This window comes from Artemia sp. Qi Xiang Cuo, chromosome 11 (genome assembly GCF_049724085.1).
Source record: "Artemia sp. Qi Xiang Cuo chromosome 11, ASM4972408v1, whole genome shotgun sequence".
In the NCBI taxonomy this organism is placed as follows: domain Eukaryota; kingdom Metazoa; phylum Arthropoda; class Branchiopoda; order Anostraca; family Artemiidae; genus Artemia; species Artemia sp. Qi Xiang Cuo.
In genome coordinates, this window is record NC_142804.1 from 69,949,885 (window position 1) to 70,083,518 (window position 133,634).

The 133,634-nt window shown below is 36.3% G+C and overlaps 1 protein-coding gene across 1 annotated transcript; it reads left to right on the forward strand.

Annotated features, from left to right (window-relative positions):
• The first annotated feature begins 24,878 nt into the window (after positions 1–24,878).
• On the forward strand, positions 24,879–120,986 carry LOC148947293 (von Willebrand factor A domain-containing protein 5A-like). Its single transcript, XM_089096558.1, has 15 exons — positions 24,879–25,101; positions 28,745–28,899; positions 34,076–34,260; positions 53,365–53,464; positions 57,550–57,657; positions 62,699–62,845; positions 66,944–67,076; positions 78,199–78,311; positions 85,138–85,351; positions 87,214–87,293; positions 93,662–93,822; positions 97,440–97,537; positions 106,152–106,326; positions 114,179–114,411; positions 120,061–120,986. The coding sequence occupies exons 1-15, from the start codon at positions 24,888–24,890 to the stop codon at positions 120,249–120,251; spliced, it is 2,307 nt and encodes a 768-aa protein (XP_088952684.1). The 5' UTR covers positions 24,879–24,887; the 3' UTR covers positions 120,252–120,986.
• The last annotated feature ends 12,648 nt before the right edge of the window (positions 120,987–133,634 follow it).

Genomic DNA, 133,634 nt, shown 5'->3' on the forward strand with positions numbered 1-133,634 from the left:
TTAATTAGATGAAAATATGAGCTTTTGAGTCAAGACTAGGTATTTAGCATTCTTCCTTTTGTCTCCTTAGGCCTATGTGAGATGGGTTGAACTAAGACAGGTAGCTGCTATTTTTTTGTCTTAAAGATTTTTGGGAGCTATATAATTCTGGTGTATATTTTGAGTTCATTAGGCCTAATGTTTATAGGCTACACTGTTGTTTTGTTATGCTCTTTCTGAATATAATGACTTTGTAGGCCTACTTGGAATTTTTGCTTTACTGAAAAAACTTTTGAATTTTTTCATTTTTCTAACTTCAAGAAATCAAAAATTAATTAAGATTTTAAGGAATGAATATCAGCATATACATATTAAACTGGCAATGCACATTTTTTTCAGTAAATTCATTTGAATATAAATTTGTTTCTACAAATGGTAGAAAATATTTTATTTCACTTAATAGAATTGCCTCATTTTATCTATACCTAACACATTTTTTTCAGTAAATTCATTTAAGTTTATTTCAGTAAAGCACAAATTATATTCTGGCTTTTAGAAAGCCTTCAATTGCAGCTTGGAGTAAAATTAAGGATTTTAATCCTTGTAATGCTCTGTTATGACTTCTATGGGTTGGTTGCTAGATTTGGGTTGAGGACTCAGCAGCTTCCCAGTTGTACAGGAACTCTTGCTGTAGCCATTCTTTGTCTAGATTTTTTGTAAATGCCCCTGTTGAATCAGCAGCCACTCTATTTTCAGAGAGTAGATTCCACAAGTTTGTTACTTGTTGGCTGAAAAAATTACTTCTTTCTCAGACTAAAGAGCATTGCTTGAAGATCTTTTTGGAATGACCTCTAGTCACAGAACATTCTTGGAGTGGGGGGAGGGGGTGGGTTAAGGAGACAAGGGAGAACATTTTTTAAAATAATTTCTTGGGTCATTATAATGTCACCACATTTCCTCTGGCATGCAAAAGTAGGAAGCTTCAAGTGACATAAATGCTCTTTGTATGGCATTTGTTTTGAGGCTTTTGACCATTTTGGTTGCTCTTTGTTGAACTCTTTCTAGAATTTCTTTGTCTTTCTTGAAATAGGGTGATGCCAGGGGCATTCCAACCTCTAGTTGCAGGCAAAATAGTGCCTTGTAGAGCTTTGTAAACACACTTGAGCATCTGCTAGAGATAGTTCTTTTGATCATTCTGAGAAATTGGATGAAAGACAACAATACAGATTTTACATGGGTGTTGAACTTAAGTTAATAATCAACAATGACTCCAAGATGTCTTTCTTTAGAAGCTGCAAAAAGGGGGTTACCTTGGAGATGGTATTGCTGATGTGAGTTATGATTGCCAAAGTGGATTACATGGCATTTATCAGCATTGAGCAAGAGGAGCCATGTATAAGCCCAAGTCCCAAGAATATTAAGGTCCTTTTGTATAGGTGTAGCAAGGGGGGGCCGCTGACCCCCTCTAGACCGTCAAATTTACATTAGATGTGGCTGAAAAAGCAGATGGTTTGATAAAGTAGTTGATAAAACTCCATCACACTATCAACTGCCCCCCCCTAGACAATATGCTGCCTACAACTATGTCCTTTTGAATAGATTGCTGGTCAGAGGTTATGGCTGCTTTAACAACAAGTTTTCAATCATCAGCATAAACAGTGAGGAGGTTTGAGAGAAAATTGGGTGCATCATTTATATATAAGTTGAAGATGTTTGGCCCAAGAATGGTCCCCTGGGGAATGCTGCTTAAAACAGTATGATCTTCCCCATCATCTTTTTATGATTGGCTGGGAGAGGTAAGAGGTGGGGATGCAGAGTATTTTACTTTCCACTCATCATCTCCACATAGTATTTAGACTACTTGGCTAATATCAAACTGCTTTATGTATAAATGTTCTAAAACTAGCCAACCAGTCAGCTATTGAAACAGTTTAAGTATACACAAAAATATAAAATAGCAAACCAGTTGGCTGCTGAATTCAGTCTACAGGAAAGAAGATTAGTAAACTAGGATTGTCTGCCAACAAGTGCTAACAATTCTTTTTTTAAACAGGGGGGGGGGGGGTAGGGACAAGGTTGTTGACTTGACTTTATTTAAGGAAAAACGGGTAAGAAGAGGGTTAAAGAAATGGGATTTAGAAAAGAGATGGCCAGGATTAAGAAAAAATGTGATTATTTTTAGCCTAGTGCAAATTATAATTGATTTGAATTGCCCATTAATTTAGATTTTTTATTTCCTATCATTTTGCTATGATTGGCCATCTGGGGTTGGAAGTGGGGATGTGGGAAATCTTGCTTTTTGCTCATCATCTCTACATAATATTTGGACTACTTGGCTAATATACAACTGCTTTATGTATAAACGTCCTATTTATAGCCAACCAGTTGGCTATTGAAGAACAGTTTGAGTATACACAAAAATTTAAATGGCAAACCAGTTGGCAACTGAATTGAGTCTATGTATATACAGGAAAGGATAATAGTGAACTAGGATAGTCTCCCAACAAGTGCTAACATTTTATTTAAATGGGGGGAGGGACAATGGTGGTGACTGGACTTTATATAGGGAAAAAGGGTTAAGAGGAGGGGTAGGGAAAAGGGGGTTAGAAAAGCAGTGGTCACGTGTAAGGAAAAATATGGTTATTTAAGCAGAGTGCAAATTATAATTGATTTGAAGAGCCAATTAATTTAGATTTTCTCTTTCCCATCACTTTACTATGATTAAGCAGGGAGGGTCAGGGATATGGAATATCTTGTTTTCTTCTTGTCATCTCCAGATAGTATTTAGACTATTTAGCTAGTATCAAGATGGATATCCACCACAGATCTATATAAAAGAGTATAATGTATGTATAGAGAAAAAGTTGAGCAATTTTTTATTGGGGTTTGACAAGTTAGCAGAATTTAGTTTTGGGAGAGAGCTGTAAAAGGGCATTAGCAAGCTGGGATTGCCTGCCATAAAGAGCAAGTACACTTGCAAATAGTTTTCTTTTAGAAGGAAAGGAGCATCTGGTGGTATCCTCATTGATAAGCCACTTCTTGTACTTGGATCAATAAATTCAGCAAGAATACATCTTCAAATCCATCATTCTGAGATATGCATACTCTAAAAAATTTAACAGGGTAAATAGAATAGAAAAGTATAATGCACTTTTTACTCAAACAAAATAAGAATGAACAATATCTTGAGATTCTTGCAAACAAAGAGCATGTTTGAGAATAATGAGGTAAATATTGTGCTGGTCTTCTTCCATTCAGCAGAAAGAGTATATTTGGGAAAGTTTCTTTCTGTTACATTAGGCTTCAAATTGGCAAGGCTTTTTTCTTCCTATCCAATTTAAAGCTAAGAAAGCCAGGTAATAGTTTTTGTTAGCATAGCAGAAATAGAATTATTGAACAAAACATTGCCAAACACAATATTAGCTAAAAAATCACAGAAATGTAATAATTTGGTGGGACTTCCAAAAACACAAAGAATAAATAGTGAGATAGTCAAACAGTTAGCTAATTCTGCTGTATATGTTATTAGAAACTGTATTGATAGCTAACTATTTGGCTACGTCAGGCAGAAAGGTGAGACCTTAACAGCCAACTAGTTAGCTAATTCCTCAAGTATATTAGAAATTTTTGACGTGTGACTAGTTTGCTATTTAAACTAAAGTTTATATATACATGGGGTATCAATAGCCAACTAGTTATCTAATTTTATAAAGTATAAACAGTTCTCTTACTGGCTGACTTTTTGGCTAACTCAGGCAGAAGTGTATATATAGGTGAGATCTAATGGCCAACTGGTTGTCTAATCTGAACATGTGTATATAGGGGATACTTTAGTAGCAAACTAGTTAGCTGATTCTACTGTGGATTAGAAACTTTATTGATAGCTGACATGGGATATTAATAGCCAACTAGTTAGCTAATTCTATAAAGTATATACATTTCTCTTATTAGCTGACTAGTTGGCTAATTCAGGCTGAAGTGTACATATAGGTGAGGTCTAGTAACTAACTGGTTGGTTAATCTAAACGTTTGTATATAGGCCTAGCTCATTCTTTAATAGCAAACTAGTTAGCTAATTCTACTGTGTATTAGAAATTTTATTATTAGCTGACTAGTTGGCTAATTTAGGCTGAAATTTATGTAGAGATGAGATCTAATAGCCAACTGGTTTGCAAATTTAAAGATTCCTATTTATACACTTTCATCAATTTTAGCCACCTAGTTGACTAAAAAAAATTATATATAAACTATACTATTTTATATTAGCTGTATGGTGGATATCCCCCTAGGAAGTACATATTTTGGGCTATATATTTGGACATAATGGGAGAGGCGGTTGTAAGTAAAGTATAATAGAGATGCAGTCAGCTACAATCATTCAGAATGTTATGAAGTAAGAATTGTTGTTTTTAACCCTTTTCTATCACTAAAAATAAGAGAAAAAGGTATCATCTTTAAGGGTCCATAAAAAGATTAAGTTGAATTTCTGGTCAAAACAATTATCTTGTTTAGAAAAAGCATAAAAAGGCATTGGGTGGTATGTTCACCTAATTTGTAGCTCAGTAATAAAAATGTTGCCATATTTGCCAAGGTAACTCTAATTATAGGACAAGCCTAGCAGTTGCTCTTTGGATTCAGTAGCTTCAATATCACAGGATTTTCAAATAGTGACGAAAGAAGTAGACCAGCCAAATTTTGGATTTGATAGGAGAAAGTCTGCAGATTTAGTCTATTTGAGCCTGCATGGATTCTATGATAAATTTTGGAATGATATTTATTGGAGAAAGAATATGAATTTGTTTTATTGTTTCTTTGATGCACATCTGAGAATCTCCACAGAATGGTCTAAGAATAGGGCTGTAACCATTCACCTTCTTCTTTGATAGTCTGGAGGCAAAGACCATAGCTTCTTTAGAGAGGATTGTGGAACTTTTGTCTTGGGTCCAAGTGAACAACCAGAGGCCAGATTTTCCAGCAGTAAAGACAGAATTACCTTAAATTACCTTAAATCACATGTCCAGCAAGAAAAGGTGGTGTTGAGCCTCCTGTAGAAATCTTGCTGTTGGTGTTTCAAGGTTATGATTTGACATCCCAGTTCAGCCTCCATTTGGCGTTGGCCCAGTCTTGATCAACTCCTTTCTTGAAGGCATCTAGAGTTTTAGATTGGACAGTGGCTTCTGATAGGCTGTTCCAGAGTGGGACAGAATGGACTGAGAAGAACTGTTGGCGCTCTTGCTTGATGAAACAGGGGGCCTGCAGCTTCTTGGTGTGTCCTCTTGTGGTAGTTGAGAAGGACGGGGAAAAGACATGACTTAATAGGTCATTTTCTAGCAACTTACAAGTTGCTATTATGTCTCCTCTTTTCCTATGGTGTACTAAGGTAGTACACCATAGGAAACTAAGGTATGGTGTACTAAGGAGTTTGAGTAAGGTGAGACGTTCCTTGTAAGATTTGTCTTGGATTGCAGATTGCAGAGATAAGCTTAGTTGCTCTTCTTTGGACACTCTCAAGTACTTTCACATTCATCTTATAGTACGGAGAGGCTAAGGTCATGCCAAATTCCAGGTGAGGATGGACCATGGCTTTGTACAGTTTTGTAATCACTCCCAACTTCCTGGTGGTAAATGTTCACTTTATGAGGCCATGGGCTTGGTTTGCTTTTGCAACCTGAGCTCGTGTGTGGCAGGGAAACTTCAGCTCACTGTCAACAATAACCCCCAGGTCCTTCTCCTCACTGACTGCCTCAAGCTGGGTGTCTCCTATGTGATATGCAAGTTTTGGATTATTGCGTCCAAGATGTAGAACTTTACATTTTAAGGCATTGAACTGTAGACACCAATCCAATGACCATCTAGATAGTCTGTCCAGATCTTCTTGCATAGTTGACAGATTTAGGTCGTTCTTGGCCAGTCCTACGAGCTTGCAGTCATCAGCATATAGCATCAAAGGATTCTTCAGGTTTGTTGTACAGTCATTGATGTATATGCTGAATAATGTGGGCCCCAGGATGGTGTCCTGTGGCACTCCGCTTGTGACTGGTAGTGGTTCAGAATAGACAGCATTGCCATTGCAGTTGTACACCAACACCCTCTGAGTTCTGCCAGTTAGGAAGGCTTCTATCCAAGCTACTGTATCTTCATGCACTCCATATGCCTTTAATTTCAAAATTAGTAGTTGGTGTTGAACTTTGTCAAATGCTTTGGCTTGGTTAAGCAAAATGACATCCACCAGCTGACCAGTATCCAGGAGTCTAGTCACAAAATCATATGACTCAATTAGATTAGTATAAATTGAGTGGCCTTTTTAAAAACCATGTTGGCTTTTGCCAAGCAATTGGCTTTTCTTGAGGTGGGAGACCAGTGCATTGTTTATGATGCCCTCAAGTACTTTACATACAACTGATGTGAGACTTTTAATTAAATTTTAATTAAAGATGGATTTAGTGCTACATTCCCACTCTCCAGAAGGAAGCACTAAAAATAAAGAAAACTTCTTTAAAACATGTCATAATACTTACTAATCTCATTCCTTAAGGTGTATTGATAAACCTCTATGTCCTAACTCTTGTTGTGCATTCAGATAAATATTCAGTGGTTTTTGGGGAAGGGGTGAGGTAGAAAATGATATTGAATCCCTCTTATTTGAAGAAATATTATAACCTAGACTTTCATCATTGGTACTGGGAGGGGGCTAATAGTGCCCCTCTTGTTGCAACAGTCTTATTCTATGTAGTATAGAGTATTGAATATACATGTCTACCAGGACACAGAAGGAAAAGGTAAGGCTTTTCCATCATGAGCCTTGAGAGAAAATTTCTTGGGGGAAGGGGTTGAAAAGTCCTATTAGGAGCTTTATTTTCAGTGATTACATTGTAATACCTCTCTATTCTTAATTATATACGATGTTTAAACATAACATGTTTAGACTTATGTAGGCTACAATGTATTTAAGCATCAGAAATCATATTACAGAGGTCATTATGGCATCTGCCAAATAAAAGATCAAAAGTCATGTAGAATTTCAATCCATATGAACAATAATACCTCTCTCTATTCACCCAAAATTCAGTCGTAAAAATACTGTTGAGAACTTTTACAACAAAGCAACTATTAATTAAAGATTTTTATTAAATGTTTCAAATTTTGTCCTAAATAAGAATGACAAGGAAACACAAGGGTCATTGAATTAGACTAACAAAGCTATTGAATGCACTGAAAAACTTAAGCATAAAAAGCAAAATCTGTTTATTTTAAGTTTTATTGCTGTTTTACTTTCAGTTGCAAAAACTTGTTTAGTTTGGTTAATTTATCCTATAGAATTTATTTTTATATTTTATTTCTTTTAGTTCTTTTTTTATGCTTATGGGGGCTGGGGGTTGAGTGATCATAACAGGGTAAGGTAAAGGTAAAAGAAATTAATTTGCTTGTTTGTTTGAAAAAGGAGTTCTGTTCATCCTAAATTTTCTTGATTCTGACTTGCAGTTTGAATCTATGCTATTGAAATTATACTAAAAACAAACAAAATGCCCCTTAAAGGTACTTCAGACAGGAAAACCTTCTGATGTATGCCTATTGAACAACACCTGATACTTTTTGTGTGAGTAGAGTTTGATGACCTTTGAAAATTTTCTTTGCTAAACTGTTGCTTGCTGGTTTGAAATAAGGAGCTCTATCAATTTTAAATTTGCTTAGTTTTGATATTTAATTCAATAAAAAAGAAAATGTTATTTAATCTGACTTAGATAAAAAACATACACCTAAAAGATACTTCAGACAGGAAAACCTTTTTGTGTGTTTTTCTTCTTTTCCAAAATATTCAGCTTCTGCATCATTTCTTCTTTTCTTCATTAAAATTATTTGTCATAATTTCTTTTTGGCTGCTCAATTTTATGTAGGAGGCATTTTTCCAGGGGGGGGGGGGGTAATATACCTAGCACCAGCACAAGTATAATACAGGCAAATGTATAATATAAGCACAAGTAGGGAACAGAAGCACAAGCATAGCAGGATGCTTCTTTTAATCTTTTTTTATCTTTTGAGCAGCCCATATCTCTTTGATGCAACACTAAACATTCATAGGAAGCACCATGACCTGGCTTGTATGTTACTATTATCAGTCTTCATGTAAGAAGGCACTAGGCCTGCTTCTAATTCACTACCACTGACTTCCTGTATCTAAACCAGTCATTAACTACTTAAATACTATTAGTTGAACTGAACTACTTCATAAAGGCATATGTAAGAAGGCACAAGGCTTATTTCTTCTATACCTTGCTACTCACTTCCTATATTCACTATCAACTTGTGTCTATCTTCTTGCACTACCTCTGCTTGTAGGCTGAACCTCATAGGTTGCCTGATAACTCTTCCAATCTCTGCTCTTATTGATTCAGGAAAACCACCATCCATAGTGTTGGGTATGACAGAATAGGTATAACCATGAGATATATTCTGCTCTTATATGTACTTTACTGTACTTACTATATTTAATTGACATACTCTTAGACTATTTTTCTCCTTCAAGGTATCTCATGGAGTACATTTTAATGGATCACAGCTATTCTTATTTTAGATAACTTTTGAAGTTCAGGGATTTTTAGGTCATGTTAGGGAGGATTAGGTATAGTCATAAAATATATTCTTCTTTAAGATGTAATTTAGTGCACTTTTTTTTTACTTATTTCACAAATTTTTAGCTCGTGCTATTATTTTGATACACCTTCTGGGATAAATTTTAGTGAATCAGAGGTATTGTAGACAGTATACAGATTTTGCTGTTTTTAGGAGATTTATATGCTATATTAGAGCGAAATAAGTATACTGATAAGATATTGCTGTTCTTATAGGGAATTACATAAAAAACTGTTTTTTTTTTATAAAAGTAAAAATTGGTGTCTTGGGCAGAGCACAAAAGCTAATAGATATTACAATGAACAGTGAACTATAAGTTAAAAGAAACATATATTACATGTAAAAACATAGGACACCAATAATGAGCTTATAATTAACCAAAAACAAACCTGATAATTAACTCAAAACAAGCAGAAATTACTAGATATATCAACTGTGAAATTGTCCCATTCAGACCTTGAGTTTTGTTTTTGCAGGTTGCAAATAGTTGTGCCAGTTACTCTGTTGTTATTGGATTATTAGATGCTGGTATAGATTGTAAGTTTGTCAATCCACCTTCTGCTACTTCAGCCTGCTTGTACGGATATTGTGTTCATTTATAATGATATTGTATGCTTTTGTTTTGTGTGATAAGCAGTAGAAGTAATAGTAGTATTATGCATATAGTACCTTTTGGTTGGTTCAACATCTCTCTCAGCATGCACTAGAAGTTTCAACTTAATACTCTAAGTTGCTCCTGGGATATAGCTATTATGCCCTTTTAATAACCTGCATTGACAGAGTTGGTTTTGATTTAGTTCAACATCCTCCTCAATAGTCCCTGAGAGGTTTGCCATAATACTTCTAGCTTGAGTAGTACTACTAGTAGTTGTAGAAGTAGTTGCAGTAGTAGTAGTAGTATCAGTTGTAGCAGCATTAGTATGCACATAGTGCTTTTTAGTTAATTTAACATGACCTGAAAGCTTCAACTTAATACCCTTGACAATTTCTGGGATATTGCTGATACACCCTTTTGACAACATGCTTGCACAGAGTGTGTTTTAATTTAGTTGAATATTTCCTGATTTTACATCATCATACCGTTACCCTCAGTAGTAGTAGTAGCGGTATGCTGAGAATGCCTTTTGGTTAGTTCATCATCCTTCTCAACCTGCCCTGAAAGTTTCATCCTAATACTCTAAGCTGTTCCTGAGATATTGCTCATACATCCTTTTGACAACCTGCATGCAAATATTGTGTTTTAATTTTGTTCAATATCTTCTCAACATTCCCTGAAATTTTCCCCTTAATTCCCTTATCTTTGGCAGTAGTAACAGTTGTAATGGCAGTAGTAATAGTGTAGCAGTAGTATTAGTTGTAGTATTAGTATTGGCATGCAAATATTGCCTGTTAGTCAGTTCAACATCACCTACAACAAGCTCTGTAAGTTTTAACTTCTTACCACAGGCTATTCCTAAGATGTTCCTGATACCCCCTTTTGAAAACCTGCACTCACACAGCATGTTTTGATTTACTTCAACTTCCCTCTCAATATTCCCTAAAATTTTCACTTTCATAGCCTTAGCAGTAGTAGTAGTCACAGTAGTAGTAGTAGGAGGAGGATTATTATTAAAAGTAGTAGTAAAGGTAGAAATAGTATTAGCAATAGTAGTAATAGTAGTGGCAGTAGTAGCATGCACATATTGTCTTTTGGTCAGTTGAACATCCTGCTCATCATGTCCTGGAAGTTTCAACTTAATATTCAAAGCTGTTCCTAAGCTATTACTAATACGCCGTTTTGAGAACCTGTATGCACTTAGTTGGTTTTAGTTTAGTTCAACTTCCCCATCAACATTTCTTAAAATTTTCACCTTAATACACTTAGCCTTAGTAGTAGTCGCAACAGAAGTAGTAGTGGTAGTAGTAGCTATGGTGGTCGTATTAGCAGTAGCAGTAGCATGCACATATTGTCTTTTGGTCAATTTATCATCCCTCTCATCATTACCTGAAAGTTTCAAGTCAATACTTTAATTCATTCATGAGACATGCGCTTTTGACAACCAGCATGCACATGCACATTTGGAAGAGGGGCTGGTTGCCCTCCCATCACTTATGAGTCTTAAAAAGGGAACCAGAACTTTCAATTTCCTATGGAACAAGCCCCTTCACAAGTTTTTACAACAGTTACTTCCATATGGAGCACCTTGGTGAAAAAAAAATTAACAATGTATTGTGCCCACTTTGCTCTTTGCTTAGGCAGCGCTATCGCGCTGCCTATGATAGCTTTGTGCATGGGCTAAATACCCCAAATGTAAATTTTCCAGAAGACTGTAAACCAAACATTGATTATTCTTTTTTGGTTTTGAATTCAATATAGATTCACCCTAGAAATTTTCATTCACCAGCGTCAACAGGTTGTAAACATGTACAAGGGCTCACTGAAGTAGGATTTGTCAAACCAAGAATTCAATATGGTTTCTAAACCAATACATTCTATTCAGAAAATAATTGGTTCAAATCTTTTTACCATCAATAGTGACAAGGTAGATGACATTTTTGAATTTCTGCTAATAAAAGTACATCTTTACATCGGATAAGAAAATCTCCAGTGTCGGACATCAGATAAGAAAATCTCTGGTGTCAATATAACCCTCCAGGGCCCAGGAGAAGGCGTTCTAAGTTATGCCCTAAGGGTATGTATGGTTCTTATGAAAGACATGCTTCTATAAACTCCATAGAGGGCTCATTTGATTGGATATTGAAAGTACTAGTTCACTTTTTAAAAGTCAAGAAATTTAAGGGCTACTAGTCCCCCCCCCCATGCCCTTTTTCCCCCAAACCCATCTTATGCAAATTTTGAGATAGCCAGTTTGTATAAAAATTGTTCAAAATTAGATAACAAAAACTCTGGTGCCAACACAACCCCCCAGGGCCCAGGGGGTAGGCGTTGTAAGTGTTGTCCTGGGAGCGTATATGGTTCTTATGGAAGGGATACTTGTATAAGCTTCAGAGAGGACTCATTTGATTCTAAATTGAAAGTTCTAGTTCACTTTTTAAGAGTCAAAAGATATCCTAGGGCAACTAGCCCCATCCCCCCACACACCCTTTTTTCCCCAAGCTTATCCAATAAAATTTTTAAAATAGCCATTTCATTAAAAATAATTCAAAGGTCAGAAAAGAAAAACTACTGTGTTGATGCAACCCCCCATGACCCGGAGGCAGGCGTTGTAAGTAATGCTCTAGGGGGCATATATCGATTTTATGGAAGGGATTCTTGTATAAACTTCGGAGAGAGTTCATTTGATTGGAAATTGAAAGTCCCCATTCACTTTTCAAGAGTCAAAAGACATTGGAGGGCAGCTAGCCCCCCCCTTCCTCCTCCACACCCTAAATACATCAGATAAAAATTCTGAGATATACATTTTGTTAAAAATAGCTCAAAGTTCAGATAACAAAAACTCTGGTGTCAACACAGTCCCCCAGGGCCTGAAGGTAGGCGTTGTAAGTTATGCCCTGGGGGCATATATGGTTCTTATGGAAGGGATGCTTGTATAAACTTCATAGAAGGCTCATTTAATTGGAAATTGAAAGTTGTAATTCACGTTTTAAGAGTAAAAAGTGATCTGAGGGCAGCTAGCCTCCCCATACATTCCATTTATTTTTTTCCCAGATGCCCTTCATGTAGAAGGGGTTGTCATATAAACTTCAAAGGGGGCTCATTTCAAAGGGGACAAAATTTTTAAGTTTGATTTTGATGTAAGGAATTTTAAAACTTGAAACTTTTTGCAATCAAAAACGAACAAAAATCAATTAAAAAAAAAACATTCCGAAAAATAAATTTTTAAAAGAAAAGTAAAGGCCATTTTAAACTTAAGTTCGGAAAATGCAAATACCTGTAAAAATTCAAACTCAAAACGACCAGAAATTACTATTAAAGAATAAATGAAACCCAAAATAAACAGAAATTAAATAAACAATCATAGGAAAAAACCTACAACAAGTAATAATCATAGGTAGCGCAATAGCGCTGCCTAAGTAAAGAACGATGTTGGCACAATGTATTCTTTATTTATTTTTTTTTTCTTTTAGACCAGTTTATTATCAAGTTTTATTTTTCAGGCCAACTTGAGGAGGTATAAAACTAAATTAAACATTACTATTTGTATCCAGACTTTTAAAAGGGCTTGTGCTGTTAAAAATTGTTTAAAAGTTTTTTATGTTTTTACTTTTATAACTTTAATAAATCAAATAATATTAACATTTTGATTACAAAATATCAGTATATGTATATTAAACTGACAATGCACATTCATTTGTATTTTTTTTTCAGTACAGTGCAAATTATGTTCTGGCCTTGGGAAGGCTTAGGGGTTTTGAGCCCAACTCATGTTAATTTCTGCTTGTTTTGAGGTTAACTCGGTTATTTATTGTAATTTCTGTTCGTTTTGGATTTCATTTATTTATCGATGCTGATTTGTGGTAGTTTCACGCTTGGTAGATTATTTGAGTTTATTTTTGCCCATTTTTGGTTTAATGGAGTTCTTTACTTTTCTTTGAAAAACTTATTTTGTGGAAAAGTTTTTTTTAATTAATTTCTGTTCGTTGTATACTGACATAGTCTTTTCAAGGAAAAAAAATAATGCTTTAAATCCTTTCGTTTTTTTAAGACTTTATTGTTTGGCCTGCTATTTGTATGCTGGAGAAAATTTTTCAGCAATTTTAACAACATTCCCCCTTTTAAAAATCTGGACACAAATAGTAGTGTTTAATCTACTTTCATACCTCCTCTTGTTGACCTGAAATGGAAAACTTGATACCATTTGCAAAAAAAAAATCTGTATACTTTCTTTGATAGTTTGGATACACTTACGCTATTTTGATTTGGCTAAATTTTAAGAGCAAAAGTAGCTCCGAAAGTTTGAACATAATACCCTCAGTCGTTCTTGGGATACTGCTGAGATGCCTTATTGGGAATTAACATTAACACAGTGCATTTTGATTTAATCTTAAGACAACATTTAGTTTTTAAACATAATGGGCAAATGGGGGTTGGGGGGGAGGGGGATTAGTTGCCCTCCAATCACTTTTGACTATTAAAAAGGGCATCATCCCTTTCTATTTTTAATCGAATGAGCCCTTTTCGAAGTTCTTACGACAACTCCTTTGATACGAAGTGCATTGGTCAAAAAAAAAAAATAATACATTATACCCACATCGATCTTTACTATCAAATTGTCAAGCCTTCCAATCACTTTAGGCTATTAAAAAGGGCACTAGGCCTTTCGATTTTCAATCGAATGAGCCCTTTCTGAGTTTCTACGACAACGCTTTCTATAAACACCTTATATGCCCCCAGGGTATAAATTAAAACCCTTATCCTAAGGGCTCTGAGGGGGGCTGTCGTCCCCAAAGACCTAATTTCCAGAACCTTCTACTACGTTGAATAAAATGGCTATCTCAAAATTTTGATCGGATGTGTTTGGGGGAATGGTGGGCGTGAGAGGGGGTTAGCTACCCTCCAATCACTTTCGACTATTAAAAAGGGCACTAGCCCTCTCAATTTCCAATTGAATGAGCCCCTTTTGAAGTTTTTACGAGAACACTATCTATAAAAACCTTATATGCCTCCTGGGCATAACTTACAACCTTTGCCCTGGGGTCATGCGGGGTTTGCCATCCTCAAATACATAATTTCCAGAACTATCAACTACGTTGAACAAAATGGCTATCTCTGAACTTTGATTAAATGTGTTTCGGGAAATGGTGGGCATGAGAAGGGGGTTAATTACTCTCCACTCATTTTCGACTATTAAAGAGAGCACTAGACTTTTCAATTTCCAATTAAATGAGCCCTTTTTGAAATTTCTGCTACAACTTTCTATATAAACCTAATATGTCCCCAGGGCATAACTTACAACCCTTGCACTAAGGGCTCTGAGGGGGTTATCATAGGCAGCGCGCTAGTGCTGCCTAAGTAAAGAACGATGTGGCCACAATGTGTTTTTTTTTTTCTTCTTTCTTCGACAGGCACTTCGTATCGAAGGAGTTGTCGTAGAAATTTCGAAAAGGGCTCATTCAATTGGAAATTGGAGGGGCTAGTGCCCTTTTTTATAGTCGAAAGTGATTGGAGGGCAAATAGCCCCCCCCCCTCACTCCCACCATTCGCCCAAACACATCCAATCAAAATTTTGAAATAGCCATTTGGTTCAGCGTAGTTGATTTCCCAATAGAAAATATCTTTTTGAGGAGGACACTCCCCCACAACCCTCGGGGCAAGGCTTTTAAGTTATGCCATGAGGGCATATAAGAACGATGTTGGCACAATGTACCATATATCATTTTTTACTTTAGACCAGGGCACTTTATATGGAAGGAGTCGTTGTAGAGACTTAAAAAGGGACTCATTGGATTGGAAATCGAGAGTTCTCGGGTCCTTTTTAATAGTCGAAATTGATTTGAGGGAAACTAGCCCCCCCCCCCCCACGCCCAACATTGCCCCCAACACATCCAATCAAAATTTTGAGATAGCTATTTTGTTCACCGTAGTTGATTTTCAGATAGAAAATATCTTTTTAAGAAGGACACTCCCCCACAACCCTCGGGACAGGGGTTTTAATTTATGCCCTCGGGGCATATAAGGCTTTTATATGAGGCTTTGTAGTAGAAACTTCAAATCAGGCTCATTCGATTGGAAATTCGAATGGCTAGTACCCTTTTTAGCAGTCAAAAGTGATTGGATGGAAAATAGCCCCCCCCCCACCCCACACAATCCCCAACAAAAAAACAAACAAAAATGTGAGAAAACCATTTTTTTCAGGGGAGTTGATTTACAAATAAAAAAAATGTTTTTTAGGAGGAAACACCCCCACAACCCTCACGGCAAGGGTTTTAAGTTATGACCTGGGGGCATATAAGGTTTTTATATAAGGCGTAGTCATAGAAACTTCAAAAAAGGCTCATTCGATCGGAAATTCAAAGGGCTAGTGTCCTTTTTAATAGTCGAAAGTGATTGGAGGGCAACTAGCCCCCCCCCCTCACGCCCATCATTCCCTCAAATACATCCAATCAAAATTTTGAGATAGCCATTTTGTTCTGCGTAGTTGATTTCCAGATAGAAAATATGTTTTTGAGGAGGACACTCCCCCACTACCCTCAGGGTAAGGGCTTTAAGTTATTCCCTGAGGGCATATAAGAACGATGTTGGCACAATGTACTATTTATTTATTTTAATTTTTTTCCTTTAGAGCTGGGCACTTCATATGGAAGGTGTCGTCGTAGAAACTTCAAAAGGGGCTCATTTGATTGGAAACTGAGAGTTCTAGTGCCCTTTTTAATAGTCGAAAGTGATTGAAGGGTAAATAGCCCCCCTCCCCCCACGCCCATCAAGGGTTTTAAGTTATGCCCTGAGGGCATATAAAGTTTTTATAGAAGGCTTTGTTTTAGAAACTTCAAAACAGGCTCATTCAATTTGAAATTCGAAGGGCTAGTACCCTTTTTAATAGTCGAAAGTGATTGGAGGGCAACTAGCCCCCCCCCCCCTCCACGCCCATCATTCCCCCAAACACATCCAATAAAAATTTTTAAATATGCATTTTGTTCAGCATAGTTGATTTCCAGATAGAAAATATGTTTTTGAGGAGGCCACTACCCCACAACCCTCAGGGCAAGGGTTTTAAGTTATGCCCTGGGGGCATATAAGGTTTTTATAGAAGGCGTTGTCGTAGAAACTTCAAAAAAGGCTCATTCTATTGGAAATTCAAAGGGCTAGGGTCCTTTTTAATATTCGACCGTGATTGGAGGGCAGTAGCCCCCCCCCCCACGCCCATCATTGCCCCCAACACATCCAAGAAAAAATTTGAGATAGCCGTTTTTTTTAGCGGAGTTGATTTACAGATAGAAAATATGCTTTTGAGGAGGAAACTCCCCCACAGTCCTAAGGGCACGAGTTATAAGTTATGCCCTGGGGGCATTTATGGTTTTTAAAGAAGGTGCTGTCGTGGAAACTTCAGCAATGACTCATTCGAGTTGAAATTCAAAGGTCTAGTGCCCATTTTAATAGTCGAAAGTGATTGGTGGGCAACTAGCCCCCCCGTGCCCATCAGTCCCCCCAATACATCCAATACACACTGTGAGATAGCAAGATTGTTCAGCGTAGTTTATTTCCATCTAGAATATATTTTTTTGAGGAGGACACGCCCCCACAACCCTCAGGGCAAGAATTATAAGTTATGCTCTGGGGGCATATAAAGTTTTTATTCAAGTCTTTGTCATAGAAACTTGACAAAGTACTCATTCGATTTAAAATTCAAAGAGCTAGTACCTTTTTTAACAGTCGAAAGTGATTTGAGGGCAGCTAACCCCCCTCTCCCGCCCACCTTTTCCCCAAACAAATTCAATAAAAATTATTAGATAGGCTAGCCATTTTATTCTATGTAGTTAAAAGTTTTGGAAATTAGGTCTTTAAGGATGACAACCCCTCCCCCCACAGCCCTCGGGGCAAGGCCTGTAAGTTATGCCCTGGGGCATATAAAGTTTTTATTGAAAGCGTTGTCGTAGAAACTTCAAAAGGGCTCATTCAATTGGAAATTGAAAGGGTTAGTGCCTTTTTTAATAGTTGAAAGTGATTGGATAGCGACTAACGCCCCTCTCACGCCCACCATTTTCCAAAACACATTCAATCAAAATTTTGAGATATCAATTTTGATCAACGTAGTTGAACGTTCTGGAAATTAAGTCTTTTAAGATGATAACACCCTCAGAGCCCTCAGTGCAAGGGTTGTAAGTTATGCCCTGGGTGCATATAAGGTTTATATAGAAAGTTGTTGTATAAATCATAGGCAACACGAGCGCGCTGCCTAAGTAAAGAATGTTGACACTCGAGAACGAGACAAGAAACGGGGACTAAGTGAAGGTGAGGACACTCCCCCACAACCCTCAGGGCAAGGGTTTTAAGTTATGCCCTGGGGGCATATAAGAACGATGTTGGCACAATGTATTATTTATTAATTTTCTCCTTTAAAGCAAGGCATTTTGTATCGAAGAAGTTGCCGTAGAAACAACAAAAAGCGCTCATTCAATTGGAAATTGAAGTGGCTTGTGCCCTTTTTATAGTCGAAAGTTATTGGAAGGCGACTAACACCCCTCTCACGCCCACCATTTCCCCAAACACATCCAATCAAAATTTTGAGATAGCCATGTTGTTTAACGTAGTTGAAAGTTCTGGAAATTCGGTCTTCATAATTCGGAAATTCGGACAACCACCCTAACATACCTTAGGGTAAGGGTTGTAATTTATGCCATGGGGGCATATAAGGTGTTTATAGACAGCGTTGTGTTTCCAAAAGGGCTCATTCGATTGGAAATCGAAAGGCCTAGTGCCCCTTTTAATAGTCGAAAGTGATGTTGAAGGCTTGACATTTTTATAGTAAAGATCGAAGTGGGTATAATGTATTATTTTTGGTTGTTGTTGTTGTTTAGACCAGGGCACTTCGTATTGAAGGAGTTGTCGTGGGAAATTCGAAAAGGGCTCATTCGATTGAAAATAGAAAGGGTTGATGCCCCTTTTAATAGTCGAAAGTGATTTGAGGGCAACTAATCCCCCTTCCACTCCCACCCTCCCACGCCCACCCTCACACCCCAACCCTCCCATTTCTGCTCTTAAAATTTAACCAAAGCAAAATAGCGTAGGCCTAAGTGTATCCATGCTATCGAAGAAAGTATACAGTTTTTTTTGCGAATGGTATCAAGTTTTCCATTTCAGGTCAACTAGAGGAGGTATGAAACTAAATTAAACAGTTCTATTTGTTTCCAGATTTTTAAAAGGGTGTATGTTATTAAAAATTGCGGAAAATTTTTTCTCCAGCATACAAATAGCAAGTCAAACTATTAAGTCTTAAAAAACGAAAAGATTTAAAGTATTATTTTCTTTTTCCCTGAAAATACTATATCAATATAAAACGAACATACATTAATTTAAAAAACTTTTTCAACAAAATAAGTTTTTCAAAGAAAAGTATAGAACTCCAGTAAACAAAAAATGAGCAAAAACAAAATAGAAAAATCTACCAAGCGTGAAACTACCACAAATAAGCATCTATAAATAAATGAAATCCAAAACGAACAGAAATTACAATAAATAACCGAGTCAAACTCAAAACGAGCAGAAATTAACATAATTTTGGTGCAAAACCCCTATGCCTTCCCAAGCAAGAACAAAATTTGCACAAACAAGCAAGAACAAAATTTGTACTGAAAAAATACAAATGAATGTGCATTGTCAGTTTAATATACATATACTGATATTTAGTAATCAAAATGTCAATATTATTTGATTTATTAAAGTTATAAAAGTAAAAACATTTATATTTTTTCAGTAAAGTGCAAATTTTGTTTTGCACCCAACTTATTTTAATTTCTGCTCGTTTTGAGTTTGACTCGGTTATTTATTGTAATTTCTGTTCGTTTTGGGTTTCCTTTATTTGTCGATGCTGATATGTGGTAGTTTCACGCTTGGTAGATTATTTGATTTTATTTTTGCTCATTTTTATTTAATGGAGCTCTACTTTTCTTTGAAAAACTTATTTTGTGGAAAAAGTTTTTTAAATTAATTCCAGATCCTAATTTCCAGAACCTTAAACTACGTTGAACAAAATGAATATCTCAAAATTTTGATTGGATGTGTTTGGGGAAATAGTGGGCGTATGAGGGGGTTAGTTGCCCTTCAATCACTATCGACTATTAAAAAGGGCACTAGCCCTTTCAATTTACCATTGAATGAGCCCTTTCTTAAGTTTCTACAACATCGCTTTCTATAAAATTCTTATGTGCCCTCAGGGCATAACTTACAAACCTTGCCCTGAGGGTTGTGGGGGGGGGGGTTGTCATCCTTAAAGACCTAATTTCCAAAACTTTCAACTATGTTGAATAAAATGGCTATCTAAAAATTTTGATTGGATGTGTTTTAGGAAAAGGGGGGTGTGAGAGGGGGGTGAGTTGCTCTCATATCACTTTCGTCTATTAAAAAAGGGCACTAGCCCTTTGAATTTCCAATCGAATGAGCCCTTTTTCAAGTTTCTACGACAAAGATAAAACCTCAATAAAAACCTTATATACCCCCAGGGGATAACTGATAGCCCTTGCCTTGAAGACTGTGGGAGGAGTCTCCTGCTCAAAGGTATAATTTCCAGAACTTTCAACTGCATGGAACAAAATGGCTATCTCAAAATTTTGATTGGATGTGTTTGGGGAAATAATGGGCGTGGAAGGGGTGTTAGTTGCCTTCCAGTCACTTTTGACTATTAAAAGGGCACTAGCCATTTCAGTTTCCAATGGAATGAGCCCTTTTTGAAATTTATATGACAACGCTTTCTATAAAAACCTTATATGCCCCCAGGGCATAACTTATAACCCTTGCCCTGATGGCTGTGGGGGTTGTCATTCTCAAAGACCTAATTTCCAGAACTTTCAACTACGTGGAACAAAATGGCTATCTCAAAATTTTGATTGTATGTGTTTGGGGAAAAGGTGGGAGTGAGAGGGGGGTTAGTTGCACTCCAATCATTTTCGACAATTAAAAAGGGCACTATCCCTTTAATTTCCAATCGAATGAGCCTTTTTGAAGTTTCTACGACAAGGCTTTCTATAAAAACCTTATATGCCCCCGGGGTATAACTTTTAGCCCTTGCCCTGAGGGCTATGGGGGAGTGTCCTCTTCAAAAACATAATTTCTAACTGAAAATCAACTACGGTGAACAAAAAGGATATCTGAAAATTTTGATTGGCTGTGTTTGGGGAAATGGTGAGCGTGGAAGGGGCGTTAATTCCCTTCCAATTACTTTCGACTATTAAAAAGGGCACTAGCCATTTCAATTTACGAGTGAATGAGCTAATTTTGAAGTATTTGCGACAATGCTTTCTATATGAACCTCATAAGCCCCCAGGGAATAACTTACAACCGTAGCCCAGAGGGCTGTGGGGGGTCGTCATCCTCAAAAATCTAGTTTCCAGAATTTTCAACTACGTTGAACAAAATGGCTATCTAAAAATTTTGATTGGATGTGTTTGGGGAAATGATGGGCGCGAGAGGGGGGTTAGTTGCCCTCCAATCACTTTCGACAATTAAAAAGAGCACTAGCCCTTTGAATTTTCAATCGAACGAGCCTTTTTGAAGTTTCTACGACAACGCTTTCTATAAAAAAAAAACCTTATATGCCCCCAGGGTATGACTTACGACCCTTGCCCTGAGGGCTGTGGTGGAGTGTCCTCCTCAAAAAAATAATTTCTATTTGGAAATCAACTACGCTGAAAAAAATGGCTATCTCAAAATTTTGATTGGATGTGTTTCGGGAAATGGAGTTGCGTGGAAGGGTGTTAGTTGCCTTCCAATCACTTTCGACTATTAAAAAGGGCAAAAGCCACTCCAATTTCGAATTGAATGAGCCCTTTTCGAAGTTTCTACGAAAACATCTTCGATACGAAGTGCCCTGGTCTAAAGGAAAAAAAGTAATAAATAATACATTGTGCCAACATCGTTCTTATATGCCCCCCAGGGCATAACTTAAACCGCTTTCCCTGAGAGTTCTCGTGGAGTATCCTCCTCTAAAATATATTTTCTATCTGGAAATCAACTACGCTGAACAAAATGGATATCTCAATCTTTTGATTGGATGTGTTTGGAGAAATGGTGGGCGTGGAAGGGGTGCTAGTTGCCTTCGAATCACTTCCGACTATTAAAAAGAGCACATGCCACTCCAATTTCTAATCAAATGAGCCCTTTTGGAATTTTCTATGACAACTCCTCCAATACGAAGTGCCCTAGTCAAAAAAAAAATAATAATACCTTGTGCCAACATCGTTCTTTACTTAGGCAGCGTTGTTGCACTGCCTATGATTATTACTTTGTGTATGTTTTTTCCTATGATTGTTTATTTAATTTCTGTTCGTTATGGGTTTCATTTATTCTTTAATAGTAATTTCTGGTCGTTTTGAGCATGAATTTTAACAGGTATTTGTATCTGCTGAGCTTAAGTTTAAAATGGTCTTTAGTTTTCTTTGAAAAACTTATTTTTCGGAAAGTTTTTTTTAATTAATGACCAAAAAAGATTGTTCCATGGGAAAGTGGTGTTTTCTCTGTTTTGTGGCACCAAACTACGACTTTGCTACGTTATGGAGGACCAAGTTGCTGTTGATTATAATTTCTGAGATAGCTGGTCGATTTGAAAGTACCAAAGAACTATATATTGAGCTTCCCAGTTGCGGAAGAAGTAATACCACACGGTTGTACACTCATTCCTGAAACATCACGTAGTCCATGCAAGTAAAGGTACTTCAGACTGGAAAACCTTCTGATGTACGTCTAGTGGGAGATACCAAATATTTGTCCAATACTTTACTGGCCCATATTTTGTTGATTATGGTAAATGATGGAAATATATGATTTAGATCAATGAAAGAATATCAGTCTCAATCTGTAAAGAACAGAAAAGCAAGTAATTTGATAGCAATATCACCCATATCAGTAATTAAAAATGACCAGTCAGTTGGTAAAATCCAGTGCCCCCTCCCCAAATATTTTGGCTAGCAAATCCTCCGTTGGTATTAGACCAAGTCCGTGGAAAGTAATTGCTCGTTCATCTTAGTCATTTTTCCTCAGCTGCATTTGTAGGGCATAGCAGATGTTTTTTTATTTTTCCATGTTTCCCATCGAGCCTAGCTCTCATGAGTCAGGGTGTTAGTGGGGCGAACGATATGAGGGCCTTTCATGCAGCGCTATTTAGCGCTAGTATGCCTACTCTTCTCTAACTGCCAACAGATTATAGCAGTGTGTGACCTTTGCTTATGTCCTCTACGTCATTAGCAAGGAAATATGCTTCATTGACTCCAGCTATTCTAACCTTACATTTTTTTTAGGGCTTTGGCTAAAAGAAGGTTATAACTAGCCTGGTTCGGCATCAGGGCGTTCCAGGTGGATATATTAATTTCACGTTGATGGATTGATAGATAGATTTATTTTCCCTATAACAATGCAATAATAGCACTACAATCTACAAAGCCCCATAAAGGCTACATTGCCTGTAGGAGGAGGACTTTGAAACAAATCTCATAATATTAAACTATTAAACATTTAAACACTGAACACATAAAGCATTTGCTTCATAAAAATAGAGAAATAAAACAAATGTAATAAACATAAGGAAAGAGAATTCATTAAATAAGGGTTATCAAACTGTAAATAATGACAGAGTCTTATAACTATAATACTACTAATAATAAATAAAATTGGATAACACTATATACGTCAAGGAAAAAATAATCATATGGAAACAAAATGAAATTTTTTTACGAGTCTTTTGAAGGCGCCAAACGAGTGGCATTTTCGAGCCGAAATGGGAAGGGTGTTCCGTATTCAATGACATATTGACAAAAGAATTAAAATCGGATTCTATTGTTGGTGTATGCGGAATCTGAGTATTAGAAAACTACAGAGCTGATAATTTGACTGATCAGATACAAAAGAAGACGTAAATCTAAGAGACCTAGGAATATCACCATGGAGCTGAAGAAAGGAGATTTGAGATGATATACATTAGAGGCTGAATTTCTGGTTCCATTCGTAGCAGTTTTTGTCTCTGGAGGAGGGTTGCCTAACCAACTGTCACTAGGTGCATTTAGTTCTCTGTTGGCTAGTAGCTGGATCAAATATATCTTCTTGGGTTGTTCATCTCAGATGCAGGTTGTTGTTCAAGTGCTAACTTGCGCATAAAGAGAAGAAAAAAAAACATGACATTGACTCTTTTGCAAGGACTGGAGAGAAAAGTTTCGCCGCCTTCCTCAAACAGAAACTCATAAAATTTTATTAGCTCATAAAAAAATTCATTCAAAAAAAATTCAAAAAAATTATTAACTCATAAAAAAAGAATCCTGAAAGTATTTGGTCGATCCACTAGCCTCGAGATAGAGTAAGGTATACCTACTAAAATGTAAATATGTCACGTTTTAATGAGTAATACTGATTGTATGCATTAGAAAAAAAAATATTATCTACGCTCTTGTGTTAGACGGAAACTAACTCTGATTCCGAAGTTACTCCGGAGAAATACGTGCCTCTGTTATTACCTTGACGTGATTGTTTTCAAGTTAGTTAATGTATTGGTGTTATAGAAATTTGCCAATTAAAATAGGTAAGATTAGCTTCACTTAGGCAAGATAAGCTTCACTTTCCTTGGTAGTATTATTAGTAAAGACGGTGGGAACAGTGAATATGCTAAGAGTAGAATAGCCAGGGCTGAGGGTGTATTTTCACAGTTGAACAAAAAGTTTGGAAGAATAGGAAGGCAAGTCTGCGAACCAAGATAAGAATATTGGAAGCTACAGTGATCGCAGTGGTCAAATATGGTTCTGAAGCATGTGTGCTCCGAAAAACGGACAAAGATTTGCTAGATGTTTTCCAGAGAAATTGCTGGTACCTGGCTGACCGAACGTGTTTCAAACATTATGCTGTACAAAAAGTGTGGTTCAATACCACTTTCTTGGGCTATAATGAGAGAATAGTTGAGGTGGCTGGGAGCGTCTTGGGCTAAACGGAAAGCATGTTGTCCGTGGTTGGGATGGGACGATGTCGTAAAGAAAGATTTAAAGGATATGGGAACTTTCTGGGAGTGTGTAAAGAGGGACGTTTTGAATAGATTAGGATGGAGGAGGAGGGTGCGTAGCTATGTTGGTCTCAGGTGGCATTTAATCACTATTTAAGGATAATTTACCAATTTTAAAAGCAATAATAACTCTCCTAGTTCAAAAGCCAATTCTCCTGCAGCATTTTGATTTTCCATATCACCACTAAGAAAAAAAGTAAATGGTAAGCTTTAGTTTCTTTAGCAATGTGAGAACTATTAAAGTCCATGAGACACTTGTAATACCATTTTTGTGACTAATTCCCAAAGCCAGTAAATGAAATAACAAGCTCCACTATAATCACAAAGAAAAGTGGCAATCTGTTGTTATAAGAAAATATTTTGGCAATGGGGCCTGGGAACTGTCGCACTTATTAGGTACTTTTGCATTTTAATTAAAATTCAGTTTGAAACTTCTTGAAAAGCTTGCTTGTCCCAAAATTTGGTTTCTCTAGATTCCTCTTTTACGTTTGGCATAATAGAATATCAAGCGGGTCATGTTTACCGGACATTTACTTTTCTTCTTTGAACAGGCAAATTTGTAAACCTATTCGAAAATAGTTTGTAATTTGACTCGTTGCCAACTTCCTTCCAATGCATTAAGTTCTCTTTTTTTTTCAGATTCAGACAATGGCAATGGCCCAGACAAAAAGGGCTCAAGTAGATGGAGAACCTTTGGGCCTTCTAGCAACTGAAAATGAAAACCAATATCCCGTCCCGTTGACTGGGGTCAAGGTACATGTTAAAATCGTTGATGTGCTTGCAGAAGTCGAAGTTGTTCAAACTTATAAAAACCTTGAGATGCAACCAATAGAAGCCATATACAAATTTCCTGTTGATGAAGGTATAGTTGCTGTTCACGTTGCCATTCCGGATCCTAATATGCTTAACTTAAGAATATAAAACGGTCTTGGTCTACAGATTCCTTTCGGGGAGGAGGATTTTCTGGTGGGGGAGGGGTGAGTGGGAGGAATTTTTCTTGGGGAAAGGAATTTTCCATGAAGGGGGATCTGGGTTTCCCGCCATTATTAAAAAAAACGATCAGAAATTAAATAAAAAAACAAGTTTTTTCAACTGAGAGTAAGGAGCAACATTAAAGCTTAAAACGAACAGAAATTATTACCTATATGAGGGGGTTACTCCTGCACACTACCTCGCTCTTTACGTTAAAGTTTTTTTTTAGAACTTTTAAAAAAGCTTATTATTCTTACTAAACGGTCCTTGTGTTTCAGGAGTCATTCTTAAATAATTGGAACAAAGATTCAAACTTTAGCGTAAAGAACGTGGTTTTTAAGAAAGGACAACTCCCCTCAAATACGTAATAATTTCTGTTCGTTTTAATGTTTAATGTTGCTCGTTACTTTCAGTTGCAAAAATTTATTTTTTTAATTTAATTTCTGAACTTTTTTTTAATAATGGCGGGAAACTTTTTATTTAATCTTAGGAAAACCAGTCCGATTGGTATACTTTGTGAATACGAAGCCATTGTAACTGTTGAAACAGATTTGCAAAATAGCTGGTATTTATCAGAAAGGCCGTGTTAGGTATATACCTTAAACCCGAGCTTGTTGATGAAATTGATGAAGACCTTGAAGAAGAGGAAGAAAATGATAAAACTTAATATAAAAATGGAAAACTGAATTTAAGAGAATATTCACAGATATTCAGATATCTGAGAATATCTAATAAATAAGAGACAACCAAGCCAGTAGCTCTGTAGCCCAAAGAGTGAAGCAAAAGGAAAAGGGCTAAATAGTATCAACTGAAAAGCCCGCCTGCTGTGAATTAGAAGAAGAAGAAGAAAAATGGGGAACTGAATTTAAGAGAATGGTTTTGATTGTCAAAATACTGCAATTTTATGAAAACAAAACGCTCATTTAGCTCCACTAGGCTGTCTTATTTTGTGCGGCTTTTATGAGTGCCGCTTAAGTGAGACTAAGGTGAACTGAATTCCTCGATTATTGGTATAATTTGCAAGACGAGCAATTAACATTATACAAATCAGTTTACTTAGACAACTGTTGTAACTCAGATAAAAGCTGTGGACAACAAACAAAACTATAACAAGCTGATTGAGCTCACGTGTCCTGTAAAAGCAAATGAGGTGTTTTTAGAGTCCTGAAATAGCTTGAGTACTGTTGAAATTTCTCAGCCAATGCACAAATTAGTTTGGGTACGCTGAAGTATTCGGAACTTAAAAATGGAAAAATTATACTGGATGTGCTTTCATAATGAGTCCAAAGAGGATGAGAAACAGATAGGTTTGAAAATCGTCTATGAAGAAAAGAAGAAAAAACGACCAAAGCTGTCAGCAGAAAATGAGTAAAAAATCTTCCCCAGTAGTGTGCAATACATTTTTTAATAGTTATAAGGCGTGAATAGTATGTAAAATAAGAAGGGGGAGGGGGTAACAATAAAACAAATCCTTGTTAATACTGTTCTGCATAGAGCATACACATGGTACATGGTTAAAACATATGGGCTGAAAAAAGACCCTGAAAAAATACAAAAGGTAAAAAGGAAGACGAGAACAAGAAGAAATAAGAGAATGGAAAACACGGTTAAAATATCGACAAAAATAGAAAAAATGCCTAATAATAAAACAAAAACTGGGGGTTTCTGCCCTGTACCCCCATCAACAGTGACCTAATGAGGGTCAACTTAATCTGACTATATCTAATAGAGATTAACTAGACGCCTGAATCTTCCTGATTATAAAACTTAAATCTAGAATAAGTGGTAAAATGCTCGAAAATATTGCTCCCTAATATAGGAATTTGGACCAAACTCAGCATTATAAAAACGTTGTCAATCAAAGACGGCGTGCCCTCAGTCACACTGGTGACGATAATGGGCGCCCATATGACGAGAGGGCTGGAGCCCCCGACACTGGCTGAATGACGCTGCCTTATATTTTTGTTTTGAGATTTCTATTATACAGCATTGGAAGTACCAATTAGACCAGGTAAGCCTCCCCCCCTAAAATTTAGCTTATGGGTGCCCTTGGTGGAGATACATACGGCAAGTAAAGTTCCTGAAGTTAGCATAGTTGGAAGAAATTAAACGGGTGCTGATGACTTCAGAAACATCAAATTTATGTTAAAATCACCCACTGTGACTATCTGATTCGGAAGTTTCAGTATTATAGTCAGTAGCTCATTTAGGATTTGAAAAGACAAAGGAACAGAATCACTTTGGGATCGATAAATGTTATCTACGCTTAAATCTGTAATTTTGCATTTAAAATTAACAATCACAGATTCAAAATCTCCTACATCACTGATTGATTTAATTTTTCTTACAGAATGTGGAATATTTTTAGATGATACAAGGCAAGACCACTCTTGGCCATCCTTTGCGGATTCAACCGTTACATCTTATAACCAAATATATATAAAAGCAGTTAATTATTGAAATCTAGAAATTTCAAATATAAATCAACTACGTCAGGCAGGGCCGTATCCAAGATTTTTTCTTTCGGGGGGGGGGGCTCATGTAAAAAAAACTTAAAAAAATGTGTTTATGCTCATTTTTGTCACGTTTTTAGGAGTCAAACAAACATTTCGGGGGGGGTTCAATCCCCCTAATCCTCCCTGGATACGGCCTTGACGTCAGGTAGCCCACGCAAACAACTTCGATTAAATGTAATATGAGTCAATATTTTAAATACCACGCCTGTTTCAACAAGACATTTTCCAACCGTTTAAAACGGAACCAAGACAATTCTCTGTCTATAGTTTGCCAAGTTAGATTGTTTTTTAATCAGTCACATGAAAAATATACTTCTTATCTGTTTGCGTAGTGACTGAAAAATGTAAGTGACCAACAGTTTCCTTATCTATAAACATTGGGATATTTTTTTTTCTCAGTTAAAAGGTCATTCACCCGCTACTTCGATTATGTGTTCTTTTTTTAAATGAAATTCTTATCTTTGATCAGTTATAATATAATTATTTGCGTTTATTTAGTCAAATAATCATATATTTATTCCATCATCGATAAATGAAGGTGTGATGATATGTCTTTTCTTCTTGTTTTTTTCTCTTTGTTTTTGTAGTTTTTAAATTGGATTTATTTCTGATTAAGTTCATCTTTCTATTTTTTACTTTAAAGGTTTTTTCCTTACTCAACAAAAATAATTGTATTTGTGCTATAGTCAGAAGTACGAACGCAGAAGGGGAGAGAGGGTATTATAAGCATACCCCCCCCTGAAATGTCCAATTTTTACTTACTTTCGAATAATGCGCCTTTTTGTCTTTTTCTTTACAAATCTGACCCCCTCGCCTAAATTTCAAATTTTCCCTATCAAAATAGGGACTCGTATAAGTGTCTGAATAGCTAAATGAAACAAAGAAAATCCGAGTTATTTTCATTCTCTTTATTGAATCTAGTAAATTTTTGCCTTTATCTGTTGAACTGTCACAGCTCGCAATTAAAAACTATTTTAAATTGCTTATTTTTCACACTTTTAATTTTTGTTTTGACAGGCTCGGCAGTGTATTATTTTAGCGCTTCGTTTGAAAATAGAGAAATCCTTGGGATTGTTAAAGAGATAGAAGAAGCAAAAAAGAAATATGAAGAAGCTCTTGAGAGCAAGCAAAGCGCATTCCTTCTTGAAGAAAAGCTTCCTGATGTTTTCAAGGTTGTTCATTTTTCTTTTTTCTATCTATTTGCACTTGTATGCGTTTTCCAGTTGAAGAACGGTCAAAATACAAACTATATAGAAAAGTAATATGGTAATAAGGATGAGACTATAGCAGGTATGCCATTATTAGGGGAAACCATGGACCAGAGCCCTCCCCCAAAACTCCTTGTGTTGTGTTATCGTTTGAGAATAACCATGTGTAAACCCAATTTAGAACGGACAATTTTCAAAATGGATAGTTTAATCTATAAATATAATAAAAACTATGATAATTATAAGAGATGTAGTTATTGGGTATCGGGACACCCATTTGTGTGTCATATAATTTGTTTTTCCCCTTTATATAAATTCGCTTTTCTGTTGTTCTTTAAATGCCTTGATTCATGTCCCTTCAACCTGCCATGGAAAAAGTGGGGTAGCAAAGTAGCAATGCTACTTGGCAGTTTTCAAATTTGTTGTCAGTTTTTGTCTGAAAATACCATTTTTACATATAAAAATACCTTTTACTCAAAGAAAAGCTATCAAGACACAAGTTGTGTTGCTAAAGTGTCGGCGGCTTTTGGAATTCTGTCGATTTTTGCTACTGGCAGCTTTGGAACTTTGTCCATACCTGCCTTCAACTCTGCTTTAAACGATTCTTCCTGCATCAGCTAATTGCATTTAAAATTCTGGCTGAACATATAGAAAGGAAGAGCCACACACTTCATATAGCTTATGTATCACTTTTATATATCAGTTTTGGTATATAGTTTTGTAAAAATCAGGCCTTGTATTTTTCTCGTGATACAAGAATCGAATGATTTGAGATCAAAGTGGCCCTTCAACGCTTTCCCCCAGTCAGCATTGTTATCTTTTCGATTGGTTAATTCTTCCTTCTTGGTATGGTTATCTTTTAGCTAATTTTTACGGTTTTGTTCCGTTTATTACCTGACGTGGCTTGAGAATTAAATGTGAGTTTTCTCATAAGTTATGAGAGCATTTTTCCTTAATTCAGGGTAGGGAGTTTTTCAGAGTTGATTGGTTCAGCTTAGGAATATGTTGTCTCCATATTTGATAGGGGTGCTCCCAGATAGATGGATTTCTTACACCCGATATACGGGCCGGGTAGTTGTAGGCTAGAGGTACTAGGCTATAATAGTAGATATTAGGCAAGCTCTCTTGCCTATTGTATTAAGCGTGTACTATCTTCACCGGTACCTTAACACGTAGTACGGTAGTATTGGTGGCAATGGCACGCTAACCCTTTTTTAAAACGTGGTTACGGGTGGCCTAACGTTTCTTTCGATGATATTTGTATATTGCGAAAGCATATTCCCCTTTCCTTTCATAGAATAAATCAAGTATTGTTCGTCTGCGATAATGATGAAAGATATTATAGCATATTAAACTTAAATTCAAAATATGTCTTAAAATAACGTATATGTTTTATAGTTAGTTTCTTTTAATTTATAGCCATAATATTGACAAATTTGGTAGCCCTTTAAAGAAAAAAAAACTTTCCCAAGAAATATTCAGGTTACTTGAGACCCTGCAAAGGACTCACTACTTATTTATTATGTTCTATTTTTTTATATAGTTTCTTATGAAGAAAAGAAGAGAAATATAACAAATGAAAAAAATAAAATCAGATAGGCGAGGAAGACGAGGAAAGTGTCAAGCAGTGGAGAAATACGAAACGAAAATAAGCAGATATTTTCGACTTGGCGACCTCCGCCAAGTCGTCTTCAGTGCTAAAAAAAAAATGAAAACAAACGAGATCTAACCCTTTGGAGTAAACCTCGGGACTACAAGTGTAGGAAAGTTCTTGACCAGTATTTTCAAGCCTCTTTTAAGCACACAGAAATCTTGTATTAAAATTCCATAGGTCTTGTTGGAAAGTTAAAAAATCAAAGTAGAACAGAAAAAACTACATTATCTAGTTTTGATGCAGTTTCCATGTACACCTCGTGTGATGTCTATAAATATGAAAAGGCCTTACAAAGGAAATTAGAGGGAAATTTTGCTTGGTCAGGTTATAAGACCTTGGAAATTGACACAATAATGACGCTTGTTCGTCTTTGCAACAAGTTTTCTTTGTATTTTAGGCTCAGTGACAAATTTTTTCTTCAAATTATGGGTTTACCTATGGGAACTGTTTTATCTCCCTATTCGGCCAATTTTTACATGGACTTCATAGAAAAATCTGCTTCGAATAGTTTCCTTTGAAATACTCTTTCTGGTTCCGTTTTGTTGATTATATTTTGTCTGTATGGCAACCTGGACAGGACACTAAACAGCTTTTTGATACATCTGAAAAATTCGATTTGAATATTGAATTTACAATAAAAGTGTAAGATTCAGGAAAGCTTCCTTTTTTGGATGTTTTAATTATAAAAAATACTCATAACCTTGAATTTTCTATAGATAAAAAGCTTACACACAATGATCGTTATCTGCATTTCTAGTCAAACCACCCTCCTTCTGTAAAAAGAGGGGTAGTAATCTCTTTAGTCGACAGAGTGCTAAAAATCTTTTCACGTAATCATGTAGAATCTGAATTAAATTATGTTAAAGATGTTCTGTTTTGCAATGGCTACCCAATTAACCTTATTGAAAATATCATAGATAGACAATTAAAAAAAAGGTAAAACATGAAAATAGTAAGCTTCATTTAATCCGGCAATTGAAAACAAAACTTTTACGACTATACCTTACATCTCGAAACTCAGCGGCAAACTTGGGAAAATTAAAAAAAAACATAATCTCTCTCTTTCTTTCCAAAATAAACTTAAGGTTGAACGTTTTTTCAACTCGGGAAAGGATAAGACTGACCCTATACTGGGTAGTGGTGTCTACCGAGTTCCTTGTTCATGTGGGAAGTTTTACATTAGTAGGACCAGCCAACAGCTGGGGGAACGATTGCATGAACACCAAAGTTCAATAGATAAATCACTTAGATGTGAAAATAGAGATGCCAACTTTGATTCTGCTTTGGCCCTCCACATCTTTGAAAATCCTGATGATTTAGTTCTTTTTGAAGAAGCAACTTTAATATCTACTGTAAATGGCTTACCGCAATCTTTTAGAAGCAATTGAGATTAAAAAATATATAAATAGAGATTTTGCTATAGAGATACAGGAGATATCTTCTTAAGCCCAATTTATAATAGCTTAACATTAAAAGATTCAAACAACATTTTTCCTCGGTCTAATTTAAGACAAAGTGTCCGCATATCTAATGAAAATCGAAACACGAAACACATCAAAAATATAAGTCACACGCTTACACACGATGGCAATTATAGGCTAGAGTGTACTTCGTATCCCAAGGTGGGCAGTATTGTCCCTTAGGTCCTGTTTTGAGGTACTTAAAAAAATGGAATGTATCTCTTTAATAGTAGCAACATCTTAAATAGCGTAAACGTGCGATTTAGCCAAGTTTTACTCCTGATGCTATGAAATTTGAAGCTATAAGGGGGTAATAAGCAAATTATCTAAAACAGGGAGTACTGACCTTCAGATATTTGGACACTTAAAATTATAGGTAAGAATAATTTCGTCTGGACTTTTTTCCTTTTTTTGAAATTCGAAAATAATTTTTCTTTTTCTGGGGCCGTCTGATATTTTTGAAGCCTTAGGCTGATTCTGGACTTCCTTATCTTCTCTTTCTCTTGGAGTTAAAGGTTTCCCAAAAATCCAACAGAGGCAGATATTTTTTTAATAATGTTTCTTATCAAATTGGGATTGGAGGAAACTTTTAGGAAAAAAATTGGAGTAATTCTTTCCCCACCTCTTCCCTTACTCTCTGCGCGGGTAAAAGACTATGTTGATATATAAAAAGAATTTAAATGTATCCAGGCTGTGAAAGAGCATAAATATAATTTTTGGGGAATGGTATTACTTTTATTTGTCAGGTCAATTAGAGGATGTATATGACTAAAGCTAAACACTACTATTTGACCTGTCATGGTTTGAAAAGAGTTTATGTTGTAAAAAATTGCTGAAAAAATCTCTCCAGCACAAAAATAGCAGACCAAACTATAAATTCTTAAATGAAAACCAGAAAGATTCAATTTTGTTATTTTCTTTTTTCTTATACCCTCAGTCGTTCCTGCTATATTGCTGAGATGTCTTATTGGCAACCAGCATACAAGCAGTTTATTTGATTTAATTTTAAGGCAACATTTAGTTTTTAAGCATAATGGACAAATTACATAACTGTGAGGGCGGGAGCTTGACCTACCCAATAACCCTCAAGATAAAGTTACTTGACAGACCATTCATCTAAAATTTCAATCAGATACATTTGGTGAAAAGGAGGGTAGTTGGGTGAGGGGTGGGGGTGTGCTACTTGACCTCCTTCAATACTGACTCTTAAAGGGGAACTATAACTTCCAATTTCAACCATATGAGCCACCTCTAAACATATGAGCCACCTCCTCAAAAACATACTTTAAGACGTGTTTAGTTGTGTGTTCTTTTAATTCATTATTACCTAAAATATCGGTTTTAGAGTAACCAATCATGGGATAAACTCTTTCAGCTGTTATCCTCAATAAAAAAAATGCGTTTCTGGAAAATATTAGTGAGTAAAAGTAATTTAGGAAGGCTTTTATCTGGAAAGCTCACTTGAGATTTTTCAAAATATTTTAGCAGCTTTAAATTATTTCTAAATTCTCTTCTCCTGAGAAACGAGTTCGATTCATTCCTTGACATTTATAAGAGCGAAAAATAAAACTAAAAAATCTCTATTGTTTAGACTATGGCATATCTTGGTTTTGTCCCGCAATTAGCTTTAGCCTCACAACTTGTCAGTTTTGCATGCTACTACTATTACAGATTTTCCAGAGTATTGAATCACGCTTCAAGTTAGTTAGGAAAACTTGCAATAAAACTGAAAACCTAATCCCGTTGAAAACTTTTAATTCAGTTGGCTCACAAGAAATCTTTGAATAAGTTAATGTCATTTTTAATAAGCTCACCTTAACTATGCTGTTCTGCTTTTTTGCTCCAAGACTTAGGATAACACAAAATTATTAACTACAGTCTCAACCATTTTATTTATTAAAACATTTTAGGGGCTAAATATGATGCTGTCTGATTAGCTTATTTAGGCTGAAGCTATTAGAAAAAAATGAATGATCATTGAATTGTTTTATCGCGCCCAATTTAATGTGTATTCTAATTAATTTAGGCGAGGATTGGTAATATACCTCCAAATAGTGCAGTGGATATAACAATAAAGTATGCTTTCGAGTTACCGGTTGTTGAAGATGGTCTGATTAGGTTTTCACTACCAACCACAATTGCACCAAGATATATACCCAGACAAGATACATCAGATGTTGCCACAGACTTGGCCAGTATACAATACAGACTGTAAGTGCAAAACGGTTTAATTTTGACTTCATTTACTTCTGCATAATCTTTTCTTTACCGTTTTGTCCCTAAGATATGTGTTTTCTGGATGATTGGTGAGATATAGAATAGAATTTAGCTTGAAATTTGACATAAACACAACAAGAGTAAAGATTGGTCAAAAATATACAGCTATAAGGAATAATTCGTGTTTTCGTTTAAATCTAAGGCGCATTCCTATATATTGCGCGAAATTCCTTGCAAATCATCTACTTATTTCTACAAACATTGAAACTGACGCACTTAAGAAAAAACTTGTTTTTTCCACGAACTATCAGTATTCATTACCACTAGAAAAATTATAGAACTCTTTTTTTCCTTCTCCAAAAAAGTTGGTATTTTTCTACATACGCGAGTACTGCAATATGTTGCTTAAAATATTGTTTCTAATTTTATGGTTTTATTATAAATTCTATACCTAATTTACTACAAATCTTAACCAGCAAGTTTTTTTGTAAAAAGATTTTGTTTCCATGCATCAACAAAATCTGAGGGAGGTCTTGCTGGTACATACCCCGGATTCTTCACTGCAATGTCTTACTGAGCAGTAAGACTACTCGCTAGACATGATATAAGTTTATTTCGTCTTTGAGGAAATGAGTGTTAGCTATATTTGATTATCCATTTGTTCAATGTCAAGTATAATGAGCGAAGGAAGTGGAGTCTGGGTAGCTTATAGACACAGCTTGTCTTTTCATTCTTTATTAAATATTAATTAAAAAAAAAATTTCCACAAAATAAGTGTTTCAAAGAAAAGTAAAGAATTCTATTAAACTAAAAATCAGTAAAAATCAAATCAAATAATCTAACAAGCGTGAAACTACCACAAATCAGCATCGATAAATAAATATAATCCAAAATGAACAGAAATTGCAATAAATAACTGAGTAAAACTCCAAACGAACAGATATTAGCACGAGTAGGGCTCAAAACCTCTATGCGTCCCCAAGGCCAGAACATAATTTACAATTTAAAAAAAAAAAAAAAAAAAAATGAATGTGCATTATCAGTTTAATATACATATGCACATATTTATTCCTTAAAACGCTCATAATATTTGATTTATTAAAGTTATAAAAGTGAAAACATAGAAAATTTTTCAACCGTTTTTAACAGCATAAGCCATTTCAAAAATCTGGATACAAATAGTAGTGTTTAGTTTAGTTTTATACCTCTTCAAGTTGACCTGAAAATAAAACTTGATACCATTCGCGAAAAATACATCTATGTTCTTTGACAGCTTAGATACACTTAAACTCTTTTGATTTAGTTAAATTTTTAGAGCAGAAGTAGTTATAGAAGGAACCGCAAAGATTGAACATATTACTCTTAGTAGTTCTTGGGATACTGCTGCGATGTCTTATTGGCAATCAGCATACACAAAATGCTTTTTGATTTAATCTTAAGGGAATATTTAGTTTTTAAACATAATGGGCAAATTGTAGAACTGTGGGGCTTACCTACGCAATATCCCTAGAGATACGGTTACAAGACCTTTCAGCGATGCTGAACAAAATGGCTATCTTAAATTTTGATTGAAAGTGTTTGGAAAATTATGAGCTAAAAAGGAGGGCTAATTGCCCTCCAATCACTTTTGACTCTTAAAAAGGGTACTAGAACTTTGAATTTCCAATTAAATTAACTCCTTTAAAATATCAATGATATTACTTGCTATGATAAGCAGCGCTGCCTATGATATTGTTTATATGTCCTTTTAATACTTGCAAGTGTTTAGTTTTTTCGTTTAATTGAAACTCCAACTAAATATTCCCTAAAAATTTCACCTTACTACTCTTAGGGTTACTAATTAGAGTAACCGCAGAAATAGTGTTAAAAGTATGCACACAGTGTCTCCTTGGTAGTCCAAAACGCGTCACAACTTACGCTGAAAGGTCTAACTTACATAGTGTAAGCCGTTATTGTGATATTACTTTGTCACCCTGTTGAAAATCTACATGATCATAATTTGTTTTGATTTAGTTCAACATCCTCCTAAATATTCCTTGAAAGCTTTACCTTAATACCCTTAGCTTGTGTAGTAGCAGTAGTAGCACTAGTAGCAGTAGTGCTACTTTTCCTTCGTGCTACACAACCTTCATACCCTTAGGTAAAGTTGTAATAGTAGTCACAGCAATAGTATGACTACTCAACTTAATACAATTAGCCATTGCTATGATATTGTTGATTTGCTCTTTTGATAACCTGTATATTCATACAAATTTCTAAATTTTCATCTTAATGCTCTTAACCTTACAAGTAGTTGCGATAGAAGTAGTAATTGGAACAATAGTAATAGTAGTAGTAGTAATTGGAACAATAGTAATAGTAGTAGTAGAACTAGTAAATGTTGCAGTAGCAGTAGTATTAGTAGTATTCATATATTGTCTTTTGATCAATTGATCTTCCCCTTTAAGCATTCATTGAGAGTTCCAACTTAATACATAAATCAATTCTTAAGATACGATATTATGACAATCTAAATGCACATAGTGTCTTTTAGTTCGAATATGCATCAACAATCTCTCAAATTCTACCTTCATAGACTTAGCCTTAATAGCACTAGTATCACAGTAGTTGCGGTGGTACTAGGAGAAGTAGACGTAGCCTTAATGGTACACAGTATATAATAGTATCACAGTAGTTTCGGTGGTAGTAAAATTAATTGCAGTGTTAGTGTTGTATGAATAGTAGTAGTAGTAGCAGTAGTAGCAGCATTACTATTAGGGGCAGTAGTATGTGCTTGTTGCCTTTTGGTCAATTGAAAATTACTTTTATGATACCTTGGATGCTCCATTTTGACGTGTTAACTCGTTCCAAAAATATTGTTGATGTGCGCTTTTGCAACCCTTTTGACGCCATTTTTCACCTTAATACTCTAAGCCTTACAAGTTGTTGCAATTGCACATGCTACTACCATTATTAATACTGATGCTACTACTGCTACTACTACTACTATTCATACAACACTAACACTGCAATTAATTTTACTACCACCGAAACTACTGTGATACTATTATATACTGTGTACCATTAAGGCTACGTCTACTTCTCCTAGTACCACCGCAACTACTGTGATACTAGTGCTATTAAGGCTAAGTCTATGAAGGTAGAATTTGAGAGATTGTTGATGCATATTCGAACTAAAAGACACTATGAGTATTTTAGTAGCAGTAATAGCATAAGGAAAAGTAGAAGTGGTTTTAGTGTTAGTAGGGACATGCATATATTAGCTTTTTGTCAATTGATCTTCCCCTTTAAGAATTCTCCTAAAGTTTCAACTGAATACCCGAATCAATTCTTGAGATTCACTCTTTATACAATCTGCATGCACATAGTTTGTTTTGATTTAGCTCCAATTCCCCCTCAATATTTTGTCAAACTTTCACCTTCATACGTGTAGCCTTAATTGTACTAGTATCATAGTAGTAGTGATAGTAGTAGTATTAGGAACCGTTGTAGCAGTAATAGTGTATGATTATTAGTAGTAACTGTAGTAGCAGCAGTATTAATACCAGTAGTAACAGGTACATTTTGCTTTTTGGTCAACTGAACATCCCACTCATGATGCCCCTGAAGTTTCCTCTTGATACGGTAAGCCGTTCCGAAAATATTGCTGATACAACCGTATCAGCAACTTTCGTGTAAATAGTATGTTTTGTTTTATTCAACTCTCCCTATAACTTTCCCTTAGATGTTTTTTTTTTTCAGTATCCCCAGCTTCAGTATCATCCACTACAGAAGTAGTAGTTTTAGTCTTATTAGCGGTAGTAGTAATAGTACTTGTGGTAGCAGTAGAAGCAGCAGTAGCTGATGTAGTAGTATCGTGCAAATATTGCCTTTTTGTTCAATTGATCATCTCCCTAATCATTTCCTGAAAATTCCAAATTAATATGCTCAGTCATTCCCGAGTTTCACCTTTTGATAACCCATGTATACACATATTAAATGCCCCGCGGCATAATTTACAACCCTCGCCCCCAGGCTCTGGTTGTTTGTATCAACCCCAAAAGCCTTGTTATGTGATCTTGGACTATGTTGAACAAAATAACTGTCTCAAATTGTTTTATTTGATTTATTTCGGGAAATCACCACCTGTTGAGGTGAGGTGGATAGCTGCCCTCTGATCACTTTGACTCTTAAAAATGGCACTAGAACTTCTGATTACTAATCCAATGAGCTCCCTCCAAAGTATATACGACCACCCTTTCTATAAAAACCTTATCTGCTCCGGTGCAGTTCCAGCGTACAGCATATATTGCATTTCTTGACTTTAAAGCAGCTTTCGACTCGATCGACTGTGAGTCCCTTTGGCTGATACTAAAACGAACGGGACTCCCTGATAACTATTGCCACCTGTTTAAGGCGCTCTACACTGGTTCAAAAAGCTCCTTCCAGGTTAATGGTGGCTGAAGCCCACTATTAGAGATAGATACTGGTGTAAGGCAAGGCTGTGTTGCTGCTCTTAGACTTTTCAACGCGGTGATTGACTGTCATGGATCGAACCACGAATTGGCTCCAATTCGGACTGAAACATGGCGATAGAGTCCTAGCCGATTGCGACTTCGCAGATGATATTGCCCTGATATGCACTTCTGCAGCTGAACTCGAGGCAGCTCTCAATACACTGTCGGAAGATGCCCTGAAAGGGAGACTACATATTAGCTGGCCGAAAACAAAAATAATGATCATTGACCCGGCAGGAAATTCCGTCAACTCACCATCATTCAACGTATTAGGGCACACTATCGAAGTTGTCAATTCTTTTACTTAACTTGGATCTGTCGTCTTGGGTAACGGCTCAATTGAAATTGAAGTCCAGTCGAGCATCGCAAAAGATGCGTCTATTTTGGCTCAATTATGCCGTTTCTTGTGGTCAAAGCCCAACATTAACCGAAAAACAAAATTGTGGATCTACAACACGACCGTAACGCAAGTCCTTCTCTACGGTGCTGAAACTTGGCCGGCATCTGCTTCTACTCGTGATGCCATAGATGTGGCCCAGACAAACTTCCTAAGACGAATCTAAGGGATCAAGAGGTGTGACTTTGTCTCAAATAACCGAATGCTGACACTAACGGATCAGACCCCCAACCCTCTGCAGCTCGCCATAAGAACTCTACGGTGGTTTGGCCACTTAATTCGCATGCCAGCATACTTTTCAATTTTGATCCCCCTCAACATGGCGGGAAGCGCCCCCATGGAAGACCCCGGTTAAGATGGAAGGGTAGCCATACCCAGTACTTCTCCATGATCGGTACTGATCTCCAAGGATCAGTCACGCTTGCGCAGGACCGTTCGGAATGGAGGCAAAGAGTCACATCTCTCTCTACGCTGGACCACCAGCAGGAGCCTTAAGTCAAAAAGTAAGTTGCCTTCAGTGCTATTTGGGCGGGGGTGTCCTTCTCAAAGACATAATTTCTGGGCCCTTCAACTACAATGAACAGAATTCCTATCTCCAAGTTTTGATTGGATGTCCTTGGGGAAATGGTGAGCGTGGGGGGGGGGCTATATGACCAACCATTCCATAAAAATCTTATATTCCAGGGCATGACTTACAATTCTAACCCCCCGGGCACTGGGGGCTTCTGTCAACCCTAGAGGCATTGTTATATGTTCTTTGGACTATTTTGAGCAAAATCGCTATCTCACAATTTTAATCAGATTCGTTTAGTTAAGAGGGGTAGTTGGGGGGGGGAGGGGGCTAGATGCCCTTCATCACTTTTGACTCTTAAAAGGGAACTAGAACTTCCAATTTTCAACCAAATGAGTCTCCTCTAAAATTTATACAACCATTCCTTCCGAAAAAAAAAAACTTTAAATGCCCCTGGGGCATAACTTACAGCCCTTGCCCCTAGGTTCTGAGGTTTTTTTTTCAACCCCAAAAGCATTGTTATATGATATTTAGACTATCTTGAATAAAATGGTTATCTCAAAATTTCTATTAGATGCATTTCAGGACAATATGACGTGTGTGTGTAGGGGAGGTAGCTGCCCTCCGATCACTTTAACTCTTAAAAATGGCTCTGGCATTTCTTATTACCAATTCAATGAGCCCCCTCCGAAGTTTATATGACCACGCTTTCCATAAAAAACCTTATATGCCCCTAGGGCATAACTTACAACTTTTGCCCTGAGGGCTAGGGGAGATTTTTCATCCTCAAAGACATAATTTCCGGAACTTCAACTATGTTGAACAAAATGGCTATCTCAAAATTTTGATTGGAAGTGTTTGGGGAAATGATGGGCATGGGGGGGGCATTTGCCCTTCGATGACTTTCGACTAATAAAAAGGGCCCTAGTCCTCTCAATTTCCAATCGAATGAGCTCTTTTTGAAGTTTCTGCTACAACGCTTTCTTTAAAATACCTTATATGCCCCAATGGCATTACTTACAACACTTTTCCTGGGGGTTGTGGGGGAGGGCTGGGTTGTCACCTTCAAATACATAATTTCCAGACCTTTCTACTACGTTGAAAAAAATAGCTCTATCAAAAAATTTTATTTGACGTCTTTGGGAAAATGATGTACATGGGGGGGGGTATTCGTCTTCAGATCACTTTTGACTATTAAAAAGAGGACTAGCCCTCTCAAAATCCAATCGAATTAGCTCTTTTTGAAGAAAAAAAAACAACTTTTTGCACAAAATGAGTTTTTCAAAAAAAGTAAAGAACTCCATTAAACCAAAAATGAAAAAAAAATAGAATCAAACAATCTACCAAGCATACAACTACCACAAATCAGTATCAATAAATAAATGAACCCCAAAACCGAACAGAAATTAAAATAAACAACAGAGTCAAACTCAAAACGAGCAGAAATTAATATGAGTAGGGTTCAAATTCCCTATGCTTTCTAAAAGCCAGAATGTACTTTATTGAAAAAATTCAGATGAATTTACTGAAAAAATCTGCATTGTCACTTTAATATACATATTCTGATATTTATTCCTTAAAATCTTAGTTAATTTTTGATTTCTTAAAGTTATAAAAGTGAAAACATTTAAAAGATTATTTTTTATACAGTACAGATTATATTTCTGCTTTTAGAAAGTACTGGGGTTTTAAACCCTAATCATATTAATTGCTGCTCGTTGTGAGTTTGACTCTGATATTTATTCTAATTTCTGTCCGTTTTGGATTTTCATTTATTGACACTGATTTCAGGCAATTGTATGCTTGGTAAATTGTTTGATTCTATTTTTGTTTTATTTTTGGTTTAATGGAGTTCTTTATATTTTTTTTAAACTTATTTTGTGAAAAACATTGTTTTAATTAATTTCTGTTTGTTTTATATTGACATAGTCTTTTTCAGGGAAAAAGGAAATAATAGTCAGAATCTTTTCGGTTTTCCATTAAGAATTTATAGTTTAGCCTTCTAATTTATATGCTGGCTGGAGGAACTTTTTCAGCAATTTATAACAACATAATCTCTTTTGAAATTCTTGACACAAATAGTAGTGTTTAATTTAGTGATATACATCCTCTAGTTCACCTGATAAATAAAAGTTAATACCATTCCCAGAAAATTATATTTGTGCTCTTTCATAGCCTAGATACAATTACACTCTTTTGATTTAGTATAATTTTAAGAGCAGAAGTAGTAATAGAAGTAGCCCTGAAAATTTGAACAGTTGCTCTTGGTATATTGCTGAGATATCTTATTGGCAACCAGCATACAAACAGTGTGTTTTAATTTAATTTTAAAGCAACATTTAGTTTTTAAGCATAATGGGCAAATTACATAACTGTGGGGGGTTGACCTTAAAATTTTGATTGGAAGTGTCTAGAAAATTTGAGCTAAAGAGCAGGGCTGATTGCCCTCCAATTATTTTTGACTCTTAAGAGGGTAATATAGCTTTTAATTTTCAATCAAATTAGCTCCTTTAAAGTATCAATGATACTGCTAGCTATGATAAAGCATTGCTGCCTGTGTTCTTATATGTCCTAGAGTGCTTATAAACCCTTTTAATACCTGCATGCATATATGTTTTTCGTTTAATTGAAACTTCTCCTGAACGTTCTCTAAAAATTTCAACTTAATGCCATTAGTGTCGTTAGTTACAGTAATCGTAGAAGCAGCATTAAATGAATACACACAGTGTCTTCTGGCTAGCTCAAAATCCAAAACCTAATAAGGTATGAAGGTAAAATCTTCAGAGAATATTTCTGTTTTACGGATGACAACCTGCCAACCGTATACAGGTTGTCAAAAGGGTTTATCAGCAATATCTTAGGAACAGTTTCGTGTGTGAAATTAAAACTTACCACACTTGCTGTAGGGGATGTTGAACTAACCATTTCCAATCAAAATCCAATTTTGACAATTCGGACAAAATAACAATTTCCAATCAATCCAATCAAAAGGGGGGATGTTTGCATCATAATATTAATACTTAGTACTGCTGCTAATAAAGCTAATACTACTACTATTAACTGGTGCTACTGCTACAAGTAATAAACCTAAGGATATTAAGGCGAAAATTTTGGGCAATATTGTAAATGTATTGAAATACATCGAAACACACTATGCCCATATAGGTTGTCAAGAGGATGTATTAGCAATGCTTCAGGACCGGTTGATGGTATTAAGTTAAAAATTTCACCGTGTGTTGAAGGGGATGTTGAAAAAAAGGTGCTATTTGCATACTGCTACTAATGCCACTGCTGCTACTCCATCTATTGCTACGCATAATTACTGAATCTTTCAACAATGCTGAAAAAATTGGACGAAACTTCGTTTGGATGTTTGTTATGGGAAATGATGGGCGTGGGGGGGGGGGGTCTCTCAAATCACTTTGACTCTTAGAAAGGGTACTATGACTTCCAATTTAAAATCAAATGAGACCCATCTGAATTTAATACGACCACCCATTCCATAAAACCTTATATGCCCCCAAAGTATAACTTAAAGCCCTTGCCCCAGGGATCGGGGGGGGGTTGTGTCAACCCTTGAAGCATTGTTATATGATCTTTGAACTATTTTAAACAAAATTGCCATCGCACAATTTCAACCAGATGCATTTAGTGAAAAGAAGGACAGTTGGGTGGGGTGATACTTTACCTCCACCACTATTGATTCTTAAAAGGGAACTAGAACTTCCAATTTCAACCAAATGAGCCACCTCTAAAGCTTATACGACCATCCCTTCCATAAGAACCTTAAATGCCCCAAGGGCATAACTTACAGCCCTCGCCCTCAGGCTCTGGTGGTCTTTATCAACCTGAAAAGCGTTGTTTTATGATTATTGCACTATTTCAAACAGTTCGCGGTAACGAACTGTAAGTAAGGAGCGACCCGGCTCAATGGTAACCGAAACTCTAAAAAACGGAATTTTGATACCAATAGATGCATCAAAAGAATCAAATTTTAATTCTGATTTCAAATATATAAGTTTCATCAAGTTTAATCTTACTCATCAAAAGTTACGCGCCTGAGAAAATTCGGCTGATTTTCGGAAAAAGGGGGAAAGACCCACTAAAAGTTATAGAACCTTAATAAAAATCACACCATCATATTCAGCGTATCAGAGAACCTTACGTATCAGAGGTTTCAAGCTCCTATCTGCAAAAATGTAGAATTTTTCATTTTTTGCCAGATCCAGGGGTAATCGTATTGATCGTATTTTTCCAGGGGTAATCGTATTGACCCAGTGGTCCTAGAATATCGTAGGAGGGCTCATTGGAAAGGAAATTAAAAGTTCTAGTGCCCTTTTTAAGTGACAAAAAAATGGGGGGTAACTAGGCCCCCTCCCACGCTCATTTTTTTCTTAAAGTCACCCAATTAAAATTTTCAGATAGCCATTTTGTTCAGCATAATCAAAAATCTAATAAATATGTCTTTTAGGATGACTTAATCCCCCACAGTTCCCAGGGGAAGGGCTGCAAGTTATGAACTTTGCCCATTGCTTACATATTTTATTGGTTATTGGGAAGTATACAGACATTTTCAGGAAGAATTTTTTTCTGGAGGAGCGGGTTACTCGGGAGAATTTTTCCGTGGAGGATGTTTCTTTGGGGTAAGGGACATTTCTATGAAGGGGGCTCCGAATTTCCAAGCGTTATTCAGAAAACGATCAGAAATTAAATAATAAAAAAAAACTAGTTTTTTCAACTGAAAGTAAGAAGCAACATTAGAACTTAAAACGAACAGAAATTATTACGTATATGAGGGGGTTCTCCCCCAAGTCAATACCTCGTTCTTTACGCTACAGTTTTTTTTTTGTGCTTTCAAAAGAGCTATCTATTCTAATTAAACGGCCTTTGTGATTCAGGGGTTTGTGAATTTAAAATTTTTTTAACTTTTAACGTAAAGAGTGTGGTATTGACTAAGGGGAGAACCCCCTCATATACGTAATAACATATACGTAATAAAAAAAAAACAATAAAAAAAAGAAACGATACGGCTCAGTAGTAATCGAAACTTTTAAAAACGGAATTTTGATGTCAATAAATGTATCAAAAGAATGGGTTTATATTACCGATTCTAAATAAGCGAACTTTATCAAGTATTGCTTTACTCATCAAAGGGTACGAGCCTGAGGAAACTTATGTGATGTTCTAAAGAGGGGGGAAAAATCCTCTACACGTGAAAGAAACTTCATAGAGATCACACCGTTAGAGTCACCCTATCAGAAATCTCAATAACTTTAATTTATAGCTCATATCAGCAAAAACCTGCAACTTTGTATTTTTTGCCAGAAGAAAAATATACGAATATAGAAGTTCGTTACGTAAGTTAATTTGTAAATTACGTCAAAACCAAATTTAGAGACAGCCATTTAGCAAAAGAAAAGTAAAATTTGTATGCAAATTTTGTTTACTTATTCAATGACGGTGAGCCAAAATAAAACCTGCATTAACTAAAAAACGATCAGAAATTAAATAAAAAAAACAAGTTTTTTAAACTGAAAGTAAGGAGCGACATTAAAACTTAAAAGGAAGAGAAATTATTCCGTATATGAAAGGGGCTGTCCCCTCCTCAGCGCCTCGATCTTTACGCTAAAGTTAGACTCTTTCTCACAACTATTTTTTAAAACAATAAAAAATTTTAGCGTAAAGAGCGAGGCGTTGAGGAGGGGACAGCCCCTTTCATATACGGAATAATTTCTGTTCTTTTTAAGTTTTAATGTCGCTCCTTACTTTCAGTTTAAAGAACTTATTTTTTTTTATTTAATTGTATAAAAGGACTGTCTCAAAATATCTATTGGATACATGTCAGGAAAACACGATGTGTTTATGTGTTTGTGGGGGGGGGGGGGGGTACTAGCTGAGCTTCGATAATTTTGACTCTTAAAAAGGGCACTAGAACTTATGATTAACAATCCAATGAATCCCCTCCAAAGCAAATACCACTACCTTTTTTTTTATGAGAACCTTATATATTCTAAACGCAAAACTTACAACCCTTTCCCTGAGAGCTCTAGGGGGGGGGGACATAATTTCCGAAACCTTCAACTACGATTAATAAAATTTTTGTGTCCAAATTTTGATTGGAGGTATTAAGGCAAATGCTGAGCGTGGAGGGGGGGGGGGCTGTTTGCTCTCAAATCACTTTGACTCTTAAAAAGGGCACTATGGCTTCCAATTTCAAATCAAATAAGTCCCATCTGATGTTTATACTACCAATAAAACTTATATTCAATAAAAACTTATATGCCTTCATAAAATAAATTGCAACCCTATCCCCAGGGCGCTGGGGGGTTGTGTCATCCCTAGAGACCTTATTATACGTTCTTTGGACTATTTTTCAAAAAATCGCTATCTCATAATTTCAATCAGATGCGTTTGGTGAAAGGATGGATTGTAGAAGGGGGGGGGGGGGGAGCAAAATGTCATCCATCACTTTTGACGCTTAGAAAGGAACTAGAATTTCCCATTTTCAACCCAATGAGCCTCTTCTAAGGTTAAAAAACCATCCCTTCCAAAAAAACCTTAAATACCCCTGGGCATAACTTATAACCCTTGTCCCTAATCTCTGGGGTTTGTTCCAACCCCAAAAGCCTCGTTGTATGATATTTAGACTATTTTGAATAGAATGGCTATCTCAAAATTTCTATCAGATGCATTTCGGGACAATACGACGTTTGTATGTGAGGGGGGGGTTAGCTGCTCTCCGATCACCTTGACTCTTAAGAAAAAGAGCACTAGAGCGTCTGATTTCCAATCCAATGAGCTCCCTCCGAAGTTTATATGACCACACTTTCTATAAAAAAAACCTTATATGGCCCCAGGGCATAAATTGCAACCCTTGCCCTGAGGGCTGGGGAGATTTTTATCTTCAAAGACATAATTTCCAAACTTTTTCAAATACGTAGAACAAAATAGTTATCTCAAACTTTTGCTTGGAAGTGTTTGGAGAAATGATGGGCGTGGAGGGGGGGGGGGGTATTTGCCCTCTGTCAGATTGGACTAATAAAAAAAGCACTAGTCCTCTCAATTTCCAATTAAATGAGCCTTTTTTGAAGCTTCTACGACAGAAATTGTATAAAAACCCTAGGTGCCCCAAGGGCATAACTTACGACCCTTGTCCTGAGGGATATAGGGGGTGTCATCCTCAAAGTCATAATCTGCAGACCTTTCAATTACGTTGAACAAAATGGCCATATCAAATTGCTGATCGGAAATGTTTGGGGAAATGATGGGCGGGGGGGGGTGATTCTCCCTCCGATTAATTTTTACTATTAAAAAGGGCAATAGCCCTCTCAATTTCCGCTCGAATTAACCCCTTTTGTAGTTTATATGACAGTGCTTCTATAAAAACCTTATATGCCCCCAGGGCATAGCTTACAACCGTAGCCCTGAGGGCTGGGGGGGGGTTATGCCCGAAGACATAATTTCAGGACCCTTCAACTACGTTTAATAAATTGGCTATGTCAAAATGTTGATCGGAAGTGTTTTTTTGGGGGGGAGTGTGGGATTGGAAGTTTGGGAGTGTCCTATTCATCCTCTGGCTGCTTTTGACTATCAATAAGGGCACTAGCCCTCTCAATTCCCAATTGGATGAGCCCTTGTTTAAGTTTCTATGACAGCACTTTCCATAAAAAACCTTATATGCCCCCAGCGCATAACTTACAACCTTTGTCCTGGGGGCTGTGGGGGGTTTGTCATCCTCAAAGACATACTTTCCGGACCTTTTAACAACGTTGAACAGAATTGCTATCTCAAAATTTTGATTGGATGTGTTCGGGGAAATGATGGGCGTGAGAGAAAGATTAGTTGCCCTCATATCACTTTTGACTATTAAAAAGGGCACACGTTGAACAAAATGGCTATCTCAAAATTTTGATTGAAGTGTTTTACGACGCGTGTGTGTGGAGGGGGGGGAGCTACCCTACGATGACTTTGACTCTTAAAAAGAGCTCTAGAGCTTCTGATTACAAATCTAATGAACCCCCTTCGAAGTTTAGTATGACCATGCTTTCTATAAAAACCTTATATGTCCCCGACGCGTAACTTGCAACCCTTGCCCTGTGGGTTGGGGGGATTTGTTATCCTCAAAGACATAATTTCCAGATTTTTCAAATACGTTGAACAAAATGGCTATCTCAAAATTTTCATTGGAAGTGCTTGGGGATATGAGGGGCGTGGGGGGGCATTTGTCCTCTGGTCACTTTTGACTTATAAATTAGGCACTAGTACTCTCATTTTTCAATTGAATAAGCCCTTTTTTAATCTTCTATGACAAAACTTTCTATACAAACCTTATATGCCCCAAGGGCATAACTTTACGATCCTTGTCCTGACGGTATCGGGGGAGGGTTGTCATCCTCAAAGACATAATTTCCAGACCTTTCAACTTCGTTGAACAAAATTGCCATATTCAAATGTTGAGCGGAAATGTTTGGGGAAATGATGGGCGTGAGGGGGGTGACTGAGTCTCCCTCCGATTGCTTTTGACTATCAAAAAGGGCAATAGCCCTCTCAATTTCCAACCGAATGGGCCCTTTTTGAAGTTTTTACGACAGCGCTATCAGCTATAACTGAAACATGGGTTCCGTCGCCAGATCTGATCGAAATTGACGGCTACAACACCCACCTATTACCTAGACGTGGTGAAGATGGCCAACCTGTTCAGCAAGGAGGTGGCGTTGTACTCATTTTCAAAAATTCTATATAAAGCAGGGTACTTGAAATACCAATCACGCGTGAACGCCAAGTCGAAGTTCTTTGGATATGGACTCGGCTAAAGAAATTGCCTAAAACCTTCGGATCAGTTATCTACGGAGTTGTTTACTTCCCTTCCAAGGGCCCCTATAGGAAGCAGCTGATATCATATTTACAGAATTGCGTTGAATGGATCAGAAGTAAATACCCATATGCTGCGTTATTTGTCGTTGGAGATTTCAACGACATCAAACACAATTAGGTTGTGGACTTAATGTCCCTCAAACAGCTGGTAAAGTGTCCAACGCGGCAAACTAAGACCCTTGATCTAGTTTTTTCTAACTGCAGTGGATATTACAAAGAGCCAGTCACACAACATCCACTAGGGCGAAGTGACCATTTGATTGTACGACTGGAACCAAATAACTACAAACCCGTAAATGAAAAATAAGTCATATCTTTCCGGCCCATCACTGAGGAAAAAATTACTACCTATAAACTCTGGTTACAGTCCCAGAACTGGTCTGACATTCTGAAACTTGATTACGCTAACTCTATGGCAGAAGACTTCCTCACCCTAACGTTTAAGGGATTTGAAGACTGTTTTCCTAGAAAAGAGAAAACAATCAAACCACTTGATAAACCGTGGATGACCGACGAAATCCAAGAGCCCATCTCTGAAGAAGATAAACTATTCGAAACAAGCCGTCTAGACGAAGCAAAACGCTTACGGAACTTAGTAGTGAAAAGATGTCGTGATGCCCGCAAAGCCCACGGGTCAAAAACAGTGGAGAAGTTTATGAAAAGCGATCCCAAGCGTTTTCACAGCAATGTGCAAAAACTTATGGGTCGAAAAAAAAATCCTGATATCTTGGACGAAAGTGGGAACAAACTTGACGCCAACCAAATAAACTCCTTTTTTGCAAGCATCTGTAGAAAACAACACCCTCTCCAAGAACTCCCACCTAAAGAAGAAGAAATGTCTAAGATCCCAGTCATTACGACTGAAGAAGCTGAAAAAAAACTAGCCAAACTTGATCCCCGTATGGCGGCCTATCCGAAAGAGATACCCCCAGGTGTACTGGTCCATGGCACCAAAGAACTCTGTGTACCCCTTGCAGCAATTTATAACCAGTACTTGGTTGAGGGTACCTTCCCCATCTGCTTCAAAAAAGCGTATATAGTGCCAATCCCAAATGTAGCTAACGCGACTGAAGTTAAAGACCTCCGCCCAATATTAAAGACCACAATATTTTCGAAAATCTTCGAGCGATTCATCTTCAACTGGCTATACGAGGATATAAAGGAGTCAATAGATCCCAGAAAGTTCGGCTTCCATTCCGAATGCAGCACCATACACTATCTAGTCACCCTACTGGATGAAATTCTTCGTCACGTAGAGTGCCTAAACTCCTTCGTGGAGCTTCTGGTTGCCGATATGATCAAGGCGTTTGATTATCTGGACCCCTAACTCGTTGTCAGCTGAGCCAACAACATGTGATCGAGACAATTAATTGTAAAGCTACTTTGCTAGCTTCCTGAGTGACACACGTCAGTGTGTTCAACTCTCCCTTGATATCTTTTCTGAGTTCCTCAGGATTACCTGCGGTGCCCCACAGGGTACTATCCTGGGCCCGATTGCTTTCGTTATAGCAGTCAATGAGCTGCGAAAGAAATAGCCGAACAGTGCCCAGTTTGCTGATGGCCTCTCCTTGCCTCTCTTGCGTCAATTAGCCACAGCCAAAGACGAGCTTAAGCTAGCCTTTGATGAACTGACAATGGAGGCTTATGAGGCTAGAATGGAAACCAGCAAGAAAAAAAGTGTTGTCATCAGAGTGAACTTCCTCAAGAAACACATAGGCAATATTGAAAAAGAAGTTGAGATCAAATCAGTGGACTCTGCCGAAATTCTTGAAATTATTATTGACAAAACCTGAAGTGGGGTTCCCAAGTCAACAAGATTGTAAGCAAAGGAGCAGGACTACTAAGATCGTCCGCGAATCTGAAACGCTTTGGTTTTAACACCCTGGCCCTTACAAACATCTTAAAAACATACGTCTTACTCGCTCTGGAATACGGTTGTCAAGTCTGGCATCCGTGCTTAACAAAAGAACAGGACAAGCAAAATAGAGAAGATGCAGAAACGGTCATCATCCTCCGCCACGCCAACGGTTCAAACAAGGAGAGTTTCCAAACCAAAGGTTTGGTCTCAAAACCCTACTCCAACGCAGACACGAAGCAGTCATGAGGTTCGGCCTCCAATGTCTTCTTTCACAACGGCGTAGAAGCATCTTACCTGATTTCTTAGAGCCAAGAATTGACGGTTCTGCGACAACGAGCAAAGCTGCCGTTAAAGTTGTCCTGAAACAGCCAGCACCGAATTCAAGTCAGTGCTACTTATCTTCATTTGTACCATATTTTGTCGAATCATTTAATAATTGTACATAGTTAATTGTTTTTAGTGCTTTAATTTTATTTTTGACAATGCCAATGCTATATTTATAGTATTATGGCGCAGTAAATAAATTGATTGATTGATATACAAATCTTATATGCCCCCAGGGCATAACTTACAACCTTAGCTCTGGGGGCTGTGGGGGGGGGGGGGGGCTGTCATACTCAAAGATACAATTTCCAGACCCTTCAACTACGTGCAACAAAATGGTTATATCAAAATGTTGATCGGAATTGTTTGGCGAAATGATGACCGTTGGGGGGGGGGCATTCGCCGTTCGATTGCTTTTGATAATTAATAAGGGCACTATCCCTCTCAATTCCCAATTGAATGAGCCCTTTTCGAAGTTTCTACGACAACGCTTTCTATAGAAAAGAAACTTATATGTCCCCAGGGCATAACTTACAACCTTAGCCCTGAGGGCTGTGGGGAGGAGGGGGGTTCATACTCAGACATAATTTCCAGACCCTTCAACTATGTTCAAGAAAATGGCTATATCAAAATGTTGATCGGAAGTGTTTGGGGAAAAGATGGGCGTGGGGGGGGGCCTTTTTGAAGTTTCTACGACAACGATTTCTATAAAAAAACCTTATATGCCCCCTGGGCATAACGTACAACCCTTGCCCCGAGGAATGTGGAGGGGGTTGTCATCCTCAAAGACCTAATTTCCAGAAGTTTCAACTACGTCGAACAAAATGGCTATCTCAAAATTTTGATTGGATGTGTTTGGAGAAAGAGTGTGTGTGAGAGGGGGGTTAATTGCCCTCCAATCACTTTCGACTATTAAAAAGGGTACTAGCCCTTTCAATGTCCATTTGAATGAGCCCTTTTTGAAGTTTCTACGATAACGCTTTCTATAAAAATCTTATATGCCCCCAGGGCACAACTTACAACCCTGGTCCTGAGGGCGCTGAGGGGGTTATAATCTTCAAATACCTGATTTCCAAAACGTTTAACTACGTTTAACAAAATGTATATCTCAAAATTTAGACTGGATGTGTTTGAGGAAAAAGTGGGCGTGAGAGGGGGATTAGTCCTCCAGTCACTTTCGACTATTAAAAAGGCCACTAGCCCTTTGAATTTTCAATCGAATGAACTAATTTTGTAGTTTTTATGACAACACTTTCTATAATGAACCTTATATGCCCTCCGGGCATAACTTACAACCCTTGCCCTGACGGCTGTGGGGGGTTGCCATCTTCAAAGACATAATTTCCAGGAATTTCAACTACGTTGAAGAAAATACCAATCTTAAAATTTTAATTGGATATGTTTGGGGAAATGGTGGGCATGAGAGGGGGTTAGTTGCTCTCCAATCACTTTCGACTATTAAAAAGGGCACTAGCCCTTTGAATTTCGTATCGAATGAGCCCTTTTTGAAGTTTCTACGACAACGCTTTCTATAAAAAATCTTATATGCCCCCAGGGCGTAAATTACAACCCTTTCCCTGAGGGCTCTGGAGGGAGTGTCCTCCTCAAAGACATAATTACCAGATCTTTCAACTACGTTGCAAATAATGGCAATCTCAAAATTTTGATTGGATGTGTTTGAGGAAATGGTGGGCATGGAAGGGGTGTTAGTTGCCTTCCAATCAATTTCGGCTATTAAAAAGAGGGTCCTTTCAATTTCCGATCGGATGAGCCCTTTTCGAAGTTTCTACGACAACTCCTTCGATATGAGGTGCCCTGGTCTAAAATCAACCAAGAAAAATAAATAAATAAATAATACATTGTGCCAACATCTTCCTTTACTTAGGCAGCGCTATTGTGCTGCTTATGATATGGGCCAAAGGTGTATCGAAGATTTTGGTTCGGGGGAGGCGGAGGGTAAAGAAAAAACTTTAAAAAACGTATCAAAATTTGTTTATACACATTTTTGTTAGGTTTTAACGAGTCGGACAAAAATTTCGAGTGGTTCAAACCCGGCACCTCCCCCTCCCCCTGGATACAGTCTTGATATGGCTCCTCGCCTTTTCAAATATACTGATCTATCTACCTATCTATAGTTAAGGTAGTTTCTTATGTCTTACTATTGGGAAGTCTAGAAATGGCTTGCTGTAGGTTCTAGGCCCAAATTCTGGCTGTAATTGATGTTAATGGTGGCTGTTTAAATGGAGTAGCGGTGATTATATGTCTTTTGAATTTCTTTTCAGTTCATTAAACATTTTATTTATCAGAAAATTACTCCTTTTTCTTATGAAACTATCAAATCTTTTCCAAATACCTGCATAGGCAATTACAATGGGTTAAGAAGAAATTATGCAACAGCCTCTTGCCCGCTAATATCAAGTCCCTGTAGTGTCATTTAAATAAACTTTAATCTGTTTAAATTTGATTTGAAAATCAAAATTGCACTTGTAATAGCAAATGAACCACTGTAGATCTCTTCATAATCTCAGATGAATAAGGATTCTTCTTCCTTCCTTTTTTACTAGTGTATATGATATGGTCACTGCTTTTGTCATAATTTGTGTAGATGCTAATAAGAATGTTATTTGATTCATACTAGAGATGCTGGGTATGGACTTCTATTCACTGCAGATGTTACGATGATGTCAAAAATAATTGAAATCCGTTCACCTTCACATAATCTTCATACAAATCTCGAGGTAAGTCAGATTTTCACATTAGTTTTTATAACCAAAGTTTTGAATAAAAATATTGTTTCTAGGTATTGATGTGGCGGTACTATCAAAAATGTGTATCTGAGTTCTAATAAATTTTTTTTGGTTTCAAGAAACAAAAACTTACAGGTGCGCAATTCACAGCGATATGAATTCCGAGTTTTTCCCAATTCCGAGGATATGAATTCCGATATTAGAAAAATTATGTATTTTATATGTTTTGACCTTTGTCATAAAAAATTATTCATTTGATATAATTAGAAAGAATTTTTTAAAGGAAAGTTTAATAGCGAATTTATAACTTAAGGCGAGCAGAAAGCGCTATGAGGGAATAAATGAAACAAAACATACATAAATTATCATAAACAGGGTGGCGTTTCTGCCCCTCAAAACCTCCAAACGGCTAGAGTATCATTGTTTCTTCACTGGAAACTGAATAAGTACTTAAAATTGGAAGTCTATTTGAGCCAATGGGACTTTAATATATTTGAAAGCAATGGATTTAAGTGGAATAAAATATCGAAGAGAATTTACACCATATTAGATTAATAAAACTAAATTAATTGTTAAAAATACACTGATATCAAAAAGAGAATTATTAGAGGCATAAGTAATTGGTTATTTAGTGATTTTATAGCGAAATAAGAAAACTGTATAACGAACATTTTAATTTCTAGTAAAGCACCCATGATGCTAGGGAGGCTATAGGGTGACTATACCATCCTTACTAGTGACAATGTATATTCGTTTTGGGTTTTCATTATTGTTCATTATAATATTTCTTTTTTTTCATTTTTGGTTTCATTTCTCAATTTATTGTAATTCTTTCTCGTTATTTTTTTAATATCTTATTCAAGCAAGTTTTGGCTTGTTTTAAGTTTTGAATTTTTCCTTTACTTTTCATGGAAAAATAATTTCTTTTTAAATTGATTTATTTTTCTTTTTTTAATTGTAGTCGTTTAATATTTCTTGATAATTGCAAAATTGGTTAATAAGCCTTATTGATGTAAGCATGTGATGTTATTTAGTAGTAAAATATGATAGTAGTAGGCGTGGGTAAATTACCACCCAATTATTTTGGACTTCTTTACTGCAAAATGAATCTCAATATTACATATCAAAATCTTTAATCTACTGTGGTAAAAATCAAACACTGTGTGATCATTTACGCGCGCAAAATTTTTTTTTTTTTTTGGGGGGGGGATAGTAATAATATATATTATATATATATATATATATATATATATATATATATATATATATATATATATATATATATATATATATATATATATATATATATATATATATATATATATATATATATATATATATATATATATATATATATATATATATATATATATATATATATATATATATATATATATATATATATATATATATATATATAGACCGACCCCCCCCCCTGCTTACCACCCTGTATCGTGATTTGGCCTATTGCACTAACGTGTTTGGATATTGGACTTTTGTATTGGAATATTGGACTTTTTGTATTGGAATATTGGACTTTTTTGTATTGGAATTATAATATATATATATATATATATATATATATATATATATATATATATATATACATATATATATATATATATATATATATATATATATATATATATATATATATATATATATCCGTTGATTTTGAATTGAAGTTTATCAAGTATTTTGCAGTAGGTTGCATAGGTTGCATCAAAACATGGCTAATTGTAGACAGAGAAAAACCAAGACAGATTAGTCCAAGTAATTGAGAGGCAAATGTTTAAATGGCTGGGGCACGGGTAAATGGCGGGAGTATGCATGACTCTCTTATTGGACACATGCTTGTTTGTTAGTTTTTGGAAAGGCATGCCTGCCTAGAGTCTCACGCATGTTGACCAAGAATTTAAAATTGACATAAGACCGTTAGATTGCCTGTAATGAGAGGCAAACAAGGAACGCCCGTCTATGGTCTTAAGAAGGTTGACCAAGAATATAGAATTGACATAGAACCATTAATTTGCTTGAAATAACAGGCAAACAATCGTTTAAAGCTATCTTTATCTTTCAAATAGTACCTATTCGCTGCCTAAGCTCAGCCCCACATATATATATATATATATATATATATATATATATATATATATATATATATATATATATATATATATATATATATATATATATATATATATATATATATATATATATATATATATATATTTATAGACCGACCCCCCCCCCTGCTTACCACCCTGTATCTGATATGGCCTATGCACTTAACTTGTTTGGATATTGGACTATTGTATTGGAATATCAGCCTGTAATTCTTAATCATCAAGCTCAGAAACCTTTGAATGCCAAATTTCCTGGAAATCAAACATATTTTGTGAAATGTACACTTAGTATGTAGTTGAACCAGTCCCTAAATGATCTCCGAATGATCATGGGTCAAATGAGGTAGCTTAGTCTTTTGACTGTCGAAAAATTAATTAAAAAAAAACTTATTATGTCCTATGAAGTAAAGGGCAAAGTTGAAACTGAAAACGAACAAAAATTATGGTTTCGCAGCCTATGCAGCATTTATCTAGAAAACTGGCTGGAAAAGCATCTATAAAATACATGCATCTGCAAAACTTGTGGTTTTATTGCCCTGTATGTGAAGGATTTTGCAAAACTAGCACTCAATTGAAAACACAAGAACTGCTCATGCATCGAAGATTAAAAACAAAAAAAGTCGTAACCCAAAAAAATTGCATTGTGACTTTTTCATCAAAAGTAGCTAATTTGATCAAAAAGTGTGATCTTCCATCTCTTACGTACAACAGTGCAGCAAAAGTTGGAAATAAGCAACCCTGCTTCTAACCTATGCTGCTATCTTTTCAACCGGGTTCGGGGATGATGTATTGCAAATAAATTGAAACAAAGCAGAAATTCTTCATTCTATAAATAAATGTAAAATCATATTTTGGAATAGACTTCAGAAGTTTAGAATAGACTAGATTTAAAAAGACCTATAATTTGAGGCGAGTTTTGACTTTTGGCTTTCGCCAAAGCTCTACAGCATATGAAATACTAAAAGCACAAAATTCGTGTTGGTTGAATAAGAAGAAAAATTGAGAATTTTCAGAAATAGAAAATTGAGTCTGAAAATCCTTCTCCAGCCGGATGTATTTTCATTTTTCGTTTCTCAAATGTACCGTTTTCCATGTTCTTGTCCTATCAAAATCAGTTCAATTCTTTACAGTTTTGATGTTGTGTCCATGTATTCAAATTGTGATTTAAAAAGGTGCGAGGACATTTTAAAAAGTAAATTAGAAAAACACTTTGATTTAATAAAAGATGTGACTTTAGCCAGTTTGGATATTGAAGTCATTATGAAACTAATTATTCTAGTAAATGAATTTTTTTTATTTTGGTTTTCGAGGGGAGTTTTATAGACAAATTTTTGGGTTACCTATGGGGGATTCTCTTTCTCCTTTATTGGCAAATCTATTCATAGATGCCATTGCAATCTCCGCTATACACAGATTTAGAATCTCCCCATGCTTCTGGGGTAGGTTCTAATATGATTTGATGTGCGTTTGGAAACATGGATTGGACTCCTTAGACCTTTTTTGTAACCATTTAAATTGTTTTGATAATAATGTTAAATTTACAGTTGAGTTTGAGGATAATAATAAATTAGCTTTTCTGGATATTTTATTAATTAAAAGGGATCTCCATTTACTTTTCTCGATTTACAGAAAACCAACGCACAATGATAGGTATTTAAATTTTCATTCTTGCCACCCTATGTCGGTGAAAAGGGGGGTTGTGATTTCGCTAGTGGATAGAGCTTTAGAATTTGTTCCAAGGAATTTCTGGATTCGTAATTGTTATACTTGAGGGATATTTTGTTTTGTAATAGTTATTCAATTAAGTTCATTGACAAAATAATTGAAAATAGACGGGTTAAACATGATAGTAGGGTTATTGGGTTTTTTAAGCTAGAGTGACAATTCAGTTATTATTGGAGATTAATAAGCCAGAAATGTGACAAAATAAAATCAGTGTATATATTTTAGGGTAAGCGAGCAAATATAAACGCAATCGAGGAGAAAGTGAAAATGAATGAAGATTTGGTTTTCCTCATCCAAGTTGAAGATTCTCATAAACCAAGACTAATCACTGAAGTAAGTTTTCAGTTTTTCTATTACTCTTCTCTTCCATTCCACTTTGAGCAGTCATGACTTTTTGATGTAATTACAATATAAGGTTTTGTGTTGAATTGTTGACTAATTATGTTTGCGATCCAATCTTTGTTAGCTTGTGAAAACAGAAGCAAGTTAACAGTGTTAATTAAAGTGTTAGTTAACAAAAAGTGAATGATTTTCCGAAACGTGTTAACGGGGAAAAAATAGAGAAAAAGTATACGAAAAATAAAGCTTAAAGTCAGTTTTAGTAAAAGTAGAGAAAAGGGGCACTTTGAAAACTTTTAACAGGTTCAGATCAACGCAAGCCTGGTAGTAGTTTGGTTAGCTTATTCAGCTTAGCCGACTTGCTATGTCCTGTCAGCTCCTTACCTTGCATAAGCATAAACCTCTATTGTAAGTAACTCCACAATTCATATATTAAAAATATTCTAATATACTGACACAATCTTTAAAAGTTAAAAAAAAGTCAGCGTAAAGAACGCTCGAACAGAGAAATCTTAGCTCGAAAGTATTTTCATGGGAGAAAAAAAAGGTTCTTTTTACCAAGAATGTATTAAATTTACCCTAAATATTGTGTATTTTTGTGGGGGCACCGGACTGCCCGGTTTTCTTTCGCACCAGGTACCTTTTTACTTCCGTTTTGCAGCTCCTAAAAATCTTGAGGATATTTTAGGATGGGCTCTTGGTTTCTTGTCAAAACAATGATACTGTCCGCAAATATTAAGTTAAATTGATTCCTTAAATAATTTAGTTATAAGTCCTTTGTATTCTTTTGATCCCCGTTCTCTTACAATGTTGAACTTGTGTTATATTTTGTTGTATGTCTGAATGAATGCATTTTGAGCTCAATTATTCAAAAAAGTTTTGTTTTGTTGAAAAATAATATGAATTAATAGAAATAGAACGCCAAGAGTCAATGCGACTAGATCTGTTTCCTGGTTGAGGTTTACCTTGTCCTGAAATTTTAGTTGGTATCTTGACGAAATGAAATTTTGAAGCAGATCACCGGGAATAGAATTGAATATTTCACGCTAAGAACCATTATAACCACTATAACCATCGAGCTGGTCGTAGACCCAGGATCAAATATGGCCCTTTTTCTATTATAAAATTTATGTTTGAACAGTCCTATATGTAAATTTACGGCCCTTGTCCCAGAAAATGTAGCGTTTATGTCATCCCTGGAAACTTATTTGTTGAACCTTTCGACTATTTCAAAAAGTGGTTATCTCAAAACTTGATTAGATATCTTTTGGATTGTGAGGTGGTGCGTAGGAAGAAAGGGTAAGGGAGGGGGGTTGTTCTCTAATCATTTTTTTTGTTAAAAATGGCACTATAACTGAATATCCCATTTCGATGGCCATTTCCGTTCACTGGACATTGTAGACATGGTATTTTGATAACCTGTTTGCACATACTATCTTCTGATTTAGCTATACCCTTTCCCCAAATTAATAATTCAATGTCCACTTGTCCTCATCAACATTCCCAGAAAATTTCAACTTGATAGCCTAAGCCGTTCCTGAGATATAGAGGCGGTTTTAGGGGGGCAGAGGAGGCCCTTGCCCTGGCCGCAGAAATTTTAGGGGCGCAAAATCTCAATACTGTGTAGTTGGCAGTAACTACTCGTATAAGCAAATTGAATCTGAAATTTTTGATTTCCCCATATCTTCATCACCATTCCTTGAAATAAAAGTAAGTTGTAATAAAAGTAGAATATTGTGACAGTTTAGATCGTATTCAGTTATTCCATGAATTCAAAAACATGAAAAAATAATTCAACGACGACACATTTCCTTAAAGAAGCCTATAGATGTGTTAGAATTTATTTTCCAATGCGTAGATGAAGGGGTCTTCGCAAACGTAAGAGTTACCTATCAAATATTATCAGCGATTGCAGTGTCGGTGGTCAGTAATGAGTGGTCGTTTAGTAAACGTAAATTAATATTAACATACCGCAGATTGAATATGGACCAGAAACGAGTAAATGATTTAGCGTTAATGAGCATAGAACGCGAAGAATTAGAAGCAATAAATTGGACGAGATAAATGATAATTTTGCAGAGACTAAAGTAAGAAAAGTCAGATTAGAAATAAATGGAAAATTTGTGTTAATAAATGAAAATTATGTTACAATTTTGCCTTGAAACTTTTGAGAGACGGGGGGGGGGGGGGCTAGTCAAGATTTTGACCCGAGCGCAAGAGAGGCCAGAGCCGTCATTGCTGAGATATTGCAGAATCACGATGTTGACAGCCTGGCAGTACATATTGTAGTTGGATTTGTCTCGCAACCTTATCGTGCATAAATTATAAGTCACACATGATCTTATAGTGCAAAAAGCGGTTTTGCCTGAATTTGAGACAAAAATTTGTTTATCCCCTTCCCTGATAGCCTCAACATAATGCCCTTAGCCGTTCCTGGGGTATTGTAAATATCCTGTATGGACATAGTGTCTTTTGTTTTAGTTCAGTGTTCCGTAAAAATTCCTGATTGATACCCTAACCACCCTAAGATATTGCAGATACGCCATTTTGACAACAAAAGACATAGTGTCTTTTGATTTAGTTAAACATTCTTTGAAAGTTTCAACTTAATAAACGTAGCTGTTCCTGAGATATTACATATCCACTATTTTGACAACCTGACATCCTGGACATAGTGTCTTTTGACTTAGTTCAACATTCCTCAAAGTTTAAACCTAATACCCTTAACCGCCCATTAGATATTGCAAATACTCCGTTTTAACAACATGGATATACAAAGTTCAATACCTCTCAACATCCTATAATACATCTCTACGTACAAAGTGATTTAATTCAAAGCACCTTTCAACATTCCTTGAAATTTCCAACTTAATTCTCTTAGCTGTTTTTGATTTGTCTCACGTACCATGCAAAAATTGTATTGTAATTTGATTTAACATGCATAAATTATAGGATCTTATAGTGCCAAAAGGTTATTTTTGTCTGAATTGGAGACAAAAACTTTGCATATCCTTCCCCCTGCCTGAACACTAAGTGTGATTTCCCTTACCTCACTCTCCCCTATCCTTAACCGAAAAGTACCTGGAGGTTTCAACTCCATTCCCTGAGCATTGTCCAATATATTGCACCCATGTCGTGTCAATGGATCGGATACGCATAGTGTTTTTCAATTTATCTCTGCCTCCCTCCCCAAGTCAAGATTTAAAGTGCCTCTGACCCCTTCCCCTCCTCTTCCGGAACTCCCTCAAAGATTTCGAGGCAGGTAAAAGGGCGAAAGTTTGTGTCACACAGACAATGAGTTGGTTAGTTGCAAAATTCACTCTCTCCATTTTTTATTTTCAGACTCGTTCCCAAAAGCAAGTCGAGCTTCGTCGAATTTTGACAAAGTTTGTACACTATTTTCATATGTTAAATAAGTTTTCACTAAAAATGAAGATTGCACCTTTGGGCTCCAATTAACTTACTTGATCTTTATTTACTAAATTGAGCTTTCCATTATAATATCTATCTATGGATAGATATACTTTTCTTTGAATCATTTTTATTTGAAGACCCTTTCTTTGACTTTATCTATATCACTTTCGTTGACTATTCACATACTGTGTTATGAAGTGTTAATTGTAGACTGTTTGTAAATAATTTTGGTTTGCTTAAAAACTAAATTATTGGATTGCTATTTAAACGCATAAGTTGAATATGGAATTGGAGAGCTCTTGAAATTTAAGCAATTGTGGAATTGTACCTTGAAATGTGGAATAAATCCATTTTCTAGTTTTGTACAAGTTTCTTGTTCTTGCAGTCACTCTGTAGTCTTTTGTGATAATATTTTGAACTAGCCTCGCGCAACTTCTTGATTTTTTAGATTAAAAAAAAAATTGTATTGCAGTATTAGCCTCAGATTTGTAATCAATTACCTCAGAAATGCTTAAATACGACTAGGCACACGCCATCACGTTTTGTTAAATCTGCATTTAGTTTGATTAGATTTAAGACAGCGATTCTGTAGCCTAATATTGATGATTTTTAACCTTTGACACAATGATTTTAACAAAGTCTTTTAACTAAGTCTGCTAAGGGCCCTGCAACCGCATATTGAAAATCAGTTCATGGCTCAGATTTCAATAAGGTTTAACATATGCACCATTTGTGAAATAACATGTTTTTGCTGTGGATGTCTATACTGTATTATTTGCCTCAGACTCGTAATCAGAAAGTTCATAAATTATAAAGTGCCAACTTTGGAGGAAATCAGCTTCCATTTTTGAGATGTATACTTGCTGTTTTATGATTTAGGATAGTCATGCAACAATCTTAATTGTTTTTAATCATTATAATTGAGTAATTTTTGACAATTCCCTAAATACCCTGAATGATCCTAAGTGGAAAAAAGTTCAATATGTTCGTATGTGTATATTTGGGGGGTGGGCCTACTAGAGGGGTAACAGGCCCAAGATAAGCATTTGGACTTTCCAATTTCAATAATATGCAATATCTTCACCGTTTGTGAGATATATACTTGACTTGCTTAAATTTTGGTCGTCTTCATTGCAATATTAGCTTTAGATTTGCAATTAACAAGTTCAGAAACCCCTTAATACCGACTTTAGTGGAGTTTATGCAGTATTTTTGAAGTATATGCTTCTTATTTTTAGAACAGCAGCCTACTATCTTAAGGGTTACCTACCATTTTCCATTAATGCAGAACGATCTCGGAAAAACAAAGGAGGTATCCCCCCTTGGTACCCATAATCCACTGTTATCGAAGGGTCTTTAGGGTTTAAATTCCTTACTCGTTAGAAATGTTTAACCTCTCTTTTCTAAAGAAGTTCAGCAGAAAAAAAAAATCTTGGAAGTAAAATTAAGTAAACTTTTGACCCTTATTTGTTAGTGGCCTGGCGTTGTGAAAATTGTCGGAAAAAAATAATTGTTGTTTAACATCCTTTTACGCTATTTTGTATGCACCATATGCATGTAACTGGACTCCTTTTGAGTTTATTTTGACTTTGGTATATGTTTGTATTAATTGTATTCATAGAAGTCAGAAGATGGAACATATGCTGCAATGATAACCTTAGTACCATCCATTGATGTGAAGACACAGAAGACAGAACTTGTTTTCCTTATTGACCGCAGTGGGTCAATGCAAGGGGAATCTATATCACAGGCGAAGGAAGCGCTTTTGGTAAGCTATAGCTCTAAAGTTAGAACTAATTTACAGTTGTTGGTCTAATAGATCAGTCTCTCAATTGGGTTACCTTGTATTAAAATGGACCAGGTCTCAGTCATTACACGCCTTAGCATAATGAAAATTCAATATTTGTCGTGAAGTAAACTAGTTGTTTCGCAATTGCTGAGATATTTCAGCATTGGCCGAGGTGCTATAAAGATATATAATCGTGCCAACAACAAAAGGGCGTTGTAGCACTGTTTTTGAAAATGAATTAGATAATGGGAAAGATGTCTCTAGTAGATTTCTATCCACTTTCCATAATTTGATATACCCTACCCCAAAAAGCTAAAAGAAATGATCATAGTACATTGGTAACGAAACTTTTCTCTTAGAAACGGGAAATGTAAGTTCAATAATCTGTAGAATCATTCATAAGGCGTCCCTTTGCGCTTAGTGCTAATAAGTGTAATAAATGGGTTTACCCTAAAATGAAGCTACTGCCCGAACCAGACTTTAGTCACACTTGTCAATAAAACAGCCAAGATTTATGAATGACATGAAGTTTTTCTTGATTTTAACGTCAGACCTGTATTTCAGAAGCAGAAAACATAAATGGTAAGAAACTTATATGAAAAACTTCGTGTCAGCACTATTTAGTTCCCAGCTTTTTTTTTTTTTTTTTTTTTTTTTTTTTTTTTTTTTTTTTTTTTTATTCACCTATAATTTGAAGTTTTGATTTGAACTTTCTGTCTTGTCCTTGATCTCTTTGAGAAAAGTGTAATTCCGTTCAAGATTTCGGCCGTTATTTTACTCACTGCTGATGACGGCAGTTGAATGTATGGCAGCCAAATTTCTCGTTGAATATACCTCCTCTGCGTCAATTATTCCTGAGAAAATTTGTTTCAACTGTTTTCACCCTGCCACTTTTTTCAACCCTGTCACGCTGCCTCATTTCTTGTATGTTATGCATTTCTGGAAGATATTCACTAAAACTGATATAGGAAAAATCCGTTCCACCTTCTTCTGTTTTACGAAATATTTCCTCCATGTCCAACTATGGATACGCGATTCTGGATTAGTTAAAAATTTTAGAGTAGTGGACCCATTAATCGCAGTTACGAAGCGTGAAAAACTAAAAAAGAACTAGCAGAAAATTTTTTTTCAATCTCGTAGTTGCACCTATAAGTTTGTCTTTTGTTTTGTTTTTTGTTTTTTGGGTTTTTTTGCCTTTACATATATGCTCCATCCTTTTTGTGTTATTTAACAGGTTTTCAAATAAGTAATCAAATTTTTAAAGTTGCTTAGGTTTTATTCTAAATTAATGTCTCTGGTATCAGTTAGAGGGGGGCGAATCCGCTCCAAATTTATTGTCTCTCCCCTCTCTGAATTTTAAAAAATGCCCTTTTTGAAATTTTTTAATTAAAAACGTCCTTTTTCTGTATTTTCATCGAAAAAAATTGAAAGATAAAAAATAAATTCCCTCCAACCTAGACTTTGAAAAATGCATTTTTGCCCTCCCCTTCTACTTTTTCTGTGAGTGGAAGCCAGTGCTCAAACCCCTCTTTTCAGATGTATTATCTGAGTAGGATTTTAACTTTGCTGTTTTTGTAATATATTCAGTGGAAAGAGGTAATAATCCTCTTCATTGAGCAATCCAGAACTGATTGTCAACATTGATTTAGATTTTAAATTTAAAAAATATATCTATTTGCTAGAGTTTTTTCAACAGAAGTGGGAGAGAAAATTTCGCTTTGTGGAATGTTATCTCCTTTTTCCATTGTCATTTAATTATGGTCTATGACAAAGACAATAGAATACTTACATTTGTATCTCCACATTTTTTTCCATGGGATCGGGAGGACAAGCTTGCGAAATAAACTGTCTGGGGGAGGAGAGGTCTAAGGTTAGAAAAATTACCCGAAATTTTTTTCGAAGAATGTTTTAAGCATTAAGAGGCACTTAAGGCTTTCAAGCGTGAAGAAGGCACATAATGATTAGTTTATAGTACCTTACGGCTGTTAGTAAAACTTAAGAAGAGTTAGTAATTAGTTGTTACCTAAATATTAGTTATTGCAGTGTTTTAGCCCTGGTAAAATACCGAGTATTTTATCTTGGAGGTAAAATACCTGGAGAGGGATTTCAGTGCCCTGTCTAGGAGAGGGGGTTCCATGACTGAATATCCCTCCCTCGCCATCAAAAATAGAAAAAATTACACGTTTTAATTGTGGAAATGCTTCTATTGGAAGCCACTGTAATGAAAGTGGTCAAGTAGGGCTCTGAAGCGCGGGCGCTTCAGAAGATTGAAAATGACATGTTTAATGTTAACATGTTTAATTGCAGTCAAAACGTGTTCACGATAATTTTTCAGGATATTATAAAGTAAGAATTGTTTCCTTAACATGTTCCTTTCTCAACTTCCCCATTTAAAAGCTTATACCAGCCTTTTTTCTTGAAGCATTGTTCTGCAGAAGTTAAACTTCAATGCTGGTCTAATTAGTAGGGTTCAAGTGTAGTTTTAGGTACTAGTTTGATACTAGTTTGGTAAACTAGTTTGGTACTAGTTTAGGTACCAGTATACTGTAGTAGTTTTAGGTACTAGTTTGACTGACCGTATACCAAACAATTAAGTGTTTGGAAAATGTGATTCGATCCCACTTTCTTGGGCTATAATGAAGGAAACGTTGAGATTACTAGGACACTATACACCGATGAAGGGTGACAGATTACCAAAGACTGTGCCTTATGGTCATTCGTCTGGAGCCGAATGAAAAACAGATCACCCTTGAATGGGATGGGAAGAACGGTGTACGCAGCTTTGTTAGTCTCAGGGTACCCGGTGCTGAATGAGTTGTTGGTGGTAAGCACTAAAAGATCCTGATGGTCAAAACCTCCACAAAAGGGTTTACCCCTCACTCGCTTCTGAGTTACAATCCTGTACCAACCGGCCAGAAAACGTAGCTTGGGGAAGTCCTAAGATTGAGGTTATAAGGAGTAATGGTCTCAATTTTGAGTTTGGGAAAAATCGATGTACTTTATGTCACTTATTCCTTGAAAATTTTAATCTTAGCTTTAAATAGTCTACAGTTATATTATCTTTAATTTGCTATTCTTGTAAATTCGTCTAACATTGTCTGTAAAATGTGAAAAAAATCAATTTTGTGTTAAGCTGCTGGTCCTGGATAGTAATTGCATTACTGATGCATACAACGTAATAATCAAATTCATTTTTATTTTATTTTTTTTGTTACTTGTTTTGTTTTTTATCATCAATTCATCATGTTTATGCTAATGCTTGTTTTAATCTTCTTTACTTTTTAGTTTTAACTCTTTACTTCTTTACTCTTTTTTGTTGGGCAAGGAAAGCAGAAGGCGAATGTTAGATCGAAATATTCGGCATTTTGTCTGGTATTATTGACGTTGTGGTGACTATAGGGTTAAAAGGTAAGGAGATCAAATACTATTGACCGTCAACGCTTAAGATGTATATGTTCCATATCTATGTCCATCATCGAGAACTTCGAATGAATAAGTAAGATAACAATCAGTCTGCAAGTACCGTTCATCTTACTGATTAAGAAAAAAAAACTCCAACTTTTTGGTCAAAAAACAAATTTCTCAGACACAGTTACCCGTATAAACCGATAAAGAAATGGGTTCGTAGTGTTCCTGATGTATTTTTTAACATACATCTAGAACCCCGGAGAAGTTTTTAAAGGCCCGGTAAAAGTTAGTTAATAGTCAAAAGTTGGTGGGCACGAAGACCGTATCCAGGGGGAAGGGGGAGTTTTAGGGTTTGAACCCCTCCCCCGAAAATTGGTGTCCGACTTGTAAAAACGTAACAAAACTGCATAAAAACAATTTTTGATGCGTTTTTAAAGTTTTTATACCCCCCCCCTCCCGAACAAAAATCCTGTTTACGCTTGATGGGCAGCAGAAGTTATTCCTGAATACATTGGTTTTGGGCTGGTCGGAAGGATGTCGTGTAAATAGGTGATTATTTTCCTTAACCCTTAACATGTATGAAGACGATTTTGGATGAAACTGTTGATTTGTTTATCTAAAACTGCGCTAGTCTAAGTCACAATTAATTACAGTAAGTTTTTTTTTCAGATCTTTCTTCAGTCACTTCCTATGGATTGTTATTTCAATATTATTGGCTTCGGTTCAACATATACATCGCTATTTCCCAAATCTGTTCAATATACAGAAGATTCATTGAGAGCTGCCAAGGAACATGTCAAAGGTAGGATTTTTAAAACTACGCTGTATTATTGTACTTACTCATAGGATGACAGGAGATTCCCCTGTCATCCTACTTGGATGACCCCACTTGGTCAACCAAGTGGAATTTTGTATATTCCGATGTTCTACCTTTGTGCTGACTCCAAACAGTTCTTATTTTTCCAAAACAAGATTTCACTAAAGGGACCATTATTCTAACATTTGGTACATATAGCGTTTGTGTGTTTCTCAGCACTTTTTTTCAAACAATTTTTTAGAAACTGATATTAAACACGTATCACTACACTAACCTAGCCAATTATACTAATTACACTAATTTTGCTTACGATACATTAGCCTACATGTTTAATGTAGGGCCGTGATTCCCAATGTGGGGCACAGACCCCACTTGTGGGGAATTGCAATATTTTGGTGGGTCATGGGTAGGATGTGCACCCTTCAGTTGACTATACTTAGAGCCCTAATTTAAAAAAAAAACGTGTGATTGATGTCACATTCTATGATGTCATAATACATTCTATGTATTACTATGATGTCATATTTTATATGAGAGGTGTAATATTTTTCATTATCATAAAATATGCATAGCGGACGGCATGTAAAAAAAAATATCAAGTTAATGGCCTTTTAAGCATCCTTCAGATGAATGCGTGTAACATTTTGAATAACCAAATTTAAATACCACTAGGGGGGATGGTCGTCCCCACTTGGATGACCATCCAAGGACCCCCTTGAAAGTTTTTTTTGTAAAAACACTTGAAAGTAGGGAAAGGATATTTGAACCTAAAATAATTTTTCAAGCATCAGACCTTTTTTCAAAGTATCGAGAACCTGCAGCCAAATATATGAATCAGTAGGAAGTATGCAGTTATACGCAATTAACGTTAAATAAACTAAAAATTGGCCGTGACTATTAACAAAAAACCTAAAAATACAACTAAAATAAAACACAACTAAAAACAAAAACTAAAAAGCACTGGTACTAATGCACAGCATAGGCTACCGATTGAAATTGGTCAAATCTATAATTCGTTACTTTTCAAAGTTGAATCTAACATATTTATGTTTACATGAACATAAAGGGTGAAAAATCCGAACTTGTTTTTCTAATAATTTTTACTGATTGACAAAATGAAGTTCGTTGAGCTCAGACCTGTGGAGGATTGCATCAGAATTTTGAATTGCAAGTAATCTGTTAACGCCTCTTCTGTCTACAAGACAATGGGGTTATACATAAAGAAGGGAGGGATGTTCTCTTTTAGAAGAAGAAGAAGAGGGTTCTACTTTGCCATAGAAGAAGGAGTCGGAGGCTTTCTGTGATTAAATAACACATGAAAAAAGATGATCAATTTCGGAATGTGCTATCTGCGGACAAGCAACCTTTAAAGGGTCGTCTAAAAGAGGCTGTAGGCTCCTCTTAGAAGCCTTCAGAAGCTAACTGCCAAGAGTTGCATTTTTTGTATGGCTTTATCGCTCCGCGTTATTGCTCGGCTCTTCAGAATAAGGTGGGCTATTTCAACTATTAAAAGGTCGAGTCAAAATGTCAAGCTGTTTTTTTCAGGACTTTGAAGTTTGTAAGTATCATTACTAACAACTCATTTAGTTTGGAAAGTGATTCGGCTCAGTTTTTCGATATATCCTGTCAGAATAGTCTGCGTTGGTTAAGTTCGGAAAATTTCCATACTCAGGTGCTTTCTTAGCAGTTGTAATCGAACTCAAAATGAACTTATACTTCTTGCCAACAAACGCATTTTCTTATTGGAATGCAGGCTTAGTTTGGTCAGACTACCCATAAGGTAAACGGTTAATGCAAAAATGAGGGGGAAAATGTAATTGTCTTTAACCATTTCACAGAATCAGAAGAAATGTGTCTCGTGTCTAAAACAGCAGAAAATTTTCTTTGAGGTTTTGCTTTTGTTTTGGGGCTTTTTCTGGACTTACCAGAGAACTTTTCTGTAATGGAGCAAGTTGTTTCAAATAGCATCAGATACATTCTTTAGATACATTCTAAAGGAATATGACTTTATTCCTTTGCGTGATTCGCACCATGAATTTCATGTGATATTTTCTTGAAGTGTAACTGGCCATAGCTTGACCACTTATGGTCTGAAGGAATACCCATGGGTCTGAGAATGTTTTGTAACTTTTTTTTTTTACTCGGGCAATTTAAATTTTCTTACTAAGAATTAAAATGTATCACTGGGTGTCTAATTGTCATATATCTTATTTTACACTGTGTATGTCACAGAAAATACACTAACAGAAAGGTAGATACTTTATTTATTTTTTGATACTTTATTTATACTTTATTTCATTTTACTGAATTGTACTGTATATTTTATACACTTTATTCATTTACATATTTCAATTTATTTTGTTTTACACTTAATTAGAAACTTTTTTTTATATTTGAACAATTTTACGTGGTTAAACCCTTATAAGGTAATGGAGGACATCATTACACATATCTTGGATTTTCGGCTAGTTTTAAAATTCACCATTTTAAGTGTATTTTTCAGTAAATTTCAATTGATTAATCAATCAGTAATTTTAATAATGCTACAGAGAAATCTACTTTTACAAGCATGAAACGGTTATGCGACCCGTCAAGCTGGGCTTGTTATGGGCTTGTTATAAAATATTATGAATGTTGGGAACTTTATTCTCGAATTTTCAGATAAAATTCGTGTTTTTATTATTGCCTCCCCCCCCCCAAAAAAAAAACATCATGCGTACATGCTTGCCTACACGACTTACTTTGAAGGAAAGTTTCTGTTGTGATAACAACATGAACAAATACCAAAGTTTAATTTGAAATTTATGTTTGTTTCAGACTGTCAAAAACTGAATCAGTCAATATGTCAATAATCAATATGTCAATACAATAATAAAGCACCATAAGTACGTTAAAAATACATTAAATCTCACAATACCCAAAAAACTAAATTTATGCTAGAACGCATTAAACAGCACACACAGAAAAAAAATGGAAATCCATTGTGGTGCAAATTTGTATGTGATTACAGGTTACTGGTAGCCGGAGTGTAATAAAATATTGGTATTTTACCTTCCGAACCAAAAAAATCTTGTTGAAACATATTGCAACACAGAGTTCAAAAGGCCATAGTTCCAAAATGGGATATAAAAGAAGTAGTAACTGTTCATGATAAAAATTGTCTTATTCTATCAGAAATCCGCCCCATATATTTACACTGGAAAGATTACAATTGTTTACCACTCTGATTTCCTCATATGCATAAAGTAAAATTTTTCAACAAGCAAAAAAGAAATTATGTCAAAAATCGCGAAGTTTCCCCGAATTAGGTATGTGATAGTTTTATTGGAGATTAATCAAAGCTAGTATAATCTATGTTGATAATACATTACACATTTTGAATAAGGAAAGTTTGAGGAATTTTTGCACTATTTTCTTTTCTTAGACTTTAAGTTTTCAATTTTGTGTGCTTTAGAAAAAAATAGCCCTGGTTAGCGCTGTGACATCTGCCAAGCTACTGACTCTTTGAAGACATAAATTTTAAATTTATAAGATAAATTACGTTTGTATTTGGGAAGAGTTTCATAATAAAAATGTTCATATGCTATTCCGTAACCATGGTCTTTTTAAATCGCAGCAAAAACGAATTTTGCAGGATGCAAAATAGTAACATTTACCTAACAGGGAGTAACATAGATAATCTCTTCAACAACATTGGCCTGACATAACATAAAGAAAGAAAAGCGAGCAAAAATGGGATTTTTAAAGACCCAATGAAAATACTGAAAAAACACAACAAAGCGAATATTTCGAGAGGACAAACGCCTCTCTTCTTCAGCGCGAAACGAAATAATGTATTCAAGGAAAGTGCCGAAGAAAAAAAAACAACAAAAAACAAGCGCGGAAATTCAATGTGAAAAGAACCAAAAAAAACGCAGAAAAAAAACAAAAACTTAAAAGATGAATAAAATTCAATAAAAGCCAAAAAATATAAGAATTAAAACCAAATACCTAACAACCATAAAAGCGAATTATTCGCCAATATCCGTGATTTGCACAAAATCCAAAAAATTATAAACTGCAATCGATGGATACTAGCAAACAACTCCGCGCTTGTTTTTTGTTGTTTTTTTTTCTTGGACACTTTCCTTGGATACAGTATTTCGTTTCGTCCTGAAGAAGAGAGGCGTTTGTCCTTTCAAAATATTTACGTTGTTTAGTGTTTTAAATTATTCTCATTTGGCCTTTAAAAAACCCATTTTTGCTCGCTTTTTTTCTTTAGGGAGTAACATTTTCTTCTGAAGACCTACTCGTGTGATATATTCACAAAAAAATGCAGTCAGACCTCTCAGTCAACTAGTTCGTGACAAACTGTAAAGAGCTACTCTGCTCAATAGTAACCGAAACTCTAAGAAATGGAATTTTTATATCAATACACACGTCAAAGAATTGACTTTTTATGCTTATTCCAAATATATGAGATTCATTAAGTTTAGTGTTACCCATCAAAAGCTACGAACATTAGAAATTCTGCATGATCGTTGAAAAAGGGGAAAAATACCCTCAAAAAGTCAATTCGTCTTAATGAAAATCGTGTCATTAAATTCAACGTATCATAGAACCCTACTATCAATGTTTCAAGCTCCTATCTGCAAAAATTTGAAATTTGTATTTTTTGCCAGAAGAAAGGTCACGGATGTGTGTCTATTTTTTTTCCAGGGGTGATTGTATCTAACCAGTGGTCCTAAAATATCGGGAGATAGCTCATTCGAACGGAAATTAATAGCTCTAGTGCTTTTTCTTAAGTGCCCAAAAAATCGGAGAGGAAGTACCCCCTTCTCCAAAGTCATCCGATCAAAGTTTTGAAATAGCCGTTTTGTTCAGTATAGCTGAAAGGTCCAGTAACTATGTCTTTTGGGATAACATGATTCCCCCCCAGCCCTTTAGGAAAGGGCTGTAAACTGGGAAATGTGCCAATTATTTAGGCCTAAGTATAGTATTTGGTATTGGAAAGTACAAAGACATTTTGCGAGGGGAGGGGGGTGACTTTTCAGCTGGGGGATTTTCCATGGGGAAGAAAGTCTCCAGGGAAAATTTTACACTAAGAGTTTACCAGAATGCATACACAAAATTCTTTTTATTTGTCTTACTTTGTCTTTGCCGAGGCAATTTTACATGTGGAGATGTTCCGGGGAAATTGTCCGGGCGAAATTTTCACCGTGGTTAGAATTGTCAGGAAGATTTTTTCATGGGGAGAGATTTTCCACTGGAGAAATTCTCCATGGAGGAATCTTCTGCGGGAGTAACATTCCACTTAAGGGGGGGGGGGTCAGGAAAAATTTCCACTAAGTGGGAATTTCCTGCATGATTTGAAAAACGATCAGAAATGAAAATATTTTTCAAGTGAAAGTATGCTGAGGAGCGTTTTCAAGCGGAACCTTCCGCGAGAGGTTTTCTGGGTAGAGTTTTCAGGGGGGATTGAATTATCAGGAACTTTTATAACTTTAATTAATCAATTAATATAAACATTTTGATTGCTAAATATCAGTATATGTATATTAAACTGACAATGCACATTTAGTTATATTTTTTTAGTAAAGTGCAAATTTCGTTCTGGCCTTGGGAAGGCATAGGGGTTTTGCGCCCAACTTATGTTAATTTCTGCTCGTTTTGAGTTTGACTCGGTTAATTATTGTAATTTCTTTTCGTTTTGGCTTTCATTTCTTTTTCGATGCTGATTTGTTGTGGTTTCCCACTTGGTAGTTTTTTTTATTTTATTTTTAATCATTTTTGTTTATTAGAGTTCTTTAATTTTCTTTTAAAAACTTATTTTGTGGAAAAAGTTTTTTAAGTTGATTTCTGTTCGTTTTGTATTGACGTAGTCTTTTCAGGGAAAAAGAAAATAATACTTTAAATCTTTTCGTTTTTTAAGACTTTATAGTTTGGCCTGCAAAATTTTTATTGGATGTGTTTTGAAAAATGAATGTCGTGAGAGGGGCGTTAGTCGCTATCCAATCACTTTCAACTATTAAAAAAGACACTAGCCCTTTCAATTTCCAATTGAATGGGCCCTTTTGAAGTTTCTACTACAACGCTTTCAATAAAAATTTTATATGACCCAGGGCATAAGTTGCAACCCGTGCCCTGAGGGCTGTGGGGGGAGGGATTGTCATCCTTAAACACAAGATCTCTAAAACTTTCAACTTCGTCGAGTACACTAGCTATCTAAAAACTTGGATTGGATGGATTCGGGGACAAGGCGTGCGTGAAAGGGGGGTTAGCTATTCTTCAATCCCTTTCTAATCTCAAAAAGAGTAATATCCCTTTGAACTTCAAATCGAATGAGTTTTATTTCAAGTTTCTACGACAAAGACTCCAATAAAACCTTATATACCTCCAAGGCATAACTTATAACCCTTGCCCTGAGGGTTGTGGGGGAGTTTCTTCTTCAAAAACATATTTCCCATCTGGAAATCAACTCCGCTGAACAAATTGGCTACCTCCAAATTTTGCTTGGATGTGTGGGGCGAAACGATGGGCGTGGGGGGGGGGCTAGGTGCCCTCCAATCGCTTTTGACTATTAAAAAGGGCACTAGACCTTTGAATTGCCAATCGAATGAGCTTTTTTAGAAGTTTCTACAACAGTGACTTATCTAAAAACCTCATATGCCCACAGGGCATAACTTGAAATCCTTTGCCCGTGGGTTGTGGGGGAGTGTCCTCCTCAAAAACATATTTTATTCCTGGAAACCCAAACACATCCAATCAAAATTTTGAGATAACCATTTTGTTCAGCGTAGCTGAACAACAATTAAACTAACAATGCACATTTAGTTGTATTTTTTTTTAGTAAAGTGCAAATTTCGTTCTGGCCTTGGGAAGGCATAGGGGTTTTGCGCCCAACTTATGTTAATTTCTGCTCGTTTTGAGTTTGACTCGGTTAATTATTGTAATTTCTGTTCGTTTTGGGTTTCATTTATTTATCGATGCTGATTTGTGGTAGTTTCACGCTTGGTAGATTATTTTATTTTATTTTTGCTCATTTTTGTTAAATGGAGTTCTTTACTCTTCTTTGAAAAACTTATTTTGTGGAAAAAGTTTTTTAAATTAATTTCTGTTCGTTTTATATTGACGTAGTCTTTTCAGGGAAAAATAAAATAATTCTTTAAATCTTTTTGTTTTTTAAGACTTTATACTTTGGCCTGCAAAATTTGTATTGGTTGTGTTTTGGAAAATGGTGGGCGTCAGAGGGGCGTTATTCGCTTTCCAATCACTTTCAACTATTATAAAAGACACTAGCCCTTTCAATTTCCAATTGAATGAGCCCTTTTGAAGTTTCTACGACAACGCTTTCAAAAAAAACTTTATATGGCCCAGGGCATAAGTTGCAACCCTTGCCCTGAGGGCTGTGGGGAGAGGGGTTGTCATGCTTAAAGACCTAAGCTCCAAAACTTTCAACTACGTTGAGTAAAATGGCTATCTAAAAATTTGGATTGGATGTGTTTGGGGAAAAGGTGGGCGTGAGAGGGGGGCTAGTTGCCCTCAAATCACTTTTTACTATTAAAAAGAGTACTATCCCTTTGAATTTCAAATCGAATGAGCCCTTTTTCAAGTTTTTACGACAAAGACTTCAATAAAAACCTTATATCCCCCCGGGGCATAACCTCTAATTCTTGCATCGAGGGTTGTGTCGAAAGTACTTCACCAAGGGTGCAATTTCGATCTGGAATCCATCTACATCCCACGAAAGAGTAATCTAAAAATTTCTGTTTGATGAGTTGTGAAGACTGGTAGATGGGGAGGAGGGGGGGGGGCTAGGAGAACTCCCATAACTTGCGCCTATGAAAATGGATCCTAGGCCTCTGAAATTCCAATTGAATTAGCTTTTTTAGAAGTTTATACGACAACGCATTCTCTAAAAACCATATATACCCCCAGGCCATAACTTAAAACCCTTGCCCTGAGGGTTTTGGGATAGTGTCCTCCTCAAAAACATATTTTTATCTGGAAATCATCTACGCTGAACAAAATGGCTATCTCAAAATTTTGATAGGATGCGTTTGGAGGATTGAAGGGCGTGGGGGGGGGCTTGGTGTCAACTAATACGTTTTGACTATTATAAAGTGCACTAGAGCCCTCAATTTCCAATCAAATGTATCTCTATTTAAGTTTCTACGACTACCCCTTCCATATGAAGTGCCCTGCTCTAAAGGAAAAAAAATAATACATAGTAGACTGTGCCAACATCGTTCTTATATGCCCTCGGGGCATAACTTAAAACCCTTGCCTGGAGGGTAGTGGGGGAGTGTCATCCTCAAAAAAATATTTTCTATCGGGAAATCAACTACGTTGTACAAAAGTGCTATCTCAAAATTTTGATTGGATGTGTTTAGGGGAATGATGGGTGTGGGGGGGGCTAGTTGCCTTCGAATCACTTTCGAATATTAAAAAGGGAACTAACCCCTTGAATTTCCAATCGAATGACCCTGCTTTGAAGTTTATACGACAACGCCTTCAGTAACAACTATACACGCCCCAAGTGCATAACTTAAAACCCTTGCCCTGAGGGTTTTGGGGGAATTGTCCTCAAAAACAAATTTTTTATGTGGAAATCAACTGCGCTGAACAAAATGGCTATCTCAAAATTTTGATTGGATGTGTTTGAGGGAATGATGGGCGGGGGGGGGGGCGGGTTGCCCTCCAATCACTTTCGACTAATAAAAACGGTACTAGCCTTTCAAATTTCCAATTGAATGAGCCTGTTTTTAAGTTTCTACCACAACGCTTTCTATAAAAACCTTATATGCCCCCAGGGCATAACTTAAAACCCTTGTCCTGAGGGTTGTGAGGGAGTGTTCTCCTCAAAAAGATATTTTATGTCTGAAAATCAACTACGCTGAACAAAATGACCGTCTAGAAATTCTGATTGTAGTTTTTTAGGGGAATGATGGGCGTGGGGGGGGGCTTGCCAACTTTCAGTCACTTTAAACTATTAAAAAGGGCACTAGAAGTCTCAATTTCCAATTAACTGAGCCCCTGTTGAAGTTTTTACGACGACCCCTTCCTTATGAAGTACCTGGCTCTAAAGGAAAAAAAAATAATACATAATACATCGCCCGGATAACAGTTTTGTATGCACACAAGTCATAATTAAAAACCTATAACTAGAGAATTGTTGGAAGTTTTCTTACTCAAAAACACATTATCTCTCTGCGGATTAACAATGCTGCACAGAAAAACTATCTCAAAATTTTGATTTGATGGGTTTGGGAGAATGATGGGCGTGGGGGGGGGTCTAGTTGCCCTCCAATCACTTTCGACTATTAAAAAGGGTACTAGCCCTTGGAATTGCCAATCGAATGAGCCTGTTTTGAAGTTTCTACGACAACGCTTTCAATAAAAACCATACATGCCCCCAGGGCATAACTTAAAACCCTTGCCCTGAGGGTTTTGGGGGAATTGTCCTCAAAAACAAATTTTTTATGTGGAAATCAACTGCGCTGAACAAAATGGCTATCTCAAAATTTTGATTGGATGTGCTTGGGGGAATGATGGGTGTGAGGGGGGGGGGGGCTAGTTGCCCTCCAATCACTTTTGACTATTAAAAAGGGTACTCGTCATTTGATTTTCCAGTCGAATGAGCCTGTTTTGAAGTTTCTACGACAACGCCTTCTATAAAAACCTTATATGCCCCCAGGGCATAACTTAAAACCCTTGCCCTGAGGGTTGTGTGGGAGTGTCCTCCTCAAAAACACATTTTCTGTCGGGAAATCAACGACGCTGAACAAAATGGCTATCTCGAAATTTTGATTGGATGTGTTAGGGGGAATGATGGGCGTGGGGGGAGCCTGTTGCCCTCCAATCACTTTCGACTATTAAAAAGGACCCTAGAACGCTCGATTTCCAATCGAATGAGCCCCTTTTGAAGTCTCTACGACGACCCCTTCCATATGAAGTGCCCTGCTCTAAAGGAAAAAAATAATAAAGGGTACATTGTGCCAACATTTTTCTTATAGTGCCCCTCAGAGGCAGTAACTGTACTAAACGCTCTTTTGAAGAGACAGTGCCCTCCTTTTGACAAAAGGGCACTAGCCACTCCAATTTTCAATTGAATGAGCCCTTTTCGAAGTTTCTACGACCAATCCTTCGATACGAAGTGCCCGGGTATGGAAAAAAACAAAAAAAAAAACACATTGTGCCCACATCGTTCTTTACTTAGGCAGCGCTAGCGCGCTGCCTATGACAAGAAGCTTTGTTAAGAGTACTTACAAACTTTAGAGTGAATAGCGAGAGATTGAGGAGGGGGCAACCTCCCTCATATACGGAATAATTAATTTTCGTTTTAAGTTTTAATGTTGCTCTTTACTTTCAGCTGAAAAAACTTGTTTTTTTTTTTATTTGATTTTATCAAGAGCCAAATATGTGAAACCAATTAAAGTTTGCAAGATTATAGGGGTTCGTATTGAGATCCCCTATCATTCTGCTACAGATTATCCCTGTTGTATAGGACTTGTCTATGAATCAATATCCTTTTTCTTTGCCTCTCTTTTATCTCATATTGTTGTTTCTGAAACCAGCGTGATCAGAAAAATTTACCGCGTAGCTGAATAATTTTGTTTCGTTTTTCTGTGATGTTCCTAGGTAAAAAGCTATTCTAGTATCTCTAAGGGCATAGCTCATTTTCCGTTGGAATAAAGTTGGGTTGTTCCTTCGATTATGGGCATAATAATATCCAATCTGGCTCTATTCACATTTTCGTTATTTTTTTTTCTTTTTTTGAAGCTGTCTAGAGTTTGTGTAAAATTTAGTTTTGTTTCAGCCGTTTTTTCAAACTTTTATATGAAAATAATAGGAAACCCTTCTTCTTTTGGTTTTTTTTTAAAGAAGTTGATTTAACATTAGTAAATTATGTTGTTTTGTAGAATTTCTGGTGTGGTAAACTCAAATGTGTCTTTAGTTTTGTCCTAGCACGCCCTCTTTTATTTCCCTCTAAGCTTTTTTCTGGGAAAACTCAAATAAAGTTTGATTTGCTTGGGTTTGTGAGTAAAAATATTGTATGCACGCGCATAAAACGTTTTTGTAGATCTATTTCAACTTAATGCTCCAACTTATATTCTTTCTTTTTAAGGTCTGGGTGCCAATTTAGGTGGAACTGAAATATATGCTCCACTTGATTTTGTGTTTAAGCAGCCAACTGTTGAAGGTTATTTACGACAGATTTTCGTCGTCACGGATGGAGAGGTGAGTAATTGGCTGTTTATTTTACGGCTATAGCCCAGTGAATATTGGTGCTTAAGCACAGTCTTCGCATAAAAATAACTGACTGAGTTGACAAATCCGATCAATGTTGGGTTCTTTTTTTCCAAAGAGCCATATATAGAAATCTGATTTGTCAACTTTTTGATATTTAATATTAATAGCTATGAATTAATCTTGAAAAAAAAATCAGAGAAAAGGAACAGAAAAGATGTAATGCGGGAAGTTTTTTAGCCCAGAGTCTTTATATTTAGTAAGCTCTCCGTAGATTTTATCGTGGAACTAGTCAAATTGGGTTCTAAGAAACTTATTTGGTGATACAAAAACTTTCGGACATAGAATTGATCTCGTTCTTGTGTAAGTTATAAATCTAAAGAATACAATGAATTAAAAGCAGAGACTAAAAGATAAAAGAAATCTTATTTTTACAAAATAAAAAGTAATTGGCTTTTAAGTGGCTAATGTATCTAATGACCATAACTAAAGGGCATATCTGGCGACTATTCTATACAGAATTATAAAGAAAAAACACTTCTGTTTATCTCTATCTACTGGTTTCATCTATTTTACTGTTTTATGCGGACTCACAAAGTCGAAGCTTAAGCCACAAAAAAAGGAAAAAAATATAGTATCTTTTGCCGCTGGGCTATTGTTGCCCTCTTGGGCCCAGTATTTTGAAATAGGGTCTGTCTATCTCATTCGCCGGCGGGGGTTCCACTAGCTTGGTAAGTGATACTTGTCCCTCAAAAGAGAGAAGACAGTTACGCACCACTCGCCAGCCATTAGCTGCAATCGGTTCTACATGCTGAGAACCGGTTCTAGCAAGTGGACTTCCTTCTCTCACCTTGGACTGTTCCTCAGGGATATTTTCTTGCGTCACGGTTGGTACTTAATATGCACAGGAGGATTGACCTCGCCCATGAATGGTTTTGGTAGCCATTGATGGCTTCATTCCATACAGTTTCGGCAGCCTACTCCACAAAATACCCAGCCTCATGGTCGAGCATTGCACTGGACGACCAGTGGTTGGACATGGATTGAAATTAACAGTAGCAGGCTCCTATTTGTGCCTACTTCTCTCAGGGGAACCACAAATAAGATTGTTACTACTACCCCTACTGGTTGTCTTTGGAGAGGTGCTAATACCTCGTAGGAGGTAAGATAAGATAAGATTTATTGCTGAAAGACGGCTATCACAAGCACGAAAAGGCTGATTTCGCACTTTAGCGTCAAGTAAAGAGAACAGAGAACGACAAAAACAAACCATAAAAGAAAACAGTAACTTATAAAAGGTTCAGTGTCAAATGCGTAAAAATGTTAAAAACAAAAACAAAAAAAACTCTTAAAATTACAAGGCCAATGTCAAGTCAGCAAAAATGCCAAAAAAAAACTAAAGCTCGTAAAATTTACAAGAGGATAAAGTAAAATTAAAACGTAAAATTAAGTTAGTTGGTGACTAACAAACATAAATATAAAACCTCCAAATTTGCAAAATGGGCATTAAAATTAATAACTATGGTAAAGAGTGAGTGAGGGGGGGGAGGCAGCGGAGATTCACTGGTTGAAAATGTCAACTATGTAAGGGATAAAAGTTCTCCTATATATTTAAGTGCAAACTCTGACGGGGGCAAGAGGGGAGATTTTTGTCTACAAAGGACGTTGTCGGCAAGTTCAAAGGAATGAATATTGACCAAAAAAAAGGGGAGTTGCTCGAGAGCGAGGAAGGGCATTGTTGGGCCTATGGAGGGTAATATTTGCTCTCCTTTCTTTAGAGTTGACAAGATTAGCTCTCTTAAAAAGAGACATATAAGACTTTTCACCCTTCTTAAAAATAATTCTTAGGCACCTTTGTTGGCCAGTCTTAATTTCGTCTGATGATTCAGTGAAAACACCAGCATACAAGACATGATAGGCGTGCTTGAGTGCCAGGTCTACAAATTACAGGAATATCTTCAAAAAACGCAATTTACGGCATTTAAATTTTTTAAAGTGTTTAAGAGGGATATTGCAGCATTTGCAAGTTTTAAGATTTCATTAATATGACAATCCCATTTAAATCGCTTGAGATGGTAACGCCCAGTAATTTCATAGGGGTAACAAACATTTCAGGGGGGATTAGACAGGATGAAGCAGGAGAAGTCACAAAAAAATTAAAAATAAGAACAGTGGACTTTAAAGGGTTGACTTTCATGTTATCAGCAAGAGCTTCGGCTGATATTGAATCCAAGATGCCCATTATGCTGTTTGTGGAATTTCCGGAACATATCTGAGAGATAGTTAGATCATCAATGAATTTCCATCTATCCGAGAACTAAACGCAAAGGTTTTTAATCATAGTAAGAAATAAAATTGGACCTAAGAGGGTTCCTTGGGGCACACCATTATAAACTGGGAGGGGATCAGAATATACATTCAGGTATTTCACGACTTGCGTTCTGTTAAAGAGGAATGACTCAATTATTCTAATTAAATAAGGGTCAACTTGAAAGTCATTAGATAGCTTTTCTAATAGTGTATTGTGGTTGATTAAATCAGAAGCTTTTTGCAAGTCAACAGCGATAACATTGAGCCAGGTATTGGGTTTTACGAGTGTGTTATATATTGTGACCATAAGGTGAACAAGATAGTGGGTAGTAGATGTAGAGCGTAGGTTTCCGAATTGTCTTTGGTCAACATTTGGGATTATCTTTACTTTCAACCATTCAGCTAAAAAGTTTTCATATAGCTTGGAAAAAACTGGAGAAAGAGTAATGGACCGGGCCACATTGAAATGTTGCTTGTTACCTTTCTTTTTTAGAGGAGCATTAAGATGCAATGTCCAATAATTTGGAAATTTAACACTAGAGGTCATTTTATTGAAAATTAAGGAGAATGATTCTGAAAAATAGTCAACAAATGCTTTTATTGGTACAATCGGGATGCCTAGTGGACATGTACTACACTTTCTAATGTTCTTAATTTTTGCCTTCACATCCGAGGGCGAAATAACGGAAAAATTCAGAGAGCACAAATCGTAAGGAGTGTCAAAAGAAAGGGGAGGGAGGTTCTGAACTATGGAAGAAAGAAACCTGTTCAGATCATTGGCTGTAACTGAAGGGTCTTCTTGGAAATGGAAATCTATATTACTATGTGTTTTCCCACAAATTTTCTTTATTCTATCATACCATTGTTTTGGCTTTGTAGAAAATAAATCCTGGACTTTGCGTTTGTAATATGAAGAAGCATATTTACGTATTTCTTTTTTTATATGTTTACGCAGCGAGTTTGCTTCGGATGTTTCACCACTCTTTAGTAGATTCAATTTAATTCTAATGAGTTTTTTCAATTTGGTAGTAATGTATGGTTTGTCATTAGAATAGTTTTAACTTTGTTCATAAGAGAAGATTTTTCGTATTTTGTTTGGATCTGATTATAGAATTCAGAGACTTAAAAACTAATGTTATTTTTTCCTTTGAGATACAGTCAGTCTTAGTTTGTAATCAAATAATCAAGTGTGTTAAAGTAATCATTGAAAATTGGGTGATAAGAAAACTCAGTAACAGAAAAAGAATGATTAAAGCTGTTGAGAGGCTTCATTAATAAACAAAATTGCTAACTTCCTCCTAATAGGGTCCAGTGAAAAGTAGGGACATAGAAAATCTGTTTATTGTTGTAGATGATCTGAAGAGCAGAATTTCCGTTGGCTCCTTGTATTTTTATAACTTGTTGTATGTTTAGGGAATCGCAAAAGGACTTTAACTTTAGATCATTAGCCTCAGTGCCTACTAAGAAAATACCGGCGTTCGGGAATTTGCATAGGATAGAGTTGATACTGCTTTTCAGGTATCGGTAGAATTGCTGTCTCTGTGTAGAATTTTGGTTAGTGGTATAATATAAGCAGCAAGACACAAACAGATTGAGAGGGTGTGGTAAAACTTATGGTCTTACACTTACACAAATTATATCTCGTAACCTGAAAGGCTGGGAAAATGAATTAATTTAGGAAAGAGATAATTATTTACAAATAATAGTATTCCACCTCCCTTTTTATCTAGGGGTTGATCATGAAGACGAAGTTTTATGAATTGGGAGTAGTTATTAATTTTCAATAAATCAGGGCTCTGTGCTTGGACCTCAGTTACGGCAATTACATCAATTTTGTGTACTTCAAAGAGGGCTTCTAAATCAATCAATTTGTCGAAATTTAGGCTTTCGGCGTTTGTAACAAGCAACTTTGGGGAAGTAAAACGGTTACTAAACAGGGCAATTTTTTGTTTGTTAATTGTGGGAGACAGAGGGGGGTGGGAGGAACGTGGACCTGGGAGAGGAGAGGCATCTTTTTCGGGATGAAGGCTGGGATTCATTTGAGAAGCAGGATTAAACTTCTGGTTGGGTTGAGCAAGGAGGGTTTGAGAGAAAGGGGTCACATCTTTTAAACCTGGTTCACTCTTGTCTGATAATATTTGGGAGGGAAATAAGACGGTGGTATTTTCAGGGGGTTCAACTTTGGAGGGGTTAACTGGAGTGTTAAGAGTGAAGGGATTTTGCTGGGGATATGGAGTTTTTTTCTGTGTGGTAAAGGTGGAAGTTTTTTGAGTGAGCAGGGTGGATTTCGGATAAAAAGGAAGAGTATGCACTGATGAGCAAATTTTACTAATTGAATGAAGGGGGCTCCGCTTGTGGGTTGATTGGGAACTTGTGACTATTTTCATATTAAAAGTTCTACTCCACCTGGCTATAGCACAATAATCCCTTTTTTAAATGTAATAACATGCACTTAGTTTCATAACATTGGGCACTTTGAAATTTATGGCAGGGTTTGGAATGGGAAAGGGAGCAATAATTGTCGTTACAGTGACCAGTAGATAAAAAAGACATACAAGGGTGAACAAAGGTACAATCACTCTTTTTTATACACTTGTTGGCCAATTGAAATCGGCGGGCAATAGAATTCTTCCCTGATTTGGCTTCAGGAACCGATTTACTAATAATACTCAAGTTGTCACTGACCTCTGGATCTGGAATATTGGCTGAGTTCACACTTAAATCGTCACTGACCTCTGGAACTAGGTCATCGATTAAATTCATTTTTGAGTTGACACTTGCTTCATTAATATTCATGTGTTGGAAGTTGTTGCTTCTGGATTGAATTGCAGGTGGTTTCAAATTAGCGATTTGTTGATTTGTATTCACAGACTGAAGTGTGTTCTTAATTATATTCCCCCTAAAATCAATGAAAGGAGAAATTTCGTTGGTAATGAACTCGAGTTTTTTTTCGGCACTAAGAGGGAGGGAAGGGTCACAAAGGGGGCTGGAATCACAATTGCCACAAGGAAAATTTTCAGTCTGGCAGGAGGCATCATTAGAAGGCTCACAATTAAATTCAAAATCCGTCTGGGTACTGGCATCTTTAGTTTCTAGCAGAAAATCAGTTTGGCAACTGGCAACACTGGTTAAAACTGGTAGGGGAGTAGTCTGACACTCGCTTTGGTCTTCAATGAAAGCTTGACCATCCCTTTGGCAAGGGGGGACGACCTGATATCATCTAAAATGTCTTTGAAGGAACAATTTATTTCTGACAATCGGTGTCGTGGGGTATCACTAGCTTTTGAAGAATTTATTCCTGACAATCGGCGTCGTGGGGTATCATTAGCTTTCGAAGAATTAGGGGTGGTATGTTCTTGATTTTTAGTGTTGTTTTGTTTCGAAGGACAATCTAAACAGAACCAATTCTTATTCCACTGGGAACGTTCTATCCCCGCACATTGCTCATGAATGGAAGAGTTGCAAGCAATACATACCAGGCAGTTAATTGTTGCCCTTAATCTACACTCAGGACACAATCTCTTAAAGTCCTTTGGTTGTCCTTTAGTCATTTGGTTGATTAATATAAAGGGTTAAAAAGTTCAATTCACCTGATGCTGGTTGGTGACAAAATCCGGAAGTTAAGTCACAGTTAATCAACTTTGTCACTGAATTGGTTGTCCTTTAGTCATTTGGTTGTTTAATACAAAGGGTTAAAAAGTTCAATTCAGGTTATTGGATAGCACTTTTTTTCATTTTTTTTTTTTTACATCACACGCTTTGCTGGAAAAAATTGCTCTTTTTACACCATAGGTTTTGTGTCGCATTGTGATATTTAAAACCTTGTACTTAGAAAGTACGAACAATTTAGTGCTTAGAATTTATTGCACAAACTCATTTGTTGAGAGATCGGGCTTTAAGACCTTAACCAAATTAAAAATTTAATCAAATATACTTGAAGAACGCCAAAACAGGTACTTCCGACATACACGTTTGAAGTGAGCTGTCTGAAAAAGACTCGCGAGCTTCAATCAAAAAGTGCTTGTTTTCAGTCCAATGATCAATAATACGCAAATTAAATTATTTATTTTTTAAAATGAATCAACCAAGAGATTTCTCTTTTCATCTAGTGCCAAAACCAAGTTCTATTTAAGCAAGCTAGACATTGGCGCCCATAAGCTGAATTTTAGGGGGGGGGCTTAGCTGGTCTAATCGGTACTTTCAATTCTGTGTAATAGAATTCTCAAAACAAAATATAAAATATAAGACACCGTCATTCAACAAGGTGATGGGGGGGGGCTAGAGCCCTCCTCTGCCCCCCCCCCCCATATGGGCACCCATGAAGCTAGATAATGATGATTTTTTTCACAACAATGCTCCTTAGATGAGTATTTCAGTTAATCAAAACGGAATTTGTTGGTTAAAGAAACAAAAATTGACCAATGTCAAGGATAACGACAATTGCCAAGCACAGAAGCAAGAAAAGGGCAAGTATAAATATCTATATTTATACACTTATTTATTCTAGGTATCAAATACAGAACGGGTGCTTTCTCTCGTTCGGTCTTTCTCAATTAAGAATCGGGTTTTTGCTCTTGGCTTAGGGCGGAGCGCCTCACACCATCTCGTTGGTGGTATGGCACGTCTTGGTGGTGGCACAGCAGCTTTTGCAACTGTATCAGAAGAGCTCCGAAAGAAGGTCATGAATCAACTAAAAAATGCTCTTCAACCATCTTTTACTGGTATTTATTTTCTTATTTCAAATCGTGAATCGATCTCGTTTCGTAGCGTGTATCCAATCACTTCTGACCATGAATCAGTGAAACAGTATTTATATCTAACAAGCCCCTCACTTGCCCAAGCCAAGCGAAGTCCATTAAAAAACGTGCAAAGTACGCCTTTTATTAGACAAAAGAGTCCACAAAGCTGACTATTTATTTACGTATAAATGCAAGCCAACGAGACTTGTATACGTGAAGAACATTCACCTGCTCTTGCCTGGGCTTCCTTCCAGCTACTCAGGCCTTCAGCCCTCATAGACATGCCTTCGTTCACCCTAGTTTCACTATCGTATTCCCTTATAAATAACGTAAATACATGAAAATGTTTATTCAATCCCATTTATGCAAATAATACTGACCTGCCGTTTTTTTCCTACGTAAACTCTTACCTTTTCCAAGAGTGATTGGATTTACAACGTAAATTAGGACCCAGCTCAAATTATGACTTGGGAAGTGTTTTAAAGTTCTTATCTTCTCTCACTTTCTTAGGGCTTCAAATATTTTATGAAAATGTCATAATTATAAGAAAAAATAAGAATTAGTTTTGCCCTAAAATCCAGATCAGATCTTGATAAGTGCCTTGTTAAACAAGGCATCATTTCTCTTAATTTTTTTAAATAAAAAATCTGGCCCTCATACCTATCTAGGACAGCCTCAAGCTAGGACAGGCATAGGATCGTTTTCACCGAATATTTCACTATCTAGCATATTCATAAAATTTTTCAATACAATTTTTAAGCTTTACGATAACAATTTTGAAGTGAATGCATTTACTAGAAAACACCTGCCATTGCTCTAGTTTGGACTAGTTTCTATTTTTCTAGTTTCTAGTTTCTATCCCTGAAAGTATCGTTCACATAGCATGAAAGCATTCTGAGTTGTAAAAAAAAGCATCCTTCTCCACTTTCACCCTTATGGTTTGAGCTGATGGACTTTGTTATACTGCTGGTCATTCTATATCAATTGGTGAATTTTTGAAAGCCCCAGATGTATACTTTTTTATTTGTACTGTAATAATTTGGAAATCAATGCATCGTTGACGGGCGTTGGTCCTATGGTCATCGGGTGGAATAGGGGGTTCCACAAAGTAGTATCTTATGAATTATATTACATACCGTGATCAATTTTTATCACAGTTCTTCGTGTATGCAGTATTTAAACCTAGAAGTGTTTTCTTTCAGCACAGTTTTAAGTTTGTGGTTAAACCAGTGCAACAAAAGCTATAGAACTTCAACTTTTTCTCTCTCAAAAGTCTCACGGAAATTGCAATTGCCTGAAAACACTGTGAACCCATGGAATGTGATTGGGTTAAAGAGTCTATGTCAACTTGTTCGGAAAAACAAAATAAGAAAGCCATGGGGGAAAGCTTTTTACATAAAACAAATAGGGCGTTTTAAGACTTCCTCGTGAAAAAGTGTTCCTACTTCTTTTTTTGTCTGCTGTCATGCTTAAATATTTTATTCCAAATAGCCTTTCGGCTTATTTAACCTCTTTGGCCACGGCTATAACAGGATTGTTCTTGAAACAGTCTCGACATTGAAAAACTAGTTTCAATGATACATATCCTAAAGGCCGGTGTTGTTGTCGTTCATCATATAAATTTCAAACAACTAATGTTTGATATTCTTTTAAAATCAATTTTAACTAAATGAGTTTCATGATAACTATGGATTGACGAACAGTCTATCAAGGGATATCGCTTTTTAATTGCTTTGCCAAAATCTTGTTATGCAAGCCAATCTATTGACGCAAGAAAATGTTTGTATTCAATTAAAAATTTATGCCATCTAAAAAAGATATTCTAACTAATTTGTGTTTCATAGATGTCTCTATCACTCTGCAATCTGATGGAACAGAGCTAAACACTAATGCCAACCAGAAAATTCGCCAGTGCCCTTCAAAGGTAATTATTTTTCTTAGAGTATTGAACACTTTGCTCTTCAAGTCATTTTCTTTTACTTTTCGATCTATTTTTTTCCTGACTGGTGATACACCGATATAAATTTACACAAATTACCAGATATTAATCAAACGAATACTACAAAACAAAAGCTTGATGATTGAACTCAAACTAGAATGATGTTTCAGACCTCCATTGAATAGGATGATATAGCATTTGTATGCATAAATAACAATTTTTATTCTATTAGTATATTCACGGGAATATTGTTTTCAGATAAAGAATCTAAATGAATCTAAGTTTTTTTGAGTAAGAAAATGTAATTACATTGTAAAGCAAATATTCAAACAAAATGAGCGCAAATCTATAATAGTAAAAATTCTAGCTCTGTGATGTTATTACTATAATGCTTAATTTGGGCTTTAGAAAAGTGCAAGAAAGTTAGCGAAGAAATGGAAGTATTGTGTTTAGGGACTCTACTCCTATCTGAACCAGTAACTGAAGAGTGATTTCTCTTGAAATACTTACCACAATCTTATTTTCTATTCTTTTTCTATCTGTGAGCTGTTAAAAATATCATCAAAGTTAAATACTCACTATATACTCAACTCATTATGAACTCATTATAGTTATCATTAAAAACTCAGTATAGTTAAAAACTCACTATCGACGAGTTGATTAGTTAGGCCTCTTATAGACGAGTCGTGTAATCAGCTTTAATATTTTGAAGAAACTGTATTGGTCTTTGTGCATATTTCAGCAATGCTTAAGCTTGATACATTAAAAGCAAGGAAACAAAGATAGAATTGACTCGTCTGCACGTTTCCAAAAACTGTGTCGACAGACATGTGGTTGAATCAAGATTTGAACGAATGAGCGTTTCTGTTCGGGTAAACTTCCGCTTATCATTCTCTAATGATTCATCACCTGGAACGTAGTTCCGGAAACGGAAGGGTATGTCTGAAATTATTTCCAAAATCTAGTTATTGCAGTTCTAAGAATCTTCTTGTTAGTTTTTTATCCAGTCGGCCTATTCATTTTTAGGAGCAGATGTATTTAATAAATTTGGACAGTAATAACTGAGATATATAATATTTCGGCGCCACTACGTGAAAAGATTTCAAACTAAATTTTAGGGAAGAAAAAAAATTGAAACTTCACAATATTTAATGTTCTTTAGACGGAGTTAAGGAACAGTTTTCAGATTAAAACTGCTTGTTGTTGGTGTGAGGAGAGTCTTTTAAAGCACTCCCCAAAAATATCTTCTATTTCAGCAAACGTGGGCTTTTCAGTTGAGACTATCTAGACCTTTTCCTTTTGACTCACTCTGTGAGTTGAAATGAGCTACTCCAACGGTTGCTCCTTATTTATTTTGAGTCTGCTTAGATATACTGCAGTAAATCTTTTGATTCTAGGAGTTTAAATATCAGAGGATATACATTGAGTTCCGTGCTCTGTGTGCAGGTATACTCTGCTAGACTCTTTGCTGATAGTGAGATTGTGTGGTGTTTGAAGCACTTTAACAGTTACAAAAAATCTGCAAGAACTATCATATATTTATTTTTGTTCTTCTTTAAAATTAGAAAATTTTTAACTCTGCCCTTCGGTTTTGAGCACAACAAAATTAGATGTTTTTTGTTGCACCTTTTTCTTTTACAAGAACAAAAATATCTGATTCTAGAAGTATTTTTCATGCAGAATTCAAATATTACTTTAGTTTTTTCCCATCAGGCAGGATTTTTGTGTGGCAGTCATTTGGACTTTTTTTTTTAATACGTATAAGAATTTGTAACTATCAACTTAAAATGATATAGCCTACTACTCATTTTGAAATAATTAGAAATTATTGAAATAATTATTAATTATTGAAATAATTATCAAAATAATTTGAAATAATTAGGTATATTGTGGTTTTCGGGGATGTTGTGCATCCGGAACATCCTTGTATCCCATAGCTTTATAAGAACGCAGAAGATCAGTCACTATGTCATGATAGTTTTCTGTTGTATGGTTTCCAAGGAAATTGCAACACACATTTTTAAAGACTGCTAGACAAGTACTTAAAAATATTTATCAGTCATCAATAACCGTATTTTTGGTCCATCCCTTCTTTGAGTTTAGCATAATTCATGTTGGGTAGCTTTTATTTCAAGTACAAGAACCAATCAGAAAGTTTATCAATAGCCTTGACGAAATTTTCATACCTCCTAATTTAATAAGCAACGGAGGTAAATTAAAATTAAAGGAACATGTGTCACATTCCTACGGCCAGGTGTAAGGGATTTGCGTTTAGGCCATGACTTTCTAACATATTGAGACTTTCTACCGCTGCTTTCCCATTCGCACAAAGCACAGCAAAATTTGGTGCGCCCAAATAACCCAATGAAACAATCCGGGTTGCAGCGGTAGCTAGCAACCTAGTAAGAGACGATTACGCCCCATAGTAAAAAATGTTACCTCTAAGGTTTATGTTCTCTGTGCTATCTTTAGTCTGTTATTTTTCTGCTTTCCTATTGTTTTAATATATCAACAAAATATAATATTTTTTATATCGTTCTATAGCTGAGATTTAGCCCTATTTATCAGCCGTATTACATTTATGAAATTTGGTGAACATGGTTTTTATGATTGAAAATATTTTGAAAATTGATTGAAAATAGTTGAAAAAAGGACAATTTTAGATTTTTCAGGCAAGTTTAGATCCTTCCTCAAGAAAAAGTGTAAGTATTATCATAATTCTGGCTCTATGAATGGATAGATTTGAGAACAATAAATCCAATGATATAATTATCTTCTCCTTTTGGTGCAAGTTGGGGCTGCGGGCTTGTCGCAAATTTTGTGTTTTAGAGGGTACATTTACCGTCGCCACAGATATACCGTTTATATTTTTTACATTGGATTTTCTCTAAAACCAGTTTTGTATTTTCTTATGTATTTTTCATTTCAGCGGCATTCATTGCAGGTGTTGATAGAAGTACTTTGCGAATAAGTAGCAGGACAGCCTTCAAACTAACTCTAGATGAGTTAATAAACAATAGCCATTCATACTATATCGAAACAACAGCCATCTAGAGTTTCCATGGCGGAATAAATATCATTGCAAAACACAGTGCCATTTTCTTCAGAGCAGTAGATTTCGAAAACACTATGGCGGTTACGACAACTGCATATTCTTACATATTTTTGGGGTAGATTATAATCTTGATCTGGAAACTAAAACTTGAGCTTTCTGTATAGATATGTTTATTTTCTGAATCAGGCCATTGAGGTCTTCTTGATTTGGAAAGTATGGTTCTGATCTGATGAATATTTACTGGCGTCATATGTAGGGTCATTTTTATTATAAATTAAACATTTTCAGATTGAGTAAGGTCGGAATCAATGCTACAGAGCCCTCTTTATTGTTTAAGATAGGTATCGTTGCAGATGATAAGCTTCAGCACGATATTTAATTTAATTTCCTTAAATACAGCTTGAATAGAGTCGCTACATATAAGGCGGAGGATCCTATGATAGGTAAAAAAAATGTGCAAAAATAAAAATTTTAAAAGTTACAATCACAAAAAATACTGTGCTTGATGAAAAAGTTTTGACTACGTATCTGAATTCAGTATGAAAAATACACTAGACTTACCAGTCAGATTTTTAATAGACTTACCAATCAGATTTTAAATAATTGGGAATTATTTCCCCCATTTTGATAATAATTGTTTACTGAAGACCCCTTTACAGAAATAACAAGCAGAATAGAGGGGAAAACTATGATGAATATGATGTTATAAACGTAAAATGTGATGTATATATGTATATATATATATATATATATATATATATATATATATATATATATATATATATATATATATATATATATATATATATATATATATATATATATATATATATATATATATATACGAGTATATAGCACCGGGAGCCCGGTGGCTTTGCCGCCGGGCCCCAGAACTCGGCACGTGGCAGGCTTATATACATAGATGAACGTGGCAGACTACTATAAATAGATTCTTACTGCCGCTTGTCTTCTAAACGCCGACTATTTGAGCCTTTTCTTGATGTCTTGATGTCCAAGTTGACCTTAAATTAGAAGTGGTGCCTTTGTAAAATTACATATTTTTTTTATTGGACCTTTAACTTTTGCCTTTAATTTTATTGGACCTGTAACTTTCGTCTTTTGTCATTATGAAAGACATGTCGCCGAACCTTTGTTTCTTTCAGTTGTTCAGGTGGTGGGACAAAAATTTTTTTTTCTTCCAACGGTTTATCTAGTCCATATTTTGATTTTCTAAAGTATGGTAGGTATTGATGACCTTATCCATGTCAAAATCCAAAACCCAATCATCATCGCTATCATTTTCAATTTGTTCGGTTTGTTGCATCTCGGCTTATCTTTCGTCATTATGAAATACATATCGCCGAACCTTCAATTTTTTAATAAAGGTATGGTAGGTATTGATGACCTTATCCATGTCAAAATCTCAAACCCATTCATCATCGTTATCATTTTCAATTTTGACGCGTTTTGATTCTCGCTGTCCAGGTTGATTTTCATTGAGTCGCTGCTCTTCATTTTCATTTTTGACTCCCTCCCTCACTTCACTTGACTCTTCTCACTGTTTTCGTATGTCTTCTAACCGCGTGTATCTTTGCTCTCAGACTAACGATTTGTCTCAGACTTCTGACCTATTTAGATAGGTCATTTATTTATGCGAGAATATCTCAAGATACAAATTTTCCCGAAAGAATATGGAGCCATTTTCGAGAACATACATACGCACATACATATTCAATTATTGCTCATATATATATATATATATATATATATATATATATATATATATATATATATATATATATATATATATATATATATATATATATATATATATATATATATATATATATATATATATATATATATATATATATATATATATATATATATATATATATATATATATATATATATATATATATATATATATATATATATATATATATATATTTACAAATACTGTAATGTTGGTCCTTGGTACATCTTGACTTCCTCAATCGAGATATAAGACACACCAACATCAGAAGTGGACTGCAAATTATGCAATAAAAACTCAGTTTTCTATATATCCTCTCGAAAATCAAGACCTCCATAGCCGGCCGTAAAGCGGTTTTAATTGGATTGTAGTGTAGCAAGATTATGGTTTATCAGTAAGTAGGTTGTCAGCATAGGATATTAGTCTAAAATCGCAATTATCAATAGGAAGATCACCTCTAATATTCTTTGTCATACTAGTTGTTAATGAATCCAGCAAAATGGGGCTTTATATCGAATTTTGCCTTAATTCTTTCTCAAAATTCATGAGTTTCGATCACATTTGCTGTAAATATCTTTTATGAGACTTATATACGGATAGAGCTACGAAAATATCAAAACAAAAAACTGCAACAAGATACGGGTTAACACCAGCTTTCAAATGATTCAGAGTCAATTGGTGCTGAACGGCCAGATAAAAAGCCAAAGTAACATCACAAATTTTTTTTTTTTTCAAAACAAAATTGTTCTGCTATAGAAATCTCTTCTCAGCAGCCGATGTGTAAATCCGTAACCTATTTTTTTTACATCCAGATCGCCAGGGTTCAGTATGATTTGATATAATATTGATTAAAACTAAACACTAGAACGTAAATTTATAAGCAGAATACTTTCTTAAATCCAAACTAATGTATGATTAAAAAAAAAATGATCCCTATGTGCTATACGTGTACCCACCAACTTTCCCAACTTCTTAATCTCTATAAACTTGTATCAGTTAATGTGAAACCCGTCCATTCCTCCCTTTCATACTGCCTCAGAATAATTTCCTCCCTCAACCTATTCAATTCGTTACAACACCTAAAAAGGAATTAAATCAAATTAAGGGAAAAAATGAACTACATTTTACCAAGGCCGTATCTAGGATTTTTTTTTTTGGGGGGGGGGGTACAAAAAATCTTTAAAAAATGCATCAAAAATTTGTTTATATAATCATTTTTGTTACTTTTTCATGAGTCGGACCCTTTTGTGGGGTGGATGGGGGATTTCTAACCTGGTACCCCCCCCCCCCCCTTCCCTGGATACGGCCTTGCACTTTACTAACAACTGCGGCACAGGAATTCCTTGAGATAGCTTACTGAGTATATATCAGTATTTTAACAGTGATGGCTATTAATTAATCATTTATGGATCAAAAGTCGTCATGAAGAAGAAATCCGTTTTATTCAGATTTTATAAGAGATCAAAAGAGAATTTTTAAAAAGTTTATGAACTTTTGGTCTGTTTTTCATTTGAAGTAATTTCCTGGTTGATTTACTTTTAGATACCACCCATTTTTGATGGAACTCGGTTTGTTGTTTACATTTTAATGAATGAGGAATGCTTACTTTCAAGTGCTTCCATCACCTGCTCCTCTCCAGATGGCCCCTTGAAATTTGATGTCGACGTTTCTCAAAGCTTGTCGCTGTCTGGCATAATCCATAGGTATGCTAACGAGATAAGGCCATTCTGATAATAAGTGAAGCTGGCTATAATTGGGAGGGCATTAAAAGATGGATGAATAAAATCGGATTTATATTTTTAAACTTAACTCTCCTTTCGTTTGATAGTTATTTTTCTTCAATTTATGTTATTCTATAAGTTAAGAATTTTTGCTCTGAATGTAAAAAAGCAGACTCCTAAAGCTCCTAAGTACTGTTCGAACTATTCTTAGTTGTGTCGGTCGCGTTTTTTTATTTTTATTTTTTGCGGTTTTTGTCGTGAATGCGTTAAAAAAATTTTATATAATCATTTTGTTTACTTTTTCACGAGTCGGACAAATTTTTGTGGCGTGGGGTTGCTAACCCGGTACTACTGCCTTAGCAGTGATACAACACTTAAAAACATGAAATTATGGCATGCGCATTCAGCAGTGTAAATTGGGGGACAGTCTCCCTCTGCCTCTCTAGATTTGAGAGTACCGTTTTTATGTATTTTCATTAAAAGTGCCGCTTTTTGGTATTTTTCTTTGAAAAAATGACAAATTCACCCCCCCCCACCACCACCAGATTTTGGAAAATAGACTTTGACTCATCCCCTAAGCTTTCATGAACTGACTTCGCTGTATGTATCCTGACCAATGCTTTTTGGACTGGAAAATTTTTAGCCCCTCAATTTTTCATTGACAAAATGAAAAATTCACCCCTCTCCCCCAGATTTTCGAAAATAGATTTTGACCACTTCCTCTCCATTAAGCTTTCGTGAATTGACGCCACTGCATGTATTGTGACTGATGGACTGGAAAAATTTTAGCCCCGTTTTGGGCTGGAAAAATTTTAACCCCGTAACTTCATACAGGATATTTTTCAACATGTTAACCTACGCCTTCAACAAACTTTGATTTTATAAAATATATTTGTGAGCAATTGAACCCGTAATTAAAACGAATTGTAATTAAGTATGATCAGTAGGCTGTTTGTTGGTGCAGTTGAGTAGAAAATGGATAGTTGACCCTGGTCTTCCATAATTTTGGCCTGAATTGAGTGTCTCGAGTCCTAGTGGAAATACAAATGTTGAATTAGTATAGGCTAATGAATATTGTTTTAATAAAACTAATTAATCAAAGTGGTATAGTTTCCAGGTTTTGTATAGTCGATTTGCCTTGTTTCCTCGTCTCTCACTTTAGTAGTTTATGTAGGTAAGTAGAAGAGAAATGAGAGTAAAATGTTATGTTTTGGGTAGTTTTTTTTATGGAGTATACCTACCAAAGAAGTTCTATGTGCTTGGCTTTCTTGGGTTATCTAGCATGCGATTATGCATAGGATGTCATATTGTAAGTGTTGGGGTTCCACCCCTGTTTCTTTTCCTTTCAGATAAATGACCTGTTTTCGTTCTAATTACATTTGCTTAGATTTGCCTATGGTATAATTTGCAATGACAATTTAAAAGTCTCGTTGATAAGTGATAGTTGTTTTGCAATAAGTAAGCTTTGAACTAAATTCTATTTTTGTACTTCCTGGTTTGGAGTCATTGAAAGATAGAGTTAAGAGGTAGAATCGGACTTGAATGGGGATTGAGATGATTGGCTGGGCCAAGTGAAGGTCCACCCCTATGAACAGTGCTGTACCTATTATTATTATTTTGATTTAGTCTGCGTTTAGACCCCATTCGGGGAGATATATTTTTGTGATTATTGTGACCCTTTGGAAGAATACAAGTATGGTATTTTCTACAAACTGTGTACTGGTATCCGTGACTCAGGCAGAGTAGAAATAGAGTTACGAGATACCGTCATTATTATATTGACAGGGAGGTTTGTTACCTCCAAGGAGAGAGTTAGAGATTTTCAAGCCATAACCCAAGGCGGGTACATTTGGATTTAGAAAGTGGCCATTTGACCACTCGATCGCGTTATCAGACCCTGGGACAGGGTATACTATAAATCAGGTAGTACCAAACCCGATATTTGCAGAACCGGTGTGGTAGACGCGGGAACCACATTATAATCTGGGGCCGGGACTTTCCCATCTAATAAGTGGTGACACCCGGATATTACCACGCCAGTGGCGTTGTGGCCTACCGGTATAACACTGGTGGCTAAATACCACGAACAGTAAGCATATCTAATGTGATTTTTTTTCAACTCAGTTTATTAAGTAAAAAAAGTACATATGATTGGTACGGTCATCTTCAGGTAACAGAAAAAACAAATCTCTTTCTTTTTATTAGCTAATGAGAGCAAGTTGAGAGATTATTTTCCTAGTTTAAATGATTTACCTAATCTAGCTTGGGAAGTTGACATGAAAACAAAAAGACCGCGAAAATTATGTTCTGCACAAACTAAATCTACCAAAAATAATGGCCATCAATGTCTAAATAGCCGTGTAAATGTGTCATAACAAATCTTACTTACCTGAAGCTTATGTATTATTCGGTTTGGGACGGGGGTCAGTAGCGTGACGCTGTAACTTTATCCAGAGTCGACCTAACTCTTAGTGAGTGCCAGGGTAAATTTGGGGAAGCTAAACAGAAAGGGTATGTGAAAGAACAGGAGTGCACTGTGTAAAGCAAAGTGTATATGAGAAGCACCCATTGTACTTCATGGCTGAAGGGCCATGAAGTACATAGATCACTAATACCGATTTGGACTACGAGGTCTAGCACCACATCTTTTGCATTCTTTTACCTTCTATATTTGTTTGAAGGAGTTCTATAATCAGAGTCCAGTTGGTTTATGATCATCACACGAAAGCAGGTGCGTCCATTCATGAAAGTTTTGGGGAGAGGGGTTGTTGAAAAAATGTACTTTCGAAATTTTGTAGCTTTTTGGATTTTTTTTTCTCAGTGAAAATTCCAATAAAAATGTATTTTTTGATGAAAATACTTAATAAAGTATTTTTCAAAATCTACGGTGGGTTATTGCCCCCAACCGGGTAGTTGTCTGCATGAGGGTATACCCTGTTTTACTTTACGACTGGGAGATTTTTTTTGGTTCGAGGGGAGATTAAGGGGACTTGTAATTTTGTGTTTGAGAAAAGGCTGCAAAATATTCTTTCTCCGGTCCTCACAATTTTTTTTTTTTTTCCCCTTTTGTCCAACAGGTTCTTTAGCTAGTAAATAGACGTTGTGCAAGTTGTAGCGTGTCAATTTAGAGCATTAGATACTTTTGTAAAAGGGTTAGCCTTCTCAAAGAAGAGTCGCAGCAAAGTTTTATAGTAATTTGTCTTGACAAATTACTAACTATTATTATGCTATTTAACTTTTAACTATTATTATTATACTATTAACTATTATATTAACTATTAACTATTACTATTATACTATTATAACTACCATTATTGCTATACTATTATATACTATATTTATTATATATTATATACTATATATAATTACTATACTATTAACTATTTTTATTATACTATTATAATTACTAACAAATTACTGACAAATAAGTAACGTGTCTGGCAGTACATTTCCAATCTCATAGAAAATTTGTTTCTCATATTCTTTATTTATTTTCATAGAAATGAAAAATATTTTTGTCCTGCTTTGCTATTAAGAATTTTAAATTATGTATTTCATATCTTAATTTTTTTTGGATTGATTGAATTTTTGTTTTGAAGGCTTGCGGCAAAGAAGCTCATGCAAGAGCTAACTTACGAAAATCTGGGTGACGGAGAAGAGACAAAGAAGGAAGTGGTCGCCTTGGGCATTAAATATGGTAAGCATTTCAGTTGATCGGGAAAGAAATAAGAGCTCTGGTGACAAAGCTCAATCAAGTGAAGTGGCAATGTCTTTCAGGCTAGATTTTAAATCTATACAGATCCAGCAATAGCTCTAAATGCTATTTCTTATCAAATGTACCTGATATCCAATAGGCCCTTTTTAAGGATGCAGAAGAGAAGAACTTAATCCTTCTCTCGCTGAGATTAAATCGAGGATAAACATACGTGACCATAATTGTAACTGTTGGCAAGATTTTCTTAACTGAATTCTGCCAGATATCTAGTAATTAAGGTGATTAAAGATATCTTGATACCCACCCCCTCGTTTCTCCTTTTGCAGAAAATGGACCAAGTGCATCACGTAAAGGAACACAGCAATGAGCTTATCTATTAACTCCGACCATGTTTGGTTGAAATCTGACGTCCTCTTCTCGTAAATGAGCTTATGTCAAGAACCTATCCGTTTCTCCTCCCCCAAACAGGTTGAATTGATTATAGATTTTGAGAAGGCATAACTGGGACATTAGGCTTTCATTTCTAACAAAATTTAGCCGACCTCCAAAAACTCATTTTATTATTTACCCTAATGACTGGAATTTATATATCTCTTCCCTACAATGGATGAAATTAGGTCTTTGAGGATGACAACACCCATAACCCTCAGGGCAAGGGTTATAAGCTATTCCCTGGGGGCATTCAAAAAGGGCTCATTCGATTGGAAATCGAAATGACTAGTGCCCTTTTTAATAGTCGAAAGTGATTGGGGGGCAACCACTCTCACGCTCACCATTTATCCAAACACATCCAATAAAAATTTTGAGGTAGCCATTTTGTTCAACGTAGTTGAAAGTTCTGTTAATTAGGTCCTTGAGGAGGATAACCCCCTCAGAGCCCTCAGGGCAAGTGTTATAAATTATGCCCTGGGGGCATATAAGGTTTTTATTGAAAGCTTTGTCGTAGAAACTTAAAAAAGGGCACACTCGATTGGAAATTCAAAGGCCTAGTGCCCTTTTTAATAGTCGAAAGTGATTGGAGGGCAACTAACCGCCCTCTCTCGCCCACCTTTTCTCCAAACACATCCAATCAAAATTTTTAGATAGCCATTTAGTTCAACGTAGTTGAAAGTTTTGGAAATTAGGTCTTTAAGAATTACAACCCCCCACAGCTCTCAGGGCAAGGGTTATAAGCTATTCTCTTTGGGCATACAAAAAGGGCTCAGTCGATTGGAAGTCGAAATGACTAGCCAATCCTCCCCCCCCTCACGCTCACCATTTATCCAAACACATCCAATCAAAATTTTGAGGTAGCCATTTTGTTCAACGTAGTTGAAAGTTCTGTTAATTAGGTCCTTGAGGAGGATAACCCCCTCAGAGCCCTCAGGGCAAGGGTTATAAATTATGCCCTGGGGGCATATAAGGTTTTTATTGAAAGCTTTGCCGTAGAAACTTAAAGGGTGCATTCGAGGGGAAATTCAAAGGGGTAGTGCCCTTTTTAATAGTCGAAAGTGATTGGAGGGACACTAACCCCCCTCTCACACCGATCATTTCTAAAAGCACATCTATTCAAAATTTTTATATGGCCCTGTTGTTCAGCGTCGTTAAACAATATGGGAATTTGGTATTTGAGGATGACAACCCCCCCCCCCCCACAGCTCTCAGGGCGAGGTTTGTAAGTTATGCCTTGGGTGCATACAAGGTTTTTATAGAAGGCGTTGCCGTACAAACCTCAAAAAGGGTTCATTCGCTAGGAAATTGAAATGGCTAGTGCCCTTTTTAATAGTCGAAAGTAATTTAAGGGCAACTAACCCCCCTCTCACGCCCACCATTTGCCCAGACACGTACAATCAAAATTTGAGATAGCCATTTTGTTCAACGTAGTTGAAAGTTTGGAAATTCGGCCTTTAAGGATGACAACCCCCCACAGCCGTCAGGGCAAGGGTCGTTAGTTCTGCCCTGGGGGCATATAAGGTTTTTTATATAAAGCTTTGTCGTATAAACTTCAATATGGGCTCATTTGATTCGAAATTGAAATTGCTAGTGCCTTTTTTAATAGTCGAAAGTAATTGAAGGGCAACTAACCCCCCTCTCACGCCCACCATTTCCCCAAACTAAACCAATCAAAATTTTGAGTTAGCCATTTTGTTCAACGTAGTTGAAAGTTCTGGAAGTTTGGCCTTTGAGTATGACAACCCCCCACAGCCCTCAGGGCAAGGGTAGTAAGTTATGCCCTGGGGGCATATAAGGATTTTATAGAAAGAGTTGTCGTAGAAATTTCAAAAAGGGCTCATTCGATTGGAAACTGAACGGGCTACTGCCTTTTTTAATAGTGAAAATTTAATGGAGAGCAACTAACCCCCCTCTCACGCCCACCATTGGAAGGCAACTAACACCCCTTCCAAGCCCACCAGTTCCCCAAACATATCCAATCAAAATTTTGAGATAGGCATTTTGTTCAATGTAGTTGAACGTTCTGGAAATTATATCTTCGAGCAGGACACTCCCCCAACAGTCTTCAGGGCAAGGGTTATAAGTATTCAGGGCAAGGACCTTATATGCCCCCAGGGCATATAAGGTCCTTATAGATAGTGTTGTCGTAGAAACTTCGAAAGGGCTCATTCGATTGGAAATTGAAATGGCTAGTGCCCTTTTTAATAGTTGAAAATGATTGGAGGGCAACTAACCTCCTCTCACGGTCATCATTTCCCCAAACACATCCAATCAAAATTTCGAGATAGCCATTTTGTTCAACGTAGTTGAAAATTCTGAATATTAGATCTTTGAGGATGATAACCCCCCACAGCCCTCAGGGCAAGGGTTATAAGCTATTCCCTTGGGGCATACAAAAGGGCTCAGTCGATTGGAAATCGAAATGACTAGTGCCCTTTTTAATAGTCGAAAGTGATTGGAGGCCAACCAACCCCCCCCCCCCCCTCACATCCCTAGGACTTGTCCACAAGTCCTAGGGAGACATGGTCTTGGTGAAATGAATGAAAACGGAGCCCTCCTGGTAGATTATGCTCTCAGTAATGATCTTATGGTGGGCACGACTCAGTTTGAACATAAAACCATCCACAAACAGTCATGGATCTAGCCAGACGGCAGGACAAAGAACCAAATAGATCGTTTTCTAATCTTAAGGAGATGGCAGACAAGTCCTTTGGACGTACAGGACTTCAGAGGGGCAGATATACAGTCAAACCACATGTTAATGGTAGCAAAATTTAAAGTCAAGCTGAAAGTGCCCAAAAACACAAAGTCGAATTCTACGAACCTTTATGATGTGGATAAGTTACATGTTCGAGAAACCCGAAGAAAATTTTGTTTTGAGTTGAAGAACTCATTCGTTCCGCTTGAAATAGAAAACGGCACAGATAGTCCGGAAACAGCATGGCAAAAAATGAAGACAAGTTACAATCAAGTTGCTAGGGATGTGCTCGGGTATAAGAAGAAACCGAAAGAAAGATGGATATCACAGGAAACTTGGAAACTAATTGACGAGTGCAATGACTTGAGACAGCAAATTTTCTCTGCTAGCGGCGACAGAACTTCGGTCTTCGCAAATGTCCTATGTAGAATGAAGGACAAAGAAATCAAGAAGTCGGCAAAAGCTGACAAGCGGAGGTGTGTAGAAGAAAAGGATACACTTACAGAGGAAGAAGCTAGAAAAGGAGACTCCAAAGTACTTTACAGGCTCACAAATGAAATGCGAGGAAAGTTGCCCAGCAGATCGATCTAAGTCAAAGATGAGAGCTGGAATGTTCTCAACGAAACCGAGAGAGTTGACGAGAGATGGGTATCGCACTTCAAAAAGTTTTCAAATAGACCGAGACAAACTGACCGAGAAAGCATCCCTTCTACGCCCTTTCTTAACCTTAAGATTGACGAAAATCCCCCTACATCTGCGGAAGTACCTGTTACAGTGAAAAAACTCAAGATTGGAAGATCGACCCGGGAAAGCTCCATAACTTCGGAACTTATCGAAACATCAGTGAGGACATACCTTCCAGTGTGGATACACTAATTGCGACAGTCTGGAAGTATTAAAAGGTCTCTTAAAACTGGACCAAAGGGATAGTTTTTAAGATATTTAAGAAAGGTGATGTTCTTAACCGCGATAACTGGCAAGATAAAAACCTAATATCAGTACCAAGTAAGGTTGTAGCGCTTGTAATACTCGAATGACCGAAAAAAGCACATGATCCGTATCTGAGAGAAGAGCAACATGGCTTTCGGACCGGGAAATCTTGTTCAGATCTCATATTCACGCTTAGGACTCTGATAGAAGAAGCAAATGAGTGGTCCAACAAAGTATACATGCTCTTCATTGATTTTGAAAAGGCCTTCGATTGCGTGGACTGTGACACACTCTGGGAAATTTTACAGTATTATGGTGTCCCCAAGAAAATAATAAGTTTGATCATGGCCTTTTATGAAAATACGGAATGTTGTATAAAGACTGGAACAACTATAAAGAGAATGGAACAACTAGCTACTTCAAAATTATGTCAGGAGTGCGACAGGGATGCGTTTTATCACCCTTGTTATTTGTAATTTTAATGGATTATGTTTTGAGAGATGGGGCTGGCTTCGGAATAAAAGTCGGAAATAAAATCCTCTCGGACGTTGACTTTGCGGATGTTGTGGCACTTCTGGAATTGACAAAGCAGCGACTCCAGGAGCTTCTTAATAAAGTGAGCGTTAAAGCGGAGAAAGGTGGCCTAAACACCAACATAGACAAGGCTATAACGATGGCAACATGAGGCTCGCCAGTCGAGCTCCTGCACAAAAATTGTGGAGTCAAACAGGTCCAGGAATTTGAATGCTTTGGAAGTTGGGTCAATTACACAGGAAAACTGCAAAATGAGGTCAAGAGAAGAATTGGCATGGCAAACGCTGCTTTTAAGAAACTTAAACCAGTATGGAAATCAAAGAAGTACTCGCTTGCACTAAAGCTGCGACTTCTTAATAGCAACGTTTTTTCCGTGCTATTGTATGCCAGTGAGTGCTGGAAACCAGATGTTGGGACAAAGAAAAGACACAGCTTTCGAAAATATGTGCTTGAGGCGCATGCTGAATATCGGTTGGCGTCAAAGAGTCAGCAACATTGAGGTCCGCAGAAGACCTGGCCAGCCGCTTATCACTGAAGTGATTAAGAAGGAGAGATGGAGCTATCTTGGTCATGTCCCTTAGATGGAGGACTCAAGAGTTCTGTGCATAGTTCAACATTAGCAACCGCGTGAATGTTGAAAAAGAGAAAGGATGAAAAACGCGCTCTGCTACGCTCGTGGTCATAATCTCTATAACGCTCCTAATTAACTACAACCCCAGTAGGGGAACATACTCGCCACAGCACCAATACACAACGTTTAACAAGACTTCGTCGATGGCCTTTGAGCCCCAGATGGCTCAGAAGGACCTAAGTTCTAAGTTCCCTTTTTAATAGTCGAAAGTAATTGAAGGGCAACTAACCCCCCTCTCACGCCCGTCATTTTCCCAAACACATACAATCAAAATTTTTAGATAGCCGTTTTGTTCAACGCAGTTGAAAGTTCTGGAAATTAGGTCTTTGAGGATGACAACCCCCCCAACCCTCAGGGCAAGAGTTGTAAGTTATGCCCTGGGCGCATATAAGGTTTTTATAGAAAGTTTTGTCGTAGAAACTTCAAAAAGGGCTTATTTGATTGGAAACTGAAAGTGCTAGTGCCCTTTTTAATATTCGGAAAGTGAATGGAGAGCAACTAACTCCCCTCTCACGCCCACCATTGGAAGGCAACTAACACCCCTTCCAAGCCCACCTTTTCTCCAAACACATTCAATCAAAATTTTGAGATAGGTATTTTGTTCAACGTAGTTGAAAGTTCTGGAAATTATGTCTTTGAGCAAGACACTCCCCCACAGTCTTCAGAGCAAGGGTTATAAGTTATGCCCTGGGGGCATATAAGATATTTATAGAAAGCGTTGTCATAGAAACTTCGAAAGGGATCATTCGATTGCAAATTGAAATGGGTAGTGCCCTTTTTAATAGTTGAAAATGATTAAAGGGCAACTAACCCAGTCTCACGCTCACCATTTCCCCAAACACATACAATCAAAATTTTGAGATAGCCATTTTTATCAACGTAGTTGGAATTCTGGTAATTATGTCTTTGAGGATGACAACCCCCCACAGCCATCAGGGCAAGTGTTTTAAGTTATGCCCTGGAGGCATATAAGGTTTTTTATAGAAAGTGATGTTGTAGGAACTTCAAAAAGGGCTCATTCGATTGGAAATTGGAATGAATAGTGTCCTTTTTAATAGTCGAAAGTGATTGAAGGGCAACTAACCCCTCTCTCACGCCCACCATTTTCCAAAAAACATCTAATCAAAGTTTTGAGATAGCCATTTTGTTCAGCGTAGTTGAAAGTTCTTGAAATTATGTATATAAGGATCAAAAACCCCCCAGAGCCCCAAGGGCAAAGGTTGTAAGCTATACCCCCGGGGTATATAAGGTTTCTATAGATAACGTTGTCGTAGTATCTTCGAAAGGGGCTCATTCAATTGAAAATTGAAAGTGCTAGTGCCCTTTTTAATAGTCGAAAGTGATTGGAGGGTACCTAACCCCCCACTCAAGTCCACCATTTCCCCAAACACATTCAATCAGGAAATTAGGTCTTTGAGGATGGCACAACCCCCCCCCCCCACAGCCCTCATGGTTAAGGTTGTAAGTTTTGCCCTGGGGGCATATAATGTTTCTATAGAAAGTGTTGTAAAAATTTCAAAAAGGGCTCATTCGATTGGAGATTGAAAGGGCTATTGCCCATCCAATTTTAATGGAAGGGATGGTTGTTTAACTTCAGAAGAGTCTCAGTCTTTCTCCCTGAAAAAGACTATGTCAATATACAACGAAAAGAAATTAATCAAAAAACTTTTTCTACAAAATAAGTTTTTCAAGTTGTGTTGCCTCGCAAGACGGATACTGAATGTCGCTTCAGTTCTTTCATTGAAGCAACTCTATGTAGCTTCTGTGGTGCTCAATCACAGTAGCAACAATTATGTTTATAGATATTTTTGTTTCTTGGTTTTATGTTTTATTTAATTTTATGCTAGTTTGGATTTTATCTTTGTTTCTTAGCGTTGAAGATGCCTTGTTTTATACAGGCGAAATATCCGCGTCGTTTTAGTTTGTACTTCTTTTTTTGTCTTTCCTTCTACTGGCTGTAGTCCTGTTTGTTTTCTTCATATTGAGGTTTCTCTTTCTCTTTGTTAATAACAATTATGTTGATATTTTCTGTATTTAAAAGAGTAAAAAATAAGTAAAAGTAACAACTTTGATAGATGCCGATGCTTTCCATTGCATATATAAGAAAAGAAAACATTTTGAAAAGGGAGCCATTCTGGGGTAGTGAATAAGGTTGTAATAAAAATTTTGTTTTCGGATAATTATACTCTTGATTGCTTTTCTACTTATTTTGGTCCAAAATAATAAAAACAAATATTATGCTGGAACTCCATAGGTTTAGTGCCGTGTTACTTGTGGAAGCTAAAAGTTTCACTAATCCTGGAATCCCATACATCCGATTTTTGGGTCAAATATCGCATTAAAAAATCGGACACAAAATTCGTATGTTAACCTGATAAATATTGTGAGGGGTCACACCAGAGAATTATTTGTATCCGATTTTGAGGATTTTGTGAGTTTTTATAGGCTGATTTTATTTGTTTTCAATTATCTATTTAAGCTGATTTCTTAAAAATAGTCAGTTCATAAAATCAATAAAGCCAATTTAAAAAAAAAAAAAAATCAGCATTAATTAAGTCTTTGTAAATAGCCAAGTGCAAAGCCAATATCTTGTTATGTTAAGAGGAAAGACTGGGATGCATTAAAGATGGCAGTAATGATGAGATTAAAAAAATAAATGTAAGTGGGAAATAAATGGTATATTTCGTTTTTCTTTTAGATTTCTATCCTAACTTAGAAATAAAATTCACTACTCAGTAGTTCCACTGTTAGGACCAAGCTGCCCCGTGCTAGTTTAGATGTTTTACTTCTATGCTAGTGGCTGCTACCCCCAATAAAGGCGTTTTACGGCGACACCCAGGCTATGCTGCTCAAAGCGTAAGAAACTGGCCGTTATTTTTCAAATTAGGCATATCTAAATTGGCCTACTAATCTTACCCACAACTCCTACTTCTTCTGAGACTTTATACCATGCTTTCATTACAAGCAGCCTATTCATATTGTCTTTATCAGCTTTGAAGTATGGTATTATGTAATTTCTAACTGACAAATTCAACTTTTTCTAATTGTTAAAGTGTTCCTGTTTTGAGAAATGGCTGTTTTATGAATTCTAGGATTATGATTAAGAAAAAATTACAGAATGAGGTGTTTTTTTGTAAAAAAAAATTTCTAGCTTCTTTTTTTGCCACCCTACAGTAAATAAAGGGCTACATTTTGTCTGCCGTCTTAGAAAGGGTTGCTACATTTTTTTTTCTAATGTTGCAAGTGGGACTACGAGTAATCATGAAATCAACATCGTTCTCCAGACTTTGTATTTATGTTGTTTCTTTTCTATTTATTGTTTCTTTCTTTCTTTCTTTCTTATATTTTCTTGTATTGCTTATATTTTCCAGGTTTGGTTTCAAAGTATACAGCTTTTGTTGCTGTAGATAGAGAAAGTAGAACTATGCTGGACAACTGTTGGGCCGCTCTCAAAACTCGTGAGGTTCCACTGGACCTAGCTAGAGGCTGGCATGGCAGGTCTTCAGGTGGTATGAAATTCTTTGCGGCAGCAAACAGGTTAAGGTTGTAAGTTTTGCCCTGGGGGCATATAATGTTTCTATAGAAAGTGTTGTAAAAATTTCAAAAAGGGCTCATTCGATTGGAGACATGATCTCTACTTTCGAACATGATTGGTTCCTGAAATGTGTTCCATGTTGAAATGTTCGAAAGTGAAGAGAAATAATAACACGGGTGTCAAGGACTGTTTTTTTAACATGTTTATTTATTGCTGTTACCAGGGGACGAGCTTTGCTCAGTAAGCGAATTTTAGACATGAAAACAGTGTCTTGTATATCCCCCCCTCCGCGGAAATAGACCCCTCCCCCATACCCTGATTCACGCGAGAAAAAACATTTTTATGTAATTTTTCTAGATCTGGTTGTATTGACTTTTTTTTTTTTTTTTTTTTTTTTTTTTTTTTTTTTTTTTTTTTTGCTTGTTCAGCAATATATAACAGTTTAATCACTGAAAAAAGTAAAAAGTATGACCTTCCATCGATAAAATCTATCCGGTGTCAGTGTTGCCAATTCACTAAAACATAGAGGCAAAGGTATTTTTCCATCTTTTGAAACATGGATACAAAGTGGAAGGTATGTTTTAAACTCTAGGGGTCAATTCTTTCCTTCCAATTGGAACCCCTGGTAAGTGCAGAGGCTGGAAGATCCTATTTTAATTCTGGGTTGCTTAAAATAAATACCATGGGGTCTTGCAAACAACAAAATAGAACCAAACCCAAAATGAAAATTTCCGTGTCTTATGAAAATAAAGGGTCCCACTGTATATTTTAGAATAGCTTATATTATATACAAAAACCGTAATTTTGGGAATAATGGCTTACTTTCTTCTTTGCCTAGCCTGTTTATAAAAAAAAAAGATTGACTTAGTAATCATTGACGAAAAGTAATCATGAATCAGCACCATTTTCTTTGAAAAACTTCTTCGATAAGTTTTAAAGTTCAATTGACCTTCAGGGTGGCTAATTGGGGAACGAATTCTCCCAAAGTCGTGACCTGCCTAGTATGTGTTTCAATGTCCCTGCATGCTTGAGATACTATTTCTCCTTGAGATCAATTTCTTCTGTGATAGTCAAAAATTTATCAAGATAGACTCGATATTTTCATCGCCATCTCCGCGTTTTATTAGTTTCCTCTGTCTCACTTTCATTTATTGTTAAAAACCTTGAAATTCCCTTAATTTTAATTGTTGAAATACTGATTAATTTTTCCAAAGAATGAACTTCCTGATTGTTGCTCAATTAAACTTGTTTGACAAAAATTTGAAAGGGGATTCAATCAACTCATTAGCATCTTCACGTCGCAGTTAAGCTCGTTTTTTAGGCTAATTACGTTCTGCATGAAAGCAATTTTGTTTATTGTCGACAAAAATATTTAAACAGTTAATTTTTTGGAAGTGTTTTAAATATCGAGTTATTTGAAATTAGAGGGAAATATTGCCCTGTGCAAGCCGTGCAGAAGTCAGATCTTTCCGCTTGTTTGTATGTGTTTAGTATCTTTAACTAAAATATATAAGGATAATAAATAAGAGGTGGAAAAGATTTTTTGGGTATTTTATACTGCAGCTGAAATGCAGCTTTTATGCGTTTTTTTTTTTTTTTTTGTGAATATTGTCTGTTGTTTTTTTTTATGCAGCTGGATGATTGACCCATTCATGTGTCACTTTTTTTAGGAGATTTTGTAGCTATAGTTTTGGTAATTTTAATATTTTTTTAATCTATTAGTGTGTCTTTGACATTATCCTGCCTGACAATTAAATCTCACTTTTTTCTTTCACCTGTGTTGTCCTATATACAATACTCAGTGTCAATGGCTTCACACTAAAATTAGCAGCTTCCTAATTTCTGGTGCCAAAGGCATCTTAAGCCAGGATAGAAGCTTTCTACTATCAGTACGATGCATAAATCCAATAAATAAAATAGATGAATGAATAAATGATACTTTATTAACAAACAAACTGTTACAACACCAAACTGCCGAATTTGTGTTTATTTTTTATCAGGTACATTATAAAAAAAAAAAACATATAGCATTGTCAGTACGTCATAAACATTGTCGGTATATCATGTTTTTTGTCAGGTATATTATAAAAAAAAACATAGCATTGTCGGTACGTCATCAACATTGTCGGTATATCATGTTTTTTGTCAGTTACATTATAAAAAAAAAAAAATATATCATTATCGGTACGTCATAAACATTGTCGGTATATCATGTTTTTTTGTCAGGTACATTATAAAAAAAAAACATATAGCATTGTCAGTACGTCATAAACATTGTCGGTATATCATGTTTTTGGTCAGGTACATCAACATATTACATTACAAAAACACTGTCGCTCTCCGTCAGGTACAGTATAAAATATGTAAAGATGTTCCCGTCTAGCATGTCATCTAAACAAACAAACTGACACACTATAGAATAAGAGTACAAGAGTACACAAGTCTCTTTCTGTAACGCTAGATGGCATAAAATAGCATTCCCCTTTGTACTGGGAGCTCCCTCCGTTCCTGTCGTCAAACTGCATTAAATAATTAAATAAGTAATTCTAGTGACAAGCTTATAAATTTAGCTCCCAAGAGCTGGGAATTTATTCCCTTGGTTAGAACAACAATGGACGCTTAATGGTAAAGATAATTTTTAGTAGGCCTAATCATTTTCACTTAAAATTTTTACTTTTTGGAGAGAAGGAAGCATGTCAATGATAAAATATTTGCCGAATTTTTTTCCATTTGTAATATTGATTCGTGTTTTTATTTGTGGGTCGGTTTTACCCTATCAGCAAGGGCGTATCCAGGATTTTGTACTGGGGGAGGGAGTTTGCAACAAAGACCTTTCAAAACGCATCAAAAATTTATTTATAACCATTTTACAACGTTTTTTCAAGTCGGACAAAAATTTCGGGGGTGGGGGGGGGGGGATTGATACCCGTAGCCTCCTCAGAGGCGCCAATTAGGGGGAGCATGGCCCCCTAGACTTTAAAAATTACCTTTCATTTATATTTCACAGCTATTTTCTATTTTAGTTGTGTGCTGTATTAAACCAGCGAGACTGGCTAACTGGTCGTTTCTATTTGTCGCCCCTGTACTTCGTTTTTCACAACTATTAAATAGAACTGTTACTTTTCGATGACCTTGTTTTGAAATGTCCTGTCTTTCCCACTCTTGTAACACCCTAATTCTACCATTAGGAGACAATCTTGTTTTAAAATGTCTAAGAGAGCGTCTACGCTATTTTATTACGCGATCTTCGACCGGAAATGTGATTTCTGAGTAGTGTTCATTCAAAACTAAGCTTCAGCTCAGCCAGTATTTCTTTATTGTTCCTGTGAAGAATTCGTAATCAAACTATGAGTAAAAAGCGACAACAAACTTTGGACTTTTTTGCGCTGAAAATGCAGAAGAAAAATGAAGAAACTGGCAATAGTGTCAGCGCTCGAAGTGTCGGGTTAGTGGAGATAAATTCCCCCGCCTGCGACAGTCTTTCGGAAACAAGCGGAACAATAAATGGCTCAGGTCAACATGAAAGTTCGGTCTGCATCCCTGAACCCCTTGCAGGCTCCAGTAGCAGTAGCAGTCAGGAACCTCTCTCAGATATCTCTATGACGCATCACGACAAACCTGCTCAACCTATTCTTGAGAGATATCTAGCTTCCACTTCTAACGAAAGGAAATTCAGTGCACATTACTATAAAACTTATAAATGGTTTGAATACTCAAAAAGCTTGAATTTCGTGTTGTGTTTTGTTTGCCGCCATTTTTCTCGTGGGGACTCTAAGGACTAGAGAAACTGCTGAAAAAAGGGCTTTCATTGAGTCAGGATTTTGCAAGTGGTAAGACAGTTCTGCTCTAGTAATGCAATATGATGGTTCTGAAAGACATAGGCATTGTATGTCAGCATAGACGGAATTTAAGACAAATAGTACTGATACTTTGAGATCTATAGCGAATGTCTTAATTCAGTCCAGATCTCAAGAGGTTCAGGAAAATAGAGATCATGTGAAGTACTTTTTTTGCGCTATTTGCTTTCTTGGCCGCCAGGGTCTTGCCTTGAGGGGTCATGACGAATCAGAAACATCTGCAAACCGGGGTAATTTGGTTGAATTGATGGAGGAAGTGTCTAAAGGCAACGAAAAACTGAAGACCAAGTTACAGCGCCGATATGGTCATTATTGCAGTCATCAGTACCAAAATGACGTAGTTAAACTGATAGGAAATACTTTGCGCCAAGACATTATTTCATAAGTAAAATCAGCTAATTACTTTGCTATTCTTATCGACGAGACAAAATATGTTTCTAGAAAAGACCAATTAGGGATCCTACTCAGGTACATATCAATTGGAAAAGTAGTGGAGCGACCAATCGGCTGCTATCACATGCATAAATTAGACGCCGAGAGCTTATCCACCTCGATTTATGAAACTATAGAAAAGCTTGGTGTAGATTTGATGAGGTGTTTTGCCCAATGTTATGACGGCGCATCCGTTATGAACGGGGAATTTAACGGAGTTCAAGCAAAGTTTAGTGAGAAGGTACCTCAGGCAGTTTATGTACACTGTCACGCCCACAGATTAAATTTGGATTTGACTTTTTACTGATTGCCTAAAGAATATCAGCGAACTTTCGGAATTTTTCTCCGTGGTGCAAAGACTTTACACATTTATATCATGCGGCAATACTCGACACGAGCTATTTGTGGAATCCCAGCGCATTAGTGGGCAAAAAGTCTTGGAGCTTGAGAGGACCGTCCAGACTCGCTGGTTTTACGCAGTCCGCTCTATTTCGAAGATATAAGCCAAATTTGATTGTATTGTTGCTGTGCTTGCCTAATTCGTTGATAGTTCCAGCAGCGAGGCAGTGTGCGAAGCAAAAGGACTACTGGACAAAATCAACTCTGCCTCTTTTGTCTCAACTTTGCACATAATGGAAAAGTATTAGTGATTCTAATGTTTATGAGAGCAACTTCAATCCGAAAGTTTGGTAATTTATAAGGTACTTGCGCTGATTTCTGGGACATAGGAGACTCTCAAAAAGTTGAGAAATGATAACGAATGGAACAACTTAAGCAAAAATATATCCGAATTCTTGGCTTTACACGATATCCAGGAATCGAAATCTCCACAATTGAAAACCAGTGCTCGAAGCAAGAGAATTCAAGACATTCCCATTCGTCTCAAAGATTTTGTTTCAAACTCAACAACCGGTAAACGCAATACCAGTCAGCCAGTTCAATCAGACTCCGGTAAACTTCTGTACTTTGAGGTAGTAGACCGTTTCACGAGTGAGATGGACCAACGTTTCATGCAAAACATGTCTCTGCTCTACGCTTTATCTGTCTTCGATCCCTCAAGTTCCGAATTTCTCGAACTTTCCAAAGTGTAAAGGTTTATGCGACATTATTAAGGGATTCTCGATATCGATGACCATGCCAAAAAATCTCAGCTTTCTCTTGCACAGCTGCATCCGTCAAAAAGTGGTATTTCAAAAATGGATCTTCTTCGAGCTATCGAAATCTTATCCGAACTCCCAATTGCCTATTCTGCAGCGCAAAAACTGATGAAGCTAGTTGCTACTTTGCCTGTGACCACTGCCAGCAATGAACGATTCTTCTCAGCATTAGGGCGTATGAAGGACTTTCTGGGATCGACGATGGGAAACGACAGACTCAGTAATCTCATGATAATGGCAGTTGTAAAAGAGGAGGTAAAGAAACTGGATTTGGACAGATTAGTCGACAATTTTTCCAAGCAGCGAAATTGCCGCTACCCCCTGTATTAGGCATGTTTGCTCAATGTTTTTTTTTGGCATCTTCATTAAAAAAAAATCCTTGCCCCGCCCCCCTACCTTTTCGTGAGTTGGCGCCACGGGCCCCCCTACCTCCTGGATAGAGCCTTGCCTGTCAGTATCCTATGTATTTAGAGGAACTATTGTATCTTTTTCGAAGTTACCTTGTTTTTTTTTTATGAGCATTGAAGTTAGCGATCAGTATCCTTGGTTTTAGATACCTTTTTAATCTTTTAGGTACCGAAATTAGCAAACTGCGGCCCCGACTTTTTTAGCCAAATTGATCAAACCCGGGGCTGTAGAGTTTTTGTTTTACCGGTAATAACTTGAATATATATTTTTTAGAATCTTTTTTTAAGCATGTTTTGTTTTAAGAGTACGCATATTTTTTATAAGGCAGTCTATGCTCAACCTACCAGTCCAGCGCTAATTGATTTATAATTATTGAAAAATAGCTTAAAAAGAAATTAGTGTGGATGAACTAATTGATTTGTTTCAGCTTTACATATTACAGCGTAAAGCCCTGAAATTACCAAAGGGAGAGCAAGGTCTAAACTTTGGCCCTATAATTACCATGACTATCACCAGGGACGTAGATCAAGCATTTTTATTGGGGGGGGGGGCAAGAGGTATTTACGCAGATTCAAGGGGAATGGGCTATGTGATAATTTTTCTCCAAATTATTGGGTGGAAACTCTACTACGGTTTTAATGTATCAACGGAAGACGACAATTTCACTATCATTCCATAGCTGAGATTAAGTTCTATCCATCTGCTGAACTACATTTTCCAAATCGTTGTGCATAGTTTTTAAATGGAAAATGCGTTGAAAATTCGTTGGAAATTGTTGAAAAAATGACAATTTTCTTTTTCTTTTTTTTAGCATATTTAGATCCTTCTCCAATAAAAGTTTTAAGTATTATCATGATTCTGGCTCGGTGAATGGATAGATCTGAGGCTAATGAATCCATTGATACGAGTGTCTTGTCTTTTCGGTGTAATTTACAGCTGAAAGCTTGTCGCCAAATCATTTTTTTTTTTAGAGTGAACATATTCCATAAGAAGGAATTCTTTTCACGGCTTTCTTTTATCACAATAACCCCATATAAATGTCTGTTTTATTGTTCTGTCACTTTAAAAACAATATAAAAACCAAATATTCAAATAAAAGGACTATGAATAAAATTAATATTCCCTTCTTTATGTGTGGGATCAAGCTTCGATCGTCGGTTTGGCTTTGCTATTTGGATTTGTCATGATAAAATATTTAAAAAAAACTTTCAAGCATGACCACTGGTGTAGGAGCCAAAGCTCTCCCCCCCCCCTCGCTTCTGTGGGAAACAAGAATACTGTAGAAAAATGTACATCACTAGGAAAATGAGAATTTTTCCGAAACAAGTTTTGACTTGGAGCAGAGTGCAGAGAGGGGAGGCCAAAAATTGTCCTTTCTTGGATTCCTCTAAACGTTTTTCTGTTATAATCTTCTCTGGGACCTTTAATCCATTCGTGATTAAGTAGCAAGGTAAATCAAAATATGTGATGCCAAATGATCAAAACAGCGAATTCGCAATATCGTGGTAACAGCTTTAGGGATCATCTTGGAACTTTCAGGGAGTATTGGGAGGGGGGCAAATCTTGACTCGGGGGAATAGGGAAAGTGTGTAAATATTTTGTCTCTAATTTGTTAAAAATGTGAGTACTATGAGCCCGTGTTGGGCTAAAATCTATTCCCGTTGAAGCAGCAATGTAGAACGAAAGAAACCATGTGTATTGAGATTATTAAAATAGCATGAATGGAAATTTTCAAGGGTGCTGAGGGGCCAAGTGAACCACAAACTTTGACTTGGGGATTGCGACATAGGTAAATAAAAAAAGAACTATGTGTCGAGGTTATCAAAATGGCTTATCTGTAATATCTCTGGAAGATGAGTTTTGATTGAGCTGAAATTATGTGCCCAGGTTCTATTAAAAAAGATTACACTGTAGGAGACTTTTCAGATGTTGTTGAGACTTTCAACTTGAACTTGGAAAAAGAACTCCTGTTGTCCTGTTAAAAACTAAACAGCAAATTAACGGAAAAGATGGCAGCTTCCCTCCTGCTATGTTCTTTGTGTTAGAAAATTGAGGATTTTTTTTTTCAGATACATGTTTTCAATAAGAGGGGATCAACCCGCAGAAGTGGAGAGTGCTTTGATTCAACCTACAGAAAGTACCTTGGTCCAAATAGTTGGGTTCCAAAATTTCAACGGTGCTTTTCCTTTAGAGGACAAGCTGTGTGCTTTACTAGGTGTAGACCTTAAAACAGTGAGAAGCGGTGAGTCTTTGTTTATTTTTATTCTATTTTTCTGTAATTTGAAACATTTAAGGACATAAATTCAATTATGTTTTTAATTATAATTATAATTTATTACAATTTATATTTATAATTATAAATTATAATTATAGTATACATCTCTCGTGGCTATTAAAACCTTCTATTGTCACGGAAAGTTTAGTGGTGCCAAGTTGAATTTTTGAAAAAGTACAATTAAGTCTATGACATTAGCGCCATAAGCCATATATCAATCTTTAGTTGATCTGAGGAAGCATGGACAGCAGCACTAGTAAAGTGAGAGTCGTTAGATGGCCTCCTTGATGACTTTTTCATTTGAAAGGCTTACATTTCCAATTTTTTAAGCTGGGTCACAGCAAGTAAAAGAAAACGAAATCAGTGGAAAACATGATCAAATTACTTCTTTTTTTTTTTTTTTTTTCAAGACCAACAAACAATTTTCCCACTTTTGGAAAGTTTTACAGCTTAAGTTGAATTAATAGATATATTTATTTATTTGTTTGTAGTGATTTCGTATTAAACTTATTTGACTTATATAAAAATCAACTTGTGAATAAAGACGGGAGATTCATAAAAAGACACAAAACTAGGCAAGAAAACAAATTGGTTTGTAATAATACTGCAGGAAGGAAAGAATTAAAATAGAACAGAAGTAAAAGTGAAAGTAAAATCGGGTAAAAGGATAAAAATAGAGATGTTTGGCAGAAGAAAACTAAGCAGGAAATAAAATAGCTAAAACAAAAATGAGGTCATTTTACCGATGAAATTAAAATGCAAGAAATTGCATTGGGCGTGGCAACTGTCCTATAGTAAGTAATAAGTTTTATTGTACTAAAAGCCCTAGGGCCATGGCAATAGAAAACAAAAGGAAATTCTCTTTTGAATAACTGTCATTACATAAACATAACATAACCATCACATAGAACAAAGAGATTTCTCAAATCACAAAACAAAGAAAAACACATATTACAAAAATCTAATTCTGTGCTCCATTGCCAACCTGAGAAATTGTTCTAAATTTTATTTCTTACAAAGCAATCATCTCTCATTAAATCCACCAGCCATTTCTCATCAAACTCAGACTTTCCATATACTTCATCTCTCAACTCACTCAATTCTAGACACTCATACATCACATGATCCACAGTCTCATCCATGTGTCCACACATGGGGCAAAAGTAAGGACCACCTTGCCCTCTCCTCCTCCCTAAATGCTTCCTTCTTACCCCAAGTGGTAAACTCTTCCCCCTCAATTCAATTATATTCTTCAATTCCTCTTTCTTTAAATTCACCTTAAACAAAAACCCTTCACCCCATGTCTCCTCCACCGACGTGTAAAGGCGCAGGGAATTAGAAAGGTTTCTTTCATACTGCCAAATCTGTATCTCTTGATCACATAGAATATTACCTATCATCTTTGCAACCTCTTTATCTACCCCTAATCCATTATTCCACATTTCTTCTACTCCATCATCTTGTAAAATCCTCCTTATTTGGCGTTGCCATGAATTGGGAGATTAAGTGACCGCACTCGTTGTATATTCACTATACGTTGTCAAAACTTAGCCATAATCACCAGCCTACAACTTCTTAGGGAAAGAATCCCTAGATCTCCTCGAACTACTGAACTATTCATATTTCTATTAACATCTAGCCATCTCTTATACTATCCCAGTTGTATCCTTTCAAAATTATTACTTTTCTGGAATCCTGATACTTGTGAACCACAATACATCACCGATATCACCTTATTCCTGAAAATCTCTTTCTATATCCCAATATCTCTTATACCCCTTATCTGGCTCCTTAAAATTAAATTCGGGCCCATCCTACCCATTTCCTCACTACGTCCTTTATGCCTACTAAATAATTTACCCGTAGCCTTAAACGTCACCCTTAAATATTTCCATTCCTCCTTAACTCTGAGCTCTCTACTTCCAAAAGTAATCTATAATATTCCGGTTGTATCGTTTCGAACTTATCACTTTTCTGGAATCCCCTAACTTCGGAACCCCAATGCATTACCGATATCATCTTGTTCCTAAAAATCTCTCTCTGTATCCTAATATCTCTATATCCCTTATCAGGCTTCTTAAAATTAAATGCGAGCCCGTCCCTCCAAAAGTAATCTTATTTTCCTCACTTAATTGACGACCCTTCCCAAATACTAAAACTACTGTTTTACCGACATTCAACTCAAGTTTCTTATTAAATCCTGTAATAAGTTCAGTAACTTCTGTAACTTCTTACCTGAATCTGCAGCTAAAATTATATCATCTGCGAAAAGGAGCATGCATAACCTTGATATATCCAGTGTCCACCTTGGGGCTCCCTTCTCATCCGTAGATTTTTCTAGATTACTTATATAAATACTAAATAGCTTAGGCGATAGGGTACATCCCTGCTTACTCCTGTCTTATATTGTATTATTCTAGTCAAATTCCTACCAACCCTAACCACTAATTTCGTTACCCTGACAATTTCTACTAAAATAGCTACAAAAACAATCAGAAGATCCACCTCTAGTATACTCTCCATAAGTAGCACTCATTGTCAAATGTATTGTCAAATACATTGTCAAGTGCAACTTTCAAGTCAACAAATGCTGCATACTAACGACTATTTCTGGGCTTCCGACTATTTATTCACTAAGATTTGTAACGTAAAAATGTGGTCTACAGTTCCATATCCTTCTCTGAAACCTGCTTGAACCTTACTAAGCACCTCTTTCCAACATAACCATTTTTTCAACCTACTGTCTACTACCTTGAAAAATAATTTTGCTAAACTGTCACCTAGATGGATCCCTCTATAATTATCATGGTCACTTTTATCTCCATTCTTATGTAATGGAACCATCACCGACAGAGTCCACTTTTGTGGCCAAAACCTTGTCTGTAAAACAGCTGTGAAGAGTGATGACACGATTTGAAACAAATATGCTTTTTCCTACTTCCACATTGATGTTGGTATGCCATCAGGACCAGGTGCCGATTTTCCCTTCATCTTTTTCAATGAAGTCCATAATCTCTGGCGGTTTGCAAAACCGTTAGGGTTCTGACAAGTGTACTTTCCCTGTTCTATAAAAATGCCACACTTTTTGGCCTCAGGCACCATAAGCATTAAACTCCCCAATACTCTTTCTTTCCCTCGGGGAAAGATCTCTTGCTTAGTTTAGGATTATCTTCCTATACAAAGGCCAATCTAATCTTAGCCTTTTTCTAGGCTTCAGACCCTACCTAGGCTAATCAGAAAAGTTAAAGGTATAAAATAAAGAAATCGTACTTTTCACTTTGAACGCAATACAAGAACTGTAACTCAGAACTCTTGCAGTTAATAGATACACTTTGAGACACGCCTTTGCGCGCTATGCTCTGGACCTCTGTTTGAACGGCTGAGTCAAAATCAAAATTATCCAGCATCCTTTGAAGATGTATGCTCTAGATTTAACCTGTATGAGTCATCGCTCGTCTGTATTTTCAGGCTTAGATTAATTAGTGAATTCTTTCCGGACGTCACGGGGTAATAGATCGATCCAGAGTTTAAACATTGAAGATGAAATAAGTTAAATTTACAAAATGGGCGTTTTTCTGATAAACAGGGCCATAGGTCCCAACACTCCTGTTTGTTCGTATTATCCCCTTTATTCCCTGCCAGAACGATTTCTTATCCTTATTTATATACTCCTTTACCATTTTTCTATTACTCTCCTTCACTTTTTCCACTTTGTTTGTCATTACCAACTGGTTATATTCTTTATGAAGCCTACAGTATACTAACAACCGATTTTCCTCCGAGAACGATGGATGTTTAACATTCCTGAATGCTGCAATTACTTCTGTTCTTTTACTTAAGTATTCCTCATAAAAAAAAATGCTTGGTTCTTGCTTTTTTCTTCTTATCCATGTTCTTAAGACTTACTTCCCTCACACCTGAACATACAAGATTATCAATACCTTTATCAATTTCACCCTTCCGTACTAAATCCTTACATTTTTCCAACTCCTCTTCTTCACTTTCTACACTAATAATCTAAATAAATCTCTCTTCTTCTACATCCTTTACTCTTAACCGAGATTAAATCCCTAAGCTTCAGCTTCACTATTGAAAGTAACTCCTTTTTTGCTAGACCTAAATTTCCTACATACTGTTATTTCAAACGAAGCCTCAATTGGCACATGGTCTGACCCTGCCATTTCCAAAACCCTGAACCCCCCCCCCCCGCATGATGGTAAGAGAAACAACTCTACCAAAACATAATCCACCCCACTTGAGGCAATACCCGAAAAACATGTAAACTCTTCCACATTTTTATCCTCTCCAACTCTCCCAATTAAGACCATTAAATTTTCCATCCCACAAAAATCCAATAACAACAAACCCCATTAATTTATATTCCCAGCATGGTCCTTACTTGCACTTACCTCCACTCCTTCCTGATTAGCATTAGACTCAAACACTTCATTCGCTCCAAAACTTGGTAGAAGATGATCCTCAGGCAGCAATGGACCACAAAACTTCTCCATTTTATTGCTAATATCGGCATTAAAATCACCTAAAAACACAAATTTATTATTAATAAACATTCTCTTATAACAATATGTCTCTCCACTTAAAAGGTCCTATGTATCTTCACTACTACAATAGCAATGTTAATATGTTTCCCATAAGACGTTCTTCAGTAGTTTCGCATGACCAATAATTCTTTCTTGCGGGATACTGTTGATCAACAAATATGCTCTGGCAACCAAGAACGAGTCCTTGTTAGTCACGTCCTGGTCAACAAAACTCGTTATTTGGTAATTATGTTGGCTGATCAAAAAAATTAAGTATTGTAATGACAACTTATATCACTTATCTCTCACTTTGTAGTAATGATGAACAATTAATATTTCTTTTATAAAAACTATTTTTTTTACTTTTGTGTCATAAATTCTGTAAATGGTTCTGCTTTAGATGTAATCAGGGCCGTCACGTATGTGTGGGGGGGGCCAATTTTTTTGGTCGCTCGGTAGGAAAAAGAAGTCGGTAAAATCATGGCGTGAAGCGCCACCATTTTCCGACGCCGCTAAAATTCTTTGTTCGGTCCAATAACGACCAAGAAAATACTGACATGTCATCTATAGAAATTTCAAACTTGGTCGGTAAATGCAGAAGTTTTACCGACTCCTGCCGTGATTTTACAGATTGTACCACAATTTTCCATTTTGTTAAATAAACAGTATTAAAATAGTGACATGATATGTACCAAAATCTGAATGACGGTTGGTAAATGCAGCGGTTTTGCCGACTCTTGCAGTGATTTTATGTATTGTATTCAAAACGGGCATTATGCTAATTTTTTTACAAAACAAGTCAGTAAAAATGACGAGCCAGTCAGTAAAACCTCTTGTCCCTCCCCCCCCCCCAAAAAAAAAAAAAATTTTGGATAGTAACGAGCCTGGACGTAATAAGATGTTAGATTTTCCACTTTTTATGCTTGTAACAGTGATCTGTCTATGACAGTGTATGATTATGAGTATGACAGAGTATGATTACTATGAATGATGATTTTATATTTTTAGTCAGATAGATGGTGGTATCTTACTCGCAACAGAAGGAAGCATTATTAATACAAATTTCTTTTTGTAGAAGCACAGAGGCTAGATCTACCAGAGGAGTGCGTGATTGCGCTTTTGGTTATTAAATACATTGAAGAGCATTTCCCTAATGAAAAAGATACTTGGGACCTGGTTGTAATGAAGACGAAGAATTTTCTAGAAAGTGAGCCGAAAATGAAGTCGAAAGATGTGGCTTTTTTGTGCAAAAATATAATTATTTGAAACACCAAACGCGAAACTTTTTGCGTGGGTCTGTAATGTTTGAACCTGTAAATGTCTTCGTAACTGTGTAAACTGTTTTGTCAACAAGCTTTTTTTTCATTTGTTGTGAATATGTGTATATTCACAACCCCCCCCCCCCTCCATATTCAGCGAGAAGATGGGTCCCCTGATTGGTCCAAAGGACCCCAACAAGGATATTTAGAAGAATAATTATTTGTGGTTTTAAGGTTCTTCCCCCCCCTCTATGGAAATTTTTCCTTATCCGTTTTAAGTTATTTCAATATGTTTGTTCTTATTTACAGATGCCGTAATGTAGAAAGCGCACTTAATATCAGGTTAAAGGTTTTTTCGAGTTGGGTGGGGGAGGTCAAAGGAAGATTGTCCTTAGTAATCCTATAGTATATTAGCTACTCACAATATCTGCTAACACTGCACCGAAAGGTGAGGTTGTTCATAAGTATATCTACTTTCTTTTTAATGTGTTATTTCCTACAACAAAATCCTTGTCTGTAATTTTCGATGCTTTTTAAGGGTTCCCTTCTTTAAAAACAGTGTTTTCACATACCATCTCAGTTTCTTAGTGTCAGCAGCAATCTTTGTCTTAATATTGTACGCTTATAAATGATTTGGACTATGATATGAATGGCTTAAAAAAGAAACCTGTATTTTTAATGAGTTCTTGTGTGAGTTTTGTATTTAAAATTATTTGTTTCTAATACAAATATATTATCTGGTGTTTGTTCTTCGCCGGAGTTGAGTTGAAGAATTATTAAGGCTACACTAGATTCTGAATTTTGAAGCTAGACTAGAGCTGACAAGTCCCCCACGGGCTGATCTGATCAAAAAATATGCTCCAGTTTAAAAGACAAGTATATCCTGTATTTACCTGGCATTATTGATAACTAAAGATTTAGTTTTATTACTGATAACGGTCACTGCATATGTGACTGAAATATCTGGTATTTATGCGCATTTCTTTCACTGTTTGTGAAACACTGTCGATTAAAAGGATTTCGTCCCTATTTGCACTTTTATTTATTAACGGGCATATTGTTAACGCTACTCTTTCGTTGTAAAGTTATGCTTTAAGGCAGGGGGGAGGGGATGAACATTATAGAACATTTTACGAACCTGATGGTCTGCTAATTAACCGAGTTTTTTTTTTTTTTTTTTTTTTTTTTGCCATGTTTGCTTATCAATGACTACTTGGCCCTAGTTAAACACAAATTTCCGCTTGTAATAATAAAAAAGAAATAGGAGGGAGGGAAGCACCGGTAAATAATTGTGTTAGTGTTTTATTCCCTGAAAAATGACTGGAGCTTATAACTCCCGTGACAGTAAGGCATAATATGCGATCTGAAAAGCCAAAAGATAGGTTCGAAATATCGAGTTTTTATGGCATCGTTAGTAATTGCCTCAATTCTTTTTTATCAATATTAATATAATATTGAGGTAGTATCGTGTAAAATTGGCATTTTGGGGGATTAGAAGGAACAAGGAATCTAGCACAAGTTTAACAGAAGGATAAGATAAATGTCTAATAAAGGAAAAAGCTATAATTAGGCGGAGGTTGGATTGGCTAACACCCCCTAGCCCTCCGACAATTGCTCTGACAAGGATAAAAAGGAGCTTGTAAATTGGGTTATAATTAGTCCTAGAAGAGGTCCAATTTTTTGAAAAGTTATTAAGAGGGCTAAGATCTTCCATTGGCCTAATTGTGCATCTGGAAAGACGAGAGTTAAGGGTTTTTTGAAAGAAGATAAGAAGTGAAATCTGCTTTTCAGGTTAAATGAATGAATTGTATTAATGAATTTTTTTGTCTTGCGGTCTTTAGCCGTCTGAACAACCTTCCGTAGAATAAAATGAAAGTAGTAAACGCACATTAGGTTTGAATCTGTTGAAACTATAGTTTAATATTTCTAACCATGCTATTAAAAGATAGAATTTCAAGAAAATTTAGACGATCACAGCTTCTTTTCTCCATTTCTTAAAATGGACAAGAAGAACTAAGAGAAAACAAATATGTTGTTTTCTTTAGCATAAGAAAAACAATTTTCTTATGCTAAAAAGTGAATTAAAATCGCCTAGCTGCTTCTACTAACCACTAATCGCAGTATGAAACCACCTGTCGTCAACACAATAGCCCAAAACTGTGTCAGTTTCTTAGTTAAGTTTACCGCGAGGGCAACCACTCCTTTGTGAATTGTGACAGGCAGTTCTGGACCGTATTTCCGAGCGTTTGAAGGAGGGATTCTATCCGTTACGCTGTCACAAGGACATAGCTACCGATCAAAATAAAAGCTGAATCTTTAATCTATTTCTATTTCACCGTCATGGTTTTAACAGACTTTCCATTTAAAAAATCAATACTTTTTTTTTAGAACGTCCCACTATTCTGGTTTTTGATTATCACTTTAATTATCTAAAATAAATACTAAAGTTATAACCATAGATGGGACTTCTCTAAAGAAATTCCTTAGCCATAGTTTCATAATTTTAACCGTCCTAATGAAAAATTTTAATTTTCAAGAAATTTTAGATGACCAATTAGCTATTTTCTGGAGCACTTACAATGAGCTGACCCAAGGGAAGACCAACTCTTTGAGTGGAGAGATCTTTCTACTTCTCTTTACTCTTCTGGAAGTTCATCTGTGAATTTACCTAAGTTACCCTCTGCCACAGGATATTGTATACCATTTAGTGAAGATTTGATCGTTTGCATGGCGTTCAGTAAATAACTCATCAAACCTTTGCCTCATCAACTTCCAAATTAGTTGTCTGTCCTTTTCTTAACACGAAATTTAATTATCTTATCATTAAAAGCCTTAAATTTTTCTTTTTGCAATTTTTGAGTTGCTGTGAAAAAATTACTTTTCTTCCACGTTTTTCCACGACTTCCAGTTTAAAATCAGTGCTTTATTTTGTTCCTTTTGATTTCAATAGTGTAGTCCACTGACTACACTTGTATACAGGGTTGCCACCTGTAGCAGGAAAATGGTATTTTAGCATTATTTCATTGTGTGTAGCGCGTGCATGGCTTGTCAACCGGCTAAAATATGAGCACATCAGTAGCAAATATGAAAGACCTGTCTTTAAACACATTATATTGGCTCATCAGGTTGGAAAAAGCCCTTATTCTTGATTCTGAATGATTCCCAGTCTTTTTTAAATGACTTCATTTTCTTTTCTCCTTGCCAAGGCTCCATAAGCCCTGGAAACAGTTCTGTCACTCCTTAAATGACAGATCACCAGCTTTTTCGCTACTGTATGGTATTTTGCCGTAAATAAGAAAATTAAGGGTAATTTTAAGACTAACTTCTGACTTTTCAACCACCAAGCTATCAACAAGTAATTCACCATCAAGTATATATCTCTTACTGGATAAATATTTTTGTAAATGAGATTATCCAAATACCTAAATTTTTAAGGTGGAATGACTTTAAAAATTGTAAAATATCTGTCGGCCAGATAAATGGTATCCTCTTGGATCAGGACCAATAATTATGTTAACTTTTTTAACTCCTAATGGTAGGAAAGGCTTCAATAACACAGATCAACTTCATTTAGTCTCACCACCCTTTCTCAGGGTTTTCTTTTTTGCAACGGGTCTAATTCTATTTTGATTGTCTATATCATTAAACCAGTCTGTTAATCGAGAACAAGGAATTACTTGACTTTCATCTTTTCTTACTTTCGTAATTATGCCGTATCCTGGGGAGGGGGTTTGAAACCCCCGTAATATTTTTCCGACTCGTAAAAACGTAATAAAAATTAAACTAAACAAATATTTGATGTTTTCAAAGTTTTTTTGCGGGTGTCAGAAGTCAAAGTTTTTTTGTATCCAAATTTTTTCAAAAAATATTTGGATACATTCTTGTCGTCTAAGTACTCCCGCTCTACGAGGATCTTATTGGTCTGCTTGTGAGCATTTTTGTTCTGTTCTTTTCCTCATCTTCTAAAAGGCTCGCTTAAGTACTCCTGCTTACATGTTCCAGGAGATCGTTTTGAACTGAATTCTATATTCGCAGCCTCCAGCTGAAACCCTAATTGATAAGCTAGATAAGAAAGAATAAAAAGTCCTTTCCTATTGAATTTATATGTAGAGTGAACAGCTATATGTACAGATGAGTTTTCATCAAGAAAGCCATCACATGAAGCTTAATCGTAAGGAATGGAGTGAATAGTATCTTTCATGGAGGTTTTCCCGCTAAGAGATTAATGGAATTGTATCGACGTCATTGTAGTATTATTTGGACTCTATAAACTGAACGAACTGAATCTGAATAAAACTGAATTCATAATTTGAATGACCTTGTTCACTTTTGAAACTGCCAAGTATCCGTTGTTAAATGAAATAATCATAATTTGCTAATCAGCTTGTTCAGTTCTCCAAGCATTGATTATCATTCCTTGTATCAAATCAATATACGGACTAAACAAAATATTATTGATCAAACATCTAAGGCCGAGGATTATCAGAACCAAGGGCATATCCAGGATTTATTTTTAGGGGGGTGCGGTACAATTTTTTCTTTTAACTCGTCAAGTATTTGTTACGTTTTTATTCTTACTTACTTGCTTAAATCCCATCCATCCTTGTGGGGCATTTTGAGGCCACTCCTTTCAAAATTTCATGGATAAGTGCTTGATATGCTGTTCTGTCATGTGCAGTTCCAAATAGTTGGGTGATATGTCGCTGATCAAAGTTATCAATCCATCTCTTACGGCGTCTTCCCCACGATTGACACTCTTCGACAGTCTCTTCGAGCGAGGTCTTGGGTAGTCGAATAAGGTCCGTTCTCTTGACGTACCCAAACTAGCGCAATTGCTATCTTCTAACTTTGTTCAGTGCCGTGTCTGGTGATTCTAGTCTCTTACGGCCTTCTTCATTTGTGACACGGCCACTGTATTTAATCTTCGCTATCCAGCGTGGGCATCTTATTTCGAATGCGAGAAGGGTGTGCTCGTTTTTGGCTTTTATTGTCCATGTTTCACACCCATACAGAGCAATGCGTATGATCAAGGTGTTGAAAAGGTAAGTTTTCAGATGGTTCGAAAGGTGGCTGGACTTCCATAGATTTGATTCTTCTGAAACTAGAGCTGCCAAGGGCTAGGCGGCGTTTAATGTCGGCAATGTGGCAATTATCAGCCGTTAATAGACTTCCAAAATGAATAAATTAATCTACTGTTTCCACTTGCTCATTATCGATTATTATAGAGGAGGGATTTTTAATGTCCTGGTCATGGCATGATGTAACCATCACTTTAGCTGTGTTTGCATTAATCTGCATCCCAAACGACTTCGTTGCTTTAGAGGTACTGTCTGCCTGTCTTAGGAGTTCTCTGGGGGTCGCTGCTAGCTGCTCGAAATCATCAGCGTATGCTAGTTTGTCAAGTAGGATCACACCTATTTTTGTCCCATAACCAGTGGGTGTCAGGGAGAGGATGACATGCAGGAATAGGTTGAACAGATGCAGGGATTGGATGCATCCCTGGAGGAGTCCGGAAGCTGTTGAGAATTCTTTAGAGAGCCCATCGGTAGTCAAAATTTGGCTTGTGAACTGGTTGTACATGTCCTCTACGATTTTGTCTGGAACACGGTAGCATTTTAGAATATGCCAAGCTTTTAAGGATTATTTATTTAGTAAGAACTTTCCTCCATATTGTCCTAGTCGAAACTGAGTTTGATACTCGTCGATAGCATGAGCGGTGATTAACTTTATTCTATGGAGAAAAACCTTAGTCAGGATTCTGGTTTGGTGGCTTGTCAGGCTGATAGGCCTGTAGTTTTCACACTCTTTCTTCGAGCCTTTTTGTGGATTGGGACTATTGCTGCCTTAGATTACTGTCAAGGCCGTACCCAGGATTTTCTGTCGGAGGGGGTTTTACTAAAAACAAAATTTCAGGGGGGGGGGTACCCAAAAAAAACTCATAAAGCATACAAAATTTGTTTACATCCATTTTTGTTACGTTTTTACGAGTCAGACAAACATTTCGGGTGGGGTTCAAACCCCCCTAACCCCCCCTCTGGGTACGGCCTTGACCACTGTCGTGGGACATATACAGTGGACCAAGTGGTGGTTGTAATACTGTGGTATAGGTCAACAGCATCTTCTGAGTCGATATTTATTAGTTCCGCAGTGACACCGTCTGGTCCCGCAGCTTTGCTTCGCTTCAGGGATTCTATGGCCACTTCGGTCTTTGATCTTATTGGAGGTGGCGGGATGTCACGCTTTGTGATTTGGAAATAGCATAGGACATTTGATTCCATCACTATTTGTGGACTTCATTTCTCTTCAAAATATTCCTTCCATCGGGCGAGCTTTATTTTCACATCATGGATATCATTCCCCTGTTTGTCCAGGATCACAGACATTGTAGGATCTCTTCTGATGGATAATTCTCTGACTGTTTTGAAAAATTTGCGGCTGTTACCTTTCTGGAACTCAGTTTTACCGTCCTTACACTTCTCGGCGATGTGATTTTAGAGTACCTTTCGGACTTCTCGTTCGAATTTCCTTCTGAGGGGTTTGTAGGGGTTTGTTACTTTGGTCAGATTTGTCACTGTAAAGGTGTTTCTGGTCAAATACTTGTATAATGCCTTCAGTGATCCAAGGTTTTCCTCTGTGGTCTTTCTACCAAGGATGTCATTTGTAGTCTCTATTATTGCAGAGATGGAATGTTTGGCTAAGTGGTCAATCTCTTCAGGAGTTGTGAGGGGAGTAGATATACTCAGGATGCTCCATAGTTTTGTAGAGAGGCTAGTGATATAAGCGTCTTTTACGGTAGGGTCGTGGAGAAGTTCTTTCCGGAATCTGAGAATGTTTGTCGTCTTGACAAGTTGTTTTAATTTTAGCTTGAGTTTAGATATTAACAGCGTGTGGTCCAAGTCAAAGTCTCCTCCGGGTAATCAAACAATTTAGCATTCCATCAGTTGGCGCAGAACAAAGATTTAGTCGATTGTTTATCGTCCTGGTCGAAACTGAGCTTGACATTCGTCGATAACCTGAGTGGTGATTGCTTCTATTCGATGAAGGAGAATCTTAGTCAGGATTCTGATTTGGTGGCTTGTCAGGATGATAGGCCAGTAGTTTTCACACTCTTTCTTCCAACATTTTTGTGGATTGGGGCTATTGTTGCCTTAAATCATTGTCGTGGGACATATCCAGTGGTCCAAGTAGTTATTATAATACAATGTTATAGGTTAGCAGCATCTTCTGAGTCGATGTTTATTAGTTCCACAGTGACGTCGTCTGAGCCCGACGCTTTGCCTCGTTTCAGTGATTCTATTGCTGTTTTGCTCTCTGATCCTATTGAAGGTCGTGAGATGTCACGCTTTGTGATTGGGAAGTAGCTTAGGACGTTTTGTTCCGTCACTACTTGTGGACTTAATTTCTCCTCAAAATATTCCTTTCATCGGGCGAGCTTTATTTTCGAATCATTGATATTGTTCCCCCTTTTGTCCAGGATAGGATCTCTCCTGATTGATAATTCTCTTACTGTTTTGAAGAATTCGTGTCTGCTACCTTTCTTGGATCTGGGTTTCACTATCCTTACACTTCTTGGTGATGTGATTTCTGAGTGCTTTTCGGAATTTTCGTTAAAATTTCCTTCTGAGATGTTTTTAGGTGTCACCGCTACTTTAGTCAGATGTGTTACTGTAGAGGTGTTTCTGGTTACGTAGTCGTATAATGTCATCAGTGATCCAAGGTTTTCCTCTTTGGTCTTTCTACTAAGGATGTCATTTGCAATCTCTATTAGTGCGGAGATGGAATGTTTCGCTAAGTGGTCAATCTGTTCAGGAGTAAGAGGGAGTAGATATACAGATGTTCCATAGTTTTTTAGAGAGGCTGTTAATATAAGCGTCTTTTTTGGTAGGGTCCTGGAGAAGTTTTGTTTGGAACCTGGGACATCTTTTTCATCTAGGCAAGTCGTTTTAATTTTAGCCTGAGTTTATACATCAGCAGTATGTGGTCCGAGTCAAAGTCTCCTCCAGGCAGTCAAACAGTGTCTATTACAGCAGACTTCCATCGTCTGGATATTAGAATATAGTCAATCATGTTTTCGGTCATTCCATCGGGTGATCTCCATGTAACCTTTTGTCGGTGTCTGTGTTTGAAAGCGGTATAAGTGATGTATAGTTCATTCTCTGCCCATACACCCATGTCCTTGTGGGCCGATTACATCTTTCTGACTGGTATTGCTACTGCCCAACATTGTGTAGAAGTCACCCACGAAAATTAGTATATTGTTTTTCGGTATCTGATCAGTTACACTCTGACATTGGAAGTAGAATTGATTTTCATATTTCTTTCCGATAAAGGGGTAAAGTTGATCAGTGACCTTCTGGTGGCTGGAAAGAGAATGAAGCCAACATCCTACCGGTGAACATTGTTGATAAATCCTAACAATAGGAAAGTGGTTCCACAGATATTTTCTACACATCATTTGTATCTATTAATTACTCTCAATAGAAGATCAATTTTCCCATGTTTTGCTAGAGTTCAGTTGTTAAGTGTGCCAATATTAAAAACATTTTTCCTCGATATTAAATTGTCTTCCCGTCCGGCGGGCGCCAATGAAGATCGTCGGTTTCCCTGTCCGCGGTAGCAGATTTGGCGTCCATCCAACAAGGGTTGTCGATTACCCAGAAACAATAGCAGGTTTGGCATCATTCCAACAAGGGTTGTTGGTTACCCGGACGGGGTAGCACTTTGATGTTTCTAGTTTCTGGTCATATTCACATTTAGAAGGAGTAGGCTTCTTTGCTGATTTGTTGACAACGGTGAGCTACTCCTCTCCGTCAATTTGCAGAGGTCGTTGTCTATGTATGGATCTTCTGCCCTTTTGCTTTTGTCCTCCTATAGAGGTTCCTCCCACAATGGTGTTCTGCGTCACTGTGCAATTTAACCCATTTCTGGGATAAGGTTTGTAGCTCACAGGACGTGTTCACCCGCCGGTGGGTCCTGCTGAGTGTACACTCGAAAGGCCTTCTTCGTCTGCTGCCTGTATTTACGTCCCCCGGACAAAGGTGCCCCCGTTTCTGTTATGGACCCCAGGGACTAGGTCTCCCCTTGGTCTGCGCCTCCGCTGGAGGTCCCCTACATATCTGTACGGTGTTCACCTATCTACCGCCCGGGGACACGTTGAGTGGATACAGCCCTGGCCCTGATCAGAACCTACAAGTTGGTCCAGATTTTTTTTTATTCTTCTTCAAATCAGCTCACTAGTAAACTAAATAATAAGAGCTCAAAGTCTTATTTAGAGTTACGGTTTGATATTCAATATTTAAAAAAGATTTATCCCAAAGCATGTCCCGACGACGTGCAGAAGATGGATCTTTATTCATTTGAAACTTTACCTCTATTGCTCTAATCATTGCACAACTTCTGCTCGGAATTACAGTTTTTTACATTTAAAATCATCTGTGTCCCTACAGACCCCCCACCCAGTATTCGCACGTTTTGTTCCTCATTCCTACCGTCCAGTGTGTTCATAATTTGATTTTATCCACCTCAAAATATAAAATTATATCAATTTTTCTGAACCCCACGTTTCCTTAGGGTCCCTGCTCATGTTCTGCGGTTTCCCCTGGGGCCCAAATTTTATTCCTCGGGAAAATTAGACACCCTGTTCATCATTATAGTGAATCAGCGGGCTCAATCGAGTTTGATATAAAACAGTCTTGCGCTTCCTTTTGTATTGCATGATGAGCTTTGCCTTCGAAATATGTTCATCAAAGGCTCGTATAATTTCAATGGTAGTTTTATTACAGTTGGCGATTTAAACCGCTGTTTATTGCATGTGCATTTTGCCTGAATCTGCAGTAATCAGCAAACCAACGCATTTTAAAATTCCCAACAAAGTTTGTGTGTGACCTTTTTTTTTGTTAATAAGAGTCAAATTGTCCATAAGTTAGTGAACTATCTGTCCCGTAATGAATGTCCCATAATTGTCCCATAATGAATGTCCCGTAATTGTCCCATAATTGTCAATGTCCCATAATGAACAATGACTATATCAGAGTTGCAGACCAAATCGGTAGAATCAGGGCCAAAAAAGCTCATTTGAAAACATTTAGTAATCATACCAATCAAACAGTTCGTGGTAACGAACTGTAAGTAAGGAGCGACCCGGCTCAATGGTAACCGAAACTCTAAAAAACGGAATTTTGATATCAATAGATACATCGGGCGTTATATGGGAGGATCTATCCATGAAGGAATTTTTCATGGGAAAGGGGACAGTGCTATGAAGGGGGCGCCGGATTCCTCATCCCTATTAAAGAAAAAAATCAGAAATTAAATAAAAAAAAAGTTTTTCAACTGAAAGTAAGGAGCAACATCAAAACTTAGAGATCAGAAAATATTACGTATATGATTGGGTTCACCCCCTAGTTAATACCTCGCTCTTTAATCCAAAGATTTTTTATTACTTTCATAAGAGCTATTGATTCTAATTACCGGCCTTTGTAAATAAGGGATAGTTTTAAACGAATTAGAACAAAATTCGAATTTTAACTTCAATAGCATGACATTGACTAGGGGGCAACTTCCCTAATATGCGTATTAAAAATCAATGAATATAGACGTTCGTTATGTAAAGTTAATTGGTATGAGACGTATATTTATTACTAATAAAAATATTCGTAAATAAATTAAAAAAGTTTCGAGAAAGCCATTTAACCAAATAAAAGTAAAATTAATATACAAATTTTGTTTTAATTATTCATGTACGGTGAGCCAAAATCAAAACCTGCATTAATTCAAAAATGTTCAAAAATTAAATAAAAAAAAACAAGTTTTTTAAACTGAAAGTAAGGAGCGACATTAAAACTTGAAACGAACAGAAATTATTCCGTATATGGAATGGGCTGTCCCCTCCTCAACGCCTCACTCTTTACGCTAAAGTTTGACTTTCTCACAACTCTATTTTTTTTAAACTATAAAAAACTTAAGCGTAAAGAGCGAGGCGTTGAGGAGGGGACAGTCCCTTCCATATACGGAATAATTTCTGTTCGTTTTAAGTTTTATTGTCCCTCCTTCCTTTCAGTTTAAAAAACTTGTTTTTTTTATATTTAATCATACAAAGGTTGAATACGAGATTCAGTATCATTACAAAAGGGGGTGCCAGCACAGGGGGTACAGTAGTGCTGCCATCTATAATCGATTCTAACGGGACAGGATCACCTGTCTTTTTAAAGGTCAATCAGGCGATGTTTCTAAGTGTATTGATCTACGAAGGGGACAGGATTTCTAGGAAATTGATTGTATAATTGACGGGTAATTATATATTGATCCACGACGGGGACTAGATTTCTCGTAAATTTAGTGCATAATCGACTGGGGCAAGAGGGGAAAGGATTTCTGTGAAATTGGTTGCATAATCGACTAGGGCAAGATCAGACTAGATTTCTGGGAAATTGATTAAATAATCGACGGGGAATTCTATAATGAGGGGATTTCATTTTTAAATATGGCTTCTCTGGTCTTTAGGTGTGAGAGACAAATTAATATTCTATTTTTAAATATGGCTTCTCTGGTCTTTAGGTCTGAGAGATAAATATTAATATTCTATCGAAGCCATATTAGTGTAACTAGGAACACATTAGATTTGTTCAGAATTTCATACGAGATCAAGACAGATTGAATATATTTTACGCGGGAAATGGTTTCCTGGGTATTACAAATGTGACACCGCAAAAGGATGTCGAAAAAAAGGAACACGCAGAAATTACTTTTAGGGGATTATTTGGCCGAAAACAAATTAATCAACATTTTAGGGATTATTTGGGCGAAACAGTTTGAGATATTTTAGAGGATGATTTGGGGTGAAACTCTGTGGTTGTTATAATACACAAGCTCGATTTGAACAGTGTTGTATGGTCCCCTACCCAAACCCCCAAGGACCCCCCCCCAACTTTTTTAACCCACCCCCTTTTTTGTAATACTTTTTTTGAGCACTTGAGACACAGAAGGTCCCCCTCCCTCCCGGTCCCTCAAAGCCCCCCCCCCCACTTTTTTTGCCCCCCCCCCACATTTTTTTAATACTTTTTTTGCAAACTTGAGACACAGAAGGGTCCCCTCCTCCCAATTTTTTGGGCCCCTCCCACCATTAGTGTTTTGTCGTAGTTTACCTTGTCACTGTTACATTCTCTTGATGCTTCAAAGTTTATTTTGGATTTTTTTTTTCGTTGAAATGTAAGAGTTGAATTATTTCAGTTGTGTTTTGTCGTGGTTTACCATATCGCAGTTAAATTCTGAAGATATTTAATAGTTCATTTTGGAGTTTTTTTTTGTTGAAATGTAATAGTTGGAATATTTCAGTACTGTTTTGTCGTGGTTTACCTGGTCACTGTTACATTTTCTTGATGTTTCAAAGCTCATTTTGGATTTTTTTTTCGTTGAAATGTAAGAGTTGGATTATTTCAGTAGTGTTTTGTCGTGGTTTACCATATCACTGTTACATTCTGAAGATGTTTCAGAGTTCATTTTGGATTTTTTTTCGTTGTAATGTAAGAGTTGGAATATTTCAGTAGTATTTTGTTGTGGTTTACCTTGTCAATATTACATTCTCTTGATGTTTCAAAGTTAATTTTGGATTACATTCGTTGAAATGTAATAGTTGACATATTTCAGTAGTGTTTTGTCGTGGTTTACCTTGTCACTGTTAGATTCTCATGATAATTCAAAGTTAATTTTAGATTTTTTTTTCCTTTAAATGTAGGAGTTGGGATATTTAATTGCTGTTTTGTCGTGGTTTACCTTGTCACTGTTACATTCTCTTGATGTTTCAAAGTTCATCTTGGATCTTTTTCGTTGAAATGTAAGAGTTTGAATTGTCACTGTTACATTCTCTTGATGTTTCAAAGTTCATTTTAGATTTTTTTTTTCATTGAAATGTAAGAGTTGGAATATTTCGGTAGTGTTTTGTCGTGGTTTACCTTGTCACTGTTACATTCTCTTGATGTTTCAAAGTTCATCTTGGATTTCTTTCGTTGAAATGTAAGAGTTTAAATATTTCAGTAGTGTTGGTCGTGGTTTACCTTGTCACTGTTACATTCTGAAGATGTTTCAAATTTTATTTTGATTTTTTTTTTCGTTGAAATGTAAGAGTAGGAATATTTCAGTAGTGTTTTCTCGTGGTTTACCTTGTCACTGTTTCATTCTCTTGATATTTCAAAGTTCATTTTGGATTTTTTTCGTTGAAATGCAAGACTTGGAATATTTCAATAGTGTTTTGTCGTGGTTTACCTCGTTACTGTTACATTCTCTTGATGTTTCAAAATTTATTTTGGATTACATTCGTTGAAATGTAAGAGTTGGCATATTTCAGTAGTATTTTGTCGTGGTTTACCTTGTCACTGTTACATTTTCTTGATGT

Excerpts from the sequence above, each read along its gene's own strand:
- LOC148947293 (XM_089096558.1), top strand. The coding sequence starts at position 24,888 with ATGGCAATGGCCCAGACAAAAAGGGCTCAAGTAGATGGAGAACCTTTG. Across the intron at positions 25,102-28,744 it reads CAAATTTCCTGTTGATGAAG|GCTCGGCAGTGTATTATTTT; the intron begins GTATAGTTGCTG and ends TTGTTTTGACAG. Across the intron at positions 114,412-120,060 it reads CCTTAAAACAGTGAGAAGCG|AAGCACAGAGGCTAGATCTA; the intron begins GTGAGTCTTTGT and ends TTCTTTTTGTAG.